At 36.0% G+C, this 144,179-nt stretch overlaps 3 protein-coding genes across 9 annotated transcripts in view; 2 read left to right on the top strand and 1 right to left on the bottom strand.

Moving 5' to 3' along the window:
• Positions 1–620, top strand: part of LOC140150229 (type-1 angiotensin II receptor-like) — a 1,121-nt gene extending 501 nt beyond the window's left edge. Inside the window, exon 2 of the mRNA XM_072172235.1 lies at positions 415–620. Coding sequence (XP_072028336.1) covers positions 415–620 — 206 coding nt within the window. The remainder of the gene's footprint in view (positions 1–414) is intronic.
• A 27,221-nt stretch (positions 621–27,841) lies between these two features.
• Positions 27,842–28,984, top strand: LOC140150228 (probable G-protein coupled receptor No18). Its single transcript, XM_072172234.1, has one exon. The coding sequence runs from the start codon at positions 27,842–27,844 to the stop codon at positions 28,982–28,984; it is 1,143 nt and encodes a 380-aa protein (XP_072028335.1).
• A 13,525-nt stretch (positions 28,985–42,509) lies between these two features.
• LOC140150971 (uncharacterized) lies at positions 42,510–134,277 on the bottom strand. Of its 7 annotated transcripts, XM_072173139.1 has the most exons (18): positions 133,968–134,277; positions 126,403–126,533; positions 120,332–120,364; positions 88,221–88,274; positions 84,323–84,379; positions 83,067–83,217; positions 82,006–82,100; positions 80,349–80,539; positions 79,450–79,537; positions 76,922–77,110; positions 75,361–75,495; positions 74,586–74,711; positions 55,224–58,856; positions 52,684–52,812; positions 51,733–52,240; positions 50,307–50,386; positions 47,413–47,599; positions 42,510–45,758 (listed from the first exon to the last, which is right to left on the bottom strand). In XM_072173139.1, exons 1-18 carry the CDS (start codon positions 134,047–134,049, stop codon positions 45,607–45,609), a joined length of 6,021 nt encoding a protein of 2,006 aa, XP_072029240.1. In that variant the 5' UTR covers positions 134,050–134,277; the 3' UTR covers positions 42,510–45,606. The 7 variants fall into 7 exon arrangements, with proteins under 7 accessions (XP_072029240.1, XP_072029243.1, XP_072029242.1 ...); XM_072173142.1 differs by lacking the exon at positions 84,323–84,379; XM_072173141.1 differs by lacking the exon at positions 88,221–88,274.
• Between the last annotated feature and the right edge of the window lie 9,902 nt (positions 134,278–144,179).

Here is a 144,179-nt window from a genome sequence, read left to right as displayed (position 1 = left end):
AATAAATTAGTGAATCTTGGATACGATAATCAAAACTTTGATTGTTCTGATAATGAGGACAATCTTGTATTTACCTTAATGAAAGGCATAAACGTATTTATCGTTCTTGCAATTGTAATCGTTAGCTATACCCTGGTTTACAAACATGTGCGGCAGCATTTTAAAAGAAGAGACAACGTGAACTCAACAGCATAACCATGAAAGCTTCAACATCACGAGCAACAAAAAAAAAAAAAAAACAAGAACAACCTGCATTATCTACTACAGAATCGACCTGCCAACCGGGTAGTTCGGGGCATCAAACGCGCAGACGGGAGAATGCATTTAACAAAAGAGATCTTGAAGTTACCAAGAACTTATTTATTGTGGTTGTCGTATTTTTTCTTTGTTTAACTCCTTATTTGATACTCCTAGTCCTTCCCGGAGCTGATTCCTTTCGTTTGTATGGAATAGTATTAGTTTATGCTAATTCATCAATTAACCCTATAATCTACGCACGTCGTCACCCACACTTTAAGGTAGTTTTCAGTGCGTTAATCGAGTGTCGGTATCAAAACATACCAGAACCAACCGGTATCCTGAAGAGATTTTCATCAAGGAGAATCAACCCAATCCAATAGATGTCATTTGGGGAAACGCATTTATTTACAGGATGGAGAAGCTAAAGAGTACAAACGTAAGAACTACTCAGAAATGTCTTTACTCGAAAATTGGATAAAAACAGATAATGGACTATTGTTGTTTCGTGAATGTTTCGTTCAATGCTAATTCGTGAATGTGTCATTCTTTGCTGATTCGTGAATGTGTCATTCTTTGCTAAATCGTGAATTTGTCATTTCTTCTGGCTAATTCAAGAATGTGTCATTTTTTGCTATTTTGGGAATGTTTCATTTCTTGCTATTTCGATTTGTTTAAGTAACTTATTTTCGAAAATGACGACTATTTTGAAATTAAATACCTAGAGCATATGAAATATGAAATTTGTTATTATAATCTACTGTCAATGTTAATACATAGCGTTTTGTTGTTAAAGTAAAATCAAATGCGATATAATAACACCTACCAAGACGTAATTACCCCCTTAATGAATGATCATTATTCCAAAAGGGTTGATTGTATGCCAGATTAGGGATATGAATTCGAAGCAGAATTTATTTCTGCGCATTCTAACACCTGATTTGTTGCAACGGTCCCAATATTGATGCCGCAGCATACATTTGAATGAACGTAAACCAAGATTTGAAAGTTGCAGTAAAATCCTATTGCTTTGTATTCAGTAGCGATTGGCGGAAATCTGTTCAGCTTTCATAAGATCCATTTTGTTTCATGCATTTAGAGGGAATCAAACATGTGATAATCAATAACAATTGTCATTATTCACATCACTGACATCAGTGATCATTATTCACGTAAATGTCAAACTGAAACGTGAAGATTTTTATGTTTTTCTGACCAACGAGGTTAATGGCCTACATTTGCAAGTTGCTCTTTCAGGGGTAAAGCTAGATTCAAAATTGCCTGATTAAGAGGTATTACCAACAGATGTAACCCTTGGTCTTTCACTTCTTGTGAACTGCTTGGTCCCAGAAAACATTGAACTTGTCATGTTTTAATATGGGATTAAGTTAACAATGACCACTGATGTGAAACATTACATTTTTGTTATTGAATATCACATATTTTGACCTCTTCCAAATTCACGATACAAGAAGAATAATCCAATGAGAGCCAAAAACTTTTCCTTCCATGGATACTGAATACAAGACAATAGGATTTTGTTTAACTTTCAAATCTCGGGCTACTTTCATTTAAATGTACGATGCAAGATCAATATTGGGACCATTGCAACAAATGAGGTGTTAAAATGGGCAGAAATAAATTCTGCTTCGAATGCATATCCCAAATTTGGCATACGTTCAACAGTTTTGGAATAATGGTCATTCATTAAGGAGGTTAATTACTTATTGGTAGGTGTTTAAATCTTTTAATGACATGAATCAGTAATTTAGCACTTGCTGTTATACGCAATCGATCGAACGGTGTTAGGATAGTGTTTAACTTTGGAGAACGGCACAAGGGGTTAAGTGTTTGGAGAACGGCGCAAGGAGTTAAGTGTTTGGAGAACTGCGCAAGGAGTTAAGTGTTTAGAGAAAGCAGGATCACTTCTGTGCAAGGATTTTATACGCACATTTATATATGCAGGTGTACAACAGACATCGCTGAACAGTGATTTTCGCAAGATAAGCAAATAAGGATATATCCCGGGGGCACTCCCACTTACTGCGCATTGTAAGTCGGCGTGACGTAAAATGACGAGTTCTCAGGTGTACTCGCAAAGGCTTATGGGATTTACCGAAAAGGTGAATTTCTAACAGGTAAGAAAAAAGCTCTTGCACTCAAAACTAAAATTCAAACACGCAAGAAAAAATTTCTTGTGCTCAAGAAAATATTCAAACATGATTTTTTTTTTTGAGTTTGCAAAATTCTGTGAAAATTTCCGTTTATTAATGGATGAAATGAGTCTGAATAAAGTAATGAAAACAAAACACAGTAACGCACAATAAGATGAAAAATCGGTCCGATTGTCAGGTAAAATCCCCGTTTTAGGGTTAGGGTAAGGGTTCTGGTTTAGGGTAAAGGTTAGTTGGGCTATGGGTTGTGGGTTATGGGGGGGCTGAGAGAGAAATAAGACATGAAGTATCCTTTCAATGATAATCATATCATTAATTTCAATATCGGAGGCTATGCGATGAAAGGTCAAATAGTATAAGGGACCGTTCACAAACACTTGTAAGGAGGGGGCCTGATGCAAATAAATTTCATCGCGAAAATTTTTCGGGGCCCCCTTTACATACCTCAAAAATTTCAGGCCCTCCCCCCCTTTTGACATGAAAATTATGGGTCAACCCCATAGAAAAGTATATAAACTCAATTTTTCCAGTAAAATTTGTGGTCATTTTTTTCAGGGCCCCCTCCTTAGGAGGGTCAAAAATTTTCAAGGCCCCCCTTTTTGCATCAGGCCCCCCCTTACAAGTGTTTGTGAACGGTCCCTAATCATGATAATAAACCTTTCTCCGCAAGATGCATCAAGAGAAAATGCATTAAATTTGTTCGTCTGGAAGCACATTTGAATGAAAGATATAAAGACGCATAATAGACACAGATGTTGTATAAGACAGATAAAGCAATATTTGTTTCTTTCTAGAGATGTGGATGTAAACAATATACTAGTATTCCACGGTCAGTTAAGATTTGTGTGTGAAAACTCGAGTCTTATATAATCAATTGCAGTCAATCTTTCACGAGCGCGTATATTAAGCATACATCGCGTATTTACTGCGTTGGACGCACTTGTCTCCGATTGGCTGCTGAGGCGATCTGCTGTTGCCGAGTGGAAGTTTATGAACTGTGCGCCGTACGCGCTGTTCGAATTTGCAACATCACGGTAGTCGCGCTCGTCAAAGGTTTACTGCAAATTAGAATAGTACGCAAGCGGCACTATTTATACATTAAGGTGGGACAGGAGGGATTACACCCCCAAAAATCATCATTTTTTATTTAAAAAAATGTTTTTACACCATAAGGTATTTTAATATATGTATATTCCATAAAGCACATCAAAAAACTGAAAAAAGTTTCCCAAATTTGACAAAAATGACCTTAAAATTGGAAAGTGAAATTTGTAATGTTTACATTCCCGTTGCCATAGCAACGGCACCATAAAATCTTAATTTCAACCTCTTGCCCTCCACCTACATGCACCAAACCATGCTTATAAGGGGTTTTCAGTGTGCTGAGTTGTTTACTGCCCTCTATATTATCAGTAGACAATGCCCACAGGCTGTAATTAGCTCTTGAAGTTTCTTCTTAATTTCTCATCAAATAAGATGAACTTAAACTTTAAATGTGTTTTTCTGATATTTCGTTTTTCAAGGAAATATCGAGCTTTGAAAAAATGCAGTTCGCTATGTATACCCCCTATTGGCATGAAACTTGGCAGAAATCTTCTTTATCCAATTATCTATGATATGGTCTTAAAATGAATTTGATCTGAAGAACTTTGTTTGGTTTTCTGGTAAATCTACAAAATTTCATCCATTGTATATTATGTTATCTTATGTATTACACCCCCTAACCCCTGCATGATAGTGGAAATAAGACCATATCATAGATCTTTCAAAATGCTTTATTTTGACACCTCAATCAACATTATACGACATTGTATAGCGCAGCTACATGTTTTCAAAAATTCATGGATTTCCGCTAATTAAATATGCAAATTAGCTAATTAATATGCATAAATTGTGTCATGACACATTGAATGTGTGTGTCATCAAGTGTTTGTTGCATATACTTGATAAGGGTTTCTGAACATGTTTCTACTAGAAAAAAATTTAACTAATCAAGATTTTCGCCTTCAACATGGACGAAGTAAGGGTCCGTATTGGCAACGCATCTACAGCGTCGAATAATGATATAATTTCCAATGTTTCTGATCCCAGACTGATTGAAGAGTTGTATTCGTACGCTGAGCGAGTTGTTATAGGAGTGATGTGTCTACTTATTTGCGTATTTGGATCAGTAGGAAACTCTTTGGTTATAATTGCTGTCTTGCTGTCACGAAAACTACAGACACCACCTAATGTTTTTGTCGTGAGTCTTGCAACTGCAGATTTACTCACGAGTTCATTTTTAATCTGGAATGTGGTCGCTTTACTTAGCCCGGGCGGATGGCCTCTACCTAATGCAAAATGGCTGTGTTCTTTAGCTGGTTTTATAAATGTAATGGGAGTTGGAGTAAGCCTGTTAAGCCTGGCTGCAATATCATTTAATAGATATGTTCTCATCACAAAACCATACCAAACTTATCAAAAGATGTATACACCTGTAAAAATAGGACTCGTGGTAATTAGTTCGTGGATATTCACTTGTTTAACACTATTGTTGTTAGTCCCTATAAGAGCCACTAGTTACGGGTACAACAAGAACAAATTTTCTTGTGCTGAGAATGAAGTCGAGCAACATCGCCAACTCTCAGTTTATAGTACGCTTGTCAAAATGTCATACGCGTTCTTAGCCCTTGCAACTGTTATTACGAGTTACACACTTGTTTTCAAACATGTCAGGCAACATTTTAAAAGCAAAAGGCGACGTGAACTCGTCAGCGTAACCATCCAAGCATCGTCGTCAGGAGGAGCAGCTGCATCGGTGAGGCACGACCAGCAGCAAGTATGTTCTACTACAGGGGACTCGAACTCACAATCCAAAAGTGTAGGTCGTGTAATTATTAGGCGGGATAATGTATTTAATCAACACGATCTTGAAGTTACTAAAAATTTATTTACAGTGGTAGCGGCCTTCTTTTTCTGTTATATGCCTTATTGCATCATTGTGCTCTTTGGGAGCGAATCCTGTCACTGGTACGGTGCAGTATTAATATTTGCTAATTCATGCGTAAATCCTGTCATATATGCTCGCCGTCATCCACATTTTAAAGTAGTTTTAAGTGCGATGATCAAATGTCAGTATCAAAAGATACCAGAACCAACAGGTATCGTGAAGAGATTCTTCTCAAGAAGAATTAATCCTATCCCGTGATTGCATTGTTTTCTTTTAAATCAAGAAGAATACGCTATATATTATTAATATACCTAAAATGTCTCCTAAAACTGATTTGCACTAAAAATCATTATATACTTCATAATATAGATTCCTGTCATCTGATTGGTTGAATGTGCAGTCATTGAATTCTCTATGCCCTCAAAAGGAACTCTGGACCGGTCCATGGAAATGAACTATGGACCGGTCACGTGCGTCCCGATCAAACTGCGCAATCACAACATCCACGTATCCATTCAAAATAAAACAAATATTGACTGCTTTATTCGGGACATGGTTAAGATTATAGGCCCAAGGTGATCTCAAAACCATGCTATGACCCTCGGCTGCGCCTCGGGTCATAGCATGGTTTTGAGATCACCTTGGGCCTATAATCTTAACCATGCCCCTCATAGCAGTCAATATTTGTATACTATAATCTGATAATACGTTTAAGGACGTTACTTAAAGGAGTATTTCGTGATCCTAGCATCCTCTTTTCGCCAGCCCATTCGGGGCTGGTACCTGTTTCAGGTTTGGGGTCAGTTTACTCAAGAGATTATATTTTAGTGGTATTGGAATGATTTTTTTTTTTTTTTTTTTGTGGTTAAATTTTTTTAAAAATATTTTAATTCGATTTGTTAGGAAAAGTAAGTATGTTTTGCCGTTTCAACGAACGAAAACGAGTGAGTATTACCAAAGTTATGTTTGAACTAATTAATTATGACTTTAGAAGTTTAAAGGCCTAAATGTAACAATAATAGTTAATATATATAGCATCATATGGTCAGCAGAAGAAAATCTGACATCACCTATGATGTCATATCAGTGTCCTTGACCGGGGTCCTTACTCCTTGACCACTGAACAGCGTGATATCATGTTGATAACAGATCTATAGAATCAAAATCTTCATCATATCCCGGATCATATCACAGAAGAATCTGTGATCATATGGACCATATTGATGTGAAAGTAGTTATCTATCATATCCTGTGTCGTTTTATGGATAAAAATGACTCAAAATGTTATTGATGAAATGGTTGCTATCATAAACATCAGTTTTGTCTTTTCAACGGGAAAAATCCGATGCAAAATAAAGTTTTTAGGGCCTAGCTATAATATGGGCATAATGTATGCATATAGTATTGAACAATGTACCCCATTTGACATGCACTTATAGATAAATAAATTGTCTTACTTTATTAATTTAATAACTTCTTTATTATAAATAAAATGACACATAACTATTTGATTCATAAAATTACATTCAACAAAATGATTGAAGAGAAAACACACAAGGCACTAGGCAGACTGTTATAGAATGGAGTATGTAAGATGCCATGTCCATAGCTTCGCAGGAGTTTCCGACTAGCAATCAACATGATCAGCACATTCAGAAAAACACAGTTTAAGAGTGAAGATTGTAGTGAGTAACCAGTCCTTTATAAATGTGCTGGCCACTATCTATTATAATATAGTAGGCTTAAACTATACATTGCGAATTAATTAAGTTATTTTAAAATAAAATGTACATGTAAGTTAACTCAAACCGGCAGTGTATATATCGAAAGCAGTGAAATCGGACATTCCTAAGCGAAGATATTGAGTTTGTAAGTTCTGGTATTACAAAATTGGAAATTGAGATATCGTGGGTAAAAAGCTGAAAAGACAAAAAAAAAACAACGACAACAACAACAACAACAACAACAAAACAAACAGACCAGAACAATTTGGAGTACATGTAATGAATTAAAAGAGTTGACATGAGATTAGGAATTAATGTTTTCTGCTGTTTCAGTGTGCATGTTCTCATCGTTGATGGTTTGGTGGACTGTCATGTAGATGTAAGCGTGATCCTAAAAATGCCTTTCACATTGACCAAAACTAATTACAAGACCTCTTCTACATTGAGGCTGGCTTTCCCTTTAAAGGGAATTTTATTATGACATTTTTCAGTACATATCCACGAAAAAAGCATATTCCCAAAATTTCAGTTGATTCCGATTTTGCGTTTGCGAATTATGCATGATTAGGTGTATTACACTGCTCCATAGAAAATACGTTGTAATTTCGTTCTGGTGCACCAGAACGAAATTCAAATTTCGCGATATCTTTGCTAAACGAATTAATCTGCAAGAAATATTTTGTATATAAACATTATGTAGCCAGAGGTTTCCAGTGATATACAAATCTCAACTTTTTTTGAGAAAAGTGGGGGGATGAGGCTGTGGATCACGAAATGCCCTTTTAATACTTCATAAAATTGTAAATGACGTGCAGAGGGTAGCCTAGCCAGGGGTGCGAGAGAGGGGACGAATGTCCTCACTTTCCCATACATCATAAATACCCACAATGTCTACGTGGTCTAACTCGCTGCTCGAATTTGCCTACACTTTATTAAACCCATATGTTGTCAAAATGTTCCACCAAATGGCTTAAATTGGGGCTTTGATCAAATATTCTAACTCACAAACCCCTCGCGTCTCGCGTCTCGCAACGCGACGTTCATCCACTTTTTCAAAAACCCGCCCCATATAGGGGGGGCTCTTGATCAGTGTAGTAGTTAGGGGTTGTGGCCCAGGCCCCCCCCCCAAAAGAAAACATCAAATTCATCTTTCAAATGATTCTGTGCTGAAATGCGCACGAAACGCGAGAAAATTTTGACTTTCAGCTCTTGAAGGGGGCGCAGAATAAATGCTGAACTTCAGTTCCGCGCCCTCTAAGGGTGGCACCAGGGCACGTGCCCCCTTGTCCCACTTCCCACTTTCTCACATCTATCATATCCGAGTTTTTAATTCTAGGTGGGGCCAAACCTAAAGTTCTTTTAGCTTTATGGCCCCTCCTGCACATTTCTCCCTATCCTATATTCATATTGATGTATACACAATACCTATGTAAGATTGTAAATATTTTTCATATTCAATTCTACTATCATTATTATCACTGTCATTATTGTCAATATTATTGTATTATTCTTACATTATTATAAATATTACAATAATAATTACTATCAATTATTATCAACAATATTTTCATTCTTTTGTTTTGGATTAGCACATGCTCTGTGCTGGACTCTGATACCTATATGATCTCGCTGCTCGCTTCGCTCGCTATTCGAAGGGCGTGGCGGTTTGCAAGCGGGGCTACATGTACTTTTATTTCGGATGTTTTTGAAATTTTTTGGAAATTTGTGTAAACTTGTGAATTACATTGCAAAAATAAAAATAACGAATTGGTTTATTCTGATTTATATTATTTATTTATTTATTTATTTATTTATATATTTATTTATTTATTTATTTATTTATTTATTTATTTATTTATTTATTTATTTATTTATTTATTTATTTATTTATTTATTTATTTATTTATTTATTTATTTTATTATTGCTCGACGATTTACCGATTTGTGTGCTGCCTTTTTAGAATCTAGAGCTTAGAAAGCGCTGCTGTTTTCATTTCCTTGAATGATTGGCGCTGGATATAATACGCATCAACTGATATTTCTTCCCAAAAAATAAAGGATTAATTTTCTGGAAAATGCCAAGTTAAACTCAGTTTTTAAATAATTATGACCAAAAGTACGATGTTTCAGGATTAAATTTTGACAGCTGTAGATAATCGAGCGAAAAGGGAAGAGAGAGAGGGAGGGAGTGATAAAGAGCAACAAATAAAGCTGACACACAAGAAGAATGTAGTAGAGTCACATTGTGCTCACTAAAAAAGCGCAAAGGATGGTTGGACCTTTACGTGGCTGTTTGTTTGAGATGTTTGAGCGTACAGTGACAGGGTACAAATCCAAAAAGGCTTGTATCTACCCCCTTTGTTTTCGTGAAGAGGTTGAAAAATATAGAAGTATGAGTGGTGCGCAGTAAGTTTATAACAAATGTTGCTAAATTGTCCAAATAAGTTTAAAACTCTTACATCCCTGTGTTTTTACACATCAGGGACACTATGATTTGTCTCACTACGCCATTAATTTATGAGAAAAATAAGAATTTCACTACTTTATTGACATAGAGAGTAGAATAAAGCATTATTGGTATGCATTGTTCAATAATTATCCTAATAGCATTACATTATCGGAGGCAATGCGATGAAAGCACAATTAACTATAATAAACTTGTTTTCATACGATGCATCAAGAGAAAATGCATTAAATTGAATGGAAGATGTTAAATTGAGTACTAGATATTGTGGTCTATTGCCATTTGGTCTAATACCATTTCGTCTAATTCTCGTTTAGTCTATATTCAATTGGTCTATTACCAGAAAGGCTAATTGCCACTTAGTCTAATAATCATATAGTCTAATGTCCATTTAGTCTAATATTGTTTGGTCTAATAACCGGTATGTCTACTAACCATATAGTCTAATAACCATTTGGTCTAATATTTTTTAATAACCATTTGGTCTACTAACCGTTTGGTCTAATAACCGTATGGTCTAATACTCGTATGGTCTAATAACCAGTTAGTCTAATACCATTTCGTCTATTTATTAATAAACTAAATGCGTGTAAGACTAAATGGTGTGTAGACCAAATGGGTATTAGACCAAATGGCTATTAGACCTATTGGTTATAGACCAAATGAGTATTAGACTGAATGGTTGTTAGACTAAATGGTTTTAGACTTATTGGTTATTAGACTAAATGGTTATCGGACCAAATGGTTATCGGACCAAATGGTTAAATGACCAAATGATTATTGGACGTAGTGGATATAGACCTAATGGATTTAGACGAAATGGATTTAGACGAAATGAATATTAGACCAAATGGTATTAGACCAAATGGCAAATCCCCGATATTGTAAGCATCTTTTCTTTGTATACAGGTGTTTTGACCGACGAGCAGTTTGGATTAGGTGTGATAACGCTTATAGGCGAATGTTAGTACGCAAGTCGAACTGTCTACATTTAAAAAACGACGGTTTATATGCCTTCAGCTATGCAGCTATGTTTAGTATTGGCAATGCATCTCCGGCATCGGATAAATGAAACTTTTTTCAGCGCTTCTAGTCTTAGACCAAACGAAGAGTTGTATTCTTACGCTGAGAGAGTTGTTGCAGCAGTGATTTGTTTACTTATTTGCATATTTGGATCTGTAGGAAACTGATTTGGGCTTGTGCGTTGCCAGGATTTGTTTTTGACATGGATGACGAAGTAACGATCAATAATATTGTCAACGCGTCTTCGGCATCGGACAACGAAATTCTTTCCAGCATTTCTGATCTTATTAGACCAAACCAAGAGTTGTATTCTTACGTTGAGAGAGTTGTTGCAGCAGTGATTTGTTTACTTATTTGCATATTTGGATCAGTAGGAAACTCTTTGGTAATCATTGCCGTTTTACTGTCACGAAAACTGCAAACACCGCCTAATATATTCGTCGTTAGTCTTGCAACTGCAGATTAACTTACGAGTTTATTTTTAATTTGGGATGTAGTCGCTCTACTTAGCCCTGACGGATGGCCTCTACCTAACGCAAAATGGCTGTGCACCATGACTGGTTTTGTGACTTTAGTCTGCCTTGGAGTCAGTATCTCAAATTTAGCCGCAATTTCACTTAATAGATACATACTTATTACAAAACCGTATGAAACCTATCAAAGGATATACTCGCCAGTAAAAATAGGACTCATGGTAATTTTCACGTGGTTATTCCCACCTTGGTTGCCACTATTTTTGTCACTTGCTGGAATTATTGATTTTGGGTACAGCAAGAAATACTTTCTTTGTTACTACGAGTTTGGACAACAACCTGAAGACGAGCTTATAATAAAACTAGCCGAAGTGTTATACACGTTTATTATCCTTGTTATAGTTATTATGAGCTATACCTTTGTTCTCAGACACGTCAAAGATCATTTTAAAGAGAAACGACGCCGTGAAGTTCAAGGTATATCAATGCAAGCTTCAACATCAGGAACAGCTAATAGCACTGAAAGACAAGATCGACAAACGACAACTACTACAGAGAATTCGATACATACTAAAGTCTGCACAAAAAGTAACTCAGCTGTTATAAATACGCCTATAGCTTCAGAACTAATAATTGTTTCCACAATATATTAACATAGAAAGAAGGACGATTTATTTACGCGCATTTTGATACCCCATTTGTCCAATTTCGTTCAATTAACATCACAGCAGTGTTTTCAGAGAAAACTACCTGAATTTAAAAGTTGCAGCTATTTGTATTGATTTGAAGTCAGCGCGAAGATAAATGGAGGGTGTTATGTGCCACAATGCTTGCGTAAAACCATTGATCGCTGTAAACTGCAACTTTTAAATTCGGGTGTTTTTCTTTAAAAGCACTACTGTGTTGTTAATATTGGGCGACATTTAACAAATGGGGTATCAAAATACGCGTAAATAAATCGTCCTTCTTTCTTTGTAAAAATATAGTGGAAACATCATTAGTTCTGAAGCTATAGGCGTATTTATAACAGCTGAGTTACTTTTTGTGCAGATTTTACGACAGAGAATTCGATCTCTCAGCTTGGCACCTTAGGTCAGCCAACTCGCAAGAGGGAGAATGATTTCAACCAAAAAGATCTTCAAGTTATGAAGAATCTATTGCTTGTGGTTGTCGTTTTCTTTTTGTGTTTTTTGCCTTATAGTATCCTCATCTTTATTCCTAAAAGCGATTCCTTTCATCTATATGTTATGTTATTGGTATTTGCTAATGCATGCGTTAATCCTGTCATATATGCCCGTCGTCCATACTGCAGTTACTGTCCGTTTTCCTATACACAATACACAGTGCTCTTTCCCATTGACGCGTGACCCTACAAATAGCCCTACGTTAAAAGTATGGGGATATGACTAGTTAACGTCGCTGTGTGAAAAATAACCGGCCAATATTAAAAGTACTCTTCTAAAGTTCTAGAAAATATAGTTTTTAACATGTCCTAAATTTTAGCTAATTTAGATGTTTGGAAATATTCGTACTTTGGTGTTTTAGTTAATGTTATAGGTAATAGTACATTGCCTAGTTAACGTCGCTGTGTGAAAAATAACCGGCCAATATTAAAAGTACTCTTCTAAAATTTTAGACAATATAGTTTTGTAACATGTCCTAAATTTTTAGCTAATTTAGATGTTTGGAAATACTCGTACTTTGGTGTTTTAGGAAACGACAGATAACACCAAAAAATATGAAGAAATTATTTCCAACCCGTGTTAAGTCAACAATCATTATGTTGCTCATTTTCAAGAATGCTGGTTTACAAAAAGCACGCCATTGTCTCATTTCGTGAACAAAGGTACACATACCATTGTTTCCTTTCGTTTCCTTTATAATCGGTTACCCAACTGAAGCTATGAATACCAGCTTTATTGCGATATCGCACATGAAAACAGACACTTGTGCACAACCAGAGAAGATCCGATTTAATCAGTTGAGCTGTTTCAATGAGTGTTATCTTGGTTTAATAGCTTTTAATGGGGTTAAGTCCTGCAAAGGTCGAGATGAATTCTACTGTAGACATGACTGCATCATGCATCCCCACTTTAAGATAGTTCTGCTTGCGCTAATCAAATGTCGGTATCAAAACATACCCGAACCTACGGGTGTCGCAAAGAGATTCTTTTCGGGGAAAATTGATCCAATCCTGTAGCTCTTCTCTCTATACAATACAGGAGGGTACCTTATCTGTAAAGCTGCAACAAGAAACAACCACAACGGCTTTAAATGTTACACATGTCAACGTGGTGAGGCGAGCCTTAAATGCTTTGTCACCTTATAAAAGAGGAGTGTAATTTTTTTCCTATTTGATACTTGTGCGGATGTCAGGAAAAGCGAATTTTCCGTACATGTAGAGGACGAAATGTGTAAGAAACATAATTGTATAAAGTATCCATGCAAGTAGCGATAAATTGTGTTTTAATTGAGTTTTGTGAGAAGTTTCACTGTTACTGTTTTACACTAAAATGCACCTTTCTTTTGAGAGATACAAAATGATTAAAATTCACATTTTGTTTTGGAAAGATCATATAACATCCACTCTACTCGTATGTTTTTCTTTTTACTTTTTACGTTATGTACATTACTGCAATACCAAGTCTCACGTTTTGAATTACCAACACTCTCCTAAATACTCATGACTCATGTTGATACCATGCAAAATAATTTGAGTTGATGAAAAGAGTTATAGTCAATCGAGTTGATATATATATATATATATATATATATATATATATATATATATATTAAAATCAACATCAACAAAATCACACCCGTTGTGCTAATTTGACTTTTTCTGAATTTTGAAATGTTAATTATTTATTTGATTATTTGTGTTGAGTTCTGTGAGAAGTTTTACTGTTAACTGTTTTGATGATTTGATATTCAAATCAATATAAATAAAATTAGACCCGTTGTCATAATTTGACTTTTTCTGAATTTCGAAATGTTAAAGAATGATAGTTTGCTTGTAGAGCTGTCAGTTAGTAGTCCTAACACTAATTACAGATTAAAGCCATATTATAACATTTTTAAACAAAATAGATTAGCATTTCTTTGCCATAAAATGTTAGCTTTTACTGTCAGATATATCCCTTTTATTTTTGAGCCGAACAACTACGGCAAAGCAAAGAAAATTGAATTTACTACCAGCGCACATGTCGCCAATACGTACCACTCCTTCGGTCATGTTGTGGTACGACCCTTTAGTGTTGTGTATATCACCGTCCCGCACGCCGTGTACGTACTGTGTGTTATGAACATCGTGTATGCGTTCGACTAATAATTCCATCGTAATAATAAAGCGCCGGTTCCGGCGTTTTATTCAAAATCTCGGATTTTGACAAAACTACAGCTCCTAGAGGCTCGATTTTTGCAGGGATATTGGTTTAATAAAGTACAATTTAATCGTGTAAAAAAGGAATTTTAAAAATTCTGTAAATGTTATAATATGGCTTTAATGTAAAGTTTAGTATTTGAAATGTGAGCAACTGGAAGATGTTTTTGGATGATTTTGAGAGCAGTTTTTATATACATAAATAATGCAATGAGTTCGTTTAATATGCTCGTCTTCTGATCATGTATTTTGTCCTTTGACCTATTGATGTGATTTTATTTTTATGTTTACTTTTTACCTTATGGACATTACTGAACTCATTAACATTTTAAAATTCAGAAAAGGTCAAATTTTGACAACAGGTCTAATTTTGTTCATGTTGATTTTAATATATAATTCAACTCAAATTATTTATAATCGACAGGCATAACCGATAACCAATGAACAATCATTTATCATTACTCAATTGGATTCTAAAAATAATGATCACGGACTCTCATGTTCAAAAATGTAAGGAGTGTATAGCACGTTGATGCTCACAATTGCTGAGGACTTTCACAAATTTTCCCATGTCTTCTTTAAGGTATGTGCCGTTAATTTCGGGAATATCCCAATATGCCTGATGATATGTCCAGCAAGAAACGATTCAAACAGATTTAGGAAGACCTGTTCTGTTCGACATAGAAACTTGTATGGATTATCATAATACTTATTCTAAATGTTTACTTTTTACCTTAATATGGACATTGCTGAACTCATTAACATTTTAAAATTCAGAAAAAGTCAAATTTTGACAACAGGTCTAATTTTGTTCATGTTGATTTTAATATATAATTCTTTTCATCAATTCAAATTATTTTGCAAGGAATCATCATGAGTTAAAGCGAGTATTTATGAGGGTGTTGGTCATTCAAAAATTGAGAAATTGGTATTGTGTGTTTGATTGATTGCAGAAATGTCAAAATTAATTAAATTAGTACTAAATTAGTACTAATTACAGGTGAAGATAAGTTTCGTGTTTGTAATATGACCAAATTAAACATGTTTTTGGATTGGATTTTGACAGTTCTAACGGTATGATGAGAGAAAAGAGAAGAAGGGGGTATATATGTGTGTGGGTGACAGAAATAGGGGAGAAAAAGATAGGTAGATATATCATGGGAGTAGGAGGCCCGGGGGTAGGAGGAACAAAAGAGAGAACAGTGAGAGAGATGAGACACAGAAGAGAAGCGGGGCAGAAAGAGGGAAGAGGGAAGAGAGAAGAGACTTGTCTTTGTTTTCTAACATGAAATGTAGTGTCCCACATCATCAGTGAGCATAGATTTGAACTGGACTGTGATATGAGTGGTGCACAGTTAGTTTTAAACGTTTAGCCATTAAAAATAATATTAAAAAAGTTATCAAGGTCAGGCACAGTTTGATTTTTCTCACGACTCCATTAAATATTTGAGAATAAATTAATTTCAGAATAATGCATATTGGCATGAAGTGTCGTTTCAATAATCATCATAAGATAATGCATTGAATGCTCAATAAAGGCATAATGAACTTTTTTACACGATGCATCTAGAAAAATGCATTAAATTCGTTCGCCTGGAAGCACGATTGATATGTAGTGTTGAGTAAAATCAGCATCGTTTCTGTCTAGAGAAGTGTTTTGATTGGTTGTAAACTATAGTGTTCCACGATCACTTGCAAAAATAGCACTCGTGGTATTTGGTTCGTGAATAACCAAATCTTATTGGTATTACCATGATTACTCTTCATAGGAGCTACTAGTTTCGGGTACAGGCAGGACATCATGTACTTTTACTCTTCTCCGACGTTTTAAATACATATCTTTGCTGTAATTTAAAAGGCCCACCTTTTTGCGTGATTCAGCAGTGTCTCTAGTTTATTGATTTTATGCTAATGCTGTTACGTAACCAATCTTAATCAAGTATATGGTATCATTTACAGATAATCGTTTGAAAAAGAAAGGTACAGTATTTATGTGAGAATAAAGAAATTCCATCCAAATATTCAATCTATGGGGTCAACTTTCATTATATACAACAAAAGTTTCCACAATCAGTTTGGATTTGGGTGTGAAGGACTAATACGCAAGTCTTAATACGGAAGCGGAACTGTCTATACGTTAAATAACTAACGTTTTCGCCTTCAAAATGGACGAAGTAATGGTCAGTATTGGCAACGCATCTTCGGCATCTGATATAGAACTTCTTTCCAATGTTTCTGATCACAGATTGAATGAAGAGTTGTATTCATATGCTAAGCGAGTTGTTATAGGAATGATGTGTCTACTTATTTGCATATTTGGATCAGTAGGAAACTCTTTGGTAATCATTGCTGTTTTACTGTCACGAAAACTGCAGACACCGTCGAGTATTTTCGTCGTAAGTCTTGCAACTGCAGATTTACTCACGAGTTCATTTTTAATCTGGAATGTGGTCGCTTTACTTAGTCCTGACGGATGGCCTCTACCTAATGCAGAATGGCTGTGTTCTTTAGCTGGTTTTATAAATGTAATGGGAGTTGGAGTGAGTCTTTTAAGTCTGGCTGCAATATCATTTAATAGGTATATTCTCATCACAAAACCATACCAAACTTATCAAAAGATGTATTCGTCTGTAAAAATAACACTCATGGCGATTGGTTCGTGGGTGTCAATAAATTTGATCTTGTTGGTGTCACTCTTCAGTGGAGCTTCTAGTTATGGGTACAGGAAGGACATATTTTCTTGTACTGAACTCGAACAATATCGTCTAAAAAAGCTCTCACTTAGTATCCTTGCCAAGGGCTTAATCACATTCTTAGTCCTTGCAACTGTTCTTACGAGTTACATTCTTGTTTTTAGACATGTCAGGCAACATTTTAAAAACAAGAGGCGACGTGAACTCAACAGATTGGCCATGGAAGCATCAACATCTGGAGGGGCTGCTGGATCGGACAGACAAAACCAGCAAGTATGGTATACTACAAGGGATTTGAACTCGCAAACCGTAACAGCAGGTCATGTAATACGGAATAATGCACTTAATCAACAGGATATTGAAATTACGAAAAATTTGTTGACAGTGATTGCCGCCTTCTTTCTCTGTTATATACCTTATTTTATCATCGTCCTCTCTGGGAGCGATTCCTTTCGCTGGTACGGTGGAATGTTAGTACTTGCAAATTCATGCATCAACCCTGTCATATATGCCTGTCGTCACCCGCATTTTAAAGTAGTTATGAGTGCGATGGTCAAATGTCAGTATCAAAAGATACCAGAACCAACAGGTATCGTGAAGAGATTCTCTTTAAGAAGAATTAATCCTATCCCGTGATCATTGGTGATTGCATTGGAAGTAATGTCTTTGCGCACTAGCTATACGTTGGTGGTTTCATGTAAATCAAGGAGATGGTGTGGGGGATAATCGATAACCAATGATCAATCAGTTATCAACATTCAATTGGGTTCTAAAAATAACGATCACGGACTCTCATGTTCAAAAGTGTTAGGGGTGTACATGTATAGCATATTGATGATCGCAGTTGCTAAGGACGTTTACCCCTAAAAGAAGACATGGAAAAATGTGATTTTCTCATGTCTTCTTTAGGGTATGTTTATATTTTTGATCTTTTGTGTTTTGCTTACCAGCGCTTTGAAACTTTCTTGAAAATGCGCTTTATAAATGTTGTAGTATAGTATAGTATAGTATAGTATAGTATAGTATAGTATAGTATAGTATAGTATAGTATAGTATGTGCCGTAAATTTCTGGAATAGCCCAATATGCTTGATGACATGTCCAGCTGCTAAGACAGCAGATGGGTAAGAAAACGATTAAAACAGATTAAAGAAGACTGTTCGGCATTGAAATTGTATGGATTATTAATTATTCATAGTACGGTATTTATTCTAAATATTGTTTATCATCACTACACTTCCCTTCCCCAGTTTATTCTCACATTTATCATATCCAAATTTTTAATTCTAGGTGGGGCCGAACTTAAAGGTCTTCTACTGTCTGTCCAATTAACTTAGACACCCGGTTTTTATTATTTATTTGAAAATGTTCTAGTGGACCTCGGACCTAACCAGATTTGTTGGTAACATTTTGAAATGTTTGTCTTTAATGCCGAATTGTATTCAATTTTAACTATATTTCGACAATAAATCGGGACCAGAGAATTATTCCCACCAACGCAATGTAGGGTTTATTGTTCTGTTGTGTCCGAGAGACTGGTGCAGGGCAGTATTTATTCCACTGCCGAAGAAGGGAAATTTGAAAGAGTGTGCCAATCACCGGACCATCAGCCTGATTTGTCATGCAAGCAAAGTCCTTCTGAAGATCATCATCAAGAGAATGAAGAACAAAATGGAGCAAGAAATATCTGATGAGCAGGCAGGATTTCGTGAAGGAAGGGGGACTATGGACCAAATTGTCAATATCAGGAAAGTGATTAAGAAATGCAGAGAGCATAGACTTCTTCTTTACATGTGCTTCATAGATTACAGTAAAGCTTTTGACTGTGTTAGCCACCCTCAGATGTGGGAAACTATGAAAAAAATGGGTTTCCCAAGTCATCTTGTGGATCTGATCAGCTGCTTATATGAAGACCAAGAATCGGCAGTCAGAACAAGTAGTGGGGACACAGAATTGTTCAAGATTGGAAGAGGCTTACGACAGGGCTGTGTGCTATCACCAAGCCTATTTAACATCTACTCTGAAGACATAATGAGAACAGCTTTGGAGGGGTTTGAAGGTGGAGTGAAGTTTGGCGGTACAAGAATTACTAACCTGAGGTACGCCGATGATACCACTCTCGTAGCAGCAGAGTAGAGCTGATTGATCTTTTGAAGCGCATCAAAGAGGCCAGCGAAGAAAAACACCTTCTCCTGAACACAAAGACAAAAATAATGGTTGTAGACAGAGAGCGGAAAAGTGATGAGTTTGTGATAGATGGACAGCAGATTGAGGAGGTGAAGCAATTTGAATATCTGGGTTCAATGATTAACAACAGTGGAGACAGCACAACTGAAATTAAGAGAAGACTGGCTATTGCAAGGATAACTGTGCAGGACATGTCAAGCATATAGAAAAGCAGAGGCCTATCCATTGACTGATGCGAGTGTTGGGTTATGACCAAGAATGATAGGAAAAGAGTAGATGCTTTTGAGATGTGGTGTTACAGGAAGCTTCTGCAAGTGACATGGAAAGACAGGAGAACGAATTCCTGGATACTCGACAAGATTGGTACAAGCCTAACCATTAGAAACGGCATAATGGAGAGAAAGCTGAAGTACTTTGGCCATATTGTCAGGAAACATGAAGGGGTAGAAAAACAAATTTTGCAAGGGGCTATGGAAGGCCGACGAGGAAGAGGATGTCCACCAACATCTTTGACAAATGACGTGAAGCTGGTTTCTAACCAAGAAATGCAAGGTGCAACGCACTTGGCATCAGATCGAGTGAGATGACGTTCTCTTGTGAAGACCACAGCAGCGCTACACAGCGCCACCTGACAGACAGAGAGAGGGTGTGGTGTGTGTGTGTGTGTGTCCGATTAGAGCGCTGACATATTGCCAATCAATATTCATGAGAGTGTACATTCAACGTCCAGTTTTCGATATTGGGTGACTTCTGTTTGGCAGGTGCGAAATATATCTGACTGGGCGTTTTCATTACGTAACGCATAACGGCATTGATGTCATCGAATGGCTGCTTAGTGCTGTTATGTGTTTAGTTTCTATAATAATAATTATTACATTTATTTTCCTTTCTTTTTTTTTCTCTGTATTTATTCTTTCCTAGGCCTACACTAACTTTATCACTCCCTCGCTCTCCTTCTCTCTCTTCCCTTCTCCCCCTCTTTCTTTCTTCCTTCCTTTTTGTCCTCTCTCACTCTCCCTCTCATTTCAATAATATGCCCTTATCTTTCTATTATTTTATTTACTTCTCATTAATTCTTTCTCCTCATTTTTCCTCTTTCTCCCTTCCTGTAGGCCCCTCTCATTCTCCATATCATCTCCTCCTCTCTTCCGCTCTCATACCCTCCCAAGACTTCTCACATGGGTGAATCTGCCCCTCCCCAACCCCTTCCCCTTTGGGTATAGTACGCCACTATTTCTATGCCAACCTTCTTCTTAAAATAAAATTAAATGAAATCTGTGAAAAAAACCCTTTATAGGCCTATACTTATACTTACATGTATACGTAGTGATTACCATTATAGAGTACCATAGAAATGTGAACCTGGCAGCCTTAATACATTTTGATGTGTAATCGATCAGCAAGAGCATTCAATTATTTAAATGAAGCGCCTAAAGTCAGGTGGGTGATAAAGATTACATAAATAGCTAAAGCCTCCTTTATAGACTTCAGACCCGCACAAGCACACATTTTAGGATACATGAGAACAATGGTACCACTTTATACATGACTGTCCTTACACATGACTATATTGTGGTCACTTACTGATACTCGCCTGTTGTGTAAAGCATTAATATGATGCCGGATCAGTGACCAATTTAATGGCGAAACTCCTTTATTTAGGGAGGCTGGTACTACTTTTATGAATAGCCTGTCGGAAAATCAAATTTTCATCAAAGGAACGAAGCATTACGTAATCTATTGCCGCTCCTTTCTATCTCTAACCTCCTTGATTCCCACTGATGAGAAACCTTTTAAAGGAAAGTCAATTTCAAAGTTAAGGGTGATTAAAATCGAAGTCATGCAGTCGAAAATGAAGCAGTGTGTGAAATTATTGCGCCAAAGGATTTGAACCGGTGTCCTTTACCGAAATATGTGAATAAAGTTGTGAATTGAATTGCAAAAATAATGAATTGGATTATTCTAATTTATTTATTGATGAATTCGGTCAAATTGGAGTTTTGTTATTTTTTTCCAAATATAAATATTAGTAACAACCATCAAGAAGATTTTTCTGAGCTAAAATAATGAGGTAAAGTGAAAGAAGACCGCTTAGCCGCTTAATTATGGAGCTCTACGTCCAAGATTGACCATTTACCGTCACTAGTGATCAAAATTCTGCCGGATTATATCACTTCCCTGATAATAGTGAATAAAGTATTCATAACTTAAACGTAAACTGAACTGAACTGAACTAATTATCCCGCTGTACTTTTATATGATCGACACTACGCATGGTATCTGTAATACGAGCTGCCAGTAGTCTTCCAAGGTGCTTTTGCGAGATATCGCATTGGTGATACCGTCCATCACTACAATTTAATCTTAGACGTGTAAGAAATCATAGGCGTGTAAAATCTTAGGCGTCTAAGATTTCATTGGTCAATAATTGAATACGTGTAAGATGATTGGCTGTTTGGGATTTCTGGTCCGTCCACTTTTTCAAAAATCTGCACCATGTGGGGCTCTTGATCAGTGGAGTAGCTAGGGGTTGTGGCTTGAAAGAATTTGCGAAAAAATAGAGCCTACCGCTAATTAATTTAGGTTATAATTAAGTTGAATATCGGTCTCAAATTCATCTTCCAAATGATTTTGTGCTGAAGTGCGAGCAAAGCGCAAGAAAATTTTGACTTTTTTAAAAAATATTTTGAATCAGTAGGATACTCTTTGGAAATTTGTGTAAACTTGTGAATTACATTGCAAAAATAAAAAATAACGAATTGGATTATTCTGATTTATATTATTTATTTATTTATTGAAATACATATTTGTTTATTTATTTATTTACGATTTACAGATTTTTGTGCTGCCTTTTTAGAATCTAGAGCTTACAAAGCGCTGCTGAGAATTGGTTTATTTTCATTTCCTTCAATGATTAGTACTGGATATAATGCGCATCAACTGATACTTTTCCAAAAAAATACAGGATTAATTTTCTGGAACATGCCAAGTTAAACTCACTTTTAAATAATTATGAGCAAAAGGACGATGTTTCAGGATTAAATTTTGACATCTGTAGATGTATAATAATGGGGGATAATCAAGCGAAAAGGGTAGAGAAGAGAGAGGGAGGGAGTGAAAAAGAGAGACAAATAAAGCTGACACACAAGAAAAATGTAATTGAATGCAAAGGATGGTTGGACAGTTACTAGTACATGGTGGCTTGTATCATATTGAAGTATGAGTGGTGCACAGTAACTTCCAAACAATGTAGCCTTTAAAACAAATGCTACAAAATTATTGTCAAAATGACTTTAAAAACCTTACATGCCTATATGAAAAATAAGAATTCAGTACTTTTTGACATCGAGAGTAGAATAGAGCATATTGTATGAATTATTTAATAATCATCCTAATAGCATTACATTATCGTAGGCAATGCGAGGAAAGCTCAAATAACTACAGACTTGACATTTAATATGGAATATTTTCCGTAAAGTTCCAAGACTGGTCTGAACGGAGTCTGCATAGACCGCACGGGCTAAATATTAATTGGGGTGTGTCGGGAGATGGTGTAAAATAATTGTTTGATAGAAAATGTGCTTTCGATATGTTTACATTATGGTGCTCATAATATAGCGAATTTGCCTAAAATGGCGGATTTAGGGAGGCTGAATTTGAGCTTTGTGGGGGACACAATTTCTTCTTCTTCTTCCGGTAAAGTGCTGCTTCATCTGGATGAAGATAATCGCACTGCGGAAGCGCACATGCGTGGAACAAGTTGTGACGCATCCTTATCTTGGTGCAAATATATACAAGTGCAAGTAAAAAGTCCTGGTCCTCTGGTGCAGGCTAGGTGGTTGGCCCCAGCAACGCAGTCTTGAATGCGTTGAGGGAGGCCAGGTGAGCAGGATCGAATGCCAGGTTGTTCCAATCTCTACATGTGATTTTATAGGGGTTTGAGGTGATATTTCTTAAACTTCGTCAGCAACTGGGATTCATCACAGCTGAAATACACTTACAATGTACCAAGTTTTTGAACAGGGGAGGAGCTTAAAAATAGGGCTCTTAAAAGCTGTACGTACTCAGAAAGTTTGAATGCCCCCCTGGGGTCAAATGTTATAAACGTACGGTACAAAAACAACTGTGCGGATTCCTGGTTGTCCAATGAACTCACACCGTTTCTTTGTGTACAGTAAGTTTATAAGATTTTGCCCCAGGGGACCATTCAAATTTTCTGAGTGTCCACCACTTTATAGAGCCATATTTTTTAAGCTCCTCCCACTTTCAAAACTGATAGATCACAGGTGCATTTCAGAATTGACGAACACTTATTGGTATTTAGGTTCAATAAAATTGCCTCAAACCTCAATAAATTTGATAATATCAGAATAATGTTGCTCAAATTCAGAAATTTTGCCCCCACAAAATTCAAATTCAGTCTACCTAAATCCGCCATTTTAGGCTAATTTACTACATTATTAGCACCATGTAATGTAAACTAATGGAAAGCACATTTTCTGTCAAACAATTATTTTATACCATCTCAGGACACACCCCAAATAATATTTAGCCCGTGCCGTTTATGCAGACCTCTACCAGACCAGTCTTGGAATTTTGCAAAAAAGTATTCCATATTAAATGTCAAGTCTGTACAATAAACTGGTTTTTCACTCGATGCATCAAGAGAAAATGCATGAAATTGAATGGAAGATGTTAAATTGAATACATATTGAACATGTTGTAAGCATCGTTTCTTTGTAGACATGTGTTTTGACTAGTTGCAAACAGTCGTCCTTGTTGTTCCGACGAGCAGTTTGGATTAGGTATGATAACGCTTATAGCGAATGTTAGTACGCAAGTCGAACTGGCTACATTTAAAAAACGACGATTTATGCCTTCAATGCAGCTATGTTTAGTATTGGCAATGCATCTCCGGCATCGGATAATGAAACTTTTTTCAGCGCTTCTAGTCTTAGACCAAACGAAGAGTTGTTATATTCTTATGCTGAGAGAGTTGTTGCAGCAGTAACTTGTTTACTTATTTGCATATTTGGATCAGTAGGAAACTGATTTAGGCTTGTGCGTTGCCAGGATTTGTTTTTGACATGGATGACGAAGTAACGATCAATAATATTGTCAACGCGTCTTCGGCATCGGACAACGAAATTCTTTCCAGCATTTCTGATCTTATTAGACCAAACCAAGAGTTGTATTCTTACGCTGAGAGAGTTGTTGCAGCAGTGATTTGTTTACTTATTTGCATATTTGGATCAGTAGGAAACTCTTTGGTAATCGTTGCTGTTTTACTCTCACGGAAACTACGGACAACGCCTAATGTCTTCGTTGTAAGTCTTGCAACAGCAGATTTACTCACGAGTTTATTTCTAATTTGGGATGTAGTCGCTTTACTTAGCCCTGATGGATGGCCTCTACCTAACGCAAAATGGCTGTGCACCATGACTGGTTTTGTCCTTTTAGCCTGCCTTGGAATCAGCATAGCAAATTTAGCTGTAATTTCACTTAATAGGTATATACTTATAACAAAACCACACAAAACCTATCAAAAGATATACTCGCCCTTAAATATAGGACTCGTGGTCATTTTTACATGGGTGTTCCCACTTTCTTTGCCATTGCTGTTGTTGCTTACTGACATTGGTTTTGGGTACAACAAAAAATACTTTCTTTGTTACGAATTTGGACTTCAACCGGGAGGCGAGCTTGTACTTAAAGTTGTCGAAGTGTTATATACGTATATAATCCTCATAATTGTTATTGTGAGTTACGCTTTTATCTTCAGACACGTCAGACACCATTTTAAAGCGAAGCAACGACGTAAACTTCAAAGTATAGCCGTTCAAGCTTCAACATCAGTAGCAGCTAGTGACCCTGAAAGACAGGATCGACAAACCTCGACTATTCCTGGAGATTTGACCTCTCAACCTGACACTTCAAACCAGCCAACTCGCAAAAGGGATAATGAATACAACCAAAAAGATATTCAAGTAATAAAGAATCTATTGCTTGTGGTTTCCATTTTCTATTTGTGTTTTATGCCTCATAGTATTCTCACCTTTGTTCCTGAGAACGATTCCTTTCATCTGTATGTTATGTTATTAGTGTATGCTAATTCATGCGTCAATCCTGTCATATACGCCCGTCGTCATCCGCACTTTAAGATAGTTCTGAGTGCGCTAATCAAATGTCAGTATCAAAACATACCAGAACCTACGGGCATCGCAAAGAGATTATTTTTGAGAAGAATCAACCCAATCCTGTAGCTATCTCTCTATACAATAGGAGGCTACCTTAAGGGATCGGATAGCGACGTTCGCACACTATTTTCTTGGACCTGAGAGCACATCAGACACACCAAATTGCTAGTTCTAAATACGATTCTAATATTCTTCTGATATTAGATAATTTGGATTTTTGGTTTTGAAGTTTACTTCGAGGACTATTAAATGTCATAAATATCAATTTTTGATAATTGACCATAAATTTGTATTATACCGCGAATGTCAAAAAATCAAAGTTATTTGCTATCAGAAGGACATTCCTCGGATACAGTTTTAACATGTCGACAAATACATTCTTAAATGCACATTTGTCAGATATAGATGAAAGCATTTATACTAAAAAAATCCAGATATACGCTCGTAGATGAATGCAAACTAAATGGTTTTCAAATGTCGACGAATTCATTGTTATTCACACTAAAATATTTCAAGATATTGACAAATTCTTTATGGAAAATATTTACAGATGTCGACAATTACATTTATATTATGTTTTCACATGTTGGCCAATGCATTCATGATAATCGTGTGCATATTCGGCATATATCTGTCATAGATTGTGATGAAACAAAAGCATGGTCACAGAGAGTTCTTGTACATATCAATTGACCAATGAAAGAGTTTCAAGCAATCTCAAACGTCGAACCTGAGTACGAAAGTGTAATTCTTAACTACGATTATTATTTGTGAGAAAAATATATACCTCCAACGTCTACATGATTTAGTAAAAAGATTTGGTATAAAGAGAAACGTGGTGATGAGACGATCCTTAAATGCTTTGTCACCCTGTAAAAGAGGAGGATAATTTTGTGAAACTATTTGATACTTGTGCGGCAAAGCAACCAAAGGCAAATGTCAGCAAATGCAAACTTTCGGTAGAAGACGAAATGTGCAAGAAAAATATTTGTATAAAGTACTCGATTTTTTTGTGTACATACCATGATATTTCATCTTTCACACCTGCACCCTATACTCTCTTGCAATGCAACTAGCGATAAAGTGCGTTTTTAATTGAGGTTTGTGAGAAGTTTCACTGTTTTACACTAAAATTTATACTTTTCTTTTGAGAGATGCAAAAAGTTCACATGTTGTTTTGGAAAGAGCATAGCACTAGAACTTCCGCTCCACAAATGTTGGTGTATGTGCTTGGTTGCTACGGCGTTGTATATACATGTACAAGAATAGTGAAATGTTATGGACATTAATGTAATACCAAAATCTCAATTTTTTAATAATTACCATCTTCCTAAATAATCGCGTTGACTCTTGATGATACCATGCAAAATTATTTCAGCTGATAGAAAGATGTATAGTCGGTAGAGTTCATATATATCAGAAAAAACATAAACAAAATCAGTCCCGTTGTCCTAATTTGATTTTTTTCTGAATTTTAAAATGTTAAAGAATGAGTTTGGGTATTAGAGTTTGCTTGCAGACCTGTCAAAAAAAAAGTTTAGTGTTTGAACTGTGTGCATGTGGGAGATGTTTTTGGATTAGATTTTGACAGCAGTAAAGGTATGATGAGAGAGAAAAGAGGCGAAACGTAAAGAATGTGTGTGTGTGGGGGGGGGGGAGTGAGAGAAAGAAAGACGGAGAAATAAGGAAAGAAAAATATAAATAGAGACATGGAAATAGGACAAAAAAGTCAAATTGTGTTCGCTTAAACAGCGCAAAGGATGGTAGGACAGTATTACGTGGAGCCATTTGGTTGTTGGGTTGAACGTTTTTACGGCTACAGGACATGTATCTACCGCCTCTTTTGTTAGACGAAGATTAATAATATAATTATTGAACTGTAATATAAGTGTGCGCAATCAGTTTTTAGAACATATAGCCAATAAAATAATGTTGCAAAAAATCAAAATGACTTTTAAAAAAACCGGACAACCCTGTGTTTTTACACATCAGGCACACTATGATTTGTCTCACGACGCCATTAGTTTACGAGGAAAAAAATATCAAGACTTTTTCCTGACACCGTGAATGGAATAAAGCATATTGGAATGAATATCGCTGCAATAATCATCCTAATAGCATTACAATATCGGATTCAATCAGGCAAATTATGATGTCACAAGATGCATCAAGAGAAAATACATTAAATTTGTTGGCTTGAAAGCACAGTTGAATGAAAGACTAGATAAAAGCAAGCATCGTTTCTTTCTAGAGAGGTGTTTTGACTGCCAATAAACAATCTTCCACGATATAGGTGTGGAAATGCAAGCAGAACTGTCTGACTTAAATAACGACATTTTAACCTTCAAAGCTCTTCAACATGGATGCAGCTATGTTTAGTATTGGCAACTCATCTTCGGCATCGGATAATGAAACTGTTGTCATCGCTTCTAATGAAGATTTGTATTCTTACGCTGAGAGAGTTGTCGCGGCAGTAATTTGTTCAATTATTTGCATATTTGGATCAATAGGAAACTCTTTGGTAATCATTGCTGTTTTACTGTCACGAAAACTACACACACCGCCAAATGTCTTCGTTGTAAGTCTTGCAACTGCAGATTTACTCACGAGTTTATTTTTAATTTGGGATGTAGTCGCTTTGCTCAGCTCTGATGGGTGGCCCCTGCCCAACGCAAAATGGCTGTGCACGATGACTAGTTTTGTTATTTTCGTCTGCATTGGAACCAGTCTATCAAATTTAGCAGCAATTTCACTTAATAGATATATACTTATTACAAAACCATATAGAACCTATCAAAGGATATACTCGCCTGTAAACATAGGACTCATGGTGATTTTCACGTGGATATGCCCAAATTTGTTGTCATTGTTGCTTTCACTTACTAAAATCGTTGGTTTTGGGTACAATAGGAAATACTTCATTTGTTGTCATTTTGGACAGCAACCTGAAGACGAGCTTCTGTTTATACTTTCCGATGTGTTATTAATTTTTATTGTCCTCGTTGTAGTTGTTCTGAGCTATATTTTTGTTCTCAAACACGTGAGACAACATTTTAAAGGAAAACGACGCCGTGAAGTTCAAGGTATAGTCATGCAAGCTTCAACATCGGGCAATGACACTGAAAGACAAGATCGACAAAGATCAACTACTGCAGAGAATTCGATCTCTCAGCCTGACCCCTCAGGTCAGCCAATTCGCAGGAGGGAGAATTATAAAGATCTTCAAGTTACAAAGAATCTGTTGCTTGTGGTTGTTGTTTTCTTTGTGTGTTTTTTGCCTTATAGTTTCCTCATCATTTTTCCTAGGAGCGATTCGTTTCATTTGTATGCTATATTATTAGCACTAATGAATTCATGCGTCAACCCTGTCATATACGCCCGTCGTCATCCGCACTTTAAGATAGTTCTGAGTGCGATGATCAAATGCCAGTATCAAAACATACCAGAACCTACGGGTATCGCAAAGAGATTCTTTTCGAGAGGAATTAATCCAATCCTGTAGCTATCTCTTTGAACATAAGGAAACTAATTTAATTGCAAAGCTGGAACAAGAAACAATCACAACGGCTTTTAAATGCAACCAATAATACATTGATACAATGACTTGTTGACTTTCATACTGCATATTCCAGATTTTAAAGAATGTACTTAGCATCGTTGGGCAGGAAACCTCCTATGTGTCTTTGGCCCCTGAACATGTTTAAAGCAAAATTGCCAACAGGTTACACAGGAGGTTTTGCTTTAAACATGTTCAAGGGCAAAGGACACATATATTTTTCCTGTCCAACGACGATGTAAACTAAACTGCTACCAGAGGCCGACAAATGAATGTCAAATATTTCCTGACGTTGCTAAATTCGGCATGTTAAATGTCTTTCTAATAGTCGACGACTGCATTATTCATGCTATTTCGGGATGTCGACAAATTCTCCATGCAAAATGTTTCCAGATGTCGACAATTATTTTCATTCTAAATGTTCCTACATGCATAGACGGTACGCCAAGGAACTGAAGTCATAGATGGTATCCGCCAAGGAACTGATGTCACAGACGGTATTCGCCAAGCAACTAATGTCATAGACCGTGGTGAAAAACACGGAATAAGTTAAAAGAGTATTTCGTAATCCTAGCATTCTCTTTTTATGACATTTTTCAGTTGATATCCACATATTTTTGCTAAATGTATTTATTAATCGGGAAGAATTTGTTTGTACATAATCATTATGTAGCCAGCGGTTTCCAGTGGTATAAAAATCTCAACAAGTGGGCTGAGGTTGCGGATCACGAAAAAGTCAAAATAAGTTCTTGTACAGATCAATATAAGTGAATGTAATATTTGTATGCCATCTGTTTCATGAACGTGGAACTTGAGTATGAAAGTGTCATTCTTAACTGTGATTATTTTTGTGAACTAAACATACGTTCAAGGAGGCTGGCCGTGACTAGAATAGGGGACACGTTAATTAATTAATATAAATAATAATAAAACATTTAGTCAAATAAGTTGTGTATTAAGATAACGTGGTGAGACGAGCTTTAAATGTTTTGTCACCAAAAGAGAGCACAAAGTTGGCAGCCTGGGCATTTGGTAGATTGAAAAATACCATCTGGTCTAACCATGACATCACCAGATCGCTGAAAGTATTAAAGGATCTACCAGTCCCTCATCCTCCCTATTGCTACCTATTCGCTACTTGCACGGTTCCGCCATTATGCACTATGTGCGGGGAGAGCCTCGAACTGGCAGCATACATGAATGGGAATTGAACTAGTCATAACGTTCTGTGTAAGGTTACATAATTCTTCCTTTCATGTATGCTGCCAGTTCGAGGCTCTCCCCGCACATAGTGCATAATGGCGGAACCGTGCAAGTAGCGAATGGGTGAGAATCATGGGCGCTACGTGAATCCGATCGACACAGACTGGATGTCTTTGAAATGCGATGCCTTAGGGCAATGCTTGGAGTTTCCCTACTTGACAAAATCCGCAACAATTCCATCAGACAGAGTCTCAACATCACTAGCTCCATCAATGATGTTATCTGCCGGAGACGTTTGAAATGGGCTGGGCACATCTTCAGGATGCCTCTACATCGGCTTCCCCACCAAGCTTACATTAATGACTTCAGCAAGAAAAGACCACGAGGTCGTCCACCAACCAGATGGAAGGACCAAATTCAGAGGGACCCAGCAAACACAAAAACGTTTTAAAAACGTTTTAAATAAGTTATATTTTGGCTTTTGGTTTAGGTAAAAACGTTTTAATAACATTAAAATGTCGGGTTATATAAAGGTCATGATAACGTTTTTAAACGTTTTGTATGAAAACACACTACAACAATATTTTTAAATGTTTTCCAAAAATGTTATTGTAAACTATTTTTGCAAACATTTTTGCCAAATATTGTGTCAATACTTAAATAACATTATGTTAAAATATTTGAACCCAGCAAGCACAGAAATGTTCTTAAAATGGTTTTTTCAAAACCTTTTAATAACATTTAAATGTCGGGTTACAAAAAGGTCAAGGAAACGTTTTTAAAACGTTATAGAAAATATTTTGGGCAAACATTTTTCGCAAAATATTTTTTCAACCCCAAAATAACATTTTGTTTAGAATGTTTTGTATCAAATTTTCAAGAATGTTTTTGGAATGTTATTAAAACGTTTTTATACCCTTTATATAACCCGACATTTAAACGTTTTCTGTTAAACATTTTTGTTTGCTGAGCAGTAGATTATCATAAAATGTTTTTTAAGGTTATGAAAACGTTTTATACTCTTAATATACCCTTTATATAACCCGACATTTAAACGTTTTCTGACAACCTTTTACAGTATAACCTTTTGCGAATGATGTCGAAAACGGTTTGTGTTTGCTGGGGACTTGGGTATGACCCCACAGGAAGCAAAGACACAAGCAACAGACAGAACTGAATGGAGTAGGCTTACTCGGCAGAGCGCAAAGGGCCACACCGGCCTGCGCATATAAGTCAAGTAAGTCAAGTCAAGTAAAAGAGAGCAAATCAACTATTTGATTCTTTATGAATTTTCGATACGAAATGTACAAGAACAATATTATCGTATTAAGTAATCGATTTTGGTACACACACGCTAATATCGTTCACACCCTAAACTTTTTTCCATGCTTCTAGCGATAAATCGTATACTAGCGGTCACCCGTCTTTCGCGGTCAGGGTCTTTCGCGGTTGGTAAATTTTGTACATTTTGTGTACATGTAAATGTTTTATTTAATGTGATTAATGGTATGAGAGGAGATGATCATTTAGAACTTAGAAGTATAATATTTAGTATCTTTTCCATATAAATCAATGGCTTGAAATTGCAATTAGATCATGTCTTGCCCCTGTGGGATGCTGGTCGCTCTGATATTTAAGATTTTTGTGCATTTGTTTCTACAGTACTTTTTAGCCCATTTTGGACAAATTTGTTGTACCTTTTAGCTCATTTTTTATCATTTTCATCCAAGTTTGTCCCCCATCTTGAAATGTACCTTACTGCCCCTGCCTCCTGCAAAAGTCCTGGCTACATCACTGAGCAGATGAACACAATTTTATTCACATCCCTCTTGGCCCCCTGTGGCCTGCTGGCTGATCTGATATTTTAGATTTCTATGCATTTGTTGTACTTTTTATTTGTTAGCCCATTTTGGATAAATTTGTCGTACTCTTTAGCCCATTTGTGACAATCCCCACCCCCCATGAAATTTGCCTCGGCCCCCCTCTCTCTCTTTGAAAAAGTCCTGGCTACACCACTGTGCAGCTGAAACAATTTTATTCACATTTCCTTACACTCTATTTCATATAAAGTTATGATCATACCTGATCATACATTATGCTGATAACATTAAACATAGCACTACCACAAAGCAGAGTAGGCCTATACATGGTGTGGTTTGGCAACCCTTTTTATTTGTCCTTCAAAAGTTTCACTATAACTATAGGTTCTCCATAAAAACACAGAATACATGCTAATGTTGATCAATTAGTTGAATAAACAATAGATGTTAATTGAGTTTCTACTGTGTCATGTAATAGTTGCTTCTACTGTGTCATGTAATAGTTGAGACTACAGGCATAATATCCACCGATGACAGGATAAGGCCTAATTCAGGCTATGTCAACATTAGTGTATTGTGTTGGCGTGAAAAGTTTTTAGCATGCAGGTGCGCTGCCACTGCCTTTGCCCTGCCTTTGAAACTAATTAACATAATTTGACACCCTTAACGTAAACGAAAACAAAATTGGACGTTTTATTGGGGTGCGGACAACTTTACTCTACGCAACGCAAAAATCCGTTTTCAGAAATAATGTAAAACGTAGAAGTTTTTAGCTTTACCAATTCGCCAAACTCAGTAATTTATTATAGATTTTAAAGAGTTTTGTGAAAAATATCACTTTCACTTTTTTACACTAAAATTCATTATTGATACATTTCTTTTTATTAATCCAAAAAGTTTCAAATTCGCATTTTGTTTGGAAAGAACGTTATAACATCCGCTTCACTCAAGGTTGGTGTATGCATGCTTGGTTGCCAGTGTGTTGGTTTAATCGGGGGGGGGCACTTAACATAAATGACCATACGGGTATGCTCCCCGGAAAGACCCCCCATTTTGGATTTCACTGCTCCGAAAGACCCCTAAATTTGATCAAATTGGAGACGATTTTCAATCAGAAAGACCCTTGGTTTTGACTGTTCGCAGCTCCAAAAGACCCCTTTTACTTGTTTGCAGCTCCAAAAGACCCCCTTTTACTGGTACACCGTCAGCTCCCAAAGACACACCACCTCCCACCAAAAATGCATGATGTGGCCCCCCCCTCGTTTCTGATCTTGTATTGTGACCTACAGATGCTATTTCTTTTATTTCTGATTGATTGCAGAAATGTCGAATTCAATTAAGTAAGTACTAAATTAGTACTAATTAAATTGTTGCATTATCACTAGTAACGATAGGTAGCCGCATATGATGGGAAGTTTCATGCCCATAGTGCCCAATAATATCATAAAAATAAGCCTATAAAAATGTGTCCCTACCCTACTCATCAAATCCAATGTTTTATTTTCAAGTCCTAAGGATTTGTTATTTTAAGAAATGACAAAATCCTTTTGAGTAAGTATAAGTCCGTAAGTTTTAAAATGGAATCGAATAGCAACTTTGCACAGTATTTTTGTGGTACCTGAGAGCACATCAGACACACCAAATTGCATTCTGAATACAGGGAATATCCTTCTGATATCAAATAATTTAATTTTTATTTTTTAAATTCGCGATATAATGCAAATTTAATGGCAAATTATTAAAATTTGATATTTTTGATATTTAACAGTCCTCGAAGTAAACTTTATAAATCTGGGTTGAAAAGCCGCCCATCAATTGAAAATGTTGACTTTTCATATTGAAGATATACATTTTTCCCCAACAGACCTACATTTTTTTGGTGATTTGGGGAAAATATATCTTCAATACGAAAGGTCGAAATTTTCATATGGATGGCTTTTCATCTCAGGTACATACACTTTAAGTACATATCATTAGATTTTAAACAATTTACCTCGAGGACTGTTAAATTTCAAAAATATCAATTTTTAATCATTTGTCATAAAATGTGTATTATATCGCGAATTTCAAAAAATCAAAATCATTTGATATCATCAGGACATTCCTCATATCCAAAATGCAATTCCATATGTGCGATGTGCTCTCAGGCGTGAACCATCTCAGGTCCCACAAAAAATACGCGAAATTGTCGCAATCCGAGTCCTGATGTTTAAAATAAAATTTTAATTCCAAATTACTTACTTTTGAAATCCTAACGTTTTGTCACTAATAACAGTCCGTGAACCGTGATAAAGTATGGATGGCGGAAACCTTCAAAACACGCCTAAGAATACGCCTAAGAATACGCCTAACCTTAGACGTCTAAGATGCAATCTTAGACGTCTAAGATGCATTCTTAGGCGTCTAAGATGCAATCTTAGGCGTCTAAGAAATTCGCGGTAGACTTAAATCAACGAATCACAGGACCAGAAATCCCAAACAACCAATCATCTTAGGCGTATTCAATTATTGACCAATGAAATCTTAGACGCCTAAGATTTTACACGCCTAAGAATTCTTACACGTCTAAGATTGATATTTTAGTGATGGACGGTATCACCAATGTGATTTTCTCTGAGGACTTGCAGCAAAATTGATTAATTGGTTTGATTTTATTTTCGTTGGTTTGGTGTGCTGTTTTGGTGTGGCTAGTAGTAGTCAGGTATTAATGTTGATGAGCATGATGACGGCGACGACGACGATGATGATATGATGATGATGATGATGATGATGATGATGATGATGATGATGATGATGATGATGATGATGATGATGATGATAAAAATTAATACACAAACAACAAAGAGGAACAAACATGCCTAGCATATATTTATATACCTCCATGATTCTATTTTTAACATAGAAAATTTGACCTCTTGTCTTCTTGCACTTTGCAGACTGAAATTATGCATATCTGATCTCTTCAATTATAAAACACGATTTGGCCTTGGCCTGGGGGCCCCAGAAGTTGGCGAAAATATGTCACACGCTGTTCGAATTATAAAGACATAGTTGGTTGACCTTATAATGTGTGTGCAATAATAACCTGACCTCTGAACGTATTGGATATAAACGCATCATACCATACACCGTCAGGTTAACTTTCTTGTTGAATGGAGGTATCGAGGTCTCTTAACTGTGTATTTTGGCTCAGTCATAGCATACGTGTTAAGAAAAAACATACATGAAAAGTGAGCAGGTTGACACCATCGACACGTGCTCTTTGTTTAAACATCACAAGTAACATGAGTGGCAAACATCAATGTTTCATATTGCTTGCAACCCCCTCCCCCTAATCAATGTTGGAGCCAATACTAGTCCGTTCCTATCTCAGTATCAAAACAACATTGACTGGGTGGGTGCGGGGGGGGGGTGAAAATTTCATACTAAATTTAATCCCTCATCACTGCCATCATCATCACCACCACGACTCTAATAATCATCTGACATCATTTGTATTATCCATCATCATCATCATCCTCATCATCATCATCCTCATCATCATCATCATCATCATCATCATCATCATCATCATCATCAACAACAACAACAACAACAACAACAACAACAACAACAACAACACCATCATCATCGATCATTATCATCATCATCATTTACACTATAGCCACACAAATAAAAATCTTACATTAACTGCAAGTCATCAGAAAAACAAAATATTTAAAACAAATTTAAGTTTTATCAGTTTGCAACAACAACATCAACTGCTAGATTATGTTCAAATGAAAAAAAGCCTATTATGTAAAATACATTGTTCCGCCTGAATTGTCAAAAAGTGGCTGAAAAGAACAAAACAATGGGCCATTGTGCCGAAAGGTGGGAGAACATGTACCCTATCCCCCTCTCACCCCATCACCCCTTTCTCTTTGGGATTGACCCGGGTGGCTAAGGAGAGAAAATGAGTTTATTAAAAACACACCACCCAGCCATTGTTCGAAATATTCTCTAACGCACAGCGTCCGTTGTACGTTTTGATCGAATTTGCGATACCGTCCACCACTAGTCACGGTCAAATAGTCAATCTTAGACGTGTAAGAATTCTTAGGCGTGTAAAATCTTAGGCGTCTAAGATTTTATTGGTCAATAATTGAATACGCCTAAGATGATTGGTTGTTTGGGATTTCTAGTCCTGTGATTCGTTGATTTAAGTCTACCGCGAATTTCTTAGACGCCTAAGATTGCATCTTAGACGCCTAAGAATGCATCTTAGACGTCTAAGATTGCATCTTAGACGTCTAAGATTGCATCTTAGACGTCTAAGGTTAGGCGTATTCTTAGGCGTATTCTTAGGCGTATTTTGAAGCTTTCCGCCATCCATAATAAAGAGTTTGCAAGTTAGAGAGTAGCCCCGTGGTAAGGTGGTAGAGTCTAAATTATTGTAACTCTTCCAGTTGAATTATCACTTCCAAATGACTTATTTTTTAAATCCTAAAGTTTTGTCACTAATAACAGTCCATCAAAGACTTTTAAGAGCTTAAAACAAAACTTTGGAAGTTAGAGAGCACCCCGGGTAAGGTGGTAGTCAAATTGTGTTCACTAAAACGGCGTAAATGACCGGACAGTTACATGGAGCCATTTGGCGGTTATTTGTTTGAGAGTTTTACAGTGTCAGGACACACATTTGGGACACATTTGGATGGTGTTGCATCTACCGGGGGGTCGTTTTCGTTACCCGAGGCCCATTCAGTGATTTGCTCATCCGGACAATCGTAAAAATCATCAAAATTCAGATTTTGGTACCTTTGTAACTGTCATAGATGTGGTAACATAGCCTGCTAGTGGTTCAGATGAAAGCCGTGTATTTTAGACAAAATAAGGTCTTTTACATGAATCTGTAATTCATATACTACAGTATATAAATTAGCTGCATGTATTTGAATGGGGCTTCAACTTCATCAATACTGCAGTTTTCTTCGTTTTTTTGCCAATTTTTCATTTCAAAACTACCAAATGTGGCCGTACACTATGAATGATCCGTAAAGTCGGCAAATTGTATTCCGAGTTACAGTGTAAAATGTGCGTGAAGGTTATATTCATAGGTACCTCAATTTGGTGCGACATGTATCTCATTTGATAGCTCCAGTCAAACACCGTTTAAACCAATCAATAATCCTATTGCTGAAGAGGATAATAAGCTTCAACCTATTTCTATAGAATCCTTAAATAGCTCTAGTCTTTGTTTGCTTTGGCTAAATCCTGTTCAAGTGGTGGGTTACAAAGCTTTGTATTTTGTCTAGGTATGTATAACCAACAATTAACAATGAGAGGACATTCCTGAACCTCGTTGACTTGAGGATAATTTGAAATGACCGCCAATTATTTTCAAGCACAGCGAGTCTAGCCTCTATCCAGTCTGTGTTTATACTACACGGTTGATTGCATATCATCATAAGAGATGTGTGAAATCTAGTGGAAAATATGCATCTGTGATTGGTTATTGTCAAAATCTGAAGTGTTCTCTTCATCCAATCAGATTTTTTTAAATATCGAACGAAAGCTAACACTTCCCCCTAAAACACTTTTTTTTAATTACCTAAACAGATAACGCAATTTTATGTTTATAGCAAGGCGAATGTGGTGAATCTGTTGAAAACGACCTATCCCCGCACAATTTTTGACCAAAATATAGGTTTTAAAAGTCAAATCCTCAAGTTTTCCTTACAATATTTTTCAAATTTGATGTCATTAAATGAAAGAGCACACTTGTATTGTCCATATACTAGCCTCATTATAATGAGAAATGGCCAATTCTCTTTAAATTGCAAATATTGTGCATAAAGTTACTATTTTCGCCTGTTTTGTCATACGGTTGTAAATTCAATGAGCTGACTGTGCCAAAGAGCGCTTACAAATTGAAGTCAAATTGAAGTCCTTTAAAGTGGGAAATTTAAGTCTTTTGTATTTAAAATTGTAACCCTTTAAGTTGAATTAACACTTCCAAATGACTTATCTTTTATATCCTAAAGTTTTGTCACTAAAAACAGGCCATCAAAGACTTAAAAACAAAACTTTGAAAGTTAGAGAGTACACCCGGGTAAGGTGGTAGAGTCCACGTAGAGCAAAGGATGGTCGGATACTGACAGATAATTACATGGTGCCATTTGGCGGTTTGTTTGAGCGTTTTACAGTGTCAGGACACACATTTGGGACACATTTGGATGGTGTTGCATCTACCCCCTCTTCGTTTTAGTTAGACGAGGGTTAATATATATGAGAATTGAACTGGACTATGAGTGGGGCACAGTGGATTTTCAGACGTGTAGCCATTATAACGAATATATTGGAAAATTGTCAAAATTTTTAAAACCGGTTAATCCCTTTGTTTTTACACATCAGGCACCCTATGGTTTTTCTCACGATGCCATTAAATTATAATAAAAACTAGTGGCAAATGGTGGTCATAGACCACAAACCTAGCTGGGGCATGTTGGTGTTTTTGGAGGTATCTGACCCCCTGCAAAATGTTCTACAAATGTTCCCCTGGTCATGAGGTTTGTTGTCACCGAGTTTGAGCCCCACACCCCATACAGATATCCAGAAAATGAAATTATAAGATTTGACCCCAGTTAACCTTTGACATAACCCCTGTAAAGTGTTCCAAATTAATCCCCTGGTCATTAAGTTTGTTGTCACTGAGTTTGAGCCCTGTACCACTTACAGATGTCCAGAAAATGCATTTCTAAAATTTGACCTCTGTATGACCTTTGACCTGACCCCTGTAAAATGCTCCCCTGGTCATGAGATTTGTTGTCACTGAGTTTGAGCCCCACACTCCTTACAAATGTCAAGACAAGGCAATTGTAAGATTTTACCCCCTTAATGACCTTTGACCCCAATTCTGTGTGCAAGGTATGGGCACTGGGTAAAGCCGATGCACATGTGTAAGTGACGTCATTGTGCTATGTAATGCGGCAGAAGAAGCATTTTGGAAGCATTTGGTTATATACCGGTAATGCCCCCTTAAAATGACCTTTGACCCCAATTCTGTTTGTACCCTATGGGCACTGGATATAGGCAATACATATGTGCAAGTTACGTAATTGTAGGGTGTAACATGTAGGAGGGGAAGCATTTTGATGTTTGTTGCCAGAAGAAGAAGAAAGAAGAATCGGATTGTAAACCCCCAGCTAGGTAAGAATTCCGAATTTTTTTCTATGATATTTTGATTTTCAATATTCCTATACTCAAAGTGGGACCAACATCTGTATTACAACAGTTTGTCATTCGGCACATACAGTAATACCATGGAGGTATATACCTCCATGGTAATACCGACTTCTTTAGAAACGAAGAATTGAATTGGAATAAAAGAAACCTATTAAATGAGTTTCAATCCTCATGCAGGTAAATTTTAAATAATACTCAAGACTCCATTAGCTACTCTAATTATAGGTAACAAATAAGTAACAATGGCTTTTACCAGCACCACTGTATTGTTATATGAAATCGTGGATTTGTAGATAATGCGTTTGGATGATGCGTTTGTAATTAAGAGCTGGTTGGCAAGATAAAAGCCAAGGTTAACTATCTCAAATCAACACGTCAGAGGAGAAACGACCTTTGGAAACCAGGTTTAAGGTGAGTGGTGTACTTCTTAAATATTATTACATTAATATTTTAGGAAATGAGTCGCGGAATTGGAAGCCAAAAATCGCATTTATATTTCCACATGTCTTGCGGTTCTTGAGTTAAGATCAATAATATATCAAACCAAAAGTTTGTGCGTTTTCAAAAATAAAAAAATATACCAACTTTGATGAAAAAAGAGACCCAAAAATATATTTACTTTGGATTATATCTGTGAATATCGGTAAATTTGCCCAATTCTGGACAATTTTGCTAAAAAACAATAAAAGACTCTTGCCATAAATTAAAGTGTCTCTAGTATTATAAATAATAACAAGGCACAAGGGGGAAGCTTCCCCTGTCGGACATCTTGCTGTTGCCTTGTCCCCCTCCCAATTTCTCACTAGACCATCCCTCTGACCAATTCTGGCTACTCTACTGGATCTTACCTACAGGTTTTCTGCTAATCAAATGAAAACATCCTTCTAATAAGCCCTGTTGGCATTGTAACTTCTGGTTTGGAGAATAACACTTTTGGGACACTTTGAACTCTGACATATCAGGAGAATTGCTTAAATTATTATTCATTCATTTATCATTATTGTAATAATGTTATCATTAAAAATCTCGTAAAATTAATTTATGAAATAACCATGTTTATTCTAGTAAACATTTTAAATAATATTTTGTACGAACAAAAAAAAATTTCCCAAAAGGTCATAGGGCAAAGTGTCTTTTACAGTTTTAAAAAACTGTAAAACTGTCCCACAGTGCATTGCAAATTTTATGTCAATTTGGCTTATTGATGATTCATACACTCCTATATCAAAGCAGTCAATCAGGAAAGCTGTTAGATAAAGTATGAAACATGCATTGATTGTGTATATTGTGCACTCCGCGTACTACGCACAGTGTTTCGCGCGCGTTCGCGTCGCATAGGATTGATTCATTTTTCGGGCGGTTGATGCATTTATATTTGATTCTATTTTCCAACATTTTTAGTGATAATTTATTTGTTATATATAAAAAGTTAAAATCATGTGTTTTTTTCTACTCATGTATGAAATAGATTAATAAACGCGTATTACTTATGGCTCAAGAAATTAGACAAAATAATGCACTCTCCCATAATTTCTCTCCCAATAAGTAATACGCGTTCATTGACCTACATAGGTTACATACCACTAATAGGCCTGGGCAATAAATACATGGAAATACGATGAGTAACTATTTGTTTGCATGGAAAGACTGCATTAAAATCGCTGAAATTGATCAAGTTATGTAGCCAAAAAAGTACTTTTTAGGGTTTGATGCTTCAAAATGGTATTTTTTCTCTCATTATATGACATTTTTGTTGTAATAGTACCAAAATTCATACATACGGCTTTGGTTTTTAGTAAATATACGCCCTACCATATTGTAACTTTCGGCTTCGAGTGCACACTGCCATTTTAAGGTGTTTACGGTTCAGTGCGTTAAAACAAGAAAAGTCTCAGGTCAACCTATGTGGAGTTTTTGATCATTTGGCATCTAAATCATATAGTTTCACCTGATATTAGTGGCATTTAACAGTGAGAGTTCTGAATATGAGAAAATTCCACCCGAAATTAGCCATTTTCCCATTGAAACCTGTGTAATACATAATTAGTGGTATTTAACCATAAGTAAAAAATGCACAAATACTCCTTGCTTGATTTTGAGCGTGGCATTATCATCTTGATTTGCTTTTATTTCATCAAAGTAAAAATCAGAGCACACCATTAACAAACATGAATGACATAATCACAACATGGTTACTGTTCTGGGGTTCAAAAACATAATGTGTTATTCCCGTTGAAATCCATACATTCTCTATGGCCGGCATGACCTCAATCTCTTACACAGGGGTGTAGATTTCAAATGGAGTCATCCATTCAGGTAACTCCATTTGATATTCATACTCCCTGTGTGGGAGATTGTAATGTAATGGATATCAACTGGTATAGCCCAATGATGTACATTACACATGATACAAAAAACAATTATGATTTATAATCATTATTGGCTAAACAATACAATTATGTGATTTTTTTCTGCTATAATATGACTAAATAAAATACGGATATGTATTAATGATTAACTGGGAGAAATAAAGGGTAGGGTTAAGGGTAGTTGCATGTGTTTTAATTTCGAGAGTTACAGTAAGTAATTCTCACAGTGCATTTCATTGTGAGGTTAACAATTTTCCTGGTCAACCCTTCTCCCCTGCTCACTGCAAATATGCATGGGGTTCTGTCTCATTTTCCTTTTAATGTCAATGAACATTGCCAATTATATATCGTAGGTTTTAAGCTATGAATATCTACTTTTCTTGGAGTAAATTAAAGAACATTATCTTGCTATAAAGTACAGATATTCTGGGTTATGTAACACCATGCAGGTTTGACAACTCCTAAGAGCCGACAAGCAGGGGGATTTGTTTATCTACCAGAGGTCAAGTTCTGTACGTGTTTCTAGTACATAGTCTATGAAATTGCATCATTTTATCATGTGCTTTCATAGACTAACAAAATTATACACTGTAAAAACACTGCAACTTGAATATTGGTTAATACAGATTTAGTAATAACTGGAATTATATAAAATAAAAGTTACACACAAAGAATATTGCTTCCTTTGCTACAGATATCAATGTTGGAAAGGGTGAATAATAATTTGGGGTGTTCTACTTAACTATGGAAATTTTGTTTCAGAAATAACAACATACCGCTTTGAGCTCAAATCAATGTTACAAAAGTGAATTTAGCCAGTGAATTTAATATTTCACAATTTCTAATGGATGTATTGACGATTCACACACTGTGAAAAGTCAAGAAATTTTGAATAAAATGAATAAACCAATTTCCACAATTGTAGTATCTGAAGAAAGAAAGCAAATAAAGTTTAAAAAAAAGATCAAATTAATTATATTTAGGAATGTACTACGGAATGATTTAAATGATAGCTGCATATTTAATTTTTACTTATACACTATTCTTGTTCTAACATAATTGTACATTCTATCACTATTTTATATTTTATCTTAGATACCGTAATTAATTTTATCAATCTATACATGTCCTGTTTTTGTCCTTCCCCTATGGTAAAAGTTAAGGAGAATTAAGACCACATAATGTGTTTTTAAGACATCATCACAATTCAAATCTCCCTACACAGCCCACAGAGCTGACAGACAAGCATTATACCACAATTAATTAATTTTTATTATTAATGAATCTACTTGCTACTATAAAACCCTACATTGTGGTATTCATCTTTATATTGTTTGATTAAATCTTCCAAAGCTCGTTACAATACATAGCTTAGGATTTATCATTATATTGGTGTTTTGATCAGTTTCAGGTACTTTCGTCATTGTTTCATTTAAAAAAATGTGCCTTTCACACACCTTTCAGGTCAACTACACACTGGACACCCCCTCTGTGGGTTTGTCACACCATGCTGAAACACTCTTGAGTCCTGATGAGATTTAACTCAAGCAAATTGTTTTAAGCAAGTGGTAAAAAGTAAAAGTATACGTGCCAAACCCTAAATGAATGGTCATAACACTGCTGTGAATATAAGTGTGTATAGCATAAAGAGATAGCTAGCAGTACATGCATTCGTATCATTGTGACATTGTTTCATTGAACAAACTTGGTTCAATTTGGACATCCAACATCACAACGTTTTTGTAATTAGCTATGTACTAAGGCAAGCACCTGAAACCTGACTCATAACACCTTCCTGTTAATCAATTTTAAAGCAAGCTATATGTCTAATCGAAAGAAAATAAGAAAAATCTGTAAGCAAAATCAAACTTGAGCGATTAAAATTTGTTTATAAAATCAAACTTGTCCAATGAGTCAGCAAAGTGAGTTTTGAAAAGAAATACTGTGATTTTGCTTATTACTATAACCAGGCCCGTACGCAGAGGGGGTGGTGGAAAGGCCCAAAATTTCAGAATTTGCCAGCGTAGCGAGCAAAAAAATCAGGGTTTTTATTTTGACCACTTTTCACAAAATTGCCCCCCTTGGAAAAAAGTCCACCTTTTCAAAATCAGCACCCCCCAAATGAAATCCTGCGTACGGGCCTGACTATAACAACTTTCATGAAGCACAATCTGTGTAATACTACTATACTAATGCAAAACACAGACTGCTCTTTCAATATCACATACTAATACCATGTGCCAATCAACATAATATCTCGAGTAAGCAAAGTCAATACGCAAAATGTTCCACAACTAAAAATAACCATTATCAGATCTGATCCGAGTGGTGTATAAAAACAATGTGCCTTTTGTACGAATATAAAATATCAAACTAAACAGCCTCATATGTTAAAGAAACATACAAACTCCTTCAAAATATATATAGCTATAAGTCATCGATATCTGTAACTTCTGTATAAATTTGTTTGGAAACATCAAGGCTCATATAAACCAGAAAACACACATTGTTAACATTACTATCTACCTTTAAGGCATTTGCATTTGGCAGCAGGACACGCCAATTATAAATGCAATTATTAACGTTCACATGGTACACACCATGCTCGTGAGTTGCAAAAACATTTCTGCAAAATATTACAAAAAAAATTAGTTAATTATAACACATAATTATTGAGCACCTCTCAGTACAAAATCTGTACACTGCAGTTATATATATATTATATAGAAAATTGAGAATTATACAAAGCATAAGGGTAATGGTGCTATTTAACTTATCCCCAGAACAATGGTCTATTCAGTTGAAATCCATAACCCCTATGTAGGACATGACCTTAATCTCCCACACAGGGGGGTGTAGAGTTCAAATGGAGTCACCCATTCAGGTAACCTCATTTGAAATTCACACTCCCTGTGTGGGAGCTTAATGCTCTGCGTGCTAGCCATGCGCTTCAATGGAAAAAGTTCCAAGTTTTGAAATATTTTCTCAAAATATCAAGAGCTATCTTATGAACTACTGAATCAATACTAGGCTTGTTTGTACTCATTTTAATGCATTTTTCATGCTGATTCCAAATATGGTCATGAAAATTAACATTTCTGAAATTGTCGAATTTTTAATTTTTTTTTAAAACTTGTCATCTGCAGTTGACACCAGCGTGAAGAGAATTAAGGTCATGTCTTACATAGGGGATGATGGATTTCAATTGGAATAGCCCAGTACATCTTACTGCATCCTACAACGAATGTTTACAATAAAATATGGCTGCTATTACAATTCCATAATATTCATAATACAAGTATTCACATTCAGCTGTGTATAAAATATAAAATCATATTTCTTATAATCATGTGTGCCACTTTCTGTTTAATATTTTCCTAATATCTTCTGATAGTGATCCCAAAAATTTTCAAAGTATAATATACATCGACAATATACAATTTTATATTACAATATTTAAATCAATTCTCTTCAATTTTAAGATGCAATTTGAATTCTTTCCAACTTCATCTCGACTGTGAATAATTTGATATAAAGTAAAATGGAAGCTTTTACAAATTTGATATTATTACACATGAATACCCTCCTAAGTAGTAGTACCGTGATGACATTCTTTACAATTTTCATTTCCTGAAAGCATTTCATCTCAGTTATGTGTTATGTACTTGAAGAACGGTTCAAGTAATGATTCAAAGGTTTTCCATTATGCTGAATTTCATACATATTATAAAAAAGATAACCCCATCATCTCCGACATCAGTATCGAACATCATCAAATCACAAAAAGTACTATGGTAAATAAATTGTATGTACAAATAATATTCAGTTTAAATTTCAACAAATATCATTCCCGATATAATATTACTTAAAAGTCACTTCGAAATCAAGTTGGAAAGAATCTAAATCATTCAAGTGTAAAAATATATCCTATTTTACAATTTAATGAGTTCACTTAGTTTTTCATGGCACTAAGTGGATCATCAAATATATTGGGAGCATCGGTGCTGAAGATGTCATCTCCAGAGGCAGGTTTCTTCTCCTTCTTCTTAGCCTTAGTCTTCTTGGGTTTGGATGCTGATGCAGAGGGTGGAGCGAAGATATCATCTGAAATTGAATGAGTAAAGATGAAGGTAACATTCACTTTTCACAAACTTGTTTGGGGTTACAAAAAACCACTCCTATTCTATTGTGTGTTCAATTAACACACTGTTGTAATTGTTTATTTGCAAATATTATCATGTTTTAAAGATGTGATGTCATGAAAGAAAAGTCTTCATATGTGACACGATCGATCTGGTCCATGAAGGCCAAAGGCAGCAAATTTAAAATTGAGAAAAAGGCAAAAATATGGAGTAAAAAACAATAAAATACATAAGAAAATAGACATCACAAAACTTCAGAACTTAGAACCAAAAATGCTAGACCTTTGATGTTTTTAGTATATATGCTAGCTTAATGTTTGTATGATTATACTAACTCAAAAAATGCCTTCTTTGGACCAGATTGTGTCACATATTGCCGGACATAAAAGGTCTTCTAGCGTAAGATTTATAAATTAGAATACAAATACAACATTGAATTGTGGATTTTTGTTGATTAGGGGTTGATTATGGCTACAGGCCTGGAGCTGACCTGTGTAAAGTTCTTGGATAAAGTGATTATGGGAGCATCACCACATGGCTACAGGCCTGGAGCTGACCTGTGTAAAGTTCTTGGATAAAGTGATTATGGGAGCATCACCACCTGGCTACAGGCCTGGAGCTGACCTGTGTAAAGTTGTTGGATAAAGTGATTATGGGAGCATCACCACCTGGCTACAGGCCTGGAGCTGACCTGTGTAAAGTTGTTGGATAAAGTATGTTTTAAAGTAAGAGCGCTTTCCTATTAAAAGCTCCAGTATTCTAATTTACGGGGAAAAGTAGAAATAGAAAAAATCCCTTCTCCTACGTTTGACACTTCACTGACTGATTTACGTCAATAGTAATAAACCTGGTTCTGAGAAAATGTTGTGGAGAAATTGTAAATTGGTATTAATTGCCCATGCCCCTGAAATAGGCTAGTTTAGTAGTCTTAGCTATGTCCCCACCATGTAGGCTTTAGACAGCTTATTCATAAGGACAATCCAAGGGGTCCACCTGACAAGGTATATTCCAATTTCCAGAATTTTGGAAATAAATCTAATACTGGACTTACTTTTTGCAACTTTACTATGTTGCCTCTGGAACCACCAGACTTCATCCAGCAATGCAGCAAAATGTATGTTCCAGTATTAGATTTATTTCCAAAATTCTGTTCACCACTACTGGATGACTAAGAACATTCCAATTTCCAAATAACCACTATGAGAAAGCTAAATATCCGCAGGAAAATAAAAATATGTGTATGTTCAAGCTGATGTACACTCCTCAAAAGAATTAAAGGGTCAGATGAATATATCAGCAATTTTGAAAACATAGGATATGATGATAATATTATTGGTAATTGTGCTTGATCTTTCATTACATCACTTGTTCCCCAAGTTGTAGACAAAATTCACCGGTGATGGCGGATATTTGTAATGAGTGAATTTTGTCTCCAGCTTAGGGAACAAGTGATGTAATGAAAGATCAAGCACATATCAATAATATTATCATCATATCCTATGTTTTCAAAAAGGCTAATATATTCATCTGATCCTTTAATTCTTTTGAGGAGTGTAGTAATACATACTAACACACCAAACAATGAAAGAAGAAAATGAAATGAAGACATTCTTTACCTCCTGGCACATCACCAAAGATGCCTTGGTCCTGTTTCTTCTTCTTCTTCTCTTTGGGTTTACTTGGAATGTCTGCAAAGATGTCGGTGGAATCAGCAAAGATATCCTTCTCTGATTTATTAGCACCCTTGGATTTAGTCTTCTTAGGTGCAGGTTTCTTTTCACCAAACAGATCATCATCATCATCCTGTGAATAGAAACAGAAGTATAGCACAAATGGTTTCATCATCTACACATATATAATATATTCTAGATTATTCTAGATATGTTCAATTTTCACAACTGACAGAATTCATACTTACTTTTTTAAGTTTTATGAAATAAGCTTGGGCGAACATTGATTTATTATAAGCCTTACCAGTTCCATGAAATTGGACAGAATGAAATTGGTGCAAATGAGCTCCAAAATTAGCATATTTAGCGATGAAAACCTACTGGAATTTGAAGAGCGATAATTGCCACCCCTTCGCCAGATCACATCACTATACGCCTTACCAGTTCAGAGAAATTGCACTTGCCACCTCGAACGGAATAATGGCATGATGAACGGAAACCAGTGGGGGGCATATAAAAGCTTATTTCATAAAATATTGTAAATAACTTGCTCTGTTAGTGTTAATAGCTAGTGTAATGGTTATTGCCAATATCAACCATTTACCATTTATAGGTTAATAACTGCGCATTAGTTATTTGGAGGGCATTGTGAAATATCTAAACATTTTGCCTTTGGAACCGAGGAATATCCCGAGGCGCAGCCCCGAGGATATTCCGAGTCCAAAGCAAAATGTTTAGATTTTCACAATGCCCGACTATATAACTGATGCAAAGTTATTAACCAATCCTAACTTCGTCATTTTAACTCATCACTCAACCAAATCTCAAGATTTTATTCTGTGAAATTTGTTGAAATAAACAATTTTATCAAAATGTATATTTACGCCCTTCAAAAAGTCGAACAGGCTAAAACGGACTTACCAATTACAGCACTACGCAATCACGCCATGTGCAAATATGGTAGTTGCGTGTGCGTGAAGCATTCGGCGCAACAGATGCGCATACGCGGAAGTCATTGTACCGCGTAAGCATACGCGGAGGTCATTGATGGATATCAATAACCTCCGTGCCGGTACAACGCGGTGTGCGTAAATCATCTAATGACCAATTTGATTGGGACGCACATATGGCGTGATACGCGGAGGTTATGAATTTATGTTAATTTTTCTTTCCAAATTTCAACAGGGTCACTTGTGAGAAAACTGTTGTACATAAAAACTTTTATCCTTTAGTGTTATCTTGTTAAATGTCAGCTTAAACATTTATGACACTTTTGCTATTTTTAAATTTATTATTGAAGTGAAATAAAACAAGTTTCTCTGAATTTGTTAAAATTTGAATAAATCCAAAGACATTTATCAAACATCTTAACAATGTGTGCTTACAAATGACAACTTTTATTACTTTTTCCATGAAAGGTACATTAAAGTAGGACAGTAATTGTTATCAAAATGAATCAATTCAGTAGAATTGATCTACTCCTTAATGAGACATTACTCAAGTGAATATAGTATGCTATTTGCATACTATCATGCCATGTCACTATTTTTCAGGTCAATATTTCTGTTAAACCTTAAACAGGGGAACTACTGAGTTGGGAGCTCGACAATGCCTTTATTGTGCTTTCAGAGCTCACTGGCAGCTCAGCTGCAGTTTTTTTTTCTGTTGTTATATTTTGATGTAACTGTTTATCACTAAATACCGTATTTCCTCGAATAAATGGCCCCCCCCCCCCCCGGGCGTTGCATTTTCCAAACGACAATTCCTGTTAAAATCATTAGGTAAGCTTAAAAGTCACGTTAAAATGACAAACTATGAACTAGAAACACTGACTTTTGGTTCACTTCCGGGTTTCCGATGCAGATTTTTGCCAATTATTGCTGCTATTATCGACCATGTGAGCAACTTGGTAAGCTTACTACACAAGATAGCATGAAAATATAGGCATTTTTGAAACATCTTGGTTGAAAAAAGTGGTGGGGGGGGGCCTTTATTTGAGGGGCGGGGCGATTATTCGAGGAAGTAAACATGTCCCTTGAATCAGTTACCATGAAATCAGATCTTGTATAGTACATGAATTAGAAAGTGTCTTTTGATCAAGAATGTATTGTGTTATGCTATTGCACAAACACACAAAAATACATACTCAAAATCAGCTATATCAAGTGCATAGTGAAACAAAGCAGGGGAACACTATATTACCCTCAATTATCCATATGCATACAAAGAGTGTTTGCTCAGGTCCAGGGGTTTAGCTTCGGTTTGTGGCACCAGGGGCAAGGAGAGAGAATAGCACCCCCCCCCCTCTCTTTCTGGAAACAGCTGACATGCTCCTATAATCAGTCTTTAAAACAAACTGCACGCAGAGCAAGAGCAAATAAAATTTTGTCGTATTCCAGCAAAATTGGGCTATTCCATTTAAAATCCACATTCCCCCTGTGGAAGATTTTGGAACTATCTTCCACAGGGGGAGTATGATTTTCAATGGAATGCACACATCAGGCAGCTCCATTTGAAACTCATCCTCCCTCTGTGGATGATTCAAGTTGAATCTTTCTCAGAGGGTGTATGAAATTCAACTGGAGCTGCCTAATGTGTTCATTCTATTTGAAATTCATACTCCCCCTGTGGCGGATATTTCCAAAATCTTCCACAGGGGTAGTGTGGATTTTAAATGGAACAGCCCATTTTATCTCATCGTTTGGAGGGCACCGAATCGACAGAGGGTGTGTTTAATCTATTGAATCAACGCCTTCAAAAACAGCATCCGAGGCATGTGCCCTTCATTACCCTCCCTAGCTACTCCCCTGCTCCCGTCCAATTCCAATGTGAATACGTACCTCAACAACTACTGGTTTCTTTTTGGGTTCTTTTTTCGTTGATGCAAATATATCATCGTCGCGGGATGGCTTGGGTGTTGCTGTTGCATGAAAATAAGAAAACAATATAAGAATTGTTAAATTATTGCAAGGATATCATCATACTTTCCTGTAAGTCTTAGCGCTTTAGTTCACTCATGTGTAATCTGTACACTACTAGTAGCTTGGCAGCAATGTACCTCTGGGGTCGGCAGTAATATATAGGATTCTGGTTGTGTATGCTTCATGCTCATGCTTGAAAACCTCAAACATAACACAATCGCAAAATTTCATTTTCCTGTACAGTTTTACGAAATCAAGTAACCACTACCACTCAGAAAAATACAGATATACAAATTCATAACAATTTTTTTTCTGACATGTAAGAAAATACAATGATTAAAGAGACATCAAATTGCAAAAGTATGAGATTTCCCTGAGAACTTCCATCAACCCCCAAATGATGCTAAAGCTAGCTGTAATCTCTGTCCAAAGTAGGACACTTCAATTTTAATTACATATTGACATTACATATTATGAATAAAACCAGAATGTGTTGGTACCTTCCCTAACTCTGAATCCACCCCTTTCCTCAAAAAAATAAATATTTACAATGGGGAAGTCAGAGATTTTTATGGCACCAGGGGCAAGGAGAGAGAATAGAACCTCAAACATAACACAATCGCAAAATTTCATTTTCCTGTACAGTTTTACGAAATCAAGTAGCCACTACCACTCAGAATAATACAGATATACAAATTCATAACAAAAGAGGGAATCCAATTTTTTTTTTTTTGATCTTTGATATGAAGGGGGAATCTGAATTTTTTCCTTCAGCCACAAGGGAAATGTTAACTTTTAAATGGATAAAAAGGAGAAAACAAGAAGGGGGAGGAAATCCAAAAAGCTTGTGGGGGGAATGGGATTTTTTGGGTCAAAACTCCCACTCCCCCTGGTGTAAATATTGAACGGTCCATAAGGCCCTGCATAATTAGCTTCTGTAGTGCCCAAATTACATCAAAATTCAACATCAACTCAGTACACAGAGAAAATATATCACCTACAGTACTCTAAATGTTCCACCTATTTTGAACCAGATTGGGCTATTCCATTGAAAATACACACTCTCCCTTGTGGAAGATTTGGGACGTATCTTCCACAGGGGGAGTATGAATTGCAAATGGAATGAGCACATTAAGCAGCTCAATTTCAATTTCATACACCCCTCTGAGAAAGATTCAACCTAAATCTTCAACAGAGGGAGGGTAAGTTTCAAATGGAGCAGCCTAAAGTGTTCAATTCCATCTGAAACTCATATTCCCTCTGTGGAAGATATTTCTAAAATCTTCCACCGGGGTAGTGTGGATTTTAAATGGAATAGCCCATTTGTATGTATCCATCAACCTACCTTTCTTTGAGTCTGCACCACTAGCAAACAGGTCTTCGTCCAAACCAACTTTAGCCTTCTTCTCTTTCTTTGGCAGGACACTACTCGCAGCAAACAAATCATCATCAACTAAATCCGGCAGAGCTTTCTTAGTCTCCTTCTTCTTCACTGGAAGACTAGATGATGCAAAGAAATCCTTATCTTTATCACCACCAAATGGAGCGGATGATGATGCTTTACCTTTGGAGACATTTTTGCCTCCAGATGGAGGAGTTCTTTTAGCCTCAGGTTGAGGAACACTAAAGAGGTCATCATTACCAAATAAGTCTGTGCTAGCATGAGGCTTTGACTTTGGCTTTGCTACTTGAGCTAGTTGACTAGGGGAAGGCAGATCTTGGTAGGCTTCTTCAGGGACTTCTGATTCTGTGATACTGTCAGTGTATAAAGCCGGATTGCTGGATAGGCGAGCTGCTGATTGACGCATACTTCTAGAAGGCGGCCTTCTTTTCGTTGACATTCTGGGACGATTCTGCGCAAAATCAAAATTATTTGGAAAGATGGTCAGTTATTACTGCATGTCCTTTCCTTACACAGTGCATTTCACCATATTGGATAAAATATGTTTACTTGTAAAAATGACACAAATGGATCCTAATAACCTTTGTGTTACATATTTCTGATCAGATAGGGTTCAAGCCTCACACGAATATAAAATATAGTTGCTATTGTTGGCTATTAAAAACTCATTAAAACTTGCAACTTCAACCACATGTCATTTACTGTTCATAAGAATTTGCACCAAATTTAGGTGCTATCATTTAAAGTTCATAATAATAATTTAAGCTGATGTGTCGTCGTTGATATTCACCAACATAATGGTAGCAGTAAGCATATTTATGAAACATTACTCCTAGATGAAGGGAAGTTTTAATAATAACAGAATAGTTTTCATACTAAATACTACTACTTTACCTTTGCAATATCACTATCTAATGTCTTGACTTGCGCTGGTTTGTTGAAGTCAATCGGTTCTGGTTCTACTTCCCTGCTAGGGGGCGCTGCACCTGGCCGGAGCGCCGATGGGTCAATAGCTAAATTGGCCTGAAGAAAAGATACAAATACGAGCAAAGTTGAATTATTTCAATTCTATTACCATTGATTTCATGCATCACGTTCCATGCAAATGCAAAAATATGTTCTTTTGCCACAACCGTAAGCTTCCATAAATTGGAAATATTTGGGAAATTATTAATGCTTAATGGTCGTAAGAATTTGAAAGTTGCGAAAACATGTCCAAATAGTTCACTTTTGAGACTAATATGTGAATTATTTTTTGATGCGTTTTAAGAAATTAACACAAAAATTGAACTTGGCCATCTTATTCACTGTTTAATGTTTAACATTGGGCAATTCCACTTGAAATATATACACTCCCTATGGAAGACATGACCATCTCCCACACAGGGGGTGATGATTTCAAATGGAGTCACCAATTCAGGTAACCACATCTGAAATTCACACTCTCTGTGTGGGAGATTAAGGTCATGTCTTTGAAAGGGGGTGTATGGATTTCAACTGGAATAGCCCATTTGATAAACATCAAGATGTGGCATTCTAAACATTTTTGTATCAATACAAAATATGTTTCATAAACAACTCAAAAAAGTAAGTCCCCACTTGCTTGAGTGGTCATAGCATTGAGTACAATTATTTAAAAATAAAAAAAATGTTATGAATGTTTGAAGGATTTTGTTAGCTGCAGAGTGCTACCACAATTGTGTAAAACAAAATCAGACTGTTCAAGAAATTCATGATTTAATGAAATTTTGGTACAAAAGTTGCAGTACCCTTTACTGCATAAAAGAATACAACACAATAATGGGTTTTAACCATGCATAATGCTTTCCAAATTGCAAAGACTGTGGTCAATATTGGTTCTTATAATTCAATGACACGCTCACCCCCACACACTTCTGATGAATGGAACATCTTAAGATAAGAAATTTGAAATTTGCATAAAATTGCACAAAATTTTGTTTAATCATCAGTCCAATTTGTTTTTATATAATTGGATTCATACTGCAGCTGACATAATTCTCAACATGTTTCTATCAATCGTATTGCTTTTAATTATATGTGACATGATCAAGGGGAATGAGTCACATGTCGACCCTGGTCGAAAATGAGTTTTACATTTATTCCTAAAGAGGACATTTGGAGCCTTCTGAAACTGAAAACCCCATTTTGATATGACTTTTCTTTGTGAAGTTACGTCACTTTATCAATCGCTGAAAACAATATAAAACAAAAGAATTTTAACACTTTCTTTGCCAATATCTCAAAATCAATGTTAGCGACATCCGACTCATTCCCCTTGATCGTGTCACATATGTGCTCAAAGTTATGACCACTCAAGCATGTGTGGATTTTCTTTTTTGGAGGTGTTTAGTGTCAATCAAGCACCATATATGTATTTTTCTGAGGAAGAGAAAATGATGGAATTAGTCAAAATTAATGGTAATTACACAATGCAGCATGACAGATGATGTGGTCATTGGGCTCTCACAGTTGTTATCCATGCATACCCTATGGAAGACTTATAGGTTAATGAATGCATATTACTTATTGGGAGAGAAATTAGACAAAATAATGCACACGCTCTGATGTTGATGTGTCTAATGCACGAGCCCCGAAGACACATCAACATCAGCGCAAGTGCATTATTTTGTCTAATTTCTCTCTCAATAAGTAATACACGTTTATTAATCTATTTCATACACGAGAAGAAAAAACATGTGATTTTTACTTTTTTTATATAACAAATTATCCCTAAAAATGTTGGAAAATAGAACCAAATATAAATGCATCAACCCGCCCGAAAAACGAAACACTGTGCGTATTACGCGGAGTGCACAATATACACAATCAATGCATGTTTCGTACAGCTTTTCTGATTGGTTGATTTGATATAGGAGTGTATGAAACAGTCTTAATCTTCCACACAGTGAGTGTGAATTTCAAATAGGGTTACCTGAATGGGCAAGTCCATTGAAATCCACACCCTCTGTGTGGGAGATTAAGGTCAAGTCTTCCATAGGGGGTGTATGGATTTCAACTGGGATAACCCAGTTGAATGATTTGTTAGTAGCAAAAAATGAACATAAGACATCATTTGAGATAGTTAGCTCACTTGAAAAAATATGGACTACATTGGTTACTTTTAGTACATTTCAAGTACTGGTGGGATTTTTTTTCTCTGAAAAATCATCCATTCATGCTATAAGTTACATGCTTGTACATTCCATTCTGTGTCAGTTACGGTAATTATTATCCTATTTCCTGTGTGACTACATTCTTACTTCCACATTACATGAGACACTGATATCATTATGCCACATATATTCAGTTCATGTGTAGTTGTCTCATCACATGCTAATCACATGCACATGTCATGTCCATCACATGGCTAATGCATGGTCATCACATGCACTCATTCCATGCAAATAGCACACCTGTAAAGCTCTAACATTCCTTAGCACTGAGCCCGCTGGACGGTTAGTTGACCCAAACACAGACTTTGGGGAATAGCTCCATTGTGACGCTGGCAACGACATCTGGTTGGTTGCTTTGGGGTGATTAGTCGGTTTTGGAAGTGGCCTGGGTGCCATCTTAGACTTGTCACCTGAGTTGTTCTTGCTGGATACTGTAGGGACAGGAGGAAGGGGCTTCCTGGGAGGGGAATCATCATCCCATATGGAACGAGCTGGACCCTTGTTAATCACATGGCTATTCGCACCAAAACCAAACGGTAACTTATCAGGTCTCTGCGGTGGCTCCGTGGATTTCTCCTTAAAAATATCAGTACTACATGACCGGTTTAATGGCAGCTTTCCTGATCTTGATGGTAATTTGAACAAATCATTCTCAAAGTCAGGGCGCCCTTCTCCATTCACTATTTCAGGTTTTTTCCTTCTGGTCTTAGGACTCTGGTTCAAATCCAGATTCCTTCTCATTGGTTTTGGGCTTGTTACTTTATCTAGCTGTCTGCGTTGTAACTTGGGACTGGAAGTAGGACTATTACTAGAGTTCTCACTTGAAGAAGCAGGACTGTGCTTTTTAGTTGGACTTTTACTCCTTGCATGATGGTCACCATTGACATGATTTGAAACAGGCCCCTTGTGTTTCCTTCCGACATCTGCTTGTCTTTCAGTTACCCCATTGGCAGCCATTTTCCTTCTGGTTTTGGGACTCAGTACACAAGATCCATTAGAATGTGGAAAGTCAAATAATTCTTTTGCCGTTTTAACCGGCGACACAGATCTATCCCTCGCTCTCCTGTTTTTCGTTGGAGACGGTGACCTGTTTCTTTGCCTGTCAGTTTTTAATGAAGACAATGAGCGACTTCTGCGTCTGCCATTCTCCAAGTGGTCGCTTTGTTTGACACATTTCCTGGGTGGAGGTGATCTAGTTCTGTGTTTAGTATGTTTCACAGGAGACACTGATCTGTCTTTATGTCTTCCATTTTCTGTAGGAGGAGGGGACTGATCTCCCTGTCTATTGTGTTTCTTTTTTAAAATCTGTTCCCTGCTTTGCAAAATCTGCTCTCTGCTGCATGTCACATGTTTCACATGATTCCATCTGGGAACTCTTGAAGGAGACGCTGGTACATTGCCATGGTAACCATTATTGACAGCTGCGTGGTTAGTTGAGGTAGTGATTTGATGTTGGTGCTGCTGCTCTTTCCACTTAGGTGGAGAACCACCATTAACATGATTAGCTCTCTTCGTTGTAGGAATCCCATGTGCAGGAATTGGTGGTGGTGGTGGAGGTGGTGGTGGCGCTACTGGTACTCCTCCATGTTCAACATGTGTGACTTTATCGTTCCATGGTGCAGGTGGTGGGTCCGGCGCATGAGGTTTACCATTTATATCACCATTAAACTGTGTACAAGAAGTGTCTCCATACATTGGCGGTGTGTATCTTTTCATTTGGTGGTGCGTATCTTTCACTGGCTTACCAGAAACTGGTGGTGGCGCTATAGCAGGACTAATTTTTGCGCACACTTTCTGGATTAATGGTGATGGTCCATGTTTAGCTTTATTTATGCTAACCGGTGGTGATGTCTTTTTTTGTTGCGCTCCCTGAACTCCATTAAAGAAAGCCTCAATAGCTTTACGCCTCTGTTGCACGGATACCGACATATCTGCCGGCAGTTCAACTTGTGGCTTTGAATGTACTTTTGTTGGGCTAGATGGTATCGGCACAAAAGCCTTGGTTGGAGACTTTGCTCTTCCATTGGCAGTAAAACACTTTGGATTACTTTGTGCTTTTACAGCACTTTCATATCCTTCGTCCGTTGGTTTAGCCATCCATGGTGGTACTTCTGTTTTAGTTGGCGCAGCTGGTCCTTTCCTCCTCTCAAGTATTGGTGATGACTTGCTGATGTCTACACCAGGATGCCTTCTAGGCAATGGTGGTGCCTGAATTGGAGATGTACATTTCACTGGAGACGTACATTTCACTGGAGACCTTGACAGTGCAGTATTCTGCTGTTTGGTCACAAGATCTGGCAGAGATAAATCTGCAGAAAGATCTTCTGATTTGCCCCATCTTGGTAGATTGGGTGACTGGATCGGTGAGTACTCTTCAAATGGTAACGGATATGAGTCGGCTGAATCAGGACTGCTGTCCCACCTTTGTGCTTGAGGTACTAACACAGGTGGTGATCCTTTCCTTGGCACAGGCGGTGATTGCAGCGGTTGAAAGTGCCTTTCTGGAACTGAAGATGAATCAAGTAAAAGATGTTTTGGAGCCAATGGTGGAGATGGTATTCTCCTCCTTGGCATTGACCCGTTGTCACGGGGTGGTGGAGGTGGGGTAAGAGGTGGAGGAAAATCATCCCATCCTTCATATCCATTAGGCCATGGTTTATTACTCATAGCAGCAGCTTCAAGAGCTGACCTCAAAATTGCTTGGATGTTTGAAGATGCTTCATATCCAGATGGAGGATCATGATCTGGTGTTGTACAAGTTGTCCATACTGGAGATGGTGGCATGTCATCATCTCGACCATACACTTTTCTTTGCATCACTGGAGAGCATTCCAGATCTGAATCTGATGTGAAGGAGTCGCGTGATTCTACAGAAGACCATCCTGGTGAAGATGGCCCTGAAGACCATTCAGAATTCATTCCGCTCTGTCTTATTGGTGCAGGAATGTTCCTAGCCTTTCTCTGGCGGCCAGTGGGTTTAGGTAATGGCATAGGTGGAGTTTTAAACTTCCCAGTGTGTAAACCATTTAAACCATTGATAGGTGGTTTTTCACCATTCTGCGGTCGTTTTCCCGCCAATATTCTCTCAGGTAAATTTGGTACATCAAACAATGGCGACGTAAACTGGTTTGGATTTGGACCTGGTGTTGCTCTTGTACAGTGAAACACATTGTATGAAGACGGTGGAGACTTGGGAGAAGTGCAAGATGGTGGGTCCTTCGGGCGAGGCGGCGGTGTTTTTTTATCGCTACTCTGTTGTTTCTTTTCTTTAGTCGATGAGAGCAATGGACTTGATATGGTTCTGAAACAAGGAATTGCTGGTCTTTGGGGATACTTCTTGCCTGGTTTATTCAACATGTGTGACTTAATTGGCGAAGCTGGTGATGTTGGAGGAGATACATGATGCTCAAGAATTGAAACCGGCGGAGGTGGTAATGTCGGTAACGGTTTCACCTTCCTGTATGGTCTTGGATACATATCCATTGGATTATGCCTTGAGGGTGGGATGTTGTTATTTGTATTACTTGCATGGGGTACTTTGGGCAATGGCTTAGGTGGTCGTCTTAGTGAGGAGGACTTAGTCGGTGATCTTGGTAAGCTTCCTGTAGCGGATCGAGGTGGCAAATCAGGTGGCCTCACTACCGGTCTCTCCGATTCTGGTAGATATCTCACAGGAATAGGAGGATCATGTAATAAATCAGGAGCCAGGTAGTCCCCCTCTGGCATACCGTCAGGTGGTGGCGGCATGCGTGGTCTGGGTGGTGGGGTCTGAGTAGAGCTTGTGTTGCTTCTGTTGTGTTGGCGATTGATAGGCGACTTGTTACGTGAAATCACCTCCAGACGAGGGCGGAATCTCATTGGTGTATTTACATACTGGAAAAGATTAACGATGGATTGGATTTATAGAGACGGCAACATGCATGTTGTGGACAGATTAGATATTCACCATATTAGATATTCATATTTACATTTAAAATTTATTTATACTTTTTTTCATGCAGTTTTGTATTCATGCCTTCCAAAATATTGAATTTCAAAATATTTTTTGAAAAAAAAAATCAAAACAGTCCTGTTAAAATATAATAGTAATGACAAATTTTACTAATTGGAATATAAATATGTAGAGTTAACAAACCAAACAAACATACACACATAAGTTTCACACACAAAAACGTTTCTCTGCATACTTAAGTCTCTCTCTCTTTCCTTCTCTCTTTCTGTTTCACATTTTTCACCATTTCTCTTTCTTTATATAATGCTCTCTGTGCTTATTGCTAATCACTAAAAACTGTAAATCTTTTACACTACCAGATATCAAAAAAAAAAAATTCATCTTTTTACAATTCAATTCAAATAACATGCATGCATATTGTTTATATCTTACTACAAATTTACATATCATTCTAAAATAATAGAAATCATCTCGACACAAACTCTTGTTTATATGATGTGTCAAATCTTAGCGGATATTCAAATTGGTTGCAAAAGAATACAAAACTTACTTCGAAATACAAGGTTTATATTGGGTATAAAGGAGAGATATCGTGTGCGTAAACATCATTATCACTACTCGTCAGGCTCTATCCACATAACAGATACAGAATGGGCTAGTCCAGTTGAAATCCGTACACCCCCAATGGAATACATGACCTTTATCTTCCACACAGGGAGTGTGGATTTCAAATGGGGTTTGAAACTCCATTTGAAATTTACACCCCCTGTGTGTTAGATTAAGGTCATGTCTTCCATTGGGGGTGTATGAATTTCAACTGTAACAGCCCAATGATGAATTACTTGATACACCTTTAATACAGTTTAAAAGTTTTAAAAGAGGGTGCTCCAATTTGTACCCGCATCATTGTAACTGTTTTTCTCATCAAAGAAATTACATGATGTTTCTGCTAAAAATGGAAAGAGCAGCAGCACCAACATCAAATCACTACCTCATCTAACCAATCAGCTGTCAATAATGGTTACTATGGCAATCTACCACCTTCTGATATTTTTATACCAAAGTTTGGCCACTTGGGTTAGCTCTTTTCTTCTTTACAAAGCTCTTTATGACCTTCTAAGTCCATAGCTTTGCCTGTCATATAAAGAAGGATTGGAAAAAAGTCACATCACACATTACACACGGGGGTACCTACAATCAACGAAATATTTATGATCGGTATGGTTAATTTTATGGTAAACTACAACCTAAAGAAGCTGCTGAGTGGTCATTTAATGTGAGATAGCCTTTGAAGTGTTTTGATGCAAAAAACGAAAATTCCATTTTCAAACTTTTTGAGTCATGCTTGCTTTAAATTGACACCCTACTTCAAAAATACATTTTTGAAATTATTATCAAAAGTAGCACATATTTTCTTATTATTTTCTTAGATTTGACCAGCGCCTATATGTCAAATTGAAAAAAAATTGGATATATCTGTTTTGCATGTAAACTCTTCATTTGAGCCAAGTGCAAATCTGTCCTGATCATACGCTGGCGAAGTTACGTAATTAATCGGATTAATTACCATAGCAATAGGCGAAAACAATTTTGAACATATCGCGCTGCACTACAAACAGGTTACACTTATCACCTGTGTATGTCTCCAATCATAGATTGAATATAATACTGGTCTTTTCAAAGATACTAATATTACAGGTGCAAGTGATCAACATGATATGGTTCAATGCAGAGGTAACGCGTAAACGTATCAGTGCAGCGCGGTATATTCAAAAATTGTTTTTACCTATTGCTATGGTAGTTAATCCGATTATTACGTATCTTCGCCAGCGTATAGGCCACTTGCTTCTAAAATATATTTGGACAGTCATTCAATGATCAACAGCATGTAATGAAATTGGACAATGTAATGAAATTGGACTACCCTCCTTTAAGACCAGAATAAGGTTATCTCACATAGATATAGATATTATATATCTATATGAGATAGATGTTATATATGAATCATATCCATCAATATGGAAACACCATACTCGTTGTCATGGAAACAATTGATTACAACCAACTCACTAGTATTGCACTATTTTAATGACATTGCAAATCCATTACAATCAAATAAAGATAGCACCATTTTAAACTACATATTGCTTGTGCATTATTTATGGAATGTATTACTACTATATAAGATGGTAAGAATGTTAAGTTTTTTATTGCTGCATTGATTGGCACAACAAAGGCAATAATTTATCAAATTTTGGTTTTTCAAATCTAATCTAATCTAAAAGTCATAACAGGACCATTATGTAAGGTCATAGCACTTTGTGCTGCAGTCACAAAACTCCAAATGTTCACTATTATTGCCTTTTGGTATCAACCAAACAAAAGTTAGTAACTTTATGATCACTAAATGATCACTAAATCATGCATCTATTTCATACTCATGTCATATCTTTCTCATTTTATTCCATAACAAACTTCATCGAAAATACTTAGCAAAAAGTTTCATCTTAACTGTCTCCATGCAGGTGTCGACTGCAGACGACAGATACTAATTTTGTTTGAAAAATTCAAAAATTTCAGAAACGTAACTTTTCATGCCCATATTTGGATTCACCATGAAAAATGCATTAAAATGAGTACAAACAAGCCTAGTATTAGTTCAGTGGTTTTTATGATAGCTCTTGATATTTTGAGAAAATATCTCAAAACTTGGGACTTTTGGCTAGCACACAGAGCACTAACAAGTTTTCTTCTAGCCTAGTAAAGTTTCACCTGTCTAGAAGAAGTAATTGTGACAAATAGGTTGTATTTCTGAGAATCAAATATGGGAGACAATGGGATTGGTCATGAATAGTATGAAAACAAATACATCATTTCAAGTAAATGGAAGAATAAAACTGTTTTATAGTTGCTAAAATGTCATTGCTTTCAAAGTTTAAAAGGCCAATTTCAAACACTTTACTGCTGCAGTATAGAGCATTTTAATGGTTTCACAGAAACTCAAGAAAATTTTTTTTCACAAGTTTGGTGCTGCAGTAGCAAGTCAAACAGTGGCGGCGCCAGGAATTTTTTTCAGTGGGGGGGGGCATGGGGGGAAAAGTGTATTTCAGGGGGGACAAAATTGGCAAATTTTGCGCAAAAAGTGGAAATTTACGTGATTTTGAGGGTTTTGCCTCAAAAGTGCCCCCCAAATGCCCCCCCAAGACTCCAAAAGAAAAGTGGAAAACTTTGCTGAATTTCCACACTTTATAGAATGACATGAAGCAGCTTCATACATTGCATCATTCTTTCATTTACTTGATATCTATGAATGATTTATAGTAAGGTTTGGTTCTTAAAAAAAAGCAAAGGACAGGAAAAATATTTAACAATTGTTAAAAGTCATGCAGAGGGTATAAAGTAAAAGCTATATGCTTATAGATGATAATAACAAAAAAATTGGATGAGATAAATAGTGAAAGCAGTTTTGATGAACGTGCAGAGTTGATGGTAATTAATAATGCGGGTAGAAATAGATTGGGCGTAAAACAGTGACAAATGGGCTATACCAAGATAATCACATCCAAGGAATTTTAGAGGGAGAATGCAGATCTTTCATGTTTTCATCCCTCGAGGGCAAAATAGTACACCTCTGGATTGTTTTAACACAATCCTGCAAATATTTATTGCAGTGGGTGGTATGCTTTTTCTGAAGTCTCATCAAAAATATCAGGTGCTTGGCACATCATCAAATTTTAGCAGTGAGAGACACATTTTTCGTAATGTGTAAGCTTTTTGCGATGCTCATCAACATTCATTCACAGTCGTGGCTATAGAATATTTAGAGGTGCACTATTTAGACTCCCTTGTAAGATTGACGTTTTCAATAATTATAATGGATTTCCTAATATTGTTATGCAGAGTAAGAGAGTCAGCATATTATTAGAAGCATATATCGTCACTGGGCGGGAAACACCTTGTATGTACCTTTGGCCCCTGAACATGGATAAAGACTTGTAGGTGTAGACTTTATATTGAAGAGGTTGCTTCATCCATGTTCAAGGGCCAAAAATACATGCAGAAAACACCTCGTATTTACTTTTGGCCTTTGAACATGGATAAAACCTTGTAGGTGTAGACTTTATATTGAATGGTTTGCTTCATCCATGTTCAGGGGCAAAAAGTACATACAAGGTTTTTCCCGCCCAGTGACGATATATATAAATATAGAGTGAAGAATAGAAAAATGTCAAAAAACAAATCAAAATTTCATGCAAACCTGAAGTGCAGACACCTTGTTGGACTTGCCCTTTGGCGCACTAATTGATTTAAACACAGGTGGTTTAGTGGCCACTGTTGGGCTGGGCGAGTCTGCTTGGGGCAAGCTGGCTGTGTCCTTGGGCATCGTCGGAGTGGAAGGCTTGTGTAATTCAAGAATAAAAAAACATAAATTGTCATGCAACAGATAAAGCAAATACACATGCAAAAAATTACATAGTCATCATTTTTATGATTATTAATCATTTTTTCCTCTAGTTATAAACTATATTTAGCATTTATATCCTCTGGATCGTATTTTCAAAGCCATTTCTATCTTATATAAACATGATAAAAGCATTAAATTTTCATAAAATTTTTCTGCATAGTTGAACATTTTCTTCAATAGATCATACAATAATATTTGAATATGATCGATTACATTATAATAATGGCCTACAATAAAAAGGCAAAATGTCTGGAATGTTTAACCATAATATTGTTTCTTTGTCTCAATTATATTTGGAAATTTAATTTTGTACTTCAAAATTTGAGTACTCTATTTAACACACAAATTCTTGGGTATATGGATTAAAACAATACTCATGATTTTTAGTCGATACCTCTAAATGGATGGGGGAAAGACAACCATATTTAGCTCTTGAACCAAATTATACCATACAAAGCAGCTTACTGAGCCACCTGAATATTCTTTGCCACCAACAAGTGAATGTACAAAAACAACTCATTTTGTGGTTGATCCTTCATGTAATTATTTCGTGTAATCTAATCCTAACTCTAACCCTAATCCTAACCCTAACCCTAATCATAATCATAACCCTAATCCCAACCCTAACCCTAATCCTAACCCCAATCCTAACCCTAAACTAACCCTAACTCTAACCCTAACCCTAACCCTAATTTCGTGTAAAATTACATGAAGGAATAACCCATTTTGTTCATCTCACGGGAGCATGACCTAGCTCTGTTTGCACTCAAGCATTGAGACAAATAAAGCTGACACACAAGAGGAATGGTATGGAGTCTATAAAGGAGTTCTCAAGGCTTGGTATCAGGGGTGTCATTTCCATCCCATGTGCATGATTTTTCTCGGGAGGGGGAAAACAGCAAACCTCTCCTTTTGATAGTAGCGGCATTAAATCAAGAACCGCAAGACCAACTGAAATATAAATTGTGATTATTGTCTTCCTCGACTCATATCCTACATGATCAATGTATATTACTTGGTTGCATATTACTTGAATGTGCATTTTGTCGTCTCAAAAAAAATTGGTTCTACTCACAAATACATTTCGGATTTGCTGAAGCTTGTTAAGTGCGCAGATGATGACAGACTTAGTGATAAAATTGACAAGTCTCTAGGCCTGTGGGGGACATATTGTTAGTCATCAACACTGACCTGAACATACTTCAGACAACTGGTTTCCGTAGGAACAGACAACCGCTGAATTGCCAATGTATATATTTATACAAAAGTCATCAATCAATACCAATGTCAGTGGTTTGCAACATGCATTATGTAAACATTTGAATAAATGCATTGAAATTGTACCACAGAATGGCTGGTGCCCCCCCCCCGATCATGCTTTATGCAACTCCACCCCTTTTAGATCACACTACACCCCTATAATGAAAGACAAAGATAAAGACAACTTATCGCGTCTGACGTCACCTGTCAATCAAACTCGAGCACGGTTTGTTTAAAAGTGTCGTGATGATGACTTGCTGAACGCGGATTTATAACCGGGCGCCTTATTGTTAATTTTGCACCTTTCGAAATGCAAACCATCTCAAACGTTAGGTCTTTATAGTAGGAAACTTTCTTTGGCGAAGGCACCATGTCCACAATGCCTAAAAGCTGCTTTTTGCCTTGTAAAAGTACGTAATTTTTCTTGCTGCTATTCCTTTTCTCCGATCAGCACCAGATAGATCGGTCTTCCTTTTACGCACTGATTAACCTGTGTAAACCAATCAAAGATCGTAATTGACAGTGACATCAGACGCGATAAATTGTTTTTATCTATGTCTTTAATTATAGTGCTATTTCGATACTATTGAATCAACTATTTCTTTTTAATCTTGGTATGTAAATGGGGAGTGGAACTCAAATAAGCTTTTTTATTCAGAGAGGTTTTAAAGTAAAACATATAAGCAAAAGAAGTATGCATCAAATGCCACATTCTTTTGAAAACGTGTAAATTCAAAAACACACAAGCATGCAAGCCAGAGAGCATGAGCTCTGGACACTGTGCTTGTGTGGGCAATGAATTGAACCATAGACCTCTTATGTGCATCCAAATGCTTTTCTCTACTGAGTGAGCTACCTAGAATTTGTGAGTTGGTATAAGCAGGGAATAACAAAGATTGGGAAATGACAGTAGACTTCAGGAGTGGTGCAGCTATGCAAACCGCCATTACCCTGTCATTGCGTGTCCTGGAACAACCCGTCTTGTATGTCGCATGGGAACAGGTACTCTACGCTCTGCTGACTGCATAGTACGCTTTGCTTCTTTAGCAGCCCATACGCTTCTTTAGTACCCCAACGCTCCGATGGTTGCCCCCATAAGTGTGTCAAATTTCTGATTCCTGGGAGTTTGTTTTTATACAGGCACCATAACGTGCAAATAATAACCAACCACAGTCAGTCAGGGCCTTGGTATAATTTGGCTTAGCTACATGGTTTCTTGAACATTCTTTGGTTTCAGACCAAAACAGGTTGTTTGAAAAAAGAGCCTGTCCGCAACTTGCAAACTTTGAAGTACTTGAATCATCATAACAGGTGCAGTCCTGATCACAATTGATTATATCTGTAGCATGGCAATAGCCGTTATGCATCAAATATTTGGTGCCATTATAATTGTCCTCTACTCCATTCCAAAGATTGTTTCACAAAACTGATCAGTGCCTTTTCCTTTTTTTTTAACACCATGCAATTCTATAGCTTTACTTTTATAATTGAAATATATTCAACATATATTTTAACATTCTGAAATGATTTTGTGTCCCTTTTGCAATCCCCTTTTCATAATCTCTGGAAATCAGGCACTTCACAGTAAATTGGTTCGTCATCACTATCAGAGTCACTTGGCGCCCAAGACACTACCTTCTTTTTGCGATCAATTTCATCATAGGTGTTTGTAGCAGATGTGTTCAGAGGATCTATGCCACCAAATAAGGCAACCCCTCCTACAGGTTTCTTGCGTGCTGGTTCCTGATTGATGACCTCTTCCTGATTGGCCTGTATTATGAAGTACAAGATTTTGATTGGTCGATTTAAATTGGTTAGTACATACATACATACATTTCATGCAAAATGTGGTTATGTGGTCTGTGAGTGAAAAAGCAAAATGCTAATATTGACAGATTTGGGCGATTTTGGATTTTGACTGACCCTACTTGAAAGGTCCGTCCGCCCATAGAGCAGATGTTTTGATTTCTCATCGCCTAATGCACAACAATTTGGGATTGACAAGGGAGAAAGGAGAAATGACCAATGTACCTTTCACCTCAGAATAAAAATTTGATGTAAGCAAAGTTCCAGAAAAACTGGGTGCAGCTCACAAAGGCATTACGTTTAAAAAAAATCAACAACATTGATGGATGACGTATTTCACTAGAAAAGCATTGAAATGAAAACCTTGCTAGACACAAAATAAAAGGAGCATTAAACAATCAACAGTAAGCTGCTGTTTGACAAAAATTGTAACAATTCTCTGAAATTTGATCGTATAAATCAAAATATAAATTTGATACATATAAGCAAAGTTCCAGAAAAATTGGGTGCAGCACACCAGGACATTTCTCACCAGAACAATTCTCTGAAATCTGAAGGTATAAATCAAAATATAAATTTGATGCATATAGTTCCAGAAAAATTGGGTGCGGCACACCAGGACGTAAGTTTTCCACAAAGAAAACCAATATGATGGATGACGCATATCACTAGAAAAGTATTAAAATGATAAAACCTTGTTAGACACTAAATAAAAGAAGCAATGAAACTAGAGTGGCAAGTTTTCCGTAATTTATAACACCGAATTCCACGATTTTCCGTGCGTGGTTTCAAATACTAAATTTCGTGATTTCCCGTGATGTAATTTCGATTCCGTGTTCACATTCGGGCATAAAAAGAAGTTCCTTGCCGTTATCTTTTTAGTTGTTTTAAGCCTGATATCTTTCAAGACGGACTTCATTTTCATTATTCTAACCTCACATCTCATTATTTTTTCTTCATTATTATTTTTCTCAGGGAAAAAAAAACATGTTTTCCGCGAATTTCTGTGTTTTCTTTAAATTCTGTGAATTTGTCCGTTTTTTTCCGTGACACAGAAAACTTGCTACTCTACATTAAACAATCAACAGTGAGCTGCTATTTTATACAAATTCTCTGAAATCTGAAGGTGAAGATAGAATGGTGTACAATGGCAACTTAATTTGGATGGATTAATCCCGGGGATTGATCACTATATGAGACTCTCAAACAAAATTGTAAGTGTGCAAAAATAATACCATCAATCATAATAAATGTCACTTAATTGTAAGTAGTAATGGGCTAAGTCATTTAAAATCCCTACTCCCCCTGTGGAAGGATGAGTATGAATTTCAAATGGAATGAACACATTAGGCAGCTCTATTTGAATATCATACACCCTCTGAGAAAGATTCAACCTGATCTTCCACGGAGGGAGGGGTGAGTTTCAAATAGAGTTGGTTAGTGTGCTAATTACATTTGAAATTTATATTCCCCATGTGCCAGATATTGCTTAAATCTTCCACAGGGGAGTGAAGACTTAAAATGGATTAGCTTTATGGTGTGAAAACATGTGGTGACTTGCAAATGAAGAGATTTATATGTGTTGGGAATAGACATCAAAGGTATATTTTAAAACTGGTCAACAACATTCACTTTTTGAACAGAATATTTCAGAGAAACCATTCTCCGTCATCAGTGGTGTAATGCTGTTGATAGACTGACTGATAATTATCCAATGTTTCTAGATGCTGTTGACAATGTCCTTTTTGTCCTTTGTGATGGTGTTTCTAGAAGAGAATCATATATATTCTAGAAATTTCTTGGCAGAGAAGACACGTTTTTGCCAAGAAATATGAGGGAAGCCATTAAAATAAAACAAGAGACCAGCCCCACCCTAAATAGGGACAGGGACTGAGAATTTTCTAGAATACATGATTCTCTTCTAGAAACACCATTACACAGGACAAAAAGGACATTGTCAACAACATCTATGCCAACAACATCTAGTAATACTGGAGAATCATCAGTCAGTCTACCAACAGCATTACACCACTGATGACGGAGAATGGTTTCTCTGAAAATATTTGGTTCAAAAAGTGAGTGTTGTTGACCAGTTTTAAAATATACTTTTGATGTGGTGACTTGTTTTTTAATTTTTTCTTTTAAAAACATCACAATTTTGACAAGTTATAACATAACATGTTTTTTTGAGATATTAGCAATAAAGTTTTTTTTGACACAATTAACTTATTTCGTCATTATAAATGGGTTGTATAGACCTACAGACTTGTACAATTTAATCTGAAAGTCATTTTAGAGTTAATACTAATGGTTTGATTGGTGTTGAAATGTTAGTTTCTTGAAAATAACTTCACAACAAAATAAATTAAGCAAATCACAAAACAAACATATATTGATAGCATGACATGGCAACTGTTGCCTTCTGTCTCATTTGTTAAGACTTGTCCTGCCTGTCTGTCTGGGTGTTTGTCTGTCTGTCTATGTCTCTATTACTATGTCAGTATTTGCTATGTATAGTTTGATTTGCATGTCTCTTGAAGCTATCTGTAATTCTGTATGCATGTCTGTCTTTCCAAGTCACTTGTTCTGTGTAATACTGATTTTTAACAAGACACAAAGTTGGACATTTACGTTTATTTTTCAAAAATAATTCACTGTGGGTTAAATTTGTCAATCAGTTGAAGGGTGTGACATAAAACCAACATGAAAAGAACAAAGCCAGGAAACCTACTCATTAATTCTATAACCACTATAGTCTGAGAGGATATCTTGTCTCCTGTGCTTTCAAATTCACCTGCTGCATTATATAGGGCAAAAGGGCATCTCATTTTATGATAAGGCCAAAAAAAGATTATTTGCTTGTCCTCCACAACTTTTTCAGAATTGGTTTGGTCGTTTTTTGCTTTTTTTTAAAGCCATAGCCAAAACATGACTGTATGCCTTTAATTAGCTTGATTAATAGCCCAAATAGTTGTTAATTGGAATATTTCTCTACTCTATACCATTTCATTCATGATTCTAAAACAGTTCAGAAGTGTGTAGAAACTGTAAATAAACTTTTCAGGATATCTAAAATGCTGGAAAAAAACTTTTCTGGAATTTTCAAAATTAGGGTTGATATTCATTTGTACAGTAAAAAAAAAAAACCCACTTTTTCCCAGATTTGGGTCGGTCGGTGAAGGACAAGCAAACAATTTTTTTGCCTAATAGGGTAGTGTGTAAAATTATGTCCTCTCAAAACTTTTTACTATCCAACCGAGACCAGACTCTATGCTGACAAGCGAGACATGGTCATGCATTGTTATGTTTGTAATACGCTGGTAGGTACAAGGAACCAAGGATGTCCTCGGTTGGTGGGTGTCCTAGGTTATTCTACTTTTTTTGTGTGTGTGTAACCCACATAATTAGAGAAAGAGAACCCAGACTCCCTATACCGCCATGTACAATAGTGCCATCAGCTATTGGGGAGAAAATTGGAGGTGTTCGGGTCCTTGCCAACGGTGCGTGGAGACGAACGAAAATAATCTGCCTCCTATTTGAAGTTAGGTATGCTCATAAAATGTTGAAGTTCAATATTTTTAGCTGAAAGTTCTTTCATTTGAAAGAGAATCAAATTACCTAAACAATAAGGGGTCAATCATGTTTCTAGTGCATATACTTTTGAAGTTACAGACAAAAATAGTGTCACCAAATTGCCCAAAATTTTGTGTGTGAGATTGTGACAGCAGGCACATGTACAATGTACACTACTGTATGTGACCCCAGATGACCTCCTATTCTTTACTGTAAGAAAGCTGTTTTGGATGGTCTTGATTTACACACAAATTGCTTTTGCGCTTTAACGAGTGTCCACTTGGTGGAACATAGATTACACTATGTGATAGCTTATGAATCCATTATTATGCTAGTACCAACATAAGTCAACATCACTTAGGTTTTGGTTGTCAAAATTAATTTTTAGTAATTTTTTCCATTGAGCCCCACAGTAAAGCCATTTTTGGACAGTACAGGCACATTCCACTTCCCTATAGACGAATAGCGCCACCTACAGTGTGTGATGTGAGCCTGGCTATTGAAGTATCTTGATATTGCGTGGAGGTCGCATCAAGTGCGTCTCTCAAATACTCCCATCATCCATGCTGCGCTTGAATGACAATGACTGCCTTGAGCGCATTCCGAGGAAAAACGAATACCCGCTCGTACCAACGTGTTGTGTCCTTGGGCAAGGCACTTTATCCTCATTGCCTACTGGGGGATGGGGGTTGGGTTGGATTGGATGTTTGTATAGTTGTTTGTTTCAATGTTGCAATATTGGCGCTGATTAAGCTGCTGCCTGCAAATTGCATTGTGTTTAATGTACAATTCTAGCAATTTGACCTGCGGGTCACCATTAGAGTTTGAAATAAAACCTTCCTTTTTTTTTTTACCCCAATTTTTGCTCCATGCCTGTATCAAGATGGCAGTCGAGTCCTAGTTCTCCTTCTCTAATTCTCTGGTGTATCCTCATTTGTAGGTCTCCATGATATACTTCATATGAACAAAAAACAAAAACTGGGTGTCCATTAACCCCCAATAACAATTACACAAGGACAAGAAACAAAATATGTTATTTAACAACACAAATAATATAAAGACATTATCATAGCTTGTAGTGAAGGTGGCGTTAGTTGAAACATGCATGCAACAACATTAGAATATAAGACTATATTCTCAATGCAGTCAATATACCTGATGACTGTCGGGTAAGGGTGGGTTGCTGGGTTGGGTTATTCCATTTAAAATCCATACTACCCCTGTGGAAGATTTTGGGAATATTTTCACAGGGGGAGTATGAATTTTAAATGGAATGAACACATCGGGCAGCTCCATTTGAATTTCATACACCCTCTGAGAAAGATTCAACATGAATCTTCCACTGGGGATGGTGAGTTTTAAATGGAGCTGCTAATGTGTTCATTCCATTTAAAATTCATACTCCCCCTGTGGAAGATATTTCCAAAATCTTCCACAGGGGTAGTGTGGATTTTAAATGGAATAGCCCATTTGAACATCGAGTTAGAGAAGACATTTTGTGTAAAATAATAATTGAAAATACAAAATATCTGATAGAATACATTAACAGAGAATTTAATACCTAAAGCGCTCAAGTAGCTAAATAAAATGAACATATAAAAGGCAAAAAATGGGAGTGCTAAAATTTTGAATTAGAAAGATATCAAAAGCAGAGTTATAGCATGCATTTGTTTTTGCACGTAGGTTCAGAGAATGCAACCTTTGCTTTGAAAAAAATAATTTATCTTTGTTAAATAGTGTCAGAAAATAAATTTGCTTGGTGAAAAAGGTAGCTTGAAGCTGATAAGTTCACGAAAAACAATTCCACATGTCAACAGTTATGAACAAAAAGATAAATTAGTTTAATTTACAATTGCTTTCTTTTTTCAATTCGCATTTCAAGGAAAATATTTATATAAATGAATCATAAATCAAACAAATGACTTTATTTACAGATTTATTACTTTGACAACTTTATTGTTTTTTGCTATTAGTGCTGTATATTTTGATAAAATCCAGGGTGCTTTTCATGGAAAAATAAATTATTTTGATTTTTTTTCTGTTTCAGGTATCTTTTTTTAGTACCGAATACATATAATAGTTCTTTTTTAACTTAATGTTGACAGCCTTAATGGTTAGTTCAAGAATGATTGATGAAATGTTTCAAGCATATTTTTCAGGCTAATAAATCTTAGAAAATCTTACAAAGCGAAGCCTATGTATGCATGAAATGAAATAAGTCATAATACACACAATTTCATTGGCCCGGCCAGCAAAACACCCATAGTTACCGGTTGTGGATAGCATGCATGGCACCCGAGGGGTCTGGGGTTCAATCTCTAGGGAAACTTTAAAACTGTTTTTCCTTTCCTGGCACCAAAAAGTCCTGTCAGTGTTAGCCTTGAATGGCCTATTCCAGTTGAAATAAACACACCCCCTATGGAAGACTTGATCTGAATCTTCAACACAGGGAGTGTGAATTTCAAATGGTGTTACTTGAATGGGCGATTCCGTTTGAAATCTACATATTTAGCTATGTTTCACTTTCTAAAACATGATAATATTTTGTAGTCTATAAAAAAATTGTTGTATTTTTCTGGAATTGGGAGAAGTTAATATGCTTTATTGACTCTTTTTGGAAACATGCTTGATAGCCTAGTGCCTACTTAACACCTGAGTGCAAAGTTGTGCTTACATGAGTGGGTGCACAGTGCTACGGTGTGTGCATGCTTAAATCCTCTTTTGAAACAAAATGAAAACGGTATCTACTTACATAAATGTTTTCGTTGCTATGCGCCTTCTTTTTCGACTCCGCATAATGAGGTCCATCTTTCTTCTTTCCTCCTCCTCCTCCACTGCCAAATAAATCGTCATCATCATCCTCGCCAAACAATCCTCCTCTTCCTCTTGACTTAGCCGCTTCCTTCTTCTTCTCTTTCGGCTTTGGTGTAACCACAACGGGAGGTTTGGAAGATTCGCCAAACAAGTCATCCTCGTCCTCATCGCCAAAGAGACCCTCCTGTCTTAGTTCGTCTGCATTTTCGTAGATGAGATCTTCCGGCTCCTGAGGCTAATTTGTGTTTGGAGAGAAGTTAATACCCCGCCTATAGGGTGATACGGACCCTACAAAGATGGCTGACAGATTACACTGCCTATTTGCCAACATACACTTTCTACTTTCTACTCATTTTATCTAACTTGTACATTTTAAATAAAAACTACTAATTTCATTATGACTAAGTACGTATGTAAGAGTTTAATAGTCAAAATGATCTAAAGCACATTATCTGAACATCTTTGTCTCTAAATGCTATCATCCACATATTCATTTGCATGTACACACCCCCTCACAGATTCACTCTTTGTCATTCACAATAACTTCTCAATTAACACACATATAAATACTTCAACTTTCAATCATTAATCATTTCATGCAAAATTAGCTTTAACTACTGCCAATTATTAGTTAAATAGATGACATCCTAAATTATATCACAGCACGTGGCAATAAACTGAACCAAATCATTTATAATTCATTGTTTATAATCCATTTTATATAGAAAATCTAACAAATTCATGTTGATGTTTGTTATAATAAAATTCTTCCAGATATGAAAAATATTATTTCAGATTTCATAATCACATGAACTAATTTTGTAAGCCAAGGATCTTTGGCACTGAATATATGACAAATTCTTATGGAGAAGATAACAGAGGGATGGGCCATTCCATATGAAATCCCCCCTATGGAATACATGACCTTAATCTTCCACACAAGGAGTGTGAATTTTAAATGGAGGTTACCTGAATGGGTATCTCCAACCCCTCCATTTGAAATCTAAACTCCTTGTGTGGGAGATTAATGCTCTGCGTGCTAGCAATGCGCTTCAATGGAAAAAATTCAAGTTTTGAAATATTTTCTCAAAATATCAAGAGCTATCTTAAGAACTACTGAATCAATACTAAGCTTGTTTGTACTCATTTTAATGCATTTTTCATGCTGATTCCAAATATGGTCATGAAAATTTACATTTCTGAAATTTTTGATTTTTTTTTTATTTTTAACTTGTCGTCTGCAGTCGACACCCGCGTGAAGAGAGTTAAGTTCATGTCTTCAATAGGGGTATAATGGATTTCAACTGGAATAGCCCAATGATTCACAGCTAAGGACATTCAGTTAGTTTCTCACAGGGGCAATGATGAATTTGAGACAAGGATGTGGAAAACTGCTTGCAGGTGCCACTATTCTCTCCTCTGTTTACTTGCTTGTGCTTTTTAATGATCTCATTTTGTCCTGGTAAATGGCAAATATCAAATACAAAGAGGGGAAGAAAAGGCTCCCATCATCTTCTGTTCTGTTATTCAAAATTTTTAGGAAATTTCAGTGGTATTAAAAATATACATGAAAGTAACAGTTAAGCAATTTACATACACACAGATTAAATTTTGGTGTCCTTCTCATCCACTTCCCTTTCATAAAGGTCAACAAATATATATATCCAAATAATTTTCCTAATTTAGGATGTCATCTATCAAGTTAAGCCTGAATCCTGTAAGGCTGACATACCTTTTCTGGGCTTACTGGACTACCCGAGCCAAACAAGTCAATGGAGGGATCTTCTTCATTCTTGTTGCCAAACAGAACATCTTCATCATCAAAGACACTCTTACTCTTGGCTCGCCGACGTTGCAGCTATTGAAAGCAAAGCAAAGTGAGTTTTTCGAAGGTTAATTTCATTGTTTCTAGAAAAGACTTTCTGTTGGTTCTGTGTGGCAGGAGTGAAAGATGTAAGAAATTGAACAAATTAACCACTTGAAAAAGTTATTTATAGTGACATTTTTAACATGAGCTGTGGTGCTATTTCAAAGTAATTATAATTGCATTCACATTATTACCTTGCAATAAAGTAACAAGTAGAATCATTGAGGAAAAAACAAAGAGATGTTTAAAAAGTGCAAAATTAGTGGAATGGACGACTCAATTTCCAAGAATCTTTATTTGCCGTTTCAATGAATTACTTTAATAAGCAATGCCAAAAGTGGTAATTATTCCCGACTTCCTAATGTTAAACTTCCACAGTGGCTGCATTGAATAACAAAAGAGTTTGTAAAGTATTTTTGTGAATTACCAAAGTTTCAAATTTGACAGACAAGACCCATTGAAATTTGACTATGAAAAATAACAAACCTTCTCTTCTTTTTCAAATGCAGCTTTGGCTTCTTGCTGCTGCTGAGCATTGAATAACAAAAGAGTTTGTAAAGTTTTTTTGTGAATTACCATTGTTAAATCTTAAATTTGACAGACAAGACCCGCTGAAATTTGACTATGAAAAACAACAAACCTTCTCTTCTTTTTCAAATGCAGCTTTGGCTTCTTGCTGCTGCTGAGCAGAAATTTTGAACTCATCCTTCTCATCATCGTCATTGAAGAGGCTTAGTGTGTTGGCTCTCCTATCCCTCGTTTCTGGAGCCTGTACCTAATAAAAGAAGATAGAACAATCACTTACTGGAAATGGATAGGGACTAGCTGGACTCTGTGTAACCTCAAAAATAGAATCATTTCAAGTGTCAGGGACAGTCTGTGTAGCATAATCTGAAGGTCTTGAATTCAAGTCCCCTCACAGGCAGGCATGTCTGGATTTTTTTCTCTATGCATGTTATGTTTCCTTTGTAATTTCATGTCAAAATGTGCTAGTGTGTGATGCATGGTTCTTCTTTCCCCTGCATGTTGTTGATACCTTATTTCTTAATGTTGTAAAGATATGTGACCTGCTCCCACAAAACCATGCAGACATAAGTCACTAATTGTAAAAATTGAGTTTTTGTTGTCATCATTTAGTATAGGTCTTCAGCTTTCATTTGATACCAAAATTATGTTTCTGGGACATGTGGTCCTCATTTTATGGTCTTCCAACAGGAACGGGGGAAGCGACACATAAAGAAAATGCAAATCCAAGAAAAATAGCTTTAAAGTTGTAAAATGACATGTTAAAGGACTTGGTTTGGCTCAGAAAATGCTAGATTTGGGTACTTTAGACGTAAAAGAATACTTTGTTTTCAATGGTAGGTTAAAGTAAACACATTAAGGAATCAAAAAATAATAAAAACTGAAAAACGAAATCTGCAAGGTTTTTCACCCCTTTCCCAACTTTGACTCGCCGTATCTCGAAATGGCTGAGTGCGACTTATGGCGGGTTTCATCAGAGCGGGTCACATATGTATTAGTCTTCACTATGTGTGTACTGTGGAATTTGATGTGAATTTTCTGACAGTCTTTAGCTACAGATTATTGTAGACATAACAGTTTGAAAAACAGTAAAAAAAATCTGTCACTCATGACCACCACCTGTTATTGGGTTATAAACAGCTGGTATAACTGACAATTGGCACAGTTTTACAATCAAAATATCTGCATACTCATCCAGCAATATTAGCAAATACAAAAATTGGTTGATTTTTGTCTGCATTGTTCAAGATTCTTAAAAATAACGGTTGGGGCTGATCAAAAACAATATACTTACAGTGGAGTTCATTGTCAAACTCAAAATGGTTTTAGAATAAAGTAATTTTGCTTTGACAACATATAGACTTGTTTGTGAAGATTTCATGATTACATGTTAACTCAATGGCGTCATAAACAATGGCGATATCACATCCGACCCCTGGGGTTGATGTGACTGTCAAATCACGATTATGATGATTTACCAGCAGGTGTTTTATCAATGATACAGTATGTATATATGTTTGTAATAAAGGTATACTGTGACAGTTGGTATCAGGTATGATGATTGATGTGAATACCAAGTGTGCAAGAAATTTAAACAAACACTAAAACAAACAAAGATACACACAAACAAACAAATATCCTAAAACACATAGCTTTCATACAGCTATCACACAGACCTGAATTTCTGGTGGTTTCTCTGGTTCTTTCTTTGGTGGTGATCCAAATACATCAGCATCACCAAAAAGAGCCACTCCACCAACTGGTTTCTTCTTAACGGGTTCTTTGGGTTTGGAGAACAAATCATCAGCATCGCCTTCATCTTCTAGATCATCAAAGAGACTGGAGTCTGCTTTAGGTCTATTACCCTGTTGCAAGAAGAATAACACAAATATAACGATATTAGTACACATTATCAGCACGCTTGATGCAATATTTAAAAAAGACAAAAAACAAAAAAGGGATTTATAGTGCTCTACTCACAGGTACAAAGCCCAGACACTGATCCACAAGCCTCAACACACTTTACATCATTTCATAAATTACTAACCAACAACTCAAGGACTTTGCCTCTTAGGAGCACACACCCTAGATAATCCACAATTGACCTCTGCAGCCAGGATCAGCTCCTCTAGTTTTGTATGGGTTACAATGAGATAATTAGCAGTGAGTTCCTTATCCAGGGGAATTTAAAGCTAACTTAATTTTCCATGAGAGAGTACTAAACAGGGTTCGAACCAGCAACCTCTCGCACCACGCTTGAATGCCTTAAAACTGAGCGATCTTTACTAAAAACAAACAAACCAAAAACACTACTGACCCCCACCCCCATCTTTAATAAGGCCAGTTTAGTGACACCCTGAGCATGCAGTTGACTATTCTTAGTTACAATACAAGATGTTATATAAAATGGGTCAAGGAGGTTACATGGAGTTTCTTGATCACAATTAATGCTTATGTGTGTTTAATAACTTTCAGTGTGGACCAACCAAGAAATATTGCAGTGTGATATTGAAAATTATATCGCAATATTATAATAATGCGTGATATTGCACTCTATGTAGGGGAGGGGGTATATGTGTGTTACATGTATGTATGTGCATGTTTTGCAACTATGAAGTTATGTACTTTGTCAAATAATAACTGACCTTGATAGGATTATTGCCATGGTATCTATATTAAACCAAACATAGGATATATCCAATCAAATCAAAATACGGTTCGAATGCTGATAAACCAGTACTTTCTACTTATGTATTTCAACACATTTTAATAAATTACCATTTTTAGTTGCATTATATTTAGGCATGCAAAATGAATGCTTTCATATAAGTACAAAAATACTTAGTAGTTGCTAATTATTGAAATTGCAATGTCATTTGGCAGAATTCAGTTAATGACAACTTTACACGGCCAGAAATTTGGCAAATTCCTTGACTCATGTTGACTTGGGAAAACATAAGCATTTCCTACAGGCGGAGATGGAAATACTGATTGGTATTAAATCAAATCATTTCAATCAGTAGATATGAGAACTAGTTGCTAAAGAGTTTATCCCATGAGAGCTAGACTAGTCCTATGTTATCTTTGAATAGGATGTAAGTGGAGGAATGCGGACAAATGTGACAGTTGTACTAAATCTGTTTTATATCGAAGTTTATTTTGATTATTGTGGCTTGTTTTTTCCTCATTATGCCAAGAATGATCAACCAACTGTGTTGAAGAATGGGTTTCAGAATATGTTCTAGAAGCGATTCTAGAATGCAAGAAAAAAAAAAAAGAAAAAAAAAAAAAAAATTTATGTTTTCTTTTATTAAAAAGATCAAAATGTAATGTAAATTGAGACAATCGGGTGCTACGTTTTGGAGAAAGAGTGATGCAAAGTTTCTTTGTAAAAAAAAGTACTCGCATATGGAATATTTGCTACATCACTCTGCAATTTCAGAATGTTCAAAATTTGAAACAGCTTTCAGAAGTAATAGCCATGAAACCTATCTATGGCTTGAGCAACTTGGAGGCCTGTTTCCGCTTCTATATCAGCTGAGACATGGGTGCATAATGGTTATCAGTGAATCTTGACAGAGTGAAAACCACCCTGAAATACAAAAGAAATGGGATGCATGTTTGTATGTGGGTGGGTGTGTGTGTGTGTGGGGGGGGGGTGTAGATTGGTATTGGCCTGCAACTGTGGATGTTAGTCAGGATACACTTTACATAAATGTGGACGCATTCCAACCGTGGATATCCTCATTTGTTGAAAGCCACCCCCCCCCCAAAGCATTTAAGCATGTAAAAAGCCATATAAGACCATGACCAAATTTGCCGATATGAGGGTAGCACCTTCGCTTGGATAGTAAAAAGTCTGAGACGTTCACTGTTGGGCGGATAATTTAAGTACATGGACGTCCTAGTTGGACGGTATATCACATACATCCTTGTTTGCCGGTGAATACAAGTAGGGGTGTGTGTGTGGGCCTTACTGTAACCGTGGAGCTCCAAGGTGGGATATAGCTTTAAAAGCATTGTCTTTGAGCCAGAATGGGAGTATAACACCCTAATTCGTGATACAAACACCTCCACAGCAAGCCAATTGTGTTCGCGGTTATGTGTGAAAAACTCCAGTTCAAATATGAGAGTGTGAAACTCCCCGGTTGAAAACTCTACACTTGGGGAGTATACCAGTGGTGAGTGGGTGCCACACATTTACCTTAGGCTCCTGTGGTGTAGCAAATATATCATTATCCCCTTCCTCTTCAAACAGTGAGCCTTTGGATGGTTTCTTTTCTGTAGGTTTACTGTACACAAGAAAAAATACATGGAAAAACTTTGTCATTATTCATGTTATAATGCAAGAATTATTCAAATTTTAATCCTGTTCAGCCCTACTACTATTCTTACCATGCTGTTGATTGGCTGAATAAATCATAATAGTCTTCTTGTAACCAATCAGCAGGTAGTAGAAATGGGGTTAAGCCTCTTCAGCCCTACCACCATTCTTACCATGTTGCTGATTGGCTCAATAAATCATAATAGTCTTCTTGTAACCAATCAGCAGGTAGTAGAAATGGGGTTAAGCCTCTTCAGCCCTACCACCATTCTTACCATGCTGTTGATTGGCTCAATAAATCATAATAGTCTTCTTGTAACCAATCAGCAGGTAGTAGAAATGGGGTTAAGCCTTTTCAGCCCTAACACCATTCTTACCATGTTGCTGATTGGCTCAATAAATCATAATAGCCTTATTGTAGCCAATCAGCAGGTAGTACTCTTGGGGGTTAAATTTACAGACAGTGTGTATGTTTATTCTTTACATGTTTCCCTTTGCAATAAAGACAGTAGCAATTAAGCTCATTTCCCCTTATTGGTAAAAACATCAACACCGCTATATGCTCAAAAATTTGACCCTTTTATTGTAGTTTTTATTAATGCTGATATATCGCAATTTTATATTCAAATGACCTACCACACGCTAAATTCAAATCAAGGGCTTGTCACTTCTGGAACACCTTATTTTCAGTAAATACAAGCATAAACCAATCACATTTCTTAGGATTCAGTCTCTATAATAACTGTCTACTTGTGAAGTGAATGCAATGAAGCTGTTACCTTTCAGATGCAAACAAGCTGTCATCTTCACCCTCATCAAAGAGTGCAGCTGATTTGGCAGGTTTCTTAGCTACTGGTGGTGTCTTCTTTTGCTCTTCTTCATCTTCATCTGACGGTGTCTTGATAGGAGATAGTTTGCCTGCTAATGGATTAGGGGCATCACCAAATAAGGACACGGCACCTGCTGGTAACTGGAGATGGGAGAAAAATCAGGAAATAATCAGGTTATCAGGGAAATACAGGTCTGTTAACATATGAGGTTGTCCAGGGTAAGCTCTCCATAAACCTGACTATATGTGACATGATCAAGAGGAATGAGTCGCATGTCGACCCTGGTCGAAAATGAGTTTTTCACATGTTTCTAAAGAGGACATTTAGGGCTTTCAGAGACTGAAACCCCCATGTTGATACAACCTTTCTTTGTAAAGTTACATCAATTTATCAATCGCTGAAAACAATATAAAACAAAAGAATTTTAACACTTTCTTTGTTAATATCTCGAAATCAATATTAGCGACATCCGACTCATTTCCCTTGATCGTGTCACATATATGAGATCCATAAACACATAGAGTCTATGAACAGCAATCATGAGTCCTAAAGTTAAGCAATTCAATTTCAAACCAATCGCCTTATGATGTTTAAATATCATTTTAGTCAAGCAATAATGTCCTTCCTTAACACAGGATTGCCTTCAATATGTGTCAATTACAGTCTACCCTGAATTTGTGTCAAACACTTTACCCTGGTCAGCTCTCATCAGCAATGGGAAATTATTTCACTAACACTAGAACAAACTAAATGCATTCATGCATTAAGGGATCTGGAATGAGCGTTTTGACAGTATTTTTTGTGGGACATGAGAGCACATCAGACATATCGAATTACATTCTGAATACGAAGAATGTCCTTCTGATATCAAATAATTTTGATTTTTGAAATTGCAATGTAATACACATTTTATGGCAAATCATTAAAATTGATATTTTTGATATTTAACAGTACTCGAAATAAACTTTATAAATCTGATGATTTATACTTAAAGTGTATGTAGGTGGGATGAAAAGCAGTCGATCAATTGAAAATTTGGACCTTTTTCAGATTGAAGATATGGATTTTTTTTCCCAAAACACCAAAAAAATAGGTCTTTTTGGGAAAAAAATCCATATCTTCAATATAAAAGGTCAAAATTTTCAATTGATCGTCGGCATTTCTCCCAGCTACATACACTTTAAGAATATATCATTAGATTTATAAAATTTATTTCGAGGACTGGTATATATCAACAAATTTTAAAAATATCAAATTTTAATAATTTCTCATAAAATTTTTATTATATCGTGAATTTCAAAAATGATTATTTGATATCAGAAAGACATGCTTCAGATTCAGAATGCAATTCGATACGCCTGAGGTGCTCTCATGTCCCACAAAAAAATACTGTCGAACGCCATAAACGCCATGCTAGATCCCTTAAGTAATATGCTTTGTTACATTAAAGTATGTCAGAAATGATTTTTGTTTACTAATAATTCTGTCTCAGACTAAAGTTCTCAGACCATATTTTACATAATTATTAATATTACGTCAGTCCAAATCTAAGAGTGATGCTAATGCCTGTTCTACTGTTATGCATTTACCATCATAAAATAAGTACCTTTTTCTTTGGTGCTTCTTTCTTAGCTTCCTGGGGCTTGTCACCAAACAGGTCCGATTCACCTCCATCTCCGAAAAGATCTACCTCCTTGGAACCTAAAACCAATCCACAATCATTATGAATAATATCAGTGCAGACATAAAAAGATTAATTACTGATGTAATTTGGACTTTGCCCAATTATTCCTAGTCTCTTCTACAGTCTGAACCATTTACCCTTCTCATTTTGGAGATTTGCCAAACTGTTTCTGAAGTCTATAACAGTTGGCGAGGCAGTGATGCCAATGTGTTGAGGCTGCTATTTTGAGCGCGTATCAATGCGGTGTCTTTCCAATCGCATCAAGAAGGACGTTCAACAAACTCTTGCAATTTGCCGATCGCACGGTCATCTCAAAACGAGATTCTACCCGCAAAGTGTGTGTTAAGTGTGCGTACGCCTGTCAAACGCGTTATTTAATTGCCGCGCACGCTTTGCAAAAGCCTTCCGACGCTTTGCTAGAAATGTGTGAGAAACAAAAATGCACTTTTTGCGCGTGCCTTTGCAGGGAGGACCTCGTATTGGTAGCAAGATGGCGGATCCGTGCAAAGGGTGAATTTGAAGTTGCACCTAATGATATGCGTACTGATGTCACTGCCACGCCAAGGTGAGAAATGGTAGTGATGTTTGCAAAGTTTTTCTAAATGCTAAATCTGTTTCTTTTATTTTTGTACAATGTAAGCAAATGTAAAACCATCTCCCCCATTTACAAAGTAAAACCCAGGCGGCGGATGACATGATCGAGCCGGCAACTTGTGAAACCGCCCGGCCGTATGGCATTTTCCAATATAGTCGGTTAGTTTTGTGGGGTTCATTATCGAACCCCAACGGTTTTAGCTTGTATTTATATTATTTATCAACATAGGCCTATTTGTTTGTGATATTTCAAGCGTTTTAACATTTCAAAATAATCCCATTCAATTACACGGTTGACGATGAAAATTTACCGAATTTAGAGAATGCAATGCGGCCACCACCTGGTAAAACCAGAATATCTATCATTGTAAGTTGTAGCCATATGTTACCTTTTTTAGCGGCTGATGGTTTTGAGGTAGTTTCAGCAAACAAATCATCTTCTTCTTCATCAAACAATCCTCCTCCTGCCTTAGCGGCACTAGCCTTGCTTGCAGCCTTCTTATCAACTGATGGATCAACAGCCTTACGTCTGTCTCCCTCCTGTGTAAAAGACCAAACATATGGTAGAATAAACATTGTGCACTGCTTCCATGTGATCATGTTGCATTTCATTCACCTTTGTGTTATGTAGACTATTAAGTATTAAATATAGGATCCACAACTTATAAGTTCCCCCTAAATACTTTTTAAATAAATCGAAAAATATTTGACGAAATGCAAACGTGTAAAAATGTATTGGTAGCCTTATTTGTTTTTCACCTATCGACCAAATTATAGCGTCACACATCATTGCGTTCAGTCACAATGGTTCATTATGTTGCATCTGAGTCCATAGGAATCAACTCTCAAACAATACAGTAGGCCAGGTCTATTCATGTGTTTGTTAAAGAAAACCTTGCTGCTATGGACTCAGGTGCCACTTTTAAAACGGTCTCTTTTCTTACACAATTAACCATTGTGACTGAACCCAATGATGTGTGACGCTATAAATTGGTCCACATGTGTAAAACAAATAGGGCTATACATACCTTTTTACATTTTTACGATTCGTAAAATATTTTTGGACTTATTTTAAAAAGTATTAGGGGGGAACTTATAAGTTGTGGACCCTATATAATTGCATACATCCATATCCAAAGGATGCACTTGTCGGCTGCTACATGTGTATCTTTTTACATAATAGCTAGGAATAAATACCAGACTCGTCTCCAGTAAAAGTCACTTCAAATAATCCCAAGTCACATGGTTCAGAAAGGTTCTCTGTATTCTTAAACCATGCGACTTGGGATGAACTGAAGTGATCTCCACCTGAGATGAGTCTGGTATTTATTTCTAGAGACACATATAGCAGCTGACAAGTGCATCCTTTCGATATGGATGTACACATATTTGAAAAATAATGAAACTCATGTATTAGTGACATAAATATTTTTTAATAACAGTCTCAAATAAGTGTAGTGGTAAAGATATAATCACTGCATGAAAGATGTTTTATCATATATAACTCCCTGGAACAATATATCTTTTAACTTTAAATTGATAGTTATTACAAAAACGCAAAGCGCTATTACTGAGAGCATACAGATTTATGTCATAGAATTGCATGTTACAAATTTAAAGTAAAATGTTCTTAATAATCGCAGACCTTGTTCTGCACATTTTGAACACCACTGGCAAGGCTCTCCTCAACCTGCGAAAGATCCTGCGAAAGAGATGGATAAAGATATCATTGCAATTAATACAAAGTAGCAGCAAACAGGATGTATGTTGCAGAGATGAATATTTGCAGGCATCATGTCTTTGGCACAAATGCAGAGTAGCGAACTAAGTCATAGCCTCCAAAAACCAGGAATAAAATGAAAATTATACCAAAAATAAAGAATAAGACGAAACTGTGCTATTCCAGTTGAAATCTATATACCTCCATGGAAGACATGATGTTACTCTTCCACACAGGGAGTGTGAATTTCAAAGAGGCTTACTTGAATGGGCGACTCCTTTTGAATTCTACACCCCCTGTGTGGGAGATTAAGGTTGTGTCATCCACAGGGGGTGTAAGGATTTCAAGTGGAATAGCACATTGACATTTAAAATCAAGCATGATGATACCAAAATCAATTCATCTTGACATTGTTGCAGGGTTGCCAAACCCGTGATTTGGTAGCCCAATTGGGCGACTTTTGAAGATTTTTCCCGCGACTTTTGACAATTTCCTGTCCCATAGAAAGCAATGGTTAAGAAAAAATTCGAGCGACTTTTCAACATTGGCTCCCGCGACTTCCGACAGTTTCCTGCCCCATAGAAACCAATGGTAAAGAGAAAAATTGGGCGACTTTTCTATTATTTGACCCGCGATGCGGGCTGAAATCTTTTGGCAACCCTGCACTGTTGTCTTGACATGTCAATGTCGTCAGTTGTATCTGCAATTTTTTTGTGGCTTCCTGGTTTTTCTTTAGCATATGACTTAGCTAATAATGGTACTGATGTGTGATGATGCTATGCAGGATGTATAATGGATGCACATGCCTTATGTGGCATGACTGCAAATGCAATGCTGAAATGGGAAAGTAAGATATTCTGTTTAATGCTTACCTTACAAAGTTAATGCAATAACTTATGTCAGAATGTTGAAATTTGCATATGCTTATCTCAACTTATAAAGTGTTCAAAAAATACCCCCACCACTCTCCCCCTAAATGTACTGCTACTCTGTACTAAAAAAAAGCACCAAATATGGTTTAAAAAACTGCTCAATTTTCAAAGTATCATAAAAAAGTCAAATTTCAACCATTTTTGGTGAAATTCCAAAAAAATTTAGAAAACGGTACCTAGATATTTTTATCTAGTTTTTAAAAATTTGGGCCAAAAAAAAACAAGGTTTTTTTTAATGTTCTCCAAAATTGAGCATTTTTGCCCAAATTTGACCTCACAGATTCATCAAGTCTTTGCCATTCTAAATATGTATACTTTTAATAAATAAATAAAGTTGTGTTTCTTCTTTCATTAAAAAGAGTGCTCAATCCTGTGAAGGAGAGCGTGTACATAACATGGGAGGAGCCTTCGGGCGAAACGAATCGTAGTGATCAATGGAATAAATTTGTTTCTTTTAATGTTATGTACTTTTAATAATATACTTTAGACCAACAATTTAGCAGTTACGAGGCCCAAAAGTTTCTGTAATTCCACTGGTTAAGACCACCCTTAACATGTAATCTATGTACTTGCATGTAATTTTAAAATTCTTTTTCACTGTAGAGAATTTTGTACTTTTTTGATGCAGGGCCTTCTTGGAAATTAGTGTATTAGCATTGAAGGGGCTATGCAAGCATACTGAAAGACAGAATAACAAAGAAACAGACAGACAGGAAACAAAACAAAGCAACAATGGGCTATTCCAGTTGAAATCCATATCCCCCATATGGAAGACATGACCTTAATCTCCCACACAGGAGTGTGAATTTCAAATAGGGAATACCTGAATGGGTGACTCCATTTGAAATATACACCCCCTGTGTGGAAGATTAAGGTCATGTCTTTCATAGGGGTGTATGGATTTCAACTGGAATAGCCAGATAGCAGACTACAAGAGTTAAATCAAAAGCTCCACCAATGCATCTCACTATCTTAAACCATCTAAATCCTCTCAAATAGCCTTCAGGTCCCACAGTATTCCTACTTTTATAATGCGGAAATATGAAGCGGAAACAATGCTTCGCTAAAAAATACTGTTATTGAAATAATGCCAGATTGCTATGGCAACTGGCCAGGTGAAAGAGTACAGAAACAATCAAACTTATAATAAAACCTAAACCATATTAAGGGGGTACTACACCCCTGGCCAATTTTGTGCCTATTTTTGCATTTTTCTCAAAAATTATAGCGCATTGGTGACAAGTAAGATATGTATATTATAGGGGCAAGGACTACACCTACTGCACTGAAAATTCAGCAACTCAAGGCGAGTAGTTATTGATTTATTGATCAAATAGTGGTTTTCCCTCATTTTTGACTGTAACTCCACAACTGTTGTCTGTGCTGAAATAAAATTTCCAGTGCAGTAGTTGTAGTCCTTGCCCCTATAATATACATATCTTACTTGTCACCAATGCGCTATGATTTTTGAGATGGGCAGATGACCCATGATAAAAGACCTTGTTATAGTCAGTTCTGATCAGGGTAATAAGCCCGATAGTTGGCTACACTTGACTGTCTTTTAAAAATTGCCCCAACCAGCTATCTACGGCGACCCCCTTCGTTCACCAGGACTCTTGTGCCTGGCCGAAGTTTCATCAGTGTTATCTCCTAGATTTCAGATGTTAATGCCTAGATATGCTCCACATAAAAAAAAAAAATTTGATCTAGTGAAGGTTGGAACTGAAGGAGAGCAGATACACGTAAAATTGGGGAAATCAAACATAAAATGAAAAGAGTACAAATAAAATGTCAACAATATTGAACACATGCAACAACCTCAACACCTAAGCAAGCACACAAAGAAGAGACTACATGAAGGCATGCAGTTATGCTGAGAAAAGATCTGGCAAGAGTGTTGCAGACAACTATATAGTATGGGTGAATATCTGCCCCGCCCCATAAAATCACATACATTGTGCAGTGATATTTCTTAACAACTGTATAATAGTATTTACTGCTCTCTTATATGTTGACAATTCTTTTACATTCAGTATGATCAAATGTAGCCAGTGGCAGCACCACGCCGGGGGTGGGGGGAGCATGAGGGGGCAAACCAGTCAGAACTCTTGGCCCCCTGTTTCCCCCCAGTAAAAACCCAAAATTATGAAAATTTAACCTTTTACGTTAATTTTATGCAAAATTTTTGAGCCCCCTCCCCGAAATTCACTTTGCCCCTCAATGCCCCCCAAAAAATTCCTGGCAAATGTAGCAAATACATAAATCTGATAGTTCCGTATTAGAGCTTTTCGCAAGAGCCTAATGGGTTCTTGTGAGAACCTGATCACTATCTCTATCTCTGTAACAACTCCTCTGGAATCTGAAACAAGGGATCAATTATACAAAGGAATTGCAGGGAAGGCAGCATAACGCAGAGGGAATCTAAGTACATCAAACACATACATCACCTAAACAAATGCAGAGTAAAGAAAGGCTAATGGGCTATTCCATTTAAAATCCACACTACCCCTGTCGAAGATTTTGAAAATATCTGCCACAGAGGGAGTATAAATTTCAAATGAAATGAGCACATTAGGTAATTTCATTTGAATTTCATACACCCTCTGAAAAAGATTCAACCAGAATCTTCCCCTGAGGGACAGTGAGTTTCAAATGGAAATGCTAATGTGTTAATTCCATTTGAAATTCATAATCCCTCTATGGCAGATATTTCCAAAATCTTCCACAGAGGTAGTGTGGATTTTAAATGGAATAACTCCATACAATACTAAATCAAATCTTCAAGCATGCTATACACCACTAAAACACTACAGGCAAGACAATAAGACATTGACACTAAGATCCAATACTATAAACTGACAAACTTGCAACAACGTATCAGACAAACTCACCGGACTATTGCGACGCGACACAGCAGCACAGTATGCACGCAAAAATAGAGTGCGCTGTATATTGTACATGAGGATAGAATAATGTTAGCACATAGAACAACATGGCAGTGTAGGAAGAATGCAGGAATAAAAGCATAGAGAGCATGCAATAAAGATGGAGCAAACTGGGATGAAGACATTTGGGCTATTCCAGTTGAAATCCATACACCTCTATGGAAGACATGATCATTATCTTCCACACAGGGACGGTGAATTTCAAATGGAGTTACCTAAATGGGTGACTCCATTTGAAATCTACACCCCCTGTGTGGGAGATTCAGGCCATATCTTCCATAGAGGGTGTATGGATTTCAACTAGAATAGCCTATAATGAAAACTATGGGGCAGGCATTTGATATTTACTCAAATCAGTTTGCATGCATCTTATAATTCAATTTTAGAATCCATGGTAAGTAGAAAAATCATATATGAAAATGAAATGAAGTTATATGAAGCATCATTCAATAGTGATCAAGTTTGTAAACAACTACAAAATTTGTCCTATGTAACCTTTTTTGTAACAGTTTTGTGTTAAACATGTTCAGGGGCCACAATCATATGGAGGTTTTTCCTGCCCAGCGATGAAATATTACTTTTCCTAGAAAGTTTATGTTCCAAAGCCAAACAGACTACAACTCACTTTTGAATATACATCCGTGCTATTGCCCTTCAAGAATGACCGATTTTGTTGTCACTAATAGAGTGTTTGATATCTTTCAATTTTCACTCTTCATATAGGCCTATATTGAAGTGATAATTCTTTAACCTCCTACAAGGCTAGCCCACTCTTCCCGATGACTCTACTACAGGATTCATTCCTCATTACGAAGAAAAACTCCTGTAAAAACATCATCCCTGGGGATTGCATGCTAGTTAAATACTTTGTCTTCCTGTTGCACTAATAGCTATTACCTCCGCTTGTCCTCATCAATTTCATCCATCCCATATTATAGTACACAGGATCCCACGCCCACCTGGATGGACCAGGTACGCGGGATGACATGCCATAAGTTAGTCAGCTCAATGGTTTTGAAGAGGATCAGTTAGTAGTAGCTTTGTTTGGCCTCAAATTGCTTATTTTACTCTATATTTAAATTTTCTTCAGCCTTGTAAACATCTGTGCAATTATTAGAACTAGCTCCGTTCCCAAACATCAGGCATGAGACAGGAGTTTTGCTAAAAATGTCAAAAAAAAGATCTCCTATACTTTTGTACAGAAGTGAAAATTTGAAATAGGAGGCATTCCTCCTATCCAAGAAGAAATCTCATCCCTGAAACCTTGACATCCGAAGATATCATTGGGATATCTTAGATCATCATACAGGTATCAAAGTCCTAGCACAGAGCCTATGCTGTGCAATTGTCTATCCTACCAAACAACTCACAATAAAAGTACATAAACTTCTTCTTTTTCTCTCTTACGGCTTCTGACATTTTATTATCATAAATGGACCATGAGATAAGTGTCGTCAGATAAGTCCTAATCCAGTTTCAGCAGTGAAATATTAATTTAATGAGAGTTGTTCGAAATCCATGATTTTAATAACACCAAACTTTAGACAACTGAATAGTATTACAAGTACACAACCTGTTTACTTTCAACCCTATATCATCTATAGTTAAATGTGACAAATCTTATCTTGTCCTATAGCTGGCAGATTTCCTCATCCCTCAAGAAGGTCTTATCTATGAAGGATGGACAGGAGGCTGCAAGCCATGTGCCATGTTACATACCAGCCCTGTCTCTCAGCAGCCATGTGGACCCTCTGCTGTCAATTCAAGTGACAGTGAAGCCTGGATTATCTTCAGCTTCATGGACCAACGTGGGTCATATTTTCAGGTCACCCACACAAATACACCCTATTTATTGCCCTACAAGAATATTTACATACAAAAATAATAAGCAAGGACCAAATCAATAAGGGTAAGTCAAGTTGAAAAAACTTACCTACTGATCATGATTTTTTTACATATCTACCCTATTATTTTGTATACATAATTTACATACTTAAGTCCTAGCATGATAACAGAAAGGTTACTAGGGCTGTTGTCGGGTAGTATTTACATTGTCGACAAATGTCAAATCTCAAGATCTGACATTGACAAGTTGTCGACAAAGCATTACATCAATAAAGTCAAAATATTACATTCAGAGAGCATATTGTGTGTAATTTATTTACACTGAAATATTACTACATATGCATCATCGCAAAATTGGAATTGTAATGAAAAGATAATCTGCACCACTTACAAATGAAATAAAAGACTAATGCAGTTATTTTATGGTAAATAAGATATTAAGCATATCTCAGCTTCTCTCTAATATTTTAATGACTAGGGTTTTTTTGTCGACAATTGTCCCATGCTTGTCGACAATCGGGAAAATTGCTTTGTCAACAACAGCCTTGTCAACAACAGCGCTAAAGCTTACTGAGTTGTCTCCTTCTCCTCCTTAATATTCTAGGTAAAATCCTACTGAAGTTAAGGAATGCAGAATACCTTATTCTGTAGTAGATTTCTGACATTGCTAAAAGTGGCATATCTCATTTTAGAGCTGCTCTATCCTGATTTCATCCTCACCTGTCACATATAATGGACATCCAGAGCTTGACCACTCTGATGGTTATTCCGGACAATGCGGACATACAGCAGATGCTGCTGGTCATCACAGATTAACGCTGACCATTCTAGACAGATAGGAGGTTATTTTTGTGTCTGTTTATATAGAGGATGTGTATAGAACTTCCCTTGTTTTAAGTAGCTATCCAAATTGTGTGGCAGTGGGTGTAAGCTCTTCATGGCCATTAACCTCTCACAATGAATACCTTACGACTTCTAAGCTTCTGCATCAACTACTGTTTTGATGGAATAGTAGTAATTTAACATTCAGAAAAGACTTAGCTATCCAACTATTTCATTTTTGTTTTTTGATTTAGGTAACAATGTTACACAAATATTTTCATATTTCTTTTGTACACAAGTTTTTCCACATAGAAATACAATATTTGAGCTCTTCAGACATGTGAAAGGAATAAATTGCAACCTTGCTACTGATCAAAAATATAATCAGAATGTACACAAATTGTACTGGATGTCATATATTGTTTTCAAAGACCAAAAAGTACAGTTTGACAAATTTTCTCCATTATGAACACAGTTTAGGGATCTGAAGAAGACAAACTTTTTCCAGAAGGGAGATAATTATAACCATCTTTGCATCCGGTCAAGGAAGGATTCACAGGAAGGCTAGAATTAAGTTTTGGCACTTCATCTAAGACATGATATTTGCATTCTAAAATGAGCCTTGAGAAACACCAAAAGTGATAAGACCTTAAACTGCGACTTCGGCCTTCAATACCTATCAAGTTTGTTTGTGCCTCCTGGAAGAAGGGAGGACTTGTATTATCCACTGAATGAGTAACCCATGTTAAAGAAGAAATAAAAATAGTTTGTTTGAAGGATTTGAAGAACTCTGGTAAATACCAGGTATGTTTGAACTCTAGTAAATGTATTTTTAAGCAAGATTTAAAAACAAAAATACCTCTTTGACAACAATCTAATGGCATTCAGAGTTTGATAATGGACAGGTATGTTACCAGTTCCAAGCCTAGAGTGATTGCAGACAATTTTCACTAGTATCCTTTTGTGGACCTTAAGATTTTATAATATTAAATCAAATTTGACAAATTTCTATCTTGTCATGATCCTGGCAAGGTAACAATTCACAGAAGTTGCAAAAGCTTTGTTTAATCATGCCAAATAAAGTTTAACACAGTGCAACAAGTTAAACTCAATTTACCCTTGCTGAGAAATGGACCAATCCATGTTATTGTTTACCGGGTCAGATGTCAATCATTGTCATGCAGATAAATTTGTATTGTTTGGCTCGACCCGGGAACCAATGGGATTTGCCGCCTTCGGGGTTTCAGGCGTGATTAGGTGGTTATTTATTCACTGTTGGTTTTGTATTGGACACGACAACAACAAAATCTTCCCACCCACCGCGCCCTGTGTGGACATGTGAGAAGGAAGTAAAATATAATTATGTGTGACAGTAATGAGATAATGACCTGTATAAATACAGATATATTTTATCTACTACATGGTAGTGTGTTAAATAATAGCTAATTAAAGCATTTAACTGTCTGTAAGTTTAAAAGAAAAATCAAGAATTATGGTCCCTGTAGATAAGGAGGGAGGAATAAAGAGTTGACGCCGATCATTAAAATTACATGTGACTTGCAATTAATTTCCCTTTCTCAGATCTTCATATTTACAATGTACACTGTTTAATTAGATCATGTGTTCAATATGTTGCTACATAAAATTTATATAATTGTTCTGTATCAAACTTTTTAGAATGATAGTTCAAGAGGGAAAGTAAGTCGTCAAAACTATATATATGTACAGGAATTGACAATCGTATTGTTACATGCAGGCACAGGTCCGGTGTCATCAAAAACAGTAAAGTAGTCTTTTATAAGGTCAAAGACTTCACACAGTAAGCAAAAGAAAATAATGCTGGGTTTTGAATTATCTTTTCTGTATTTATTTATTATGATATATGTATATGTCATAGAATACTAACATTAAGACTTGATCCCTTGTAACTTCAGGTAGACCACCTGTTGAAGAGTCTCAGGAATTCCACTTGGGAGCGTGGGATCTGTATGCACCAGTACCATAATTTATTGTTGAGTTTCCAGCCATGATATTTGATGAATAATCCACGGGTTCGGGGTCAAACGCTCAGAATTTAGCCTCGGTGGCGCCACCAGAGTGCAAGTTTGGATCACATTTGGTTTTGCTAAACGAGATTTTCTGCGCCTTTGGTCGTTGTTTCGCTAGAGTCTTGGGTTGGGTAATTAAGCTCGATTAGAGAATCTCCTATTATATATTTGGCAATTATACGGCTGAGAATTTGTTTGTTTGTTTGTTTGTTTATTTGTTGTAGGTACTGGTGCAGGTCTTAAACAAAAGTCAATAAATGGTTGTCGTGTCTGATTGCCAACATGCTGCAAATTTTGCGTCCGAGTGTTTTCAATTTCTCTGTCTTGGGGTAATAGGATATTTTGAATTTTGGTTTGAAACTTTTATCTTTTAGATATTTTATGATTCTTATGTTGTCATATACACCTCTCAAGCCTAATTTAGATAATAAGAAAGAAATATTCCTGGATAGAACTTCAATCTGAAATACATCATCTTCCGATACAGATGTGAACTAGATCTATCTGTCATGATCCAAAATAAAAATTAACATCTGACCTTGAGTATGCTAATAATTAATTTGACAGGTAATATAATAACTACTTCCTGGCAACAATTGAGATTTGACAATGAGCCAAACTTAATATTTTTCAAATTCTCAATTTTGTCGTAGAAACTTGATTCAAATAAATCAAAACCGAATGTTTAAAATGACATACTGTGTTTGAAAAATTGTGTTTGAAAATTGAAGTTTTTCAATCCAAAATAAGATGTAAATAAGTCATACATTTCTAATGATATTATTTCAAGTTAGCAGGCTAATTTGACATATATCTTCCAGTCAGCTCTGAGGTTTCCATTTGAGACAGGAATCTGTATACATTCCAACCATTTTCAATTCTCTACTTTGTTTTGAGAATCAAATTTAGTAAACACATTGCCAAATCACTTTTGCATGACAATTCCTGTGCATGAAAGCAATCATTAATTCAATGTATCCTTGGCTACAAACTAACACATTGGGCTACCCTAGTTGAAATCCACACACCCCCTATGGAAGACTTTACCTTATTCTTCCACACAGGGAGTGTGAATTTCAGATGGAGTTACCTAAAAGGGTAGCTTCATTTGAAATCTACACCCCCTATGTTGCACCTTAAGATTATGTCTTCCATAGGGGCTGTATGGATCTCAACTGGAATAGCTCATTATAGGAATTTCCCATTTTTTCTTTCCTCAGGAAAGTTATCCTAACATTACATCCATTCTCATCTAGAGGATGTTTCCAAACCATTTCCTCATCTGTTTAAGACTTAGCAACCACAATGAGGAAGCATTGTCTTAATAATAATGTCACTGAGGAGAACTCAACACTTGCATACAACAGGAGACAGGGACTTTACCGGATGCAACTCACTCATACCCAAGGTCAAAGTTCTTATTATACAGTAATGAACATAATTTTTTCAAATACTTATCCCAAAAAGCTTTCATATATTTGAACATTATGTGACAGACATTGTAATTTGACATGAGGTTTGATAAAGTATATAGTGATATGACAAGTCAAGATAAATCCGAAATAATATAGTACAGAGGAGGTTCATGAACATATATGGAAATCTTCCTCTTTTTGATGCTATCACATCATTAAATACTACTTCAAATACATGATTGCACAAATGACCCGTCTTAAAATTAATATATTATTTGCCACTGAAGTTAACTCCTGCTTCTCACTTGCAAGAATTGCCATGTCTTAGCCAAGCCAGCTACCCTGTTTTCACATAGACAAATTTGTTGAAAATAGAAACTTTGTATAACTAATACCACCTCTGGTATTGGGTAAATATACCTTCTTTTTCAACATTTTGTGCCCTCCCCCTTTTGACCATGTTTGTCAACCTGCCAAAAAATCTTAGCCCACCTCCCCCCTGGCATGCCAAAAAATCCTTGTTTCCGTCTACACATGGCAGATTTTTTTTGAACCCCAAATGTATAACCAAATTGTTCATGTGATGCGAGCTTAGATAACAAGCAGTAAATTTGGCAAAATTTGATTTATTTTTTTATGCCTTTTCAGCGCATAATTTCAAAGTGCCTAAAATAAACTGTGCCACATATTGCATGCTCCCATCCCTTTTGACTTTACCAAAAATGCTTCCACCCTAGGCTTGCCAAAATAAATTTGCCCCCTATTTTTCACCACCATATAACTATTGCAACACCCCATCTTCAGAGACCATGTTTTTCTTAGAGGACTAAAAACCTTGTCCAGATAATTGTAACTTACAGACTAGACTCCTATACTGATGGGTACCTAACTACAATCAACGAAAAAAGTCTTGGAACGCTTGCGTGTAAATAACGGAAACCTGTCACCCCCTCTCCCCCGTGCAATGTTGAGAAATGCCAATGTCTTCAGCGGTTCCCCAATGTGTTCCAACATTGCTTGATGGGGAGAGGGAAGGGTAAATCATTGTTGTAGATGTCATGTTTCTTCCCAAACACAATATAGGTCATTTCCATGAACATAAGAAGTTCTGCACGAATTACGACAGAGTGTGCCAACCGCTCCAAGGACTTTTTTCGTTGATTGTCTCTACCGAATGCAAAATATTTCATCTAAATTTCGTTTTTGTCTCATAACTCAAAAACGGAATGTCGTATGAGCTTCAAATTTCACACGATTTGAGAGTGGATTATATACTTTGCAATCATAATAAAATTGTTGATAAAGAATTTGGTTTATTTAGGGAGTGGTCATTGAAACACCCCATATGCTAAATTACACACGTTTCACAATTATGGCTCTAAACTGCTCTAAAATATCGTTTTGTCCATAACTCAAAAACAGAATGTTGTATGAGCTTCATATTGCACACGACTTGAGAGGGGATTATATGCTTTGCAATCATAATAAAATTGTTGATAAAGAATTTGGTTTAGTTAAGGAGTGGTCACTGAAAACACCCCATATGCTAAATTACACACGTTTCATAACATAATTATGGCTCTAAACTGCTCTAAAATGTCGTTTTTTGTCCATAACTCAAAAAACAGAATGTTGTATGAGCTTCATATTGCACACGATTAGAGAGTAGATAATATCCTTTTGAATCATAGTAAAATTGTTGATAAAATGTTGAGTTATTTAGGGAGTGGTCACTGACAACACCTCCTTTGCTAAATGACACAAGTTTTGTAATTATGGCCCTCTTCTGTATGATACCGAGTCAATTTTCGTTTTTGTCTCATAACTCAAAAACACTACAAATGCATTTTTCGTACAATATCACAATGTTTTGCAGCATGTTTTCCAAAATGTATTTTTGAATGTTATTAAAACGCTTTTGTACCCTTTATGATATAACCTAACGTATACAATTTATGTTTTCTCTAAAACTTGTGTTTGCTGAGTATAGGCACATCCGAGCGAATCAGAAAGATTATGATGTAACAATTTGAAACAACTCATTTCTGAATAATATTTATAACAAAATACGCTTTTGCGATGAGAAAAAAAAAAGAAAAAAGAAACAACAATTTAAATACAAAAAAAGAAAAATATAGACCACCATTGGGACTCAACCATGCACATCAGTCAATAGCCAAAAGGTTAACAGTGGAGGACTAATCCACTAAAAGAAATGACATTTACCATTGCACCATTTTGAATAAATAAATATATATTTTCTTTTATAATTCAAAATGGTAAAGTGTTAACAAATTTCATATATGAAATCAATGTGTCATTCTTTTGCATTAAAAAATTCTCAATTGGTATAGCAAATGTAAACAACGTGACGCTTTTGAGATGCGCCTCAAAAACATAAAATGCTCGTTTTTTGCTACCATTTTGTCATTATGGTAAAGTGATACACTTTAATTTCTACTATACAAGTTTACACTTTCCATTTTAATTGACTACTATAAATAGAACAAAACTTGTTACTTTCAATTGTGAAATGGCAGCGTAGGTGTAGCGGATTAGTCCTCAGACTGATAACCTTTTGACTATTGACCGATGTGGTTCGATTCCCATTGGTGGTCTTTTTTAAAAGTATATTCAATTGTTGTTTTCTTGTTTTCTTTTCTTTTTTTTTTTTTCTCATCGCAAAAGCGTATTTTAATATAAATAATATTCAGAAATGAGTTGTTTATGCGTATTTATTTCAATTTAAATTGGTAAACTTAACTGTTAATAAATGTCATATATGAAACGAATGTTTCTCATTCCTTTTGCAATAAAACATTTTCAATTGGTATAGCAAATGTAAACCTAACGTGACGCTTCGTGAGATGCGGCCTAAGAACATAAAATGTCGATTTTGGACCATTTTGTCATTATGGTAAACTGATACATTTTGCCGTTTCTACTATAGGGTGCTTGCATGGAAGATCATAAAGTTCAAACCATCCTAAAGACACGCTCCAGAGGTCATGCAAATGCACGGAGTACAATACCAATCACCTGTTTAACTGGTTTTGATCAAAGTAATTCTTTGTACTCCATGCATTAGCATATCTTATGGAGCGTGTCTGGAGGATGATCTGAACTCATGACCTTTCGTGCAAGTACTCTATACAAGTTTACACTTTCCCGATACCTGACTACTATAAAAGAACAAAACTTGTTACTCGATAGCGAAATGGCAGCGTGGTGTAGTGGATTAGTCCTCAGACTGATAACCTTTTGACTATTGACCGATGTGAATGGTTCGAGTCCCAGTGGTGGTCTTTTTTGTAAAGTATATTAAATTGTGTTTTTTTTTTTCTTTTCTTGTTTTTTTCTCATCGCAAAAGCGTGTTTTAATATAAATAATATTCAGAAATGAGTTGTTTCAAATTGTTACATCATAATCTTTCTGATTCGCTAGGATATGCCTATACTCAGCATACACAAGTTTTCCAGAAGACATTTATATGCCTATACTCAGCAAACACAAGTTTTAGAGAAAACATTTACATGTTGGGTTATATCATAAAGGGTACAAAATGTTTTAAGTTTTAATAACATTGAAAATATTTTGGAAACATGCTGCAAAACATTGTGATATTGTAAAAAATGTATTTGTAGTGTTTTTTGAGTTACTTAGACAAAAACGAAATTTGACTACAGTAGAGGGCATAATTACGGAACTTGTGTAATTTAGCATAGGAGGTGTTTTCAGTGACCACTCCCTAAATAACCCAACATTTTTATCAACAATTTTATTATGATTCAAAAGGATATTATCTACTCTCAAATCTGGTGCAATATGAAAGTCATACAACATTCTGTTTTTGAGTTATGGACAAAAGCGACATTTTGCATTTAGAGCCATAATTGAAAGCGTGAGTAATTTAGCATGGGGGTGTTTCAATGACCACTCCTAAATAAGCTTCTTTACAATTTTAATGCAAAATATTTCATCTAAATTTCGCTTTTTGTCTCATAACTCAAAAACGGAATGTCGATGAGCTTCAAATTTCACACGATTTGAGAGTGGATTATATACTTTGCAATCATAATAAAATTGTTGATAAAGAATTTGGTTTATTTAGGAGTGGTCATTGGAAACACCCCATATGCTAAATTACACACGTTTCACAATTATGGCTCTAAACTGCTCTAAAATATCGTTTTTGTCCATAACTCAAAAACAGAATGTTGTATGAGCTTCATATTGCACACGACTTGAGAGGGGATTATATGCTTTGCAATCATAATAAAATTGTTGATAAAGAATTTGGTTTAGTTAAGGAGTGGTCACTGAAAACACCCCATATGCTAAATTACACACGTTTCATAACATAATTATGGCTCTAAACTGCTCTAAAATGTCGCTTTTTGTCCATAACTCAAAAACAGAATGTTGTATGAGCTTCATATTGCACACGCATTAGAGAGTAGATAATATCCTTTTGAATCATAGTAAAATTGTTGATAAAATGTTGAGTTATTTAGGAGTGGTCACTGACAACACCTCCTTTGCTAAATGACACAAGTTTTGTAATTATGGCCCTCTTCTGTATGATACCGAGTCAATTTTCGTTTTTGTCTCATAACTCAAAAACACTACAAATGCATTTTTCGTACAATATCACAATGTTTTGCAGCATGTTTTCCAAAATGTTTTTTTGAATGTTATTAAAACGTTTTGTACCCTTTATGATATAACCTAACGTATACAATTTATGTTTTCTCTAAAACTTGTGTTTGCTGAGTATAGGCACATCCGAGCGAATCAGAAAGATTATGATGTAACAATTTGAAACAACTCATTTCTGAATAATATTTATAACAAAATACGCTTTTGCGATGAGAAAAAAATAAAATAAAAAAGAAACAACAATTTGATACACTTAAAGAAAAAAATATAGACCACCATTGGGACTCGAACCATGCATCAGTCAATAGCCAAAAGGTTAACAGTCGGAGGACTAATCCACTTGTTCATAGAAAGTGCTACCATTTTGAATTGAAATAAATATTTTGTTCTTTTTTCAATTCAAAATGGTAAAGTGTAAAAATTTCATATAGAAATCAATGTGTATTCACTTTACATTAAAAAATGGTCTCAAAATGGTATTGTAAACGAACGTGACGCTTTGAGATGCGCATCAAAAACATAAAATGTTCGATTTTGGACCATTTTGTCATTATGGTAATTGATACACTTTTTTCTACTATACAAGTTTACACTTTCCCGATAACTGACTACTATAAAAGAACAAAACTTGTTACTTTTACGATTGTGAAATGGCAGCGTAAATATAGCGGATTAGTCCTCAGACTGATAACCTTTTGACTATTGACCGATGTGGTTCGATTCCCATTGGTGGTCTTTTTTTAAAAGTATATTCAATTGTTGTTTTCTTGTTTTCTTTTCTTTTCTTTTTTTTCTCATCGCAAAAGCGTATTTTAATATAAATAATATTCAGAAATGAGTTGTTTATGCGTTTTTATTTCAATTTAAATTGGTAAACTTAACTGTTAACAAATTTCATATATGAAACGAATGTTTCATTCCTTTTGCAATAAAACATTTTCAATTGGTATAGCAAATGTAAACCTAACGTGACGCTTCGTGAGATGCGGCCTAAGAACATAAAATGTCGATTTTGGACCATTTTGTCATTATGGTAAACTGATACATTTTGCCGTTTCTACTATAGGGTGCTTGCATGGAAGATCATAAAGTTCAAACCATCCTAAAGACACGCTCCAGAGGTCATGCAAATGCACGGAGTACAATACCAATCACCTGTTTAACTGGTTTTGATCAAAGTAATTTTTGTACTCCATGCATTAGCATATCTTATGGAGCGTGTCTGGAGGATGATCTGAACTCATGACCTTTCGTGCAAGTACTCTATACAAGTTTACACTTTCCCCGATACCTGACTACTATAAAAAGAACAAAACTTGTTACTTCGATAGCGAAATGGCAGCGTGGTGTAGTGGATTAGTCCTCAGACTGATAACCTTTTGACTATTGACCGATGTGAATGGTTCGAGTCCCAGTGGTGGTCTTTTTTGTAAAGTATATTAAATTGTGTTTTTTTTTTTCTTTTCTTGTTTTTTTCTCATCGCAAAAGCGTGTTTTAATATAAATAATATTCAGAAATGAGTTGTTTCAAATTGTTACATCATAATCTTTCTGATTAAGCTAGGATATGCCTATACTCATCATACACAAGTTTTCAAGAAGACATTTATATGCCTATACTCAGCAAACACAAGTTTTAGAGAAAACATTTACATGTTGGGTTATATCATAAAGGGTACAAAATGTTTTAAGTTTTAATAACATTGAAAATATTTTGGAAACATGCTGCAAAACATTGTGATATTGTAAAAAATGTATTTGTAGTGTTTTTGAGTTACGGGACAATAACGAAATTTGACTACAGTAGGGGGCATAATTACGATACTTGTGTAATTTAGCATAGGAGGTGTTTTCAGTGACCACTCCTAAATAACCCAACATTTTATCAACAATTTTATTATGATTCAAAAGGATATTATCTACTCTCAAATCTGGTGCAATATGACACTCATACGACATTCTGTTTTTGAGTTATGGACAAAAGCGACATTTTAGAAGCATTTTAGAGCCATAATTGAAAGCGTGAGTAATTTAGCATAGGGGTGTTTCCAATGACACTCCTAAATAAGCGAAATTCTTTAGCAACAATTTTATTATGATTACAAAGCATATAATCCACTCTCAAATGTGCAATTTGAAGCTCATCGACATTCCGTTTTTGAGTTATGAGACAAAAAGCGAAATTTAATCAAATATTTTGCATTAGGTAGAGACAATCAAAAAAGTCTTGGAACGCTTGCGTGTAAATAACGGAAAACTGTCACCCCTCTCCCCGTGCAATGTTGAGAAATGCCAATGTCTTCAGCGGTTCCCAATGTGTTCCAACATTGCTTGATGGGGAGAGGGAAGGTAAATCATTGTTGTAGATGTCATGTTTCTTCCCAAACACAATATAGGTCATTTCCATGAACATAAGAAGTTCTGCACGGAATTACGACAGAGTGTGCCAAGGGCCTATGCGCCGTGTGATTCGAGATCGGAAGACGTCGAATGCAAAATATTTCATGTAGATTTCGTTTTTGTCTCATAACTCAAAAAACGGAATGTCGTATGAGCTTCAAATTTCACACGATTTGAGAGTGGATTATATACTTTGCAATCATAATAAAATTGTTGATAAAGAATTTGGTTTATTTAGGAGTGGTCATTGGAAACACCCCATATGCTAAATTACACACGCTTCACAATTATGGCTCTAAACTGCTCTAAAATGTCGTTTTTGTCCATAACTCAAAAACCAAATGTTGTATGAGCTTCATATTGCACACGACTTGAGAGGGGATTATATGCTTTGCAATCATAATAAAATTGTTGATAAAGAATTTGGTTTAGTTAAGGAGTGGTCACTGAAAACACCCCATATGCTAAATTACACACGCTTCATAACATAATTATGGCTCTAAACTGCTCTAAAATGTCGTTTTTGTCCATAACTCAAAAACAGAATGTTGTATGAGCTTCATATTGCACACGATTAGAGAGTAGATAATATCCTTTTGAATCATAGTAAAATTGTTGATAAAATGTTGAGTTATTTAGGGAGTGGTCACTGACAACACCTCCTTTGCTAAATGACACAAGTTTTGTAATTATGGCCCTCTTCTGTATGATACCGAGTCAATTTTCGTTTTTGTCTCATAACTCAAAAACACTACAAATGCATTTTTCGTACAATATCACAATGTTTTGCAGCATGTTTTCCAAAATGTTTTTTTGAATGTTATTAAAACGTTTTGTACCCTTTATGATATAACCTAACGTATACAATTTATGTTTTCTCTAAAACTTGTGTTTGCTGAGTATAGGCACATCCGAGCGAATCAGAAAGATTATGATGTAACAATTTGAAACAACTCATTTCTGAATAATATTTATAACAAAATACGCTTTTGCGATGAGAAAAAAAAAAGAAAAAAGACAGCAACAATTTAATACACTTAAAGAAAAAATATAGACCACCATTGGGACTCGAACCATGCATCAGTCAATTAGCCAAAAGGTTAACAGTGGAGGACTAATCCACTACATTTTTTTAATGCTACCATTTTGCACAAGCGAAATAAATATATATTTGTTTTCTTTTAATTCAAAATGGTAAAGTGTTAACAAATTTCATATATGAAATCAATGTGTATTCCTTTTGCATTAAAAACATTCTCAATTGGTATAGCAAATGTAAACGAACGTGACGCTTTTGAGATGCGCATCTCAAAAACATAAAATGTCGATTTTGGACCATTTTGTCATTATGGTAAAGTGATACACTTTGCCATTTCTTACTATACAAATTTACACTTTCCACGATAACTGACTACTATAAAAGAACAAAACTTGTTACTTTCAGAAATGGCAGCGTGGTGTAGCGGATTAGTCCTCAGACTGATAACCTTTTGACTATTGACCGATGTGGTTCGAGTCCCATTGGTGGTCTTTTTTAAAAGTATATTCAATTGTTGTTTTCTTGTTTTCTTTTCTTTTTTTTTTTTCTCATCGCAAAAGCGTATTTTAATATAAATAATATTCAGAAATGAGTTGTTTATGCGTATTTATTTCAATTTAAATTGGTAAACTTAACTGTTAACAAATTTCATATATGAAACGAATGTTTCATTCCTTTTGCAATAAAACATTTTCAATTGGTATAGCAAATGTAAACCTAACGTGACGCTTGGAGATGCGGCCTAAGAACATAAAATGTCGATTTTGGACCATTTTGTCATTATGGTAAACTGATACATTTTGCTGTTTCTACTATAGGGTGCTTGCATGGAAGATCATAAAGTTCAAACCATCCTAAAGACACGCCCAGAGGTCATGCAAATGCACGGAGTACAATACCAATCACCTGTTTAACTGGTTTTGATCAAAGTAATTCTTTGTACTCCATGCATTAGCATATCTTATGGAGCGTGTCTGGAGGATGATCTGAACTCATGACCTTTCGTGCAAGTACTCTATACAAGTTTACACTTTCCCCGATACCTGACTACTATAAAAAGAACAAAACTTGTTACTTCGATAGCGAAATGGCAGCGTGGTGTAGTGGATTAGTCCTCAGACTGATAACCTTTTGACTATTGACCGATGTGAATGGTTCGAGTCCCAGTGGTGGTCTTTTTTGTAAAGTATATTAAATTGTGTTTTTTTTTTCTTTTCTTGTTTTTTCTCATCGCAAAAGCGTGTTTTAATATAAATAATATTCAGAAATGAGTTGTTTCAAATTGTTACATCATAATCTTTCTGATTCGCTAGGATATGCCTATACTCAGCATACACAAGTTTTCCAGAAGACATTTATATGCCTATACTCAGCAAACACAAGTTTTAGAGAAAACATTTACATGTTGGGTTATATCATAAAGGGTACAAAATGTTTTAAGTTTTAATAACATTGAAAATATTTTGGAAACATGCTGCAAAACATTGTGATATTGTAAAAAATGTATTTGTAGTGTTTTTGAGTTACGAGACAAAAACGAAATTTGACTACAGTAGAGGGCATAATTACGAAACTTGTGTAATTTAGCATAGGAGGTGTTTTCAGTGACCACTCCCTAAATAACCCAACATTTTTATCAACAATTTTATTATGATTCAAAAGGATATTATCTACTCTCAAATCTGGTGCAATATGAAAGTCATACAACATTCTGTTTTTGAGTTATGGACAAAAAGCGACATTTTAGAAACATTTAGAGCCATAATTGAGAAGCGTGAGTAATTTAGCATAGGGGTGTTTCCAATGACCACTCCTAAATAAACAAATTCTTTAGCAACAATTTTATTATGATTACAAAGCATATAATCCACTCTCAAATCGTGCAATTTGAAGCTCATCGACATTCCGTTTTTGAGTTATGAGACAAAAACGAAATTTAGATGAAATATTTTGCATTCGGTAGAGACAATCAACGAAAAAGTCTTGGAGCGCTTTGCGTGTAAATAACGGAAAACTGTCACCCCTCTCCCCGTGCAATGTTGAGAAATGCCAATGTCTTCAGCGGTTCCCCAATGTGTTCCAACATTGCTTGATGGGGAGAGGGGAAGGGTAAATCATTGTTGTAGATGTCATGTTTCTTCCCAAACACAATATAGGTCATTTCCATGAACATAAGAAGTTCTGCACGGAATTACGACAGAGTGTGCCAAGCGTTCCAAGGACTTTTTTCGTTGATTGTCTCTACCGAATGCAAAATATTTCATCTAAATTTCGTTTTTGTCTCATAACTCAAAAACGGAATGTCGTATGAGCTTCAAATTTCACACGATTTGAGAGTGGATTATATACTTTGCAATCATAATAAAATTGTTGATAAAGAATTTGGTTTATTTAGGGAGTGGTCATTGAAACACCCCATATGCTAAATTACACACGCTTTCACAATTATGGCTCTAAACTGCTCTAAAATATCGTTTTTGTCCATAACTCAAAAACAGAATGTTGTATGAGCTTCATATTGCACACGACTTGAGAGGGGATTATATGCTTTGCAATCATAATAAAATTGTTGATAAAGAATTTGGTTTAGTTAAGGAGTGGTCACTGAAAACACCCCATATGCTAAATTACACACGTTTCATAACATAATTATGGCTCTAAACTGCTCTAAAATGTCGTTTTTGTCCATAACTCAAAAACAGAATGTTGTATGAGCTTCATATTGCACACGATTAGAGAGTAGATAATATCCTTTTGAATCATAGTAAAATTGTTGATAAAATGTTGAGTTATTTAGGGAGTGGTCACTGACAACACCTCCTTTGCTAAATGACACAAGTTTTGTAATTATGGCCCTCTTCTGTATGATACCGAGTCAATTTTCGTTTTTGTCTCATAACTCAAAAACACTACAAATGCATTTTTCGTACAATATCACAATGTTTTGCAGCATGTTTTCCAAAATGTTTTTTTGAATGTTATTAAAACGTTTTGTACCCTTTATGATATAACCTAACGTATACAATTTATGTTTTCTCTAAAACTTGTGTTTGCTGAGTATAGGCACATCCGAAATGAATCAGAAAGATTATGATGTAACAATTTGAAACAACTCATTTCTGAATAATATTTATAACAAAATACGCTTTTGCGATGAGAAAAAATAAAATAAAAAGAAACAACAATTTGATACACTTAAAGAAAAATATAGACCACCATTGGGACTTCGAACCATGCACATCAGTCAATAGCCAAAAGGTTAACAGTCGGAGGACTAATCCCTCATCGCTTACAAGCGAAGTAACATTTTGTTCTTTTATAGTAGTCAGGTATCGGGAGTGTAAATAGAAATGGCAAAGTTCACTTTTATAGTATGTTTTGAATTCATGGCATAGAAATACATTACTCTACCAATTGATATGAATTTTGTTAACTTTTACCATTTTGAATTGAAATAAATATATATGCGTATTTCTTTCAATTCAAAATGGTAAAGTGTTAACAAATTTCATATATGAAATCAATGTTTCATTCCTTTTGCATTAAAACATTCTCAATTGGTATAGCAAATGTAAACTAACGTGACGCTTCATGAGATGCGCCTCAAAAACATAAAATGTCGATTTTGGACCATTTTGTCATTATGGTAAAGTGATACACTTTTGCCATTTCTACTATACAAGTTTACACTTTCCCGATAACTGACTACTATAAAAGAACAAAACTTGTTACTTGATTGTGAAATGGCAGCGTGGTGTAGCGGATTAGTCCTCAGACTGATAACCTTTTGACTATTGACCGATGTGGTTCGAGTCCCATTGGTGGTCTTTTTTAAAAGTATATTCAATTGTTGTTTTCTTGTTTTCTTTTCTTTTTTTTTTTCTCATCGCAAAAGCGTATTTTTTTAAAATAATATTCAGAAATGAGTTGTTTATGCGTATTTATTTCAATTTAAATTGGTAAACTTAACTGTTAACAAATTTCATATATGAAACGAATGTTTCATTCCTTTTGCAATAAAACATTTTCAATTGGTATAGCAAATGTAAACCCGAACGTGACGCTTCGTGAGATGCGGCCTAAGAACATAAAATGTCGATTTTGGACCATTTTGTCATTATGGTAAACTGATACATTTTGCCGTTTCTACTATAGGGTGCTTGCATGGAAGATCATAAAGTTCAAACCATCCTAAAGACACGCTCCAGAGGTCATGCAAATGCACGGAGTACAATACCAATCACCTGTTTAACTGGTTTTGATCAAAGTAATTCTTTGTACTCCATGCATTAGCATATCTTATGGAGCGTGTCTGGAGGATGATCTGAACTCATGACCTTTCGTGCAAGTACTCTATACAAGTTACACTTTCCCGATACCTGACTACTATAAAAAGAACAAAACTTGTTACTTGATAGCGAAATGGCAGCGTGGTGTAGTGGATTAGTCCTCAGACTGATAACCTTTTGACTATTGACCGATGTGAATGGTTCGAGTCCCAGTGGTGGTCTTTTTTGTAAAGTATATTAAATTGTGTTTTTTTTTCTTTTCTTGTTTTTTCTCATCGCAAAAGCGTGTTTTAATATAAATAATATTCAGAAATGAGTTGTTTCAAATTGTTACATCATAATCTTTCTGATTCGCTAGGATATGCCTATACTCAGCATACACAAGTTTTCCAGAAGACATTTATATGCCTATACTCAGCAAACACAAGTTTTAGAGAAAACATTTACATGTTGGGTTATATCATAAAGGGTACAAAATGTTTTAAGTTTTAATAACATTGAAAATATTTTGGAAACATGCTGCAAAACATTGTGATATTGTAAAAAAATGTATTTGTAGTGTTTTTGATTTACGAGACAAAAACGAAATTTGACTACAGTAGAGGGGCATAATTACGAAACTTGTGTAATTTAGCATAGGAGGTGTTTTCAGTGACCACTCCTAAATAACCCAACATTTTTATCAACAATTTTATTATGATTCAAAAGGATATTATCTACTCTCAAATCTGGTGCAATATGAAAGTCATACCACATTCTGTTTTTGAGTTATGGACAAAAACGACATTTTAGAGCATTTTAGAGCCATAATTGAGAAGCGTGAGTAATTTAGCATAGGGGTGTTTCAATGACCACTCCTAAATAAACGAAATTCTTTAGCAACAATTTTATTATGATTACAAAGCATATAATCCACTCTCAAATCGTGTGCAATTTGAAGCTCATCGACATTCCGTTTTTGAGTTATGAGACAAAAAGCGAAATTTAGATGAAATATTTTGCATTGGTAGAGACAATCAACGAAAAAGTCTTGGAACGCTTGCGTGTAAATAACGGAAAACTGTCACCCCTCTCCCCGTGCAATGTTGAGAAATGCCAATGTCTTCAGCGGTTCCCCAATGTGTTCCAACATTGCTTGATGGGGAGAGGGAAGGTAAATCATTGTTGTAGATGTCATGTTTCTTCCCAAACACAATATAGGTCATTTCCATGAACATAAGAAGTTCTGCACGGAATTACGACAGAGTGTGCCAAGCGTTCAAATGACTTTTTTTCGTTGATTGTCTCTACCGAATGCAAAATATTTCATCTAAATTTCGTTTTTGTCTCATAACTCAAAAACGGAATGTCGTATGAGCTTCAAATTTCACACGATTTGAGAGTGGATTATATACTTTGCAATCATAATAAAATTGTTGATAAAGAATTTGGTTTATTTAGGGAGTGGTCATTGGAAACACCCCATATGCTAAATTACACACGTTTCACAATTATGGCTCTAAACTGCTCTAAAATATCGTTTTTGTCCATAACTCAAAAACAGAATGTTGTATGAGCTTCATATTGCACACGACTTGAGAGGGGATTATATGCTTTGCAATCATAATAAAATTGTTGATAAAGAATTTGGTTTAGTTAAGGAGTGGTCACTGAAAACACCCCATATGCTAAATTACACACGTTTCATAACATAATTATGGCTCTAAACTGCTCTAAAATGTCGTTTTTTGTCCATAACTCAAAAACAGAATGTTGTATGAGCTTCATATTGCACACGATTAGAGAGTAGATAATATCCTTTTGAATCATAGTAAAATTGTTGATAAAATGTTGAGTTATTTAGGGAGTGGTCACTGACAACACCTCCTTTGCTAAATGACACAAGTTTTGTAATTATGGCCCTCTTCTGTATGATACCGAGTCAATTTTCGTTTTTGTCTCATAACTCAAAAACACTACAAATGCATTTTTCGTACAATATCACAATGTTTTGCAGCATGTTTTCCAAAATGTTTTTTTGAATGTTATTAAAACGTTTTGTACCCTTTATGATATAACCTAACGTATACAATTTATGTTTTCTCTACAACTTGTGTTTGCTGAGTATAGGCACATCCGAGCGAATCAGAAAGATTATGATGTAACAATTTGAAACAACTCATTTCTGAATAATATTTATAACAAAATACGCTTTTGCGATGAGAAAAAAATAAAATAAAAAAGAAACAACAATTTGATACACTTAAAGAAAAAATATAGACCACCATTGGGACTCGAACCATGCACATCAGTCAATAGCCAAAGGTTAACAGTCGGAGGACTAATCCACTCTTATACGCTACCATTGCACAAAGAAATAACAAGTTTTTCTTGAATAGTAGTCAGGTATTGTAAACATTTTGTAAAATGAAAATGACATGTAATTTAAATAAAAACCATGAATCCAAAATAAATATATATGTTTTTTTCAATTCAAAATGGTAAAGTGTTAACAAATTTCATATATGAAATCAATGTGTCATTCCTTTTGCATTAAAACATTCTCAATTGGTATAGCAAATGTAAACTTTGACGCTTTGATGAGATGCGGCCTCAAAAACATAAAATGTCGATTTTGGACCATTTTGTCATTATGGTAAAGTGATACACTTTGCCATTTCTACTATACAAGTTTACACTTTCCACGATAACTGACTACTATAAAAGAACAAAACTTGTTACTTCGATTGTGAAATGGCAGCGTGGTGTAGCGGATTAGTCCTCAGACTGATAACCTTTTGACTATTGACCGATGTGGTTCGATTCCCATTGGTGGTCTTTTTTTAAAAGTATATTCAATTGTTGTTTTCTTGTTTTCTTTTCTTTTCTTTTTTTTCTCATCGCAAAAGCGTATTTTAATAAAAATAATATTCAGAAATGAGTTGTTTATGCGTATTTATTTCAATTTAAATTGGTAAACTTAACTGTTAACAAATTTCATATATGAAACGAATGTTTCATTCCTTTTGCAATAAAACATTTTCAATTGGTATAGCAAATGTAAACCGAACGTGACGCTTCGTGAGATGCGGCCTAAGAACATAAAATGTCGATTTTGGACCATTTTGTCATTATGGTAAACTGATACATTTTGCCGTTTCTACTATAGGGTGCTTGCATGGAAGATCATAAAGTTCAAACCATCCTAAAGACACGCTCCAGAGGTCATGCAAATGCACGGAGTACAATACCAATCACCTGTTTAACTGGTTTTGATCAAAGTAATTCTTTGTACTCCATGCATTAGCATATCTTATGGAGCGTGTCTGAGGATGATCTGAACTCATGACCTTTCGTGCAAGTACTCTATACAAGTTTACACTTTCCCCGATACCTGACTACTATAAAAAGAACAAAACTTGTTACTTCGATAGCGAAATGGCAGCGTGGTGTAGTGGATTAGTCCTCAGACTGATAACCTTTTGACTATTGACCGATGTGAATGGTTCGAGTCCCAGTGGTGGTCTTTTTTTGTAAAGTATATTAAATTGTGTTTTTTTTCTTTTCTTGTTTTTTCTCATCGCAAAAGCGTGTTTTAATATAAATAATATTCAGAAATGAGTTGTTTCAAATTGTTACATCATAATCTTTCTGATTCGCTAGGATATGCCTATACTCAGCATACACAAGTTTTCCAGAAGACATTTATATGCCTATACTCAGCAAACACAAGTTTTAGAGAAAACATTTACATGTTGGGTTATATCATAAAGGGTACAAAATGTTTTAAGTTTTAATAACATTGAAAATATTTTGGAAACATGCTGCAAAACATTGTGATATTGTAAAAAAATGTATTTGTAGTGTTTTTGAGTTACGAGACAAAAACGAAATTTGACTACAGTAGAGGGCATAATTACGAAACTTGTGTAATTTAGCATAGGAGGTGTTTTCAGTGACCACTCCCTAAATAACCCAACATTTTTATCAACAATTTTATTATGATTCAAAAGGATATTATCTACTCTCAAATCTGGTGCAATATGAAAGTCATACAACATTCTGTTTTTGAGTTATGGACAAAAACGACATTTTAGAGCATTTTAGGGCCATTATTAAGAAACGTGAGTAATTTAGCATAGGGGGTGTTTCCAATGACCACTCCCTAAATAAACGAAATTCTTTAGCAACAATTTTATTATGATTACAAAGCATATAATCCACTCTCAAATCGTGTGCAATTTGAAGCTCATACGACATTCCGTTTTTGAGTTATGAGACAAAAACGAAATTTAGATGAAATATTTTGCATTCGGTAGAGACAATCAGCGAAAAAAAAAAAGTCTTGGAACAGCTTGCGTGTAAATAACGGAAAACTGTCACCCCTCTCCCCGCAATGTTGAGAAATGCCAATGTCTTCAGCGGTTCCCCAATGTGTTCCAACATTGCTTGATGGGGAGAGGGAAGGGTAAATCATTGTTGTAGATGTCATGTTTCTTCCCAAACACAATATAGGTCATTTCCATGAACATAAGAAGTTCTGCACGGAATTACGACAGAGTGTGCCAACCGTTCCAAGGACTTTTTTCGTTGATTGTCTCTACCGAATGCAAAATATTTCATCTAAATTTCGTTTTTGTCTCATAACTCAAAAACGGAATGTCGTATGAGCTTCAAATTTCACACGATTTGAGAGTGGATTATATACTTTGCAATCATAATAAAATTGTTGATAAAGAATTTGGTTTATTTAGGGAGTGGTCATTGGAAACACCCCATATGCTAAATTACACACGCTTCACAATTATGGCTCTAAACTGCTCTAAAATATCGTTTTTGTCCATAACTCAAAAACAGAATGTTGTATGAGCTTCATATTGCACACGACTTGAGAGGGGATTATATGCTTTGCAATCATAATAAAATTGTTGATAAAGAATTTGGTTTAGTTAAGGAGTGGTCACTGAAAACACCCCATATGCTAAATTACACACGTTTCATAACATAATTATGGCTCTAAACTGCTCTAAAATGTCGTTTTTTGTCCATAACTCAAAAACAGAATGTTGTATGAGCTTCATATTGCACACGATTAGAGAGTAGATAATATCCTTTTGAATCATAGTAAAATTGTTGATAAAATGTTGAGTTATTTAGGGAGTGGTCACTGACAACACCTCCTTTGCTAAATGACACAAGTTTTGTAATTATGGCCCTCTTCTGTATGATACCGAGTCAATTTTCGTTTTTGTCTCATAACTCAAAAACACTACAAATGCATTTTTTCGTACAATATCACAATGTTTTGCAGCATGTTTTCCAAAATGTTTTTTGAATGTTATTAAAACGTTTTGTACCCTTTATGATATAACCTAACGTATACAATTTATGTTTTCTCTAAAACTTGTGTTTGCTGAGTATAGGCACATCCGAGCGAATCAGAAAGATTATGATGTAACAATTTGAAACAACTCATTTCTGAATAATATTTATAACAAAATACGCCTTTGCGATGAGAAAAAATAAAATAAAAAAAGAAACAACAATTTGATACACTTAAAGAAAAAATATAGACCACCATTGGGACTCGAACCATGCACATCAGTCAATAGCCAAAAGGTTAACAGTCGGAGGACTAATCCACTCATGCGCTACCATTGCACAAATGCAAGTAACAAGTTTTGTTCTTTTATAGTAGTCAATGCAATGTTTAACTTATATAAATTGAATTGAATTGAAATAAATATATATGCGTATTACTTTAAATTCACAATGGTAAAGTGTTAACAAATTTCATATATGAAATCAATGTGTCATTCCTTTTGCATTAAAACATTCTCAATTGGTATAGCAAATGTAAACGAACGTGACGCTTCATGAGATGCGGCCTCAAAAACATAAAATGTCGATTTTGGACCATTTTGTCATTATGGTAAAGTGATACACTTTGCCATTTCTACTATACAAGTTTACACTTTCCCCAATAACTGACTACTATAAAAGAACAAAACTTGTTACTTCGATTGTGAAATGGCAGCGTGGTGTAGCGGATTAGTCCTCAGACTGATAACCTTTTGACTATTGACCGATGTGGTTCGATTCCCATTGGTGGTCTTTTTTAAAAGTATATTCAATTGTTGTTTTCTTGTTTTCTTTTCTTTTTTTTTTTTCTCATCGCATAAAAGCGTATTTTAATAAAAATAATATTCAGAAATGAGTTGTTTATGCGTATTTATTTCAATTTAAATTGGTAAACTTAACTGTTAACAAATTTCATATATGAAACGAATGTTTCATTCCTTTTTGCAATAAAACATTTTCAATTGGTATAGCAAATGTAAACCGAACGTGACGCTTCGTGAGATGCGGCCTAAGAACATAAAATGTCGATTTTGGACCATTTTGTCATTATGGTAAACTGATACATTTTGCCGTTTCTACTATAGGGTGCTTGCATGGAAGATCATAAAGTTCAAACCATCCTAAAGACACGCTCCAGAGGTCATGCAAATGCACGGAGTACAATACCAATCACCTGTTTAACTGGTTTTGATCAAAGTAATTCTTTGTACTCCATGCATTAGCATATCTTATGGAGCGTGTCTGGAGGATGATCTGAACTCATGACCTTTCGTGCAAGTACTCTATACAAGTTTACACTTTCCCGATACCTGACTACTATAAAAAGAACAAAACTTGTTACTTGATAGCGAAATGGCAGCGTGGTGTAGTGGATTAGTCCTCAGACTGATAACCTTTTGACTATTGACCGATGTGAATGGTTCGAGTCCCAGTGGTGGTCTTTTTTGTAAAGTATATTAAATTGTGTTTTTTTTTTTCTTTTCTTGTTTTTCTCATCGCAAAAGCGTGTTTTAATATAAATAATATTCAGAAATGAGTTGTTTCAAATTGTTACATCATAATCTTTCTGATTCGCTAGGATATGCCTATACTCAGCATACACAAGTTTTCCAGAAGACATTTATATGCCTATACTCAGCAAACACAAGTTTTAGAGAAAACATTTACATGTTGGGTTATATCATAAAGGGTACAAAATGTTTTAAGTTTTAATAACATTGAAAATATTTTGGAAACATGCTGCAAAACATTGTGATATTGTAAAAAATGTATTTGTAGTGTTTTTGAGTTACTGAGACAAAAACGAAATTTGACTACAGTAGAGGGCATAATTACTGAAACTTGTGTAATTTAGCATAGGAGGTGTTTTCAGTGACCACTCCCTAAATAACCCAACATTTTATCAACAATTTTATTATGATTCAAAAGGATATTATCTACTCTCAAATCTGGTGCAATATGAAAGTCATACAACATTCTGTTTTTGAGTTATGGACAAAAACGACATTTTAGAGCATTTTAGAGCCATAATTGAGAAACGTGAGTAATTTAGCATAGGGGGTGTTTCCAATGACCACTCCCTAAATAAACGAAATTCTTTAGCAACAATTTTATTATGATTACAAAGCATATAATCCACTCTCAAATCGTGTGCAATTTGAAGCTCATACGACATTCCGTTTTTGAGTTATGAGACAAAAACGAAATTTAGATGAAATATTTTGCATTCGGTAGAGACAATCAACGAAAAAAGTCTTGGAACGCTTGCGTGTAAATAACGGAAAACTGTCACCCCCTCTCCCCGTGCAATGTTGAGAAATGCCAATGTCTTCAGCGGTTCCCCAATGTGTTCCAACATTGCTTGATGGGGAGAGGGGAAGGGTAAATCATTGTTGTAGATGTCATGTTTCTTCCCAAACACAATATAGGTCATTTCCATGAACATAAGAAGTTCTGCACGGAATTACGACAGAGTGTGCCAACCGTTCCAAGGACTTTTTTCGTTGATTGTAGCTTTCAATTATCTTTTGGACTGTAGTCAGAGATAGTAGCCATTTTTACCACTACTGCAACAAACCAAAGTGCCCCATCCACACCCCTGGATCCAAACCCTGCTCCAGGCTTAGGGTTAAGTCCAATTTGTTTAATATCATTTGTTGTTCACAAACAGAACTTATATGAATAGACAAGGTCAAGGAAAACAGCCATTTCTTGATCCCTAGTCATGTCACATATGTATTTGATTATTCGACAAATAATGACACATTGCTGTTTCTTTGTGTCATTTTATATAAACCATTCCATGGATGCGTACATAGATTGAGATCAGCCCAAACCCTAGTCGACCTACATAAACAACTGCAGCCAGGATCAGCTCCTCAAGTCTCTTCTGCGTAGCCCAGGACAATTACTAGTTCCTTGTTCAGGGGAATTGACACTGGGGGAGGGGGGGGGGGGCTTGAACTTGTACCATCACGCATTAGAGTTGAGAGCTTTATCAATGGAGCTAAATGGACTGACAAGACTCTGAGTTCATCAGAAGTGGTTCACTGGAAATTGATGTAAAATTTTGTTGAAGACCTATAGCTACATGTACTTATCAATGATGTTTTCACCTGTGTACTGTACTTTTCTTGTACTTCATTGGCCTTAACTTATGAATCACAAGGTGTATGGTACTGTAAATGCAATATTTGAATCTCTGTAGAAGCACATAGCCATATTCCTATTTCAAGCAAAAGAGGTTCAGTAGGGGTCTCTAAAATTTCTAAACGGTACCATCCTTGGCCCACTCTACTGATAAGTTTAGATATGTCCCACATGATTATTGCCTGGAATACATCCCATCGCAGCTGCAGCATCAATGTGACCTTCCAGATAGAAACAATCTAATAGTCCGTCAAACTTAACAAAGTATTAATATGACGATTGTCACGCTATTTCTGTCACAACACGGATGTACAGACTAGGGGAAGATATCCAGCGAGATGCTGATCACTATTATGTAATTTCTTTTCAATGTGTGTCTTTCTTGCATAGAATTGGTTTATTTTACTTCTTATCACTTTGCATACCAAAGTTAATCTAACAGAGAGTACACGTAATATGGGACTAATTTACAGATTAAGATTTCAGATGTTATATTGTCCCTGTGTTGCTATTAATGATATAAGTTTGATATTTTTTGCTTTTCATGTTATTATACACGTGATCAGGCTTTATTTGATTCACTCTATTTTCATTTCTTGGACAAATATTTTGTTGTTTCCATCTATAACCAACCTGTGGGGAGCTGATCTAGGCTGTGACGGTTGGTCATCATGATGGCTGATAAGGGTGCTGCTTCTATTAAAGAAATACACTCCTGAATAGGTAATGAATTGTATTCAGCTTCCCTGATTGGACATAGTAGCTAAACTATCTTATTTACTAGAGTATTCTGGTTGATTCCAGTAGCATCCACAAGTTTTCAAAAGTGGGGGTGGGGGCACAGGTCTTGATTCCCCCGACTGGGTGCATTTCCCCCAACTACCAGCAAAGGTTCGTACCTGCCACTGGTTGATGCTGAATCTACCCATGAGTCATATTAGGAAACACACCTAGCAATTACAATATGTAACAAGTTAGGTTGTCTAGGTCAGCATTATGTTACTGAGCACAATATTTTGTAAGTGTCTTAATTTTCTCCCCTCTATACATGATGTGACCACTCCTTAGATACATTCGTGCAAGAAACGGGAAAGGCCATACTAAGCCTAATCAGTGAGGGATCAGAATAACACTAGCAATTTACTTTGTTACATAGCTATGCCTAGTCCAATTTGTTATCATCCAAAACATATGTCAAGTCCCAGGAAAGTTAGTGTGCTGACTTACTTCCATCAAATTTGAAATCACTGAAAATTGTGAGGCCCGTTATTTTTCACAATTCTGAAAGCTGTCTGTCTATTATTTTTATTCCAATTGTAGGTCTTGATGGGTGCAATACACAAATTGTTAGAAATGTTGTTACTGCACAAAAGTAAAATTTCTACTACTTCCTCCAAATTTACAGCTCTAAGTTTGCATTATTTAAATGGCCTAATTGCTCTTCAAAATTTATCTTCAAAATCAGACAGATTGAAGATCCAATGAATTGCTGACACTGCATCAGGCAGGAAGAGCAGGATGCTGCATCTGGAGGTCTGCTTTGTCCGCCTACTTATGCATAAAGATCCGAAGGACCACCACGTAAAGCTAAATCATCCAACTGATGCATGACACAGAAACTAGATAGGCAAGGCATCAAGACCTACATTACAGAATAAGTTAAGTGTGGAGGCCAATCTGACTTGATAACTATTTTATATAGTTACTACTTTATGGTTTGATGACTATTCACAGAAAGAAAGACTGATAATCTGCTACTGTGAGATCAGGGCATGTAAATTGAACTTGTGAAAATAATATTGCAAACTTACAATTACCGTATATCTTAAATGTCACAGGACTATGTGCTTGTAAGGATTTTCAAAGTATAAATAGACCAAGGTATGATTTGAAAATGGGAAATAACTCATTTAGATAAATCCAATAAATGTAATTTATTTATCCAAATGTTCTCAAAACCTGCTCTTAGTTTACATTATCATTCAAGGTCATAGTGTGCTGCTAAACAGTTCATTTACAAAACTTTTGTTATTGGGAAAATGAAATATTGACATTGACATTTTTTTGATGTCTTTATTGTGTATATTGATTGTCAGACTTAATAATAGATGACTTAATATAGTAACCAGGGGCCATGGGGTTTTAGTCCCGAGATAAGACCTTACTAGCTAAAATGCTGTTTTAGCAACATCATCAGCCCCACCTTTGGCAATGGGTTATTGCATTTAAAATCCTTACACTATGGAAGACATAAACTTCCACACAGTGAGTGTGAATTTCAAATAGGGTTACCTGAATTGGCGACTCCATTTGAAATCTACACTCCCTGCATGGAAGATAAAGATCATGTCTTCCATAGGGGGGTATGAATATCAACTGAAAAGCCCAGTCTATCAATCATTGTACACATCAATGACATCAATGTACAAAAGATCAAAGTTTGGTAAATTGGAGATTTAAACAAATTAAAATTATCAAGGTTGAATGCCAAATTTTTAACCTTTTATTTGTTATTCATGTCACCACAAAACCAACTCTAACCGCAGCCCAAACTGTCATGACCATATTCACCTCATTACGTGTACCCCATCTGATTCGATGTTAGTTTCACTTCAGGGACCTGGCGATGGCTCATGGCGTGAGAACGCTAGCACACATATACACATATAGCCTAGCAATAGGCGGGCCCAGGCAGCAAGCAATTGAATGAAGACATCACATACAATGCCAAGCAAACTAGCTATGGCATGGAAGGAAGGGGTGCTTCCGGGGGTTTTATCCTCATCACGTTCTACAGGGGGTTCTGCATAGGATTTTCTGTAAAGCACTAATACAAAGTTATGTATGAGTTTTGAAGTCTTTGAAAAGAAACTAGTATTACTGTCTCACTCCTTTTCAACTGAAACATTGTTAGACTTTATGGGTGTGGTAACTTTATGGGGGTGAAATAATGGTCATTTCTGGAGTCAAACATGTTTCACTGACCATATTGATACCATTATTATTGGTGCATATGCTCTAGACAGTGGTTAGAAGTCAATTTTGGGGTGCCATGGAAACAAGTACATGAGTAAAAATATAATCTTTATATCATTGTGCAAGTTTTGGGGGTTGAGAATATAGTTCTTGTCTGAATTTTTTTGCAAAAAGAGGTTAGGAGTGCAAGCAGGTAAAGGCCTATACAGTTTCTCTGAGAAATTGATTGCTAATTTTAGCCACCAATTGGTACAACTTGAAGGAAGATCTGGATTAGTGTAACAAAAAGGAGATTTTCCCATTTTAGTTTTCTATTGTAGAATAGGTGAAGTCATGCCAGAGTCAGGCCAAAGTGCCCATCTCTTTTTCCTTAGCGTTTGGGACAGACTCCCCTGAATTAACTTGTGGGGAGGATTTTGCCACTGCTGCACAATGAGTCTTGTTTTACCTTCACAGCACCATCTATTATGCTGGTACCCATTTATACACTTGGGTGGAGAGAAGGGACATAGTTTAACAGTATTGTCTTAAAGAGCCCAACACCACTTTAGTGAAAAGAGCAGAGCAAAATCTTAACAGAATGTTTTTAACCAAACAATGCGAATCAAAGATAGATTATAACAAAATCAGGTGGAAATGTTCACATGCATAACTCGCTTTTAAAAGCAATCATGGATTTCTACTCTCAGTATGTAAATCAAGCATGGGTTACAGCAGCCAGCTAGCCAAGCATTTCAGTCAAAAGATGAGATGTATGTATAAATCTCAAAATGCAGATTGAGTTAGCAAGATGAAATGAAATGAATAATTACATCTATGAAGTATCATAACAAATGGTTTATATGTTATTTTGTTTTTATATGTGAAGCATTTCAAGCATTGACTTTCTGCTGAGCCACTGTTTCAATTTTCTTTCTACTTAAATTGTCATATTTAGAAAGTGACAGAAAAGGTATGAGAAATTGCGTTGTAAGGGAACCAACTTTATTATTGAAAATGGTGTGGTTTGGAAGCAATTTTGAATGAAGGGTGTCTGGAAAGGGGGAACTGATAAGTGTGGTTCTACGCACAGCAGCTAAAGGGAGTATCCCATTATGCTTTGCGGTACCATAATAGAACTGAATGTGTCATAGAAAATGTACACATAATCCCTCACTTCAACTTTCAATTACTCGCTTAAATCAGGGGAGCTTAGACTTTTGTTTGGAAAAGTGTGACCCCAGAAGCATTGTGAAACTATCCATAGCTCTCAATATCTAAGCGGCTCTTATTTATATTTTGTATACATTTGCTATGGAGCATGCAGATATACTGCAATGCATGATGGGATACTCCTTTCAGCTGCTGTGGGTTCTACGGTACCTGATTGGATTAATTTATATGAAAGGAAGATTTGATTTGATTTGTTCGGGGTTTACAACCCTGGGTAACCCAAGAAAGCTTCATATGTTTATATTCTGTTGAGTCTATTCGAACACCAGGATAGGTTATGAACAGTCTTTCCTTTTTTTTAAACTGACTGCAAGCTACTTGTACAGGTATGGCTCTTCTGTACATGAGACAAGACAACTTAAAATCCCTCCAACATATGGAATTCTCTCATGGTTCATAAACCCAATTCTAAATTCTTCACAGGGAGATCGGAAAGTCTTGAATTTAATCTAAAGACAAGGTTGTTTAAGTTTCCAGCTGTCATGCACAGATAAATGCATTATAAATACTTGATGATTTGATTTCATCTCATTCTGGTCATGTACTCAATAATCACATACATATAATGTACACAGTTATTATATTGTAACTACCATACCGCAGAAAGTTGGCATGTTGACCATTGCGGTCGATGATAAGTGAAGGGTGCGTTAGCGAACTCAAAAATAGTGCAAATAGCATGAGCGTATGCAAGAGCAAGTTTGAGCATAAGCGCTGACAAGTTGAGCACTCTGTGTATGTTCAGATGAGCAATCTCAGGTAACCATGGCAACTACATATTCAAAGAGCAAAGGATGTAAGTATTTTGTATGTGAGAATTGACATCTGCCCAAAGAAATGAAAGTGTTTTTGGAGACGTACCACAGATTTGTTAATCGCACGGTCAATAAAAGGCTAGATTAGGAGAAATGAAAGGAAATTAATATGTTTAATGAGAACCGGTAGAACAGAAATGGGCTATTCTAGTTCAAATACACACACCCCCAATGGAAGACATGACCTTAATCTCTTACAGAGGGAGTATAGCTTTCAAATGGAGTCACACATACAGGTAACCCCATTTGAAATCCTCACTCCCTGTGTGGAATATCAAGGTCACATTTTCCACAGTGGTTGTATGGATTTCAACTGGCATAGCCCAATATGGTGATATAGAATCACAGCTCTTCCCTACTTTATCATGCTGGTTCATCCCATGCACATAAATGTAAGATCAACATAAGACTGAAAGGTAACAGAATCTGCACTTTTAATAGTGCAAACTTTCAAAATCTACCAGTCTGTGATCTGGTGTAAGGTCCCAAGGGTCCCAACCTGATGATACAGATCTTGCCGATGAAAGATGGCATACCATCTGAAAATTCGTAGATTCGTAGGTAGAAATACGTGTTTTTTTTGTATTTGGATCAAAAGTTTTACATTTCAACCAGATCTGCACTATTTAAACAACAAATTCAGCTCACATATATGCATATTATCGCATGTGGTCTTGACTTAGTTCTCATGATAAGGCAATACTTATCATAAATGTGTTTGCTGTAATGTATGCTGAGGCCTTGTGGCTTTAGTGTAGTCCACTACAATTCACTATTTTTTATGTAACATCCTCATAACGTTATTCACACATTACACTCACTGTTCGTCAAATCAATCTATACCAGTTGACAAACAACATCACCAACATAGTAATGTAACAATTGGTAAGTTTTTAGCGGGTTTGCCATCGGACAAGTTCAGAACTGTCAAGCTTTCATCAGGAGTAGCTCTGACTTCTTCAGGACAAAGTACCTAAGAATGAGACATGTAGGCTGCCTACTTTTTACTACTGGTGGCTAAGAAAAGAGCTGTTCTGTTAAGGGACAGTCTTAACAGTTCTTTTCAGAACCACCAGTAGGCAAGGGGCAGCCTACATGTTTCATTCTAAATAGGTACTTTGTCCTGAAGAAGTCAAGAGCTACTCCTGATGAAAGCTTGACAGTTCTAAACCTCTCCAACAGCGAACCCTATAAAAAATTACTAATTGTTATGAACTCCCATCGTAAAAGCCTATCAAGTAAGTTGTCATTACATTACTCATGTTTGCCTGACAAGGTTCATTTTCACTGACATTCAAGTATTATTAGTTTTGACATCCGTAAGCTTCCAGAGTGTACATCAACATTGTCCACACACAGTTATGTGATATGTGACAACATACCCTGTCATTCCTGATTGAAATTGTTGCAAAGGATCATCATTTTCTTTTAAATCTTTATTTTTGATTAGAAGTGAAATGCAAGCATATGGGTGTCATAAAAGTGTATTGGATTGAATAAAAGATCACCCCATCCCACTTTTGTGATAATCTTAAAAGGGTCTCTTGACAAAACAACCCTGTGATGAACAGTTGTGAAGTGATTACACACCATCAACAAATTTAGGCTATTCCTGCCCTACACCTGGGGAGGATTTACGAAAAGCCTTCCACAGAGGGAGTATGTTTTTCAAATGGATTGGCTAGAGTTAATTATTTTGTAACCCAGACACCCCCTGCATATGGCTTTACCTATATCTTCCACAACTGGAATGAGTATTTTCAAATAGAAATTTTTGATTGGAATTAAAAGTAGTTAGTGTTTGGGGTATAGAATAATTGTATTCTCTGGGCCTTGTGGAAGAAAAAAAAGATTACTTGTATTATCCACTGAATGAGTAACCCAAGTTAAAGAAGAAATAAAAACAAACAAATAAACAGCCGCTTGCATTAAAGACCAGCTATGACATATGGACAATGTCAGAAAGTCTGTCGTAATAAATATTTGACATCTAGCAAACTTGGCCTAAAAATCCATTTCCTACATATTTCTTTGAAAATTAAGCTACAAATAATAAATACAATGCATGCAGGCAGTTGATTAATTAATTAATTAACCCAATTTTCCTGCAGGGTCCTACTAGGTTTGGCTAATACAAGAAATTTGGTAAAAAAAGTAATTGTATGTTTTTGGGGAACCATCTATGACATTTTTTCCACAGCATGTAACCAAAAGGCATATAAAAGTTAAATTATGGAGATGCACCTAAAACAACTTGTCAAGGATTGAAAAAAAAACAACAACAAAAAACCACCACAGTAAATATGTGTACTATTGCTACATTTATTGATTTTTGTATCAGCTCATCTTTAATTAATCTAGTTTCTGGGCTACGTTTTAATGTTGAGCTTGTTCAATCGTGTGATTTTGCATGTCTCATTATTTCAAATGAGAGCTATTAAATCTTTTCTTAAATGTAACATCTTTGATTCACTTTTTTCATTCACAATCACACAGCCACTGTTCACCTAACTACTCATTACTCATTACTTATATTTCAAAGCCAAAAATCTTAATGCTTTTATGAAAATTAACATGTTTTATGTTGTCGCGGTAACATGGCCCATGGCGTGACAAGAAAAGGAAACCAGCATAATGATGATACAATTATAAATGGCATATAAAGTACTGGGAATTATGAAAAGTGTGAAATACTAATAGAAAATTAATGCAATAAATATCATCCCAAGGGGAAAGAGGTACCCAGTATGCAGTGTGTCATATGTACCCTGGCTTGCTAAAATGACCAGAGTATGACATGAGGGTGTGAAAATATGAATCAAAAAGGGATATTTAAGGCTTAAATCTAATCCAGTGGATTTAGACATCAAATTGACTTGCGGCTGTAGATTGAAGGCTTTTCAAATGTAGTTTAGCAGCGTCAAATGCACTTTAGTGGTTCAAAAAGAAAAAAAACTTTCATCACAGGATCAATTTGTTTTTTCACAGCTTGGGTGATATACATCTATTGATTCATTTCTCTGTTGTTAACAATTTGTGTATTTACATTTTTAGAACAAACTTGGACACAAGGCGACAGTTTAGAAACTCTATCAAAAACAAAATTACAAAATACTGATCACCCAAGAGATTTAATGGGCTATTCAGTTGAAATCCATACACCACTATGGAAGACATGACCTTAATCACCCACACAGGTGGTGTAGATTTCAAATGGAATTACCCATTCAGGCAACCCCATTTGAAATTCACACTCCCTGTGTGGGAGATTAAGGTCCTGTCTTCCATAGGGGGTGTATGGATTTCAACTGGAATAGGCCAGTGTCATTTTTGTTTGAGTACGGTTGCTGATTACACAAAGTTTGAAAGATGTAAAGTATGTGAAGTATATGTAGGACTGAAAAGCTTGAAACTCTGGATTATATGGTCAAAAATATTCAGACATGAAATGTGACCAACACTTATTACTTAGTTGCAAAGTGCTTGAAGTAACCAGACCTTTGCCTGTATATACATAATACCACCCTTTTGGCATATGCAATGGTTTGTCTGAGTTGCAACTGAACATGAGGTAAATGTAGTAGGGTGTGGCATGTTTCAAAATAATCAATCAAGACATTGCTTTTTTAAAATATCATTTGAAAATATGAAATAGCTTGTTGATGCAGAAATGACTTCAGTTACAAATTGCCATCAACATATAGGCCTATATCAAACACACACTTTGGGTTTCAGGTCCTAGATTTTATCTTGGTTTGCGAGAATCAAAATCCATCATAGTCACTGCACTTACTGTATGATACAATGAGAGAAGTTGATTCTCGCAACCGAATCTTACAAGAATCATTACCAGAATTGATTCTGTGATTCGCGTCAAAATCTAGGCCCTGGGTTTGATGCGCCTTATCATGGACAATAGAGGTCATCAGTGTGACGTCATTTTCGTTCATCTTGTGGGTATATCAATATAATTACCAAGTATAAATATCACATGATAACCTAGAGATGAGTACACAGATTTGCACCCATGACAATACAGAGAAATATGCAACCGTATTGATTTACCAGCTTTTACCCACATGATGTCGAAACTCTGGCAGCCTCTATTACCAATGAACGCATACGCACCCTACAGCCCCAACTAAATGAAAGTTGTTTATAACGATGTAAATAACTTTTATGCTCTTTCCATTATATCCAGCAAGCATGGATGACAGCCGTTTGTGTGTGTCTTCTGTTAGGCTGCGATCACATAGAAGTATACTATTCGGGTATACGGTGCACGTTTTGCAGGTGCACGCGTATAGCTTAAATCGAGCAAGGTAATTTCATAGTACCGGGTCACATAGGCACTATTCGAAAAGGCTGTATACCTGCGTATAGTATAGTATAGTGGGAATCGTGCATGTTCGATTTTAGTGCAGCGTATACCGTCCTAATTTGAAAACCAAACCATATTTGGGTATTAGACGAAGAAAATTGGTAAACAGCTGTAAACTGACCTATACTGCTATTTGCTATTTAAGCTATCATGAAATACGCTCATTCGATCAGGCTGAGTTCACATAGTATACTCCTATATGAACTCAGCCTGATCGAATGAGCGTATTTCAGATAGCTTAATACCGTATACCGTATACTTCTACGTGATCGCAGCCTTACACAGCAATATCTCATGTGTGCTCTCATTTGACAGAGTTTACAAATGCACCCCCACACACATACACACATCTATTATAAGTTAATGATGCCACACATGTACATGACCACCCCACACAGACAAGGTGAAGTTTTGACAAAAAAGACCATTTCCATGACGATGGTATACATTTAAAAGAAAGTTATCATTGTCTAACCCCTCTCCAAATGCTGAATTGATAAATTGGCAGTTGTCACAAACCAAAATGAACCCTAATTACAACAAGCCTGTAATGATGGGCAAATAATTGAGATTGAATTGTAAAATGTGGTTTGAATTTAAACCCAACCCAGTGACAATACTAATAAAACTATGATTCATTTTGTTTGAAGCAAGCATCTATCAAAACAGTAAATACCTGAACTGGGATATATGAATCATAGCTTCATCAAGGTTGCCCTATCTTGATGATATTATGTCAATTTTCTCGCTTAACTGAAGGCCTAGACACAAGTTACATCAATGTGTAACATCAGATCAACCTGGTGAAAGAAACCAAATAGGCTATTCCAGTTGAGATCCATACACCACATGTTGAAAACATGACCTAAATCGAGCACAGAGGCTGTAGATTTCAAACATTCAGATAACCCCATTTGAAATTCACACTCCCCATGTGGGAGATGAAGATCATGTCTTCCATAGGGGGTGTGCAGATTTCAAATGGAATAGCTCATTTCAAAATCAAGCAAACTGATGTCGGATCAAAGAAATGGAATCATGTCAAATACAATTGACCTTTTTCGGTAAATCCCATTAGCCTTTGTAAGTACACCTGAGATGTCTTCATTTGAAGAGCTTATTTCCAAACCGTGTTAAGTCCACAAACCCATGTTTCTGATTTACCTGTGTGATATTACAATATTTGATTTCAGTTGGATGCACCATTACAAAGCAAACAAACAGTGGATGGATGCACAGTAACAATACTGTGTGAGGCCTTTTTTCCCCAAATGAGAACAATAGTGTGCATATTGTTATGCAGCATTGTTGTGGTAAATGATGACTTGTTGATGGTACACCTCATTGTTGCTAATGTCAAATGGGTCAAAGTAATTGTGATTGTATCACACAAGCAAATGAGACACATGTGGTTGTGGACTTAACACGGTTTGGAAATAAGCTCTTCATTTGACGTCACGCCAATCTGCACCGATGTGTGACATCAAATGAAGATATCTCAGGTGTACTCCCAGATGCTTATGGGATTTACCGAAAAGGTCAATTACTGAAGTTATATTTATTGTCTCAATGAGCTGTTGCTCCATGTTGCATCAAAACAATCAACATGTTAATTTTATTGAGCAAACTGTGATGTCCAGCAACAAGAATGAGTTCTTCTGATCTTATTTCTTTGATCCTGTCATGAAGCTTGATTTCATACACTATGTGTAAAGCATGGTAGATAGGTAACTCACCCCAGCTTCTTTGGATTGTGGTGAGGTACCAAACAAATCCTCATCTCCCTCCGCTCCAAACAAGGCTACGCCACCTGCTGGGATCTTCTTCCCACTCCTTGTGGTCCTGGACTCAGAGTGGCCATGGATTCCTGAGATTATAAAACAAAATGTGCAGAAAACACAATCAGAATATATGATGTAACACACTAATAACAACGTCTTTACAAAACACTGTGGAAAGAAAACGAATCAAGTCAATATTTCTTCATATTTAATGTCAAAGTTGGACATCAAGATCGCTTCATCAACACACCAAAAAGTGCTGACAATCATGATTATTAGACCATGGGTGACAACTCTCTAGTCTGAAGGTTCCCTAGTCCGAAGGCTCCTTAGTCCGAAGGTTCGCTAGTCCAAACACGTAATTTACCATTCGCTCGTCCGAATTCTGAAAAAGGTTCGCTAGTCCGGATATCGGGTTCTTTAGTCTGAATATAGAATAAGGCTCGCTAACCCTAACCCTAAACCCTATCCATAAACCTTAACCCTAAACCCTAACCCTAACCCTTATTCTATATTCGGACTAGAGAACCTTCAGACAAGCGACCCTTCGGACTAGAGAGACCATGATGGGGCTAGGTAGCATTGGTGCCATTGGCTCTTGATCCACCAGTATAGACTGACACCATCAGTTTAAAGTTTTGGCATCCGTTAGCTCCCCAGTCACGCAATCAGCAACACATATAGTGCACATTATCGTGTGTCGTCTACCGGTAGTTCAGAGATACGTGATGCCAGAGTCAATGGCTGCTTCCACACAGTAACCTACTTCTGAACTTGCTGTCAGGGCCCTGCTATCACCATCAGTATGAACTGTTGTGAGTAGCCTCTTGCACAGGCTAAACCAATACAATATCAGTAGCAAAATAACTTCCTGATGTTTTTCTGTTGAGATAACTAACTTACTGACAATAACATATGATTTACGCGCAAATAAATTGCCTCCAATCTGTTTTTTAATCAATCCAGCATAATGGTATAAGAATTTCTTGGCCTTTTTCCTCACCAACAGCAATAGAACCGTCATTGTTGAATAATATTTGATCAACGTATACACAAAGGAGCATCAAAATCCACAATTATCATAACTAAGATTTGCAATTCAAAAATCCACTGAGGAAAAATGGTCATGATGGGAGACGGGTGTTGAGCCACTTCTTCCACACCCAGATATTCTCCTTTCAACAAAATACAATCTGAAGAACACATAAGTTGTCCAAGTGTACCAGATGAGTTCCAATGAGTCTCGCTGTACCATAAGTTGCATCTTATGCAAAATGTAATCCTTTTCGTAACACCCTCATAGTGATCTTAAGACAGGAAGCTTTAGTTAATTAAAGTGGAATGCATTTTATATTTGTTGTTATTCAAACAATCAAAATCAAGATGGAATTTCATTTCATACTATCAACAAAATATGAGTAAGTTATGTTGAAATTGTTTTATATAGAATTATAGATGATATAAAGAATGTATACTAGCCTAGTAATATTTCAAAAAACTACATCACCAGATACATGTAGACACTGGGCACTTTCATACCAAATTCACTCAATTCAGTCTCAAAATTTTAATTCAGGCAAGCTTTCCCTTCATACGCACACCTGTGCATCACGACATCAAGCGCTTACACCACATTACATCATGAAGGAAGTGGTGTGTATATGAAAGCCTAATTTCCTAAGATGCAAAATTCAATGCCAGAGTTGGGTGCATAGCTAAAACGGCTCTTGTCAATTCCATTAGGCGAAGTGGTCACTTGGAAATGTTAGGGGCCCGGGAAATAGGGCCATGGTACTGTCTGTTATAATACAGAATACCAATTTGGAGCTTGGGTTTGCATTAAGTTCTATAAAGCTTATTTAGTAGTAACCCGTTTCTAGTTTGAAAAGAACAAATATAAATGGGGGAAAAAGCACTTGGACTATTACATAGCAACTTTAAATAGCCTCTGGCAGTGCACTGGATCAAGATAAAATAAATAAAATTATTAATCTAAATGATTAATCTTGGGCTGCGACTCCAAAACTGACTATATTTAGAAAATGTGATGCACGTTATTGCACATCCAGCCAGACTAAACGAAGAGTACAGATTTGATTATCTGTCTGTTTAGGACCATACAGACTCTGAGTATTCGACATAGACTATTCGATGCAACAGATCTTTGTTATTTAATCTATTCACATTCTATTTTCAGCAATTTGTAGCTTCTAAAGGATGTTTGATGGCGTAAAGTTGATAATATGTTACATCAAATGTCTGGTGGAAATGTGTTAGCGATTTTACGTAATCAAACATTCATTACAAATTAAACATTACTGGAAATAGAATGGGAATAGGTTAAATTATGAAGACATGTTGCACCAATATTCCACTAAAAGGTCTGTATATCGGCCCTTATGGTATGAACTATGCTCAGTAACAGTTGACCTTGGAATTAAGAATTCTATCACATGTCCTAAAAGACTTAAATGAATAACGTTTCCATCTAAAGATAGCTCTATTAAAAAACAAATCAAATTTAAAACAATTTTTTTACCATTTCACTACTGTGCACAATGTACATGTGACATGAGATATTAATCAGACCAAAGTCGGCAATAATGAAATTGAGATACAGACACAAATAAAGAGCAGTACAAATGTAAGAAAATGAACATATAAAAAGTACAACCAAGTATGTCATGGATGTGGGGTTATTAACATTAGCAAGCATAAGTACTGAGCAAGTTACAAATGATAGTAAATCACTTTTCAAAATGTCCAACTTTGGTTTCAGTGAATCGGATCATGTCACATAGAGACTGCTTTACAGTACCTATATGTGCACCTGTATGAAAATATCTTCTTGCCTAATTGATTTGACTCAGTGGAAATGGGTACACTGAATGCTACATGGACATTGCATTTGAGCATAACGCCCAGCCCTATAATCATAGCATGCTCATTTACTAATCATAACAACCTATAAACCTAATTCTTGGAATACCTGAATCATATGCAACAGGTAAAAAATCATAATCGTATTGATGGATATTTCAGCTAGAAAAAAAAAAAAAAAAAGCAAAGTGATTTATAGTGCGCTACACACAGGCACAATGCCTAGACGTTGATCCACAAGCCTCATCACACTTTACAGGTTGTCGCTGAACACTACGGCCCCACATCATTCCATAAACCATTTAACAACAAATCAGGGACTTTGCTGCTTCAAGAGCGCACACCCTAGACATTCCACAAATAACCATCGTAACCAGGATCAGCTTCCCAGGTATCGTACGGGTCAAATTACAACAAGACAAATTAGCAGTAAGTTCCTTGTCCAGAGGAATTTCAAGCTAACTCAATTTTTCCATGAGAGCGTACTAGGCACCAACAGGGTTCGAACCCGCAACCTTTCGCACCATAGTCTTGACTGCCATTGAACTAACTTGACCTATTAAGCCTATTAGTATCCTATTTGTAAATGCGATTTAAAATAGCAGTGAAAGATATTTAATACATAGTTTTGTGCTATCATATTGAACACCTGTACCTGAAGGTAATCAGATCAAACAGCGATGATTTGGATGAATACTGTATCAAGATAGCCGTCACAAGGTCCTAGTATTCTAACTAGGCTATTCCACTTGATATCCATACACCCCCTTTGGAAGGCATGACCTTATTCTTCCACACAAAGGGGTGTAGATTTCAAATGGAGCCACCTATTTAGGTAGCCCTATTTGAAATTTGCACTCCATGTATGGGAGATGAAGGTTGTGTCATCCATTGGGGTGTATAGATATCAACTGTAATAGCCCATTGTAGCGATAAAACATATGTAATGTTGAATTCAGTGCTATCAGAATTCAGCGCTATCCAAGATTGAAATTGATTCATATAATGAATAAATTCCTGCACAGCTTGATTTGGAATCAATTTTTTAATAAGTATGAAATTACTTCAAATAGTGAATTAAACTAACTCAAATTAGAACAATATACACTTAATTCAACAACAACAACAACAACAACAACAACAACAACAACAACAACAACAACAACAACAACAACAACAAATATTTAGCCATTGATTCAAACCGGGGGTACTCAGTACAAATGACCATACTGGGGCGTGCATAAACATGGGTAGCATTTTCAGCCTTCTGGTATATCAATGACCCCTTTTCAAAGCCTATTTTGGTATATGAATGGGTCCCTTTTTCGGAAAACAGCCCAATTTTTCCTTAATTTAGCCAAAATTTTCCCAAAATTTTGGGGAAAATTGTAAAAACTAAGACAATTTTGGTTAAATTCGGCTGAAAATTTAGACTTTTGGTATATCAATGGGTCCAAATTTCTTGAAAAATTGGTATATTTATGGGTCCACTTCCAAAATCTCAGCGGCACGTCCCTACCAAAACCAAACTTGAGTCCCCGATTCAAACTACATTATTATACAAATGTTGCAACACATTTTACAAGTTGAATTTGGAATAGGCATCAAAGTTCTCAGAAGAGTGGTATAAAGTCATTTCTTCCTGAAAAGTAAAAGATTAAAGTGAACTATTTCTTGCACAACCTCATATAGGATCATAAAAACCTCCTATAGGAGTAACTTGGATTTCCTCAAGCCTGCCTGCCGTTTCCTAGCGTTCCTTATTTGCATTTCTTGTTAATCCTTGTTAATCCTTGTCCATCCCCTACTTGTGAAAGCTTTCATTTCCTTCAACAGTTCCTAATCCTCAGAAAGTTGATAAAAAATGGGTACCATGCATGACTGTTTACTTGCGTCACCATGGTAAGAAATTTACGAGTAAATGCATTTTATGAGTTCGAGTTCGAGTTAGAGTTCGAGTTAGAGTTACAATTTAGAGTTCGATTTAGAGTTAGAGTTGCAAATTAGAGTTAGAGTTGCATTTTAGTGTTCAATTTAGAGTTAGAGTTACAAGCTGGAGTTAGAGTTACATTTTAGAGTTAGAGTTGCATAAAAGAATAGGCTATTCCAGTTGAAATCCATACACCAAGGTGTAGTTGAAATCCATACTCTAACTCTAACTCCAACTCCAACTCCAACTCATAAAAAGTAAACACTCGAAATTTACAGGCTTCAAAATGTTTTCCCATTTGATTGTACAGTCTAAGCTCTGCTATATGACCATGATTTGACCAAGCATTGGCTGGATAGGTGAAAAATATGGATAAGCTAATTATGCGTATTTCTGCATTGAATGATTGAAGCGCTTAAATTTGGATAACAAAGATTACTCAATATGGAGTAATAACACTGACAGATGGGATTTGAGTGATTTATACAACATATCCTTCTATTAATGCTAAAGTGCATGAAATTTGGGTGTCAAGTCATTAAAAACATGTTTTCCTATATGAAGACCACATTACATGGCTGCATAACTGAGGGATCGCTATAAGAGGTCTGGATAAAGGAGGTTGGACCTTCCAACCCTTTCAAGATCATACCCTTTCCACCTTCCAAGATCATACAACCGGCTCATCGCATCATGTTATTCTAACCCTAACAGGCTAGGTTACGTGACCCCTCCAACCTCCCAGTAACATCAGTTGGCACCGACGGTCGATGGATGTCGGCCGCAGGCCACCACAGCTAAACAAGTAAGTCGTGAGAAATTGGGTAAACTTTTCATTCATTCATGAGGTTGGACCTTGATATATGAAACATGGTTTTCAGTCTTAGAGTACAACTAAGCCTCTCCTAGTATGGACATTTGTTTTCTTCTCAAAAATACTAACCAATTAATGACAACAATTTCCTGCCCAAATCTGCAGCTTACACCTTCCCGTTGAACACCTGATAATGCTTAGTTACATGAAAATTCATCCAAAAAATTGCAGCTGAAGTCCATGTAAGTCACATTCTTGTTGCTCAACTTAAATACCATATCAGAGGAGCCACAACAAACACCTTGCTACACCCAGTTCCCATCATCAGGGAATCACTAACTGGCTGTCAGCTAACAAGTGCTGTAAACTCGACTGAAGGTACCATATATTAAAATTGTACCTGCAGAATACTCTCATATTCCTGGTGAACAAGACATAATGAACTTCTAAAGCAATAATTAAACACCTGGTATACATGAAGCATGTTGTCTCCAGTCATCTTGTCTTTGATAAAATTCTAAAATAAATGTCCTAATTCTTCAGTTCCAGGTACGCAATGGGTAGGGTACTACAAATAATCAGTGTGTATTATGTATTTTACGGTTTTGACAACTTTGTCATAAAATCATCAAACTTATAATGGTATAAAATTTACCTGCTTTTACAATAAAATAAATCAAAAAGATCTGCATATGTTTTATGACATAGCCCTATTAATCAAGATTTGCATGATTTTTGATAATTTAAATGGATTTCTTTTTTTGTCCTGTTACTTGTCATAACTATTTGGGCCAATTTACCAATAAGTCGAATCCCATGAATCACGACCTTGAAAACAATAACGCTACTCACAAAAACTAGATTAATGTAATCCGCGAAAATACATTAATGTCACTCACACCAATGCTATTAATTTCATTCATGATGAAACATATAAATGTCATTCAAATCAATTATACTAATGTCAATGTTGTAAAATTTGATATCAGTGATACTTTCCAGAACTATTTCATTTTTTGTAGACATGCATTCTATGCCATCTATGACATCAATACCCTGCTAAACCTATTTTTCATAATCATAAAAGAGTCACAGATTCTATAATGTTAGAGTACTTATCAAACTACTTGAATATTTTCAGTTTTATAACACTTGTACCAGTTGAAAACCTTCTTTGGTCGATACAGGGAGCATGTCCAGAAATCTTCCCAAAATGTGCCAAAAATACATAGATTTTTGCATGATTTCATATAAAACCTAGGGGGCTGGTGCCCAAAAAATACCCCTCGGATACCACTGATGTAAAAAGAAAAGACAGCCATAATTTGCAACACAACATACATCTGATTAGAAAAAAGAAAGTATTGTATGCTTAGGCAATAGAAACAAATTAGTTTGATATTTTGATCGATTGATGCTTGGTCGATCCTTATTATTTATGAAATCAATTAATTTACTATTGTTAATTGTGATAACAAAGTAATTTTTGCCTGTAGTGATAATGACCAATATAAAGTTAGCGTGAATTCTGATTAATTAGTTGATAGTTCATTAATAACAAGCATCGAAGCAGCATCAACGGTCGATCCAAAGATCAAACAAATTTGTTTCAGGTGCCTTACTTGGTGAAAAAAACACACACAATAGAATGTTAAAACCCCCGGATGGTGGTAGTGGTTTGAGCAAAAATCCGTCTACCTCATTGGTCTTTATGTTTCATGAGTAAAAACTTGGTACTTGAGATGACAAGAGAACCAAACAAAACTTAAATAAATACAAAAACAAATCACTTGCAATATAATATGAATCAAAAATGTAAATCTGTAAAGCAATCTTATTTCAAAGATAATGTAATTGCAACAGATATGTAAAATCCCATATACCCCATCCACTTACCAAAACAATTGAGAGATTTTGTCTGTTGTGCTACTCTGGCAGACAATGTTGTCATACCAGGGATGGTAATACACAGATGCATGGCTGATGCTGCAGGTGGCAAGATGTCACCAATATAATACTCCCTAAATTACATCCATAGAAATCATCATGGTTTATATGTCTAGACCAGGTATCAATGTCTACCCCATCTGATCAGCTATAAATCCCAGCTTGCATCGTCTAGCTTATCGTACCATTGTGAAAAGTTTGGTGATGAATGGTGGTATGAATCAACCAGCAACCCACATCCAGTCATATTCACCACAAACAAGACTTGAACTAGTTTGGGGGTATGAAAGCCACCCCTCCTTCAGTATAACTCTATTGGGCTTACCCCTTCCTTGTACAATGGACTAGTCCACAAAACTTTTCCTACTGAAGTGTTTCTAGATTTATGATTCAAACAATTTACCTACAAATCATGCTACAAATCAAATATTTATCATGGACTTTGATTCGGTACACACTGAACATGAATATGATATAATAATTTACTGAACATATGTAATATTTATAGATTATTTCAGTTCAAATGTGTGTAAAAAGTTTTATTTCAAGGTAGAAACACCACACATACCAAACTAACTTCAATTCTTTTGATGTAAGTCTCCTTTGGCAGCTCTACGGAAACCGTTGATTGGATAAAATTGAGGATTGCATTAGTTAACATCCTCCTTACGTGTTGCCGTAAGTTACAGACCAAGTAAACTTCAGGGTTGCCAAACCTGTGATTTGGTAGCCCAATCGGGCAACTTTCGAAGATTTTCCCTGTGACTTTTGACAATTTCCAATCCCATAGAAATTAATGGTTAAGAAATAATTAGACAACTTTACAACATTGGCTCTCACGGCTTTCATTAGTTTCCTGTCGCATTGGAAACAAATATTTATGAGAAAATTGGGTGACTTTTCAATTATTTGACCCATGATTCGGGTTGATGTGTTTTGACAACACTGGGAAACTTGTGTTAGCTACATAGCCATGATTGCAATGTGTGCCATATAAAGTGATTTTGGGTAGAAATTATTCCGGCTCATGTCGTTTTTGTTCTTCAAATATTAAAGTAGTACATATATTTTGCAAGGTATGAACATATTTTGAGGCATTTTCTTTTTGACATTTTGTATTTTTTTGCAGATTGAATTAATAAATTTCTTCTTTAAACCATCTCTTTACGATGATACTAAATCAATTGAGGATAGAAATCAAAATATATGGAGATGGGGAGAACAAGATATGGAGATAGAAACAGAAAGAAAAAGTGAGAGAAAGAGGGAGAAACTAAAAGCAAGGCAGTAAGTAAGGCTAAGAAAAAATTGTTTGCTTGCCCTCAATTGAATTTTAACAATTGGGTCGGTCGGCTGGGATTTCTTTTTTTTTTTTAATAATTACTAGGAAACTCTACTGTTTGTATTAATTAAGGCTCAAAATATAAACAAGGCGGTTCTCGAACCACGAGTCTCGCCTGCTTTCGTGACCGCCTGCTTTTGCGATTACTTTGGTAGAGGTAAATGAATTTGGCGGTTATCGGCTGGGCACGATTATCTGGCTGATGGTGACTGTACCCACCAAGTTTCATGCCCATGCAACAGTTTTTACTAATTTGACTTCAGATTACCCCTGGTGGACTCGAAATGACCTTCCCAAAATTTGGCTTTAAATGATGACTGTACCCACCAAGTGTCATGCCCATACGACAGTATTTACTCATTTGACCTCAGATGACCCCTGGTGACCCAGAAATGACCTTCCAAAAATTTGGCTTTAAATGTTGACTGTACCCACCGAGTTTCATGCCCATATGACAGGTTTTACTAATTTGACCTCAGATGACCCCTGGTGACCTCAAAATGACCTTCCAAAAATTTGGCTTTAAATGTTGACTGCACCCACCAAATTTCATGCCCATATGACAGTTTTTACTAATTTGACCTCAGATGACCCCTGGTGACCCTGAAATGACCTTCCAAAAATTTGGCTTTAAATGTTGACTGTACCCACCAAGTTTCATGCCCATCCGACAGTTTTTACTAATTTGACCTCAGATGACCCCTGGTGACCTCGAAATGACCTTCCAAAAATTTGGCTTTAAATGTTGACTGTACCCACCAAGTTTCATGCCCATACGACAGTTTTACTAATTTGACCTCAGATGACCCCTGGTGACCTTGAAATGACCTTCCACAAATTTGGCTTTAAATATTGACTGCACCCACCAAGTTTCATGCCCATACGACAGTTTTTACTAATTTGACCTCAGATGAACCCTAGATGACCTCAGTGACCTTGACCCACTAACCAATACAAACCGGTTCTGCCTCGGGTCAAGATGCAACCACCCACCAAGTTTGAGGAACGTGCAACCCCTAGTCTCCGAGAAAATAGGCGGAAGGCAAACTTTAACCAAAACTTTAACCAAATTTGTCACATCCACACACACACACACACACACACACACATACACACATACGGAAAAGTGATTATATAGTCTCCTGCCTTATCAGGCGAGACAAAAATCAGACAATTTTGGTGTCAAAATGAATCAACTAACATTACAAAACAACTAAAATGTTGAAAACAAGCTCTAAAATACATTTTTTTACATCTTCAGAATGCAAACATTTGAAAAGAAAAAAAACCACTTTTTCAGGAATTTCCAAAAATAGGGTCGGTATTCTTTTGTACAGTAAATAGAAAAAAACAACCTTTTTTCCGATATCCAAAATTAGGATTGGTCGGTTGAGGGCAAGCAAACATCTTTTGGCCTAAGAGAGACATACTTGAACAGAGAAAGACAGACAGATGGACGGACAAACATATAGACAGACAGAGAAATGAGTGCATGATTATTTAAACAATGGAATATGAATTTTGGATATCATGAGATCTACAAACAAAGAAACACCATACCACATAACTTGAGCCCAATATTTATTTTGACTAATTAGATTTTCCTACAAGCATTAAACCACTTTCCTCCTTTTCCACACAAATCCTACAGTATTGAGAAAGATTACGGCAGCCAGAATTCTTTATTTTTAGCCATTTTGAAATTATTTTATTCCTAAGAGAGACAGAACTGACCAATATCAATTTCTTGAAGATTATGAAGGATATAAATCCACCCAGATTTATTTCATTACAAATTAAAGCTTGTTTTATTTTCCTGAGGAAGACATGGCCAAACTTGACCACATTTAGCGTGGGGGCTACCGGGTGCTGCTGACCCATGCAGCTTAGAAGAAACTACTACATGTGGCTACTAGTTTACTTGACAAAATGTTTCAAATTCAAAATTTGTAAATTTAGAATTTTGTGGGTGATTGTATTTTCAGTTTATTAAAAATTTCTGAGAATCTAATAGATGGGCAGTCTACATATTTGAGAAACAGAAAATGTGTGTGTACATCCATTTCAAAAGGATACACTTGTTGACTCATCTCAAGTGAAGATAACTTCATACCATCCCCAAGTCACATGGTTAAGGAATGTTCTCTGTACTAATCTCATGTGAAGATCACTTCAAATCAACACCAAGTCACATGGTTTAGGAATGCAGCCCGCAGGGCATGAAAACAAGGTGAATTGCTGCAGTTACATGTAAATCATCTTGCTGGGCACCCCAGCCCATCGGGTCTTTAAAAATGTCAAGACCGTAAGCCTGGCAGGGGAGAGGCTGGAGACTTAATTTAGAAAAGCCCCGCAGGGCATGAAAGCAAGGTGAATCGCTGCAGTTGCATGTGAATCGCCTTGCTGGACACCCCAGTCCACCAGGGCTTTAAAAACATCTCAGCTGCAAGTGTGGCAGGGCTGAGGCCGCATACTTCCATAGTGACTTGCTGCTAATGGCGTTCCAATTAGGGTACATGGCATGAAAAACTTGACCATTTATGTGATAGATAAGACTAAAATGTGGCTATGTAGTACTAGTCTCAACAGAACTAGACAAATATTGGTATGATTAAATTCCAGTGACTTTTTCCACTGACCAATGGCACACATTATAACTATTACATGATTCACTGTTGTTTCCTTTACAATACTATTGATCACCTAATTGTTTCCAGCCATACACACTTGATTGTTAGTCTGAAATACCACACCTGCATATGCTGACAGAATTTAATGCATTGTTTTTGATATTTTTATGAAATGTCAATCATAACAAACAAAATATCGCATGATTCATGCAACTCTATATGTCATCAATTAAGTAAAAAACTGATTTGCAATTTTATTTGACAGCTTGATTTTTCCTTTTGAACTTAACCCTATAATAGTTCAGTATTCACACAATGCAGACTAGATTAATAAAACTTATTTCTCAGAAGTAAAAAACAGGCAAATTAAATTGATTTGACTACACTGTCCAGACATTGTGTACTTATCTGAGGCCATCTGTCAAATATTTTGACCAAAATTTCCTTTCAATTATTCATATTTTAAATATTTAAACAAAATAAATTTGTCAACTTTTAAATTGCAATATTACATATACCATGTATTAATCATTTTTTGTTAAATAGATTGCATTAACAATGAAACAATATCATTACTATTAAGTTAATTAATATCAGCAGGTCCTCTACTGACAATGTCTTACTTTCTGAGTCTGAGATTCTGTCATATTTTAGAGGTATTCATAATTCTTTAAGCTTTTGAAGCTTAGGTTTCCTTTGAGGGCTGTGATGACCTGTTACAACCTATCACCCAAATCAAGTGCAGCATATATTTCTTCCTACATTCTTACATCAGAAAATTCATTTCTTTACTAGTCAATGAAGAAATAAATAAAAGGAATAATTATCATGGAAACTAACAAACCAAGAGCACAAGGCATCCATTCGTTGAAGTCAAACCAATCAGGTATATTTCATACCTGCCTCATTGAAACACAAGTCACTCAATTTCAAAAACTGGACATTAATGGTACAATATTATGAATATTGATTAGCAACACTTTCCAAAATGTCAGCACTCAAAGTGGAACAATATCTGAATCAAAGCTTGAGTCCATTGGCAAATAGTACCTGTTACGACATGATATCATGCACAACAAGTGTAGTCAATGTGGCTTCTCACTCTTAAGAAGTATTATAATTGCAAATCACAGGTTATAAAGGAAGCTTGTTGGTAGTGAAGTAGCGAAAACTTCAGTTTGAGGATATATTTTGACACGAAATATGATGACGGATGTAATTAACATTAGAGAGGATATTTGATAATCTATGTTGATTACATTACATTGGCTATATATTCCAATGACACTGTATGTCAGGGCTTCTGGAACTTTTTTCAAGTGACCCAAATTTCATGAGAAAATATGGTGCGACCCACAGCATAATCTACAAATACAAATGTTGTCACAGTGGCATACTGGGAAAAAATTTCAAAAGGGGGCAAGCTTGCAAAATCGTCCTAATGACCCGATACCAAAATCATTATTGGGAAATTTTGAGCTGTAATGCTGAATCGGACTGTGAAAAGAGTTTAATTTTGGCATATAACTGGCCAAATGGGAGGTGCAAATCAGTATTTCGAGCCAGAAAGACAACTTTGCATTTGTTAGTTTCTTTCTTAACAGTCAAGGCCCACAACCCCCTGATGAAGTGCTCACAACCCCTAGTTTGGTTCAGGACACACATTTTGAGAAGCGCTGCTGATGTGCTATGACATAACAAGCAGGCCAAAGAGGTAGACTATAGACAAGGATGCAGCATTCACGATGCATTCTTCCATGTGAACTGCAAAAATTCTCTCACAATTATGCTCAAATTTGGCCATTACTGTTAAATGTTTTTAACTTCTACTATAAAGGGAGTGAACGTGCCTACTGTCCACCCCCAATGACACATTTACTCACTCAGTGCTACTTCCCCATATTGACACTAAGCCATTAACACAAAAGGACAGCGTTCTAATTTCCATGACATTACTGGGTTAGACAAGCACCTGACTTAACCCAATTCACTCACATATTAGCAGGGTGAAGGCTTTTTTTGCATTGATTCATACTAACCTAATTCCACTGTCACTTTGCAATGAAGCCCCACGGATGCGGTGACAAAATAACAAGAAAGTTATATTTTCTTGAGAACTTTGTAAAATTCCTTTCACATCTACCATTTGACTATTTTGATGCAAAACTGGAAGAATTTGTATCTTTGTAATATTTCTGGCAAAAAAGAAGAAAACTGAACATGAAAAATCGGTCTGACCGCACCTCTTTAAAATCTGAGTATCGGTGCTATTAGAAACACTATAACCTCATTAAATTTGTTCCAATGTACATTTTTGTTCAGGTGAACTAAATAAAAAATAAACTTGTCCCTTTTTAGCTCCCATTCTGATAGCAGTCTATCTGGCTATTCCAACTGAAATTCATACACCCCCTATGGAAGTCACCCATTCAGGTAGCACCATTTAAAATTCATACTCCCTATGTGGGCGATTAAGTTAACGTCTTCCATATAGGGAGTGGGTGTATGGATTTCAACTGGAATTGGCCATTGCATGCTTGTGTAAGGAAGGGCTACAAGACAATTTGGCAGTTAAGAGCAAAATTTGTCGCGTTGAAACAAGGTGCCAAATTCTTCCTTTTCCTGCTGTCGTGAGTTGATGTCTTCATCTAAGGGTGAGTTCATTCAATTTAATGCTGCACTTTTTTTCCCTTCCTATTTCAACTTTGCAATCAAACAATATCGAAAAATATGGAGAAAACCACCCTCTTGCATGTCTCCATGTACCTCGATCCCAGGGCAACTTGTGACACATAGGTAAGAATATATGGATCAATTCCATTATAAAACATAACATGTTGCTAAGTTTCATCATTTCCAGCATTATTTTGAGCATAATTATACTTGACTTTGTCTCTCCATGGTCTACATATCATATTACAGTCTACCTATCTGTGCCTTGTGATTTTTTTCTTTTTGTAGTCAGACACCTTATAGGAATCCATGATTCAAGTCGTTCTGTCTCTGGCTCCTGGGCTCTGGCTATCTTTCTTTTAAAACGATGACAAAATATATCTTTTGAGGCTAAAATTGATATTGAGACACAGCCAAATTAGGTGTTCTGTTTTTTGTTTTGTTTTCCTGCAAGGAACCCTGAGTAGAAATTTAACAAGATTGTCATCATAGTCTAGCCTGTACAAAGGACAGTAAATGTTCTTTGAGGCATACAGGCAAAATTACTATGGGAGGAAATTGCTGACTCACTCCAACTCCTTAACTGGGACAAATGTATGTGAATATTGGCAATTTTTCTGCTAAAAGGTAAAGGAGTAAACCCTGCATTTTTACAGGACGGAGTGCCCATCTCTTTTTCGTTAGTGATTAGGTCAGACTCAACCATGAAATGTTACTGTGGAAGGATCGCCACACCTCCACAGCGAGTATATTACCTTCCCAGTATTTGGCCAAAATGGCCAAAAATGAAGTTTATTTTGACCTGAACAGGACATTTTGACCGATTTTATACCAGTATTTTGAGTACTAGGGGGAACTTTTACCTTACTTGGTTGTATGCCACTGAATGATCTGAGACTTTTTTTCTGTCTAGTGTATGAAGGATGTTTGCTGGATAGCTTCACATACATACAATGCCATCAACTAATAGTTGCAATACCCTTGATGTTCTACTTACTGTTGGAAAATCTGGGTAGTAGGTTCCATAATTTTGCCCTTATTCATTGGGAGGAGCTGCCAGCACGTAGACGTCATAATACAGGAAATAGATTTGAAATAAAACAAAAATGTCTCACCAATAAAAGTTGATATTTCTTGTGTTGAAACAATGTGCTCAAATCACTGTTTTCCTGCTGTCACACTTTTTGATATCTCAATAACTTAAAGCACTTCATGTTTGCTACTTTTAGGCTTAAAGAAAAACAAGTCTGTTTCCCGTAGGTAGCCTAAAAACCAAAATGCGAAATAAGCTTTTTTACTTTTATTATTTTTATTTTTGCAGTCAAGATTTATGGTAATATATGCCTTCAAGCACAAAAGTTGTGTAGGGTAAGTTAGATATGAAAAAGTTTAAAGAAAATTGTACATTAATTTTTATAGGACTTATTGTTTTTTGATTATTATGTTGCTTATAAAACAAAAATGAATATGAAAACAATCTTTAGAAAAAATTTGTCTTTCATTTTTACTTGAAATTATTATTTTTCTATATGATATGTTCTCCAAAACGAATTGCGCCTAAGAGAAACAAACTTTTTTTTAGCTTTATCAAAGGAAAAGACCTCTCTTTTATATATTTATTCAATATTCAGAGTGTAGAAATGTTATATCAAACATTGCATGAACAGATCAAATAGTTGAATAAAAAAAAGACTACAAAATATTCAAACAAGTTCAAAGACAATATTGGTAGTGAGCATTATTCTTGTAGACAACCAAAGTCAACTCAAATCAGGAACAGTCCTACCCGATTTGAATGAACTTTCGCATCACTCACTATGGACCACAAGAGCCTCATCCCAATGGCATAGTCCAATAACCTCAATTACATAATCATAGTACAAAATTTGACCTCAAGTTGCAGAGTATGAGTTTTTGTACCCAAATTTTCAAAGTTCATTCAATGAATGTACAAATATATTGAGGTTAAAGAACTGCGCCCCTGATAGATGAGCATGTTGTGGATCCTAGTGACTTAGATATTACAAGTCTGTTTCAATCTATTTCAACAGAGTTTTTAACATGTACATCTGCTTTGAGTATCACTGATTCTTATCCAATTAAAACTTGACAACATCAAAAAGTTGCATGCACCATAGTTCACAGTAGTCAATAGTAACTTCCATTGTATTTTTTCTGGTATGGTTTAGTCGTCTATTTACAAATCTTCATTGTAGAGAATGTCAGGTGGTCTCTTCATTGCAGAGATTGTCAGGTGACCTCTTCATTGCAGAGATTGCCAGGTGGCCTCTTCATTGCAGAGATTGCCAGGTGGCCTCTTCATTGCAGAGATTGCCAGGTGACCTCTTCATTGCAGAGATTGCCAGGTGGCCTCTTCATTGCAGAGATTGCCAGGTGCCAGGTGGTCTCTTCATTGCAGAGATTGCCAGGTGGTCTCTTCATTGCAGAGATTGCCAGGTGGTCTCTTCATTGCAGAGATTGCCAGGTGGCCTCTTCATTGCAGAGATTGCCAGGTGGTCTCTTCATTGCAGAGATTGCCAGGTGGTCTCTTCATTGCAGAGATTGCCAGGTGGCCTCTTCATTGCAGAGAATGCCAAGTGGTCTCTTCACTGCAGAGAATGCTAGGTGGCCTGCAGACCACAATTTGGCATCACCATGGAAGGGACATTGATGATGATTCTAATATTGTAACTTGTATCTGACATGTCTTGGGTGCAAGTCTGTTTTTTTTTTGGGTTTTTTTAGGAGTGATAGTTTCTTCACCTGATGCTAAGTCTATTTTAAATCTGCCCTACCCCTGTGGAAGATTAAAAAAGGTTTTCCACAGAGGGAGTGTGTTTTTCAAATGGAATTAGCTAGGGTTAATTATTTTGAAACCAACATGGCCTTCTGTATGTGGCATTACCTATATCTATGAGTAATTATTTCAAATGGAAGTTACCTATGAGTGAGTATTTCAAATGGAAGTTACCTATAAGTGAGTATTTCAAATGGAAGATACTCAATTGTCTGTCCTATTTGAAACCACTCCATCTGGAAGACTTCAGCTAAATCTTCCACAGGGGAGTGTGGATTTAAAATGGAATATCCCAATGCACCTTTCTATAGATCATTTCATACCTTTTACAAAATATATCTAAGAGACATAATTGAGTAGACATCAATGCTCTCAGACTTGGACACTAAGGTCTGATTTCTTGAAGCTTGGCTAGTGGCCAGGCTTCCCAAGACAGCAGACTAGCCCTACCAATGTGGATTCATTTATTGATTTATCTTCCTAGGTGATGTATAATGTGGAATTGTAAGCTCTGGTATGTAGGACTAATTGGGCTTAAGCCTGATGGCTTAGGAAGCCTGACCACTAGCCATGCTTCGAGAAACTGGCCCTTAATATCAATTTCCAAAATACAATTCATTTCCAACTCCCACATGCATCTAAATTCAATTACTCATAACATAATTATTGATGCTTTAATATTTTGGAAATAAGGTGACTCCAGCTTGCCATAATGATGT

This window comes from Amphiura filiformis, chromosome 4 (assembly GCF_039555335.1).
Source record: "Amphiura filiformis chromosome 4, Afil_fr2py, whole genome shotgun sequence".
Classification (NCBI taxonomy): Eukaryota; Metazoa; Echinodermata; class Ophiuroidea; order Amphilepidida; family Amphiuridae; genus Amphiura; species Amphiura filiformis.
The sequence above is the reverse complement of the archived record's forward strand: the minus strand, read 5'-3'. Positions and strand labels throughout refer to the sequence as shown.

What these genes read in the sequence shown, in the direction of transcription:
- LOC140150228 (XM_072172234.1), top strand. Translation starts at nt 27,842, where the DNA reads ATGGATGCAGCTATGTTTAGTATTGGCAACTCATCTTCGGCATCGGAT.
- LOC140150971 (XM_072173139.1), bottom strand. Translation starts at nt 134,049, where the DNA reads ATGCATCTGTGTATTACCATCCCTGGTATGACAACATTGTCTGCCAGA. An exon ending in TGGTGCAGACTCAAAGAAAG is followed by an intron (nt 50,387 to 51,732) that starts GTAGGTTGATGG and finishes TTCATGCAACAG; the next exon opens with CAACACCCAAGCCATCCCGC. An exon ending in CTTTGGTGATGTGCCAGGAG is followed by an intron (nt 45,759 to 47,412) that starts GTAAAGAATGTC and finishes ATTCAATTTCAG; the next exon opens with ATGATATCTTCGCTCCACCC.